Source organism: Moschus berezovskii, chromosome 9 (assembly GCF_049115385.1).
Source record: "Moschus berezovskii isolate FMDL1 chromosome 9, NW_MosBer_1.0, whole genome shotgun sequence".
Lineage (NCBI taxonomy): Eukaryota > Metazoa > Chordata > Mammalia > Artiodactyla > Moschidae > Moschus > Moschus berezovskii.
In genome coordinates, this window is record NC_142468.1 from 77011562 (window position 1) to 77155740 (window position 144179).

A 144179-nucleotide genomic window follows, 5' to 3' on the forward strand; every position below is an offset into this window, starting at 1 on the left:
CAAGTTTATAGTCCTGTCCCAAATCCTAAATCCGCCAATATGAGAAACATCTTTCTGGTCTTAGCATAACATAAAGTAACCTCTCTATTCATTATTAAATTAGGTAAAAGCAAGATAATGAGCAGACAAGTTATGGTATTTAGGGCTTTCAGTTCAGTTCAGTTCAGTACAGTCACTCAGTCGTGTCCGACTCTTTGCGACCCCATGAACCACAGCACACCAGGCCTCCCTGTCCATCACCAACTCCCGGAGTTCACTCAAACTCATGTCCATCAAGTCGGTGATGCCATCCAGCCAACTCATTCTCTGCCGACCCCCTCTCCTCCTACCCCCAATCCCTCCTAGCATCAGACTTAATTCCTAGTAAAAATGAAGTCATGTGGTTTTACATTCTAGAGAAATTGACATGTCCAGCTGCAAGTTACCTCAAGAGCACAGTTACAATGTGAAATAGTGCAGCTTGGGGGACACATACCAGGAAAATGATGGCTTCCAAGTGAAATCATGTATAGAGGACGTAATAGCTGCCATCAGTTATTTAAGTCCCCACCATCATCATAATGGAAGAGGAATTAAGATTTATTTTGTGTAGCTTCAACAAGGGGCGTCCTAAGTAATAAAGGAGATTTTTTTTTCCCCCAACAAAAAATAGTGCTTTGGGAGAACCAGCTCCTTAGGAGGGGATTGGGCCAAACTATTCAACAAATCCAGAAGCCACATAGCAGAATGTGACCTAGAGAAAAATGGATAGATGGTTTTCAAACCATTTTATAGAATCCTGGGGATCTGCAGCACCTCCCTGAGAGCAGCAAAAGCAAGCAGACTTAAGATTCCCACCCTTCATTTCCACTCTTACCTGCTTTTCAACTGGACTTCTACAGCTATTTGCTTCAGATCTATACTTAACTTTATTTCAAAGCAAAAAAGATGTGTCTAAAGTTTATATTTGTATGTAGGCTATCCAAGGGATAATGATTTAAACATAAAAGATGAAACGTTACTAAGACTCAGGATTATAGCAGTATTTAAAATGAAGTGGGATTTGTTTCAAACCCGTCTCCAAATAAGCCAGTGTATCTAAAAGCTACTGGTTTTTCACATTCAAGTAAACTCGTTAAATCTCTGATATTCCATTTTCTTAATTATTTAAAAGAAAAAAAAGATAAAGCACTCTCCTCCCTACTGCTCAAAGGGGTATTGAAAGTGAAAGCAAAAAATGAAAGTGTTAGTTGCTCAGTTCAGTTCACTTCAGTCGCTCAGTCGTGTCCGACTCTTTGTGACCTCATGAATCACAGCACCCCAGGCCTCCCTGTCCATCACCGACTCCCGGAGCTCACTCAAACCCATGTCCACAGAGTCAGTGACGCCATGCAGCCATCTCATTCTCTGTCGTCCCCTTCTCCTCCTGCCCCCAATCCCTCCCAGCATCAGAGTCTTTTCCAGTGAGTCAACTCTTCACATGAGGTGGCCAAAGTATTGGAGCCTCAGCTTTAGCATCAGTCCTTCCAATGAACACCCAGGACTGATCTCCTCTAGAATGGACTGGTTGGATCTCCTTGCCGTCCAAGGGACTCTAAAGAGTCTTCTCCAACACCACAGTTCAACTCTTTGCAACCCTAAACTTTGTACCTTTCCAAGCTATTTGTTAGCAAAACCTACAAATGTTCATGATTATTCATTGCTCTGTTAACTTCAGTTTCTCTAATAGCTTTGGGATCCCAGAACACAACAATGCATTTTGTGACTGAATTTGTTCTCCTGGGTTTCCCTGGTGAAAGGGAGATGCAGATGTTCTTCTTCTCATTAATCCTGGTGGTCTATCTCCTGACGCTGCTGGAGAATGGGGCTATTGTCTGTGCAGTGAAATGGGACAGGAGGCTTCACACACCCATGTACATCTTCTTGGGAAACTTTGCCTTCCTAGAGATCTGGTATGTTTCCTCCACTGTTCCAAACATGCTGGTCAACATCCTCTCTGATACCAAGACCATCTCCTTCACTGGCTGCTTCATCCAATTCTATTTCTTTTTTTCACTTGGTACAACAGAGTGTTTCTTCCTATCAGTTATGGCCTATGATCGGTACCTGGCCATCTGTTGCCCACTGCATTACCCCTCCATCATGACTGGGAAGTTCTGTGTGGTCCTGGTCTGTGTTTGTTGGGTGAGTGGATTTCTCTGCTATCCAGTCCCCATTGTCCTTATCTCCCAACTTCCCTTCTGTGGACCCAACGTCATCGACCACTTTGTGTGTGACCCAGGCCCATTGTTTGCACTGGCCTGCATCCCTGCTCCTTCCACTGAGCTGATTTGTTACACCTTCAACTCAGTGATTATTTTTGGCCCTTTCCTTTCCATCATGGGATCTTATACCCTGGTACTCAGAACTGTGCTTCGTTTTCCCTCTCATGCGGGTAGAACTAAAGCTTTCTCCACATGTGGGTCCCACCTAATGGTGGTGTCTTTGTTCTACGGAACGCTTATGGTGATGTATGTGAGCCCAACATCAGGAAACCCAGCAGGAATGCAAAAAATCATCACTTTGGTATACTCAGCAGTGACTCCGCTCTTAAATCCACTTATCTACAGTCTCAGAAACAAAGACATGAAAGATGCCCTAAAGAAAGTCCTGGAATTAAGAATTAATCAAAACTGAGACATCTTTAAAAGAGAAGCAGAACTGATTCAAATGTATTCTTTTTAATGGCTGAATAATACTCCATTGTGTATATGTACCAAAGCTTTCTTATCTATTCGTCTGCAGATGGACATCTAGGTTGCTTCCATGTCCTGGCTATTATAAACAGTGCTGCAATGAACATTGGAGTACATGTGTCTCTTTCAATTCTGGTTTCCTCGGTGTGTTATGCCCAGGAGTGCGATTGCTGGATCATATGGCAGTTCTATTTTCAGTTTTTTGAGGAATCTCCATACTGTTCTCCATAGTGGTATACGAGACAGCAAAAGAGACACAGATATATATAGAACAGTCTTTGGGACTCTGTGGGAGAGGGTGAGGGTGGGATGATTTTGGAGAATGGCATTGAAACACGTATGTTGTCATATGTGAAACGAATCACTAGTTCAGGGTCAATGCATGTTATAGGATGCTGGGGGCTGGCGTGCGGGGATGACCCAGAGGGAGGATAGAGGGAGGAGGGAGGTGGGAGGGGGGTTCAGGAGGGGGAACTTATGTGAACCTGGGGCAAATTCATGTCAATGTATGGCAAAACCAACCAATATAATATTGTAAAATAATTTGCCTCCAATAAAAAATAAATTAATTACCAAAAAAAATAGATAAAGGATCGAATTATAAAAAAAAAAAAAAAGAGAACCAGAATTCATCATTTCTGACCTTAACTATTTATAGTAACAATGATAGAGAATGGCTACAATAAGTCATATTTAGGCTCACAATAAAGGTAAAGCCTTGTTTTTCACAGTTCCTTAGCAGTTCAAGTTCAGCTCTTCAATGATAAATGCTGAATAAACATTTTAAACATGTACAACATCACTGAGGAATTATATGGTGTTATTATATATAGATAGATATTTTTTATGTAAGTGTGATGTATCTTTGCTGGTTTAATCTTATCTGGTGAAAGAATCAAATGAATGGGAGCCTTTCACGAATGGGTGCAATCCTCTAAATTCAGAAAATAAGTATTATTAAAGAAAATGGGTCAATAGGCCACCAAATTAAAATACATAATGATGGAAATTACCCATTGTTTGAGGTTATCTTCACACCAAAAACAGTATACTTTATACCTCTATCACTTACAGATAAAGTACAGACGCTTCTTCCTGCCTTCCAAGTGCTCACTCAATAGATATTCCATTGAGTCTTCTCTCTTGCTTATCCACTAAGGCCCTGCACTTCACAATGATCAATCTTCTTATTTCACCTTGAATAATCTTTCCCCCAATTGTGCATTTTTACTCACAGTGCTTCCTCCTAAATCAACTGTGACAACCCCATTACCACTGTGGTATGGAGTAACAATGCCTTAAACATATTTTTGTGCTTCTTAGAAGGCTATCAGACAAAGTCTAAGAAAAATATCTAGAGGAAATTATACCAATAACAAATTCTATTTTTTTGCCCAAACCCTATCCTGTGACAGGAAAGTCAGAAACTAAGAGGCCAATCTACTTAAAATGAGAGAACACCTCCTTAGTTAAGGCCATCCTGGGAGTGAAATTAGGTGTTCATAGGGAGAACAGGGAGATAGGCCTTTGGTGCTCGGTGATGAAATACTCTAGTACAGTGTTTCTCAAACCTTTCCACCACCAAAGCATGGTTGGCACCAGTGGTCAGAGAACATGGGGCATGTAGAGACAGTATTTTTTTTTTAATTAAAAATTTTATCTTAAAAATTATACTTTTTGTTTCATGGCATATACACCTATTTGGCATAATACAAAACTAACTCCTCTGAGTAAAACTGTCCCTTCCTCAGAAGATATTAATTAGGCACTTTTTGTATCCCACAGCACAAAATCACATATACTTGCTTGAAAAACACAGACTTAAGAAGACCACAGTGTCCCCCCAGAGTAGCACGTTATTTCTAATAATCCCTATGAGCCAACCTATCAGAAATGTTAATGAAACCTCCAGGCAAGAAGAAGGAAGGTCCTTAGGGGAAACATGAAAACTTAGAGGATCACACTTAAGAAAGAAATAACTGAGAATTCCCACCAGTGACCAAAATGATGCATACATGAAGACCAGCACATAGTTACAACATACTCTGTAGGAAGCAGGTCACCAGAATCTGTGGTGCAAGAGAAGTGAAAGAAGATATGCATGAAGTTCTCACCCAGGGCTTCCACATTAAGACCAGTGTAAACATATGATATGCTCAAGAGATTGAGTATCAAAGAATATTGGTCTGTCTTTCAGCTTAAGAACCGCCCCCCCCCCAAAAAAAAAAACAAAAAACTCAGAATTTAGATCACCATGGAACTCACATTCTCCAAAATAAGCACACTAAATGGTACCAAAGTCATCTACCTGTCTTCCCCTTTTTAGGAAGTGGCTGGGTCATCAACAATGGTGTGACTTTAATAGATACTTTGAACAAAATAGTATGAAACTGGCTCCATCCACTGGGGCTGAACCCAAGACAAAATAGAAGTGGAGGGCTTTTCTCGGAATCCTCTCTTAGCTTCTCCACCTTTGTCCACCCATCTGCAACTTCAGGAAAAGTAGCATTAAGAAATTCTTCTAATAATAAAATCAAATTAGTGTACATGAAGACTGAGATTCACATAGGGTTTAATGGTGAATATATTAAGTATTGCTTCTCATAATTATGTTGGAAATTATCTGTGAAATTAATTTACAATGCTTTCACTACAGTTGGGTGATAGCTTTTCTGTGAGGTCTTTTTTATTTTTATTTTATGTCAAAAAAAGTGGTGTGTAGCTCAAATACTTTGAAGTTTTTGAGTTATAGTCTGTGACTCAGACTGTGAATTCAAGTCATCTGTTGCTGCTGTTCCAGAGGTAAGTGGCTACTCTTTGTTTCACCACTTTCTTGTATTGTTAGGAATAGTGGACACTAGCTTAAAAAGCACCAGGTTCCAATAGAGGGAGCCATCCTTTCAAATGTCTCACCAAAATGGGCATCAATGCAAGTTAGTTTAGTTCATAATCATCCCAGTTTAAAAAATTAAAAAGAATTTATCTCCATCTTTGAATTTCCTTCTCTTCCTGGTTTCTTGTTCACAGGACTACAAACTGCTCCGACACAACCATCTCAATGGGAAGCTTACATTTGCTTCTAGATGAGGACTGTAGTTCATTTTATGCATTACTAATTTAATGAGGCTGCAACATCTATATCATTATAAATATGCTTATCTTTAAATAAGACATATATATTAAGTATACAGCCTCACTGAATAGAAGGAATTTTTTCTATTTGATTATGTTGAATACTATATTCTGTATATACCACTTCACTTTCATATATCATTTTACCAAAATTATTTTTAAGGAAAATTTCTTCTTATTAGTCAAAAAAACTAAAGATATCTTGTTAAAGATGTCTAGAGATTTCATTATGTTAATGCTATCATTATGATCTTTATTCTGAGTTGTGTTTGCTTCTTAAAAGGATATCTTCTTTGGTGATGATATTCTAAAGGAAATAAGGGCAAATTTTGGAATGTTGGTAAATAATTATTTTTAAAACATCTTCGATTCAATTGTTTTCTGCTATTTTGAAAATTGAAAGATATTGTTTAAATAAAGTGGGACTTTCATGGTGGCCCAGTAGCTGAGATTCTGAGCTACCAATCCAGGTGGCCTGGGTTCAATCACTGGTCAGGGAACTAGACCCCACATGACACAACTAAGAGTCCTCAAGCTGCAACTAAAGACCCTGCATGCCACAACTAAGACCCAGTGCAGCCAAATGAATAAGTATCTTTGCATAAATAAACAGACTAAAATACAGTCTTTCAAACAGTGCATTTTAAGGGAACACGTGACAGCAGTAAGAAGAGCTTTAGAAGAAACTCTCGGTTATTTTAGTGTTGTTTTTTTTTTTGCACTACATCTCGTATGTTATATTCATCCTTCAGTTCAGTCACTCAGTATGTCCAACTCTGCGATCCTGTGGACTGCAGCACGCCAGGCCTCCCTGTCCATCACCATCTCTTGGAGTTTACTCAAACTCATGTCCATTGAGTCGGGGATGCCATCCAACCATCTCATTCTCTGTTGTCCCCTTCTCCTCCTGCCTTTAATCTTTCCCAGCATCAGGGTTTTTTCAAATGAGTCAGTTCTTCGCATCAGTTGGCCAGAGTATTGGAGTTTCAGCTCCAGTATCAGTTCTTCCAAAGAATATTCATCCTTAATGACATATATTTTGTCATTAAGTGTATATGGAACCAGACAAATTAAGCATTAGTCATTCAGTCATGTCTGACTCTGCGACCCCATAGACTGTGGCCCACCCAAGCTCCTTGGTCCATGGGATTTTCCAGGCAAGAATAATGGAGTGGGTTACCATACCTTTCTCCAGGGGATCTTCCTAACCCAGAAACAAACCTGGGTCTCCTGTATTGCAGGCAGACTTTTTACTGTCTGAGCATCCAAGGAAGCCCTGTGATAAATTATCACATGAAATTAATCATAATGAGGTGAGCAATAATGACTTTCACTGCAAAAAATAAAAGATTAAATACCAAGTTGTAAATGAGCCATGGTGCAATATAACTGTCTTTAAATAAGAGATTTCAAAATATATTAAATAATTTATTATCTGAATATTCTTTTTTTTAATTTTCTTCTGGTATCATAGGGGAAAAATGATAGAAAATCTCCTAATGAAAATAGTTCAAAAAAAGAGAGAGAATCTGAAATAATAATGCCAGAGCTAAAATCACTTAAATCTGTAGGAAGTGTCAGATTCAATCTATTTTTTAATGATAGCCTATGTGTCCTCTCATTTTGAACTGAATAACTGAATGGCATTAATTGCCCTTATATATGAAGTTTTTACTAAAAAAAAAAGACATAAGATGAGACAAATAATTTTTATCTCTATTTCAAGATTTCTTTATTTGAAAAACAGATGAAATTTAACAGATTTGGTCCACTGGTAAAGAAAGTTCAAGCAGCCTAGAGTTATACTTTTACAAAGAGTCAGGGCCAAAGGGCTTATTCGGAATAGGACAAGATTTACCCAAAACATGTTTTAGAATATTTGATACGTTTTCCTGAATGAATCAAACTGCCTGCCCTAAGAAAAATTTCAAATGCCTTAGCAGTAAAGTGAGTTGTCTATCTGTCTTCTCTCCACAATCTGGGGACCATGAATAAGTCAGGAATATCTACTGTGACACAGTTTGTCTTGTTGGGCTTTCCTGGTCCCTGGAAAATGCAGATCATCTTCTTCTCAATGATTCTGTTGATCTACATCTTAACTCTAACTGGGAAGATAGCCATCATTTGTGCTGTGAGGTGGGACCACAGACTCCATACTCCTATGTACGTGTTCCTGGCCAACTTCTCCTTCCTAGAGATCTGGTATGTGACCTGCACAGTCCCCAGTATGCTGGTCAACTTTCTTTCCAAAACCAAAACCATATCCTTCTCTGGTTGCTTCACTCAATTCTACTTCTTCTTTTCCCTGGGCACAATTGAATGCTTCTTCCTCTGTGTCATGGCTTATGATCGCTACCTTGCCATATGTCGTCTACTGCACTATCCCACCATCATGACTGGGAAACTCTGTGCCATTTTAGTATTTCTTTGTTGGCTCACTGATTTCTTAGGACATTCAGTTCCTATTCTCTTCATTTCTCAACTACCCTATTGTGGTCCCAACATCATTGATCACTTTCTGTGTGATGTGGACCCACTGATGGCATTGTCCTGTGCCAGATCACCCACTATAGAGCATGTATTCCATTCTGTGAGCTCTCTTATCATCATTCTGACCATTTTGTACATCCTTGGATCCTATACCTTGGTGCTCAGAGCTGTGCTTCGGGTTCCTTCTTCAGCTGGGCGGCAAAAGGCCTTTTCTACCTGTGGATCCCACTTAGTTGTTGTATCTCTGTTCTATGGAACCATTATGGTGATGTATGTGAGCCCACATCTGGCAACTCAGTTGCTATGCATAAAATCATTGCACTGATACACTCTGTAGTGACACCAGTCTTAAATCCCCTCATTTACAGCCTACGCAACAGGGACATGAAATTTGCCCTCCATCAGGTCCTCTGTGCAATGAAAATTATGCAAACTTCATGAAAAGGTTTTGTGAAACTCAGTGACTCTCTTCCTGAAAGTGGTAAAAAAAAACCATTTTCTTCCAATCCAAACTGATTTGGTTCTATTCATAATCATCATGGTACTTTTGTGAACAGCAAGATTTATCACATATTTGATTATATTCCGATGCACTTTTAGTTTCATAAATGTGGTTCCATAGGAAGAGACTGCCACCTGACCATATGGTAAAAATAACTTAAAAATTCTTAATATTTGCTTCCAGGAAGATTTCAACTTTTTCATTGTGAAATCTCTGGCCACACAATTTTAAGAGATACAAATCAAATTGGTTATTTGCTTGCATGTCTGTCTAACACGTTGTTTAAAGGACACATAACACAGGGACTTCTCTGGTGGTCCAGTGGTTAAGACTCTGTGCTCCCAATGCAAGGGACCCAGGTTAGATCCCTGGTCAGGGAACTAGATCCTGCATACTGCAACTAAAGGTCCAGCACAGGGAAACAAAGCTCCCACGTGCCACAACTAAGACCTGGCACACCCATGTAAATTTTTTAAAAGACACATAATTCATAAGATGTCCATTTTCCTGAATTTTTGACAAAACTCCACACATCACTGTTGGATACACTAAGAGATTATTAAGCCAGTGTTACAATTTTTAGTTCATTGTCTTCATCAATAGCATACAAGGGGAGGGCTAGAAATTTCTTAGAAACTATAAGTAAGAATATTGTTGGTGAGATGTCAGTATGCAATCCTCATAGGAAAGTTAAGATTACATTAAGAGATCCACTCAGAGGGCTTGCCCTTGTTCCCTGGAGTTTAAGAGACACATGTTCTGCCCCTAGTTCACAACTGGAAAAAAAAAAATTAAGACTATAGAAGAGCTGACTATGAGAGCAGAGTAGAAAGAACTGGGTTATAACTGGAGGAAACTGAATTTTCACCAATAATATCACAAATACAGAATTTTTTGGCCTAATTGAAACTCGTAGAAGGTAACAAATTTGAAACATTTTGAAAGAGATCCCTCCCAAAAGTAATACTTGGAGAAGTAAGGCAATCCCCAAAGTTAGTCTGTATGGAATGGGTCACTAGAATCCAGAAATGAAAGAAATCATAAGTAGCCAGCCAATGAAGTATTGCCCACATCGGGGAACTGAGTTTAGGGTGCTCCCCTCCTCACCAAAAAAATAAATCCATGAAATGAAAATTAACACACAAGCTTTTGTCAAGCCTGTTATACGACAATACCAGTAAAGGAGAAGCCTTTCTACCATTACTTCTCTCCCCTCTCAAATCTAAAGTAACCAGAGGCTGTATAAACTTGTGGGAAGGGAGAAATGAAAGAGCAGAGAGGAAAGAAGCAGATCAAAAGTAGAAGCCTGAGTCAGGCTGTCTTGAGGAATAAGTTTTAATTTGTACAAAAAATTAAAATTTGGTTTCAGATTCTACCTGAATTTTAAAAATCCATGTATTAATACTAAAAGTAATCAGAAAAACTATCATATTTGTCCAAGATAATACCCACAAGTGGAAACAAAAAAAGTATTTGCAGTAGACATGGTCAGAAAAACTAACATTTCTTTATGTTTATACCCTCCAATATCCGAATCATCCCATTAAATAGTTACAAGTACAAATGTTTAAACATTGCTGTAGTTTAAAAATGGAATAAAACTCTCACCTTAAGACCAAAAGTTATCTCTTTGAAAGTCCTCCTGGGCAACTGGAGAGTACTATGCTTCAAGGGTGGGTAGAGGGATCTAAAAAAAGGTAGGAAAAGGAATCAGAAAATGTGCTTGGAAAGCTACTAAAGACAGCTTGGGATATCCAGCACAGTTCTGCCTTAATTGAGCCCCAATATTTTAATGACTCAGCTGAACTTATTAGCTGAAAAAGGAACAGAAATATTTTGTATAAAACTCAACATGTCACAAGTATCCTACTGTTGCAACTTACTAGATGTTGAATGTGTATTTATATCTTTCATTAAGATTCAACTCACACATCACTTCCACCAGAAAAACCTTTCTGATATCCCAGGTTCAACTATGTGTCCCTCTGTAATGCATCTAGAATACACCAGGTCATATTCCTTCACTGTAGTTGCAGATGCTTTGAGGTAAGTCTATTATGTGTTTGCGTCTTTTTCCTTAGCCTACAAACCCTTTGAAGATAAGGACACTATTTCTCATTTTTATCCCGAGCATCAGCATGCTAACTAACTAGTAAGCAGGTAGTGAAAGCAGCAGTTTCTGGAAATGGATGAGTGAACTAGTTCTTGATCAGTCCTCACTAGATTTAAATGTTTTAGTCACAAAGCTAACTGGTTATTTATATTTTTAATATTTAAGAAATTTTTAAAACTACATTTTGATGTGTGCTTTTATTACAAAGTAATGCACACTTGTCATAAATTTTTCAAATAATACATACAAGTGTAAAATTAAGTGTAAGTGTTCCCATCCTTTTTTCTCACAATCCCATTTCCTACAAATAACAAGTTTAATACTGATCAGTTTCTAACATACATAAGCATGCAAATCCATACATATATAATGGTTTTAATTTCTTTAAACTAATTATATTACATAAATATTTTTAATTCTCTTAAAATTTTATAACTTTCTAATCAAATGAATACAAGGATATATGCCTCATAACTTAATATTGTCTTCTTTGTGAATAAACAGTAGGGCTTTCCTGGTGACTCAGATGGTAAAGAATCTGTGCAATGTGGGAGACCCAGGTTCAGTCCCTGGGTAGGGAAGATCCTCTGGAGAAGGAAATGGCAACCCACTCCAGTATTCTTGCCTGGAGAATTCCATGGACAGAAGAGTCTGGTGGGCTACAGTTACATTAATTTTTCCCCTATTGCTAGATTCATTTTTAAACTGCCTTGTTCTCACATAGGTTCAAGATAAACCAATACAATATTGTAAAGTAAAATTAATTAATTAAAAATAAATAATTTAAAAAATGATGAATAAAAAACGAGACAAAAAATAAGATTCTAGGATGAATCTTGTTAGAGATAATAAATCCTTCCTTCTAGGAAGGATCTTGTTAGAGATAATAAATCTATCACAAATCCATCTTAAAATTATATGATATGCCATGCATACATAAACATCTATGTAATGTATAAAGAATTTTATAAGTTTAAAGAATATGAAATTCAGAAATATCTGTGAATTTCTTTATTCACAGTAGAAAAACATGGACTATTATCAACATTTTATTGGCATCCTATGAGCCTGTCACCAAAATCAATCTCCCTATGCAACAAAGGAGGAAAGAGAATTTTTGTGTTAATTCTCTTGGTTTTCTTTAGCTTTACCACTCATCTCTCAATAAAAATGATAGAGCAGGAAACTCCAAAGAAATATTCCTCTACAGAGAAACTGAAAATACAGGCAAAAAATTATCAGAATCAGCTTTATTAAAATTTGGAAGATATTCAAAAATTTGCAACAGCCAAATGAATACTCATCAAAAAAAAAAAAGGCAAACAAAACATAGTAGGAGAACCTTGTGACATTTTAGCTTACCTTCAGCACTTCCCCTTTGCCCAGATCGTCTCAGTTCAGAAGCATTTTAAAGATAGCAGGCCATATTCCTAGAAGGGATTCCTGGTTCCAGAGGAAACAGAATGGACCTCATTCTCAAAAGTGTCCTGTTTGTTTTGACCTATCTAGGAGTTCCCTAAAACATTTCAACAGAGGGTTTGCCTTCACTTCACCTAACTTAGAATTCTTGCAGAGAAACAGCCACATAGAGGATATTCCTCAGAATCACAAAAAATCAAATTAACCAACCACTGCCACCTAGGGCAAAGGATATCAATTGAGACAAATATTAGACACACTAGGGCTTTCATGGTGGTCTAGTGGTTAAGAATTCACCTTGCAGTGCAGGGGACACCTGTTTGGCCCCTAGTAGGGAAGATTTCAAATGCCGTGGAGCAACTAAGCCCACACTCAGCAACAAGAGAGGCCATCACAATGAGAAGCCCAGGCATCACTAGAGAGTAGCCCCCACTTGCCACAACTAGAGAAAGCCCGTCACAGCAATGAAAACTCAGCACAACCAAAACTAAAATAAATAAATGAATTTTATTTAAAAAAATAATAGCTGAAAACTTCCCAACCTAGGAAAGATATAGTCATCCAGGTACATGAAACCAATAGGTCCCAACAGATTCAACTCAGAGAGGAATTTATCCATTCACCTATTGATGGACATTGGGTTGTTTCCAATTATTGGTCATTAGAAGTAAACTGCTAGAAACATTTGTGTACAAGTCTTTTCGGGGGATATCCATCTTTTCTTTTGGGTAAAAAACTAAGGGTGAAATTGCTTTACCAAATGGGACATGCATGCTTAACTTTGTAAGAAGCTGTCAAACTGATCCAGAAATTTCCTTTATATCTAAAGAAAGCAAAACACTAATTCTAAAAGATTCACGTACAAAAGAGGCAAGAATATTAAATGGAGAAAAGACAATCTCTTTAACAAGTGGTGCTGGGAAAACTGGTCAACCACTTGTAAAAGAATGAAACTAGAACACCCCCTAAAACCATACACAAAAATATACTCAAAGTGGATTAAAGATCTAAATGTAAGACCAGAAACTATAAAAATCCTAGAGAAGAACATAGGCAAAACACTCTCCAACATAAATCACAGCAGGATCCTCTATGACCCACCTCCCAGAATACTGGAAATAAAAGCAAAAATAAACAAATGGGACCTAATTAAAGTTAAAAGCTTCTGCACAGCAAAGGAAACTATGAGCAAGGTGAAAAGACAGCCTTCAGAATATGAGAAAATAATAGCAAATGAAGCAACTGACAAAGAATTAATCTCAAAAATATACAAGCAGCTCCTGCAGCTCAATTCCAGAAAAATAAACGATCCAGTCAAAAAATAGGCCAGAGAACTAAACAGACATTTCTCCAAAGAAGACATACAGATGGCTAACAAACACATGAAAAGATGCTCAACATCACTCATAATCAGTGAAATGCAAATCAAAACCACAATGAGGTACCATTTCACACCAGTCAGAATGGCTGCCATCCAAAAGTCTACAAGCAATAAATGCTGGAGAGGGTGTGGAGAAAAGGGAACCCTCTTACACTGTTGGTGGGAATGCAAACTAGTACAGCCACTATGGAGAACAGTGTGGAGATTCCTTCCAAAACTGGAAATAGAACGGCCATACGGCCCAGCAGTCCCACTGCTAGGCATACACACCAAGGAAACCAGAATTGAAAGAGACACATGTACTCCAATGTTCATCGCTGCACTGTTTATAATAGCCAGGACATGGAAGCAACCTAGATGTCCATCTGCAGACGAATGGATAAGAAAGCTTTGGTGCATATACACAATGGAGTATTACCCAGCCATTAAAAAGAATACATTTGAATCAGTTCTAATGAGGTGGATGAAACTGGAGCCTATTATACAGAGTGAAGTAAGCCAGAAAGAAAAACACCAATACAGTATACTAACGTATATATGGGAGAAGGCAATTGGTAATGGTAACCCTGTATACGAGACAGCAAAAGAGACACAGATGTATTGAACAGTCTTTTGGACTCTGTGGGAGAGGGCGAGGGTGGGATGATTTGGGAGAATGGCACTGAAACGTATATCATCAAATGTGAAACGAATCGCCAGTCCAGGTTTGATGCATGATACAGGATGCTCAGGGCTGGTGCACTGGGATGACCCAGAGGGATGATATGGGGAGGGAGATGGGAGGGGAGTTCAAGATGGGAAACACATGTACACCCGGGGCAGATTCATGTCAATGTATGGCAAAACCAATACAATACTGTAAAGTAAAAAAAAAATCAAATCAAATAAAAAAAAAAGACTCATGTACCCCAATCAGAGCAGCATTATTTACAATAACCAACATACGGAAGCAGACATGAGCACCCATCAACAGATGAATGAATAAAGAAGATGTGATACACACACACATGCACACACGCACGATGAAATACCACCAAGCCACAAAGAAAATGAAATTTTGCCATTTTCAACATCGTGTATGGATCTGGAGGATATTAGGCTTAGTGAAACAAGTCAAGACAGAGAAAGAAATACTATACCTTATCATTTATATGTGAAGCCTAAAAATAAAAGAAAAATGAAGAACACAACAGAAACAGACTCATAAACACATAGAACAAACTACAGTAGTGGTTGTCAGTGAGAGAGGGAAGAGGGGAAGGGCCAGATAGAGGCAGGGCACAAACTTCTGTGTATGAGATAAATAAGCTACAAGGATATATTGTGCAGCACAGCGAATTATAGCCAACATTTTATAATAACTTTAAATGAGGGATAATCTCTTTTACACCTGAAACATAATTTTGTGAATAATTTCTAGACCTCAGTTTTTTTTATTTTTTATTTTATATTGGAGTATAGTTGATTTACAGTGCTGTTAGTTTCAGATATACAGCGAAGTGACTCAGTTATGCATATACATATATCCATTCTTTTTCAGATTCGCTTCCCATACAGGTTATTATAGAACATTGAGTAGAGGTCCCTGTGCTACACAGTAGGTCCTTGTAGATTACCTATTTTATATATAGTAGTGTGTACACACTAATCCAAAATTCCTAATTTATCCCTTCCCCCCCAACCATGTTTCTCCTTTGACAACAATAAGTTTTCAAAGTCTGTAAGTCTGTTACTGTTTTGTAAATAAGTTCATTTGTATCATTTTTTAGATTCCATATAAAAGTGGTATCATATGATATGTCTCTATCTGACTTACTTCACTTAGTATAATAATCTCTACATCTATCCGTGCTGCTGTAAATGGCATTATTTTGTTCTTATTTATGGCTGAGTAACATTCCATTGTGTACATGTACCACGTCTTCTTTATCCATTCCTCTCTTGATGGACATTTATGTTACTTCCATGTCCTGGTTATTGTAAATAGTGCTGCATAGAGCATTGGTTACATGTATCTTTCTGATTTATGGTTTTCTCTGGGTACATTCCCAGGAGTGAGACTGCTGAATCATATGGCGATGGTGGTAGTGGTTTAGTCTCTAAGTTGTATCTGACTCTTGCAAACCCATGGACTGTAGCCTACCAGGCTCCTCTCTCCATGGGATTTCCCAGGCAAGAAAACTGGATTGAGCTGCCATTTCCTTCTCCAAAGGATCTTCCCAATCCAAGGATCAAACTCCGATCTCCTGCATTGCAGGCAGATTCTTTACTGACTGAGCTACCAAGGACGCTGAATCATATAATAGTACTATTTTTAGTTTTTTTTAAGGAACCTCCATACTGTTCTCCATAGTGGTTGTACCAGTTTACATTCCCACCAACAGTGTAAGAAGGTTCCTTTTTCTCCACATCAATACTGGTTTCCAACCCATGAACAAGTTATAGTTTTACAATGATTTATCTTTCATGTCCCACAGCTATGTTTTTGGTTTCCATTGTATAGGTCTTTCATATCTTTTATCAGGTTTACCTTTGTCAATGGAATTTTCCAGGTAAGAATACTCAGGTGGGTTGCAATTTCCTACTCCAAAATTCTTAATTTCTCATAACTATTATTTTTCATATCTTTTATCAAGGTTATCTCTTTAATATTTGTGAAGCCACTGTAAATGGCATTTTAATATAACAATTCTGTTTGTCACTAGTACCTGTATATAGAATACAAGATATTTTTGTATAAGATTCTTTGATCTTAAAATCCTGCAAAATTCTTGTTGACTTGAAATAAATAGACTGCCAGATATTTCTCCACAAAAAAAAAAAAAGGAGTTTATTCAGAATCAGCCTAGAATTGCAATTCAGTGTCTGCAATCATGATGACCCACATCAGCTGCCTACATGGTCAAGGGAAGGAGAAGGCTACAGAAAACAGAGTCCATGATTTTTCATGGGCTGAGTGCTTGCCAGGATAGAAGAGGAGCTTATCTTGTTGCTGGGCTCTACTACTGTGGCAGGGCAAGAAAGTTTCCTTTATGGTTGCCTAACTCTGTTTCATTGAAGTTTATGTTCATTAATAGTTTACACTCACTTATTAATTCTAGTAACCTTTTTTGTAGATTTTATTGAATTTTCTATATAGATTATCATTTCAAAGCCAATGAAAAGCAATATACTTCTATCAATGTAGGTGCCATTTATTTCATTTCTTTGTGTGATTGCACTAACACTCCCAATATATTGTTGAATAGAAGTGATAAAAACAGACATTTTTGCTTTATTTCTGAGTTTATGGGACAAGCTTTCAATTTCACCATTAAGTATTAATATAATGTTAGCTATTAGGTTTTTGAAAATGCTCTTTGAAGGTCAAAGAAGTTTCTGCCTATCCAAGTGTGCTTATTAAGCTTTAACTGCTTATTATCTGACTCTCTGACAAGAAAGACAAAGGCAGGGACCTGATCTTCTACACTGATACAAGCCCGGTGCACATAAGGAGGTAAATAATTGTCTTTAAATGAATGAATGAAATGTATCAACCCCAGATGCCAGATGCCAAGTGATTTTTTTTTAACATTTTCAGTCGGATTTTGTTAAAAAGAAAAAAAAGCAGCAGATCAACATTATGATTCAAGAACCTAATCTAAATATGCACTTGACAATGAAGCACATCTGCACATGGAGTGAAAAAAGTTTTCCAAAAACCCATCAAACATACCATTTCCAAATACTCAAATTATAAATCACTTCTGCAGGCCTTTTGTTGAGTGAAATCATAAACAAAGAACAGAAGATTTATTGCTGTGAAAACAAATCTGTAGTACAATAATATGAATCTTGGGTGTGTAAAGCATAATGAGTTGAATCAAGTTAGGAAGTTGAAACTCTAATTAGAAATTTGTGTGTGTGAGGAAAGCCTGTAAGCCAGTTGACCCACGAACAGCTGAGATATCTAACTTGTTCAGTTAGACCAGACACCACTTTAAATCCCCATTTTTTGAAGGCAATTAAAAATTACAATTCCAACAGCCCACAAACCAAAAAAAAAAAAAAAAAAAAAACTGTAGAAAGCAATTAAAACTACGTTCAAAGAGCCACTTTTTTCAGCTAAATTTCAGCACTCCAAGGGAAAAAAAATCCATGACTATCATAGATGAAAACAGAATGAATGTTGTTGGAATCAGTTATTTTTCCCCACTGAGGTCTAAAATCTACAGAGAAATTTGATACTATATTATAACAAATTGTACTTCTCATAATTCTGTTTTAACTTCCTTTAAATCTTATTTAGTATAGTTTGATTTTTAAATTGTGAAAATGTTTTCATGCTTCTGAATCTGGTTGCAGTTCTTTTTCATTTATTTTTATATCAGTATTTAATATAATGTCTACTAGTTCTAATCAGAAAAAATTCTTAGACATCTCTTCATTATGACAGCACATTCAGCAAGAATCACTGATGTGCAAGCAAACCATAAAAGGTACAGCTCTCTGGAAAGCACAGTCCATAGATTGTTTCAGTCTGAGTATTCTTTATGATGATCCTTGATGAACCACTCTTTCAATCTTGTAAACATCAGTGTGCACAGTCTCGCTACTATGTAGCTGCATGTCCTTGGACAGGAAGGCTGGTTCACATCTAGTAAAAGTGAGGGCAGTCTAAAGTTTTAATGGCTGATATGGTTTTTCCAGTGGTCATGTATGGATGTGAGAGTTGGACTGTGAAGAAAGCTGATCGCCGAAGAATGGCTGCTTTTGAACTGTGGTGCTAGAGAAGACTCTTGAGAGTCCCTTGGACTGCAAGGAGATCCAACCAGTCCATTCTAAAGGAGATCAGTCCTGGGTGTTCATTGGAAGGACTGATGCTAAAGCTCCAATACTTTGGCCAACTCATGCGACGAGCTGACTCACTGGAAAAGAGTCTGATGCTAGGAGGGATTGGGGGTAGGAGGAGACAGGGACGGCAGAGAATGAGATGGCTGGATGGCATCACCGACTCAATGGGCACAAGTTTGAGTGAACTCCGGGAGTTGGTGATGGACAGGGAGGCCTGGCGTGCTGTGATTCATGGGGTCGCGTAGAGTCGGACACGACTGAGCGACTGAACTGAACTGAACTGAACTGAATACTAAGAGTGAATCAGAACTAAAGAAGTTTCTGATTTGTTTTACATTGTAAGTGTAGGTTGTTATTTTTTAATGCTGGGGGTGGTGGTGGTGGGGAGTGAGGGAATGGTCTTTTTCCCATCTTGATGTTTCAATCCTGTCAAGAGAGATCTTAGGGTAATTTCAGCCCTGCTTCTTTACTTACTCCACCCCTGGGTGATCAAGTGACTTATATAGGAAGCTTGAAAAGAATTAAGTGGGCATGTTTGTCTTAACTAATTCTGTTCTCTCCCTTGAGAGTGAGAGTTGGTATCTTCTGTTTCTGTCATCCTGTGTTATTATTAGTTCAGTTATGGACTAGTAATTTCTGGGGTTCAGTTATGGGATCATTTCATTCAAACTGGAGTCTAAGCCAGGGTTAGATCAGTACCAGGGATATTTGGACCTCCATCTTCGCTCTTTTATCTTGTTTCTTAATTAACTCCATTCAGTTCAATTCAGTCACTCAGTCGTGTCCGACTCTTTGCGACCCCATGAATCACAGCACGCCAGGCCTCCCTGCCCATCACCAACCTCCAGAGTTCACTCAAACTCATGTCCATCCAGTCGGTGATGCCATCCAGCCATGTCATTCTCTGTCGTCCCCTTCTCCTCCTGCCTTAAATCTTCCCCAACATCAGGGGCTTTTCAAATGAGTCAGCTCTTTGCATCAAGTGGCCAAAATATCCTTCCTAGCCTCAGACTCTTTTCCAGTGAGTCAACTCGTCGCATGAGGTGGCCAAAGTATTGGAGTTTCAGCTTTAGCATCAGTCCTTCCAATGAACACCCAGGATTGATCTCCACCTAGATGTCATTAAGGTGCTGTACCTGTTGTACTTGCACAAATGCATCATTTGGTGTGTTACCTGGAAACACTGAGAAATAAAAAGAAAGGAGCAGACTTTTTGGAGAGGAAAATGTCCACGTGGGAATGTTTCGGTGCTTCCATGCAAGGTAGTCTTGTGCCTTGGTCTTTAATGTGTGGTGGGATGTTGGGACCTTTGGCTATTTGAAAAATACTTCGGCTTATGCAGTTAACTGCAGAAGTCGAGAAAAGGTTTAATGTATGCTGTGTTAGTTTCCGGTACCTGCTGTAACAAATCAGCATAAACTTGGAGGCTTAACATGATAAAAATGTACCATCCCACAGTTCTAGAGGTCAAAAGTCTGATTTCAAGGTGTCAGTAGGGCTGCACTCCCTAACGGCGTCTCCTGGTCTCTTGAGACGAGGTGCACTCCTTCTCTCTCTGAGCTTCCGTGGTTAGCAGCTTCCTTGGCTTGAGGCCCCATCACTCAGTCTCTGTTTTCACTCCCTGTGTATGTCTGTATTTCTCTTTCATCTGGTCCAAACTGCCCTCTGCCCTTCTTGTTTAATAAGAACAATTGTCATCATATTAAGAACCCACCTGATTAATACAGGATGGGAATCCCATCTCAAGATCCTTAATGAAACTTGCAAAGACCTTTTTTCCAAGTGAGGTAACAGTAGAATTAGAACATGAATATATCCTTTCAGGGGTCATCATCAACCCACTACACCAACAATAAGACTCTGCAGTTGGCTGCAGTTTATTGCACGAGAGAGTGGCTGTTTCTGTCAAGCCACTTAAGTAAAGGTCTGGCATAAAGAAAAGGGGCCCTAGGGAATTGCAGGTGGCTGAGCGAATGCCTGGAGCAGAATGAATAGGGCACCTGGAGGGTCTTTAGTATACAGAGAACTTTACCCGGCTCTTAACTTTGGGGTGGGCAGAAGTTTACAGGGCAGGAAATACTCAGGCAGCTGCTCACCTTGGCTTACTCTTCAGGTAGTTTTTTCCCAAGCAGGCTTGACTGAGACAAAGACGTAGTTGTAAGGAAAGTATATTTTACAGAACTTGTCAGCATTGACACATATGGTTACCATAGGCTCAAGTTAATCCCTTTACATGTGGATCCAAGCTGACATGGAATTTGTCAGTTACCGTGGAAAAAGAACTGTTCTCTAAAAGGCAGGCTTCTTTGGTCTATGCAGTTCCATAGCCAGAGGCAGTGAAAATGGCTATCGTGCCATAGGACCATAGAATCTACACATCATAACTGGAGGTATAATGTTACTGGATAGAACCCATAATCAGGTCAGTACTGCAGGGTGAACAAGATCATCAGAGAGGAAGGATAGCTCAAGAGTCTATGCGTGATAGGTGCTCAGGGCTGTGCATTGCACACGGCAAATTCATAGCGACCAATCAACCTTAGGCCAGAAAAGTCCTCCTGGTTCTAAGTTTGCAGGTCAGGAATTTCAGATAAATGGCACAGACTGATGGACATCCTAGTGAGGCTAAAATCAAAGAGACTTTATCTTTCTTTCCAATGCCATTGAGTTTCTGCTATGTTCTTTGATAATTTCTGTACTGGATTCTGGGAATGAAAATGTGCCCAGTTTCATTATTCTTGGAGTGGGGACTGGCTTGCTTTTGAGATTTTTTAAATTGTGGGCATAATGCTGTAATCTCAGATGGAATCTTAGTAACTCTTTAACATCTTTAAAAGCATAGTTCATGAAAGACTTGATAAACTGATAGAACAGCCAAGATCCTGAGAGACCAGGCCAATGTCAGTGACAGAAATCCAAGCTGTAGATATGGAAGGATCCCTCAGGCCACTGAGACACTGAAAACCCGACCACTGAGAATGAATTAAAACATACATTTGGGAGGATTATTTCTGGACATTTAAGGACTTCAGATTTTTTACCTAGCATAACAAGGAAACTTGATTTAAGAAAAAAAGTGAGGTCTTCAACTTTGTTTTTCTTTCACAAGATTGCTTTGGTTATTGAAGGTTCTGTGTGGTTACATATACATTTTAGACTAATTTCTTCTATTTCTGAAAGAATAGGGGATTTTGATAGGTATTGCATTAAAATGTAGATAGCTTTGTGTAATATGGACATGTTAACATATTAAGTCTTCTAATTCGTAAACATGGGATATCGTTCCATTTATGTCTTCCTTAATTTCTTTCAATAACATTTTGTAGTTTTCAGTGTGCAAGTCTTTCATGTCTTTAGTTAAGTTTTTTCATATTTTATTATTTTTGATACTCTTGTAAATGAAATTGTTCTCCTGATTTCTTTTTTAGATTGTTAATTGTTAGTGTACAGAAGTACAAGTAATATGTGTATGCTGGTTTTGTATTCTGCAAATGAACTGCTAAGTTTATTAGTTTTACTAGATATTTTTGTGAAATCTTTAGCATTTTCTGCATCTTTTTTCAGAATGTTCACTTTCAGCCTAGTGTATCCTTAATTCTAGCTGACATTTTCACTTCCATCTTAGGTTTTCATCTTTTAGTAAAATTATTTTACCATTAATTTTTTAATTTGTATGATCATATTTATATTTTGGCTGTTCTGCGTCTTCATTGCTGGGCACGCTTTTCTCTCGTTGTGGCACAGAAGTTACTCTGTCCGCAGTGCGTGGGCTTCTCCCTGCAGTGGTTTTCCTTGGTGTGGAGCACGAGCTCGAGGGCGTGTGGGCTTCAGTCGTTGTGCTGTGTGGGCTCAGTCGTTGTGGCTCAGGGGCTTAGCTGCTTCGTGGCGTGTGGGGTCTTCCCAGACAGGAATCAAACCCAGGTCCCCTGCACTGGCAGGCAGAGTCTTTCCCACCGAGCCACCAGAGAAGCCCCTTAGCCTCTCACCTTCATTCTCAGTGTATTCAGGCTGAGTTGGGGATCTCTCTTGCTCCTCTTCCCTGCACCTGACCATGCCTAGAATAGGAGGTGCCTCTACGAACCTGTGTTGATTTATTTTAAATGACATAAGTGCATGTATATGTTCATTTCCCTCTGGAAAAGGGGGTTCCATTCCATAAGATTCGAACATCAAGTCTTTAAACTTCACTGAACCCATAGATTAATAAATAGTTGCATAATTATCCTCCTCTCAGAGAGTCGGACACGACTGAGCGACTGAACTGAACTGATACCACTCTAAGATAATCACATCGAAGTATGGTTATTAATTGATTGCAAAGAAATAATAGGCAAAGAGAGAGAAATTGCTTCTCAAAAGAAATTCTTCCACCAAAGTAAAGACTAAAGGTCAAAAAGTCAAATTAATGTGGTATTTGTGACTATTCTAAGTGATACAGAACTCTGACAAGAAATACTGCAGCGCTGATTGCTAGTATCATCTTTTCACTCTCCATTACAGTTGTTTATATTATTCTCATGAGGTTTGACTTCAGTTACCAAGATTTTTATAATCATCAAATTAAAAAAACAAAAACCAAAATATCTTGAAATGCCAATACAAAGAAAAATGAGTCAGAACATGAAAAATGTTTTAGACAAGTTGACAACGTATATTCTTTGCTCATTTCTTTTTGAGACAAGTTCCATCTTATTCACACCCACATGTACAATACACTGAATAAAATACAACCAGTCACCCTATGGTGATGAAAAACAAAAGACAGGATGGTTCCAGAAATTTCTTCCGTTTATTCCTAGTATCTCATTGTATCTGGCAAAATAAGCATGTTGAAATGTTCTCCGAATTTTTGTGTTTTATAATAATTTGCTTATTTATCTTAATGTAAATATTAAAAATCTTGAAATATTTTAACAGTTGGTATAAGATATCCCCCACCTATTTTCTCTAATGTTCCCTTTGCCTCCTATAATGATCTTTTAGGATAGCCTGCATATACCACTCACATACTCCCCAGACTCTACAGCCCCATACATGTGCAAAAATAGCTTCTAGGGATGGATTAGAATACATTGGATTGAATTAGGAAGGCTACAGAATACATAGTTTTTCATCTCAATATTTCAAAAATACCTTTGGAAATTTTGCACTCAAGTTTGAGTGCAAATTTCATCGACTTCCAAGTGCATTTCAGGTATACTTAGGTATGTCCAATAAAATGGTGGGCTCTATTACTGGGGGACTATTTAAATGAGCAAGCGAACCGATATCAGCAAAAGGATATACTATAACCAAAAGGCAGATATCATGGGTCAATCAAGCAATCCCAGAAACATATCCACACATATAGGACAGTTAACTTACAAAGCCAGTTTAGAAGAGAAAGGATAATCTTCTTGACAAATGGTGCTGAAAACATAGTACATGGGTAATATCCATAGATATCCATATGCAAGACTATGAGTTTTGATCCCTACCTCACACCATATAAAGAATTAACTAAAAATAGATCAAAACATAAACCTGTTAAACTTGGACAAAATCTGTTTGACCCTGGTTAAGCAAAGTTTCCTAGAGATGACACCAAAAACAAGATCCATAAAAGAAAAAAAAGTGATAAATTAAGTTTCATCTTTGAAAGACATTATTAATCAAAGAAAAGCTGCAGATTGGAAGAAAACATTTTCAAATTATAAATTTGAAAAAAACTTGTATCTGTAACACAAATAGAACTCAAAACTCAGTGACTAGAAAATTTAAAACAAAATGAGCAAAAATATTTAAAAAGAGATCTTGCAAGAAGATGTATGGGTGTCAAACAAGTACATGAAGTTGCTCAATGTAATCAGTTACTAGCTAAAAGGAAAAGCCACAGGACATAGCACTGCACACCTGGTATACGTGCAGTGGCGTGCACACCTGGTATGGCTAAAATTAGAGTCAAGCACACTGAGTACTGGGGAGGCAGTGTAAACATTGGGAGTGTTACACCCTGCTTGTTGCTGCCGTTGTTGTTCAGTCACTAAGTCATGTCCAACTCTTTGTAAACCCATGGACTGTAGCACGACAGGCTACTGTGTCCTCCGCTGTCTCCTGAAATTTGCTCAAATTCATGTCCGTTGAGCCAGTGATGCTGTCTAACCATCTCACTCTCTGCCTCCTTCTCCTTTTGCCCTTAGTCTTTCCCAGCATCACTGGGGGTGGTCTTGATCCCTGTCTCCTGTACAATGCTGCAAACCTCTGTCCACAGTTCTTCAGGCACTCTGTCTATCAGAGCTAATCCCTTGAATCTGTTTGTCACTTCTACTGTATAATCATAAGGGATTTGATTTAGGTCATACCTGAATGGTCTAGTGCTTTTCCCTATTTTCTTCAATTTGAGTCTGATTTTGGCAATAAGGAGTTCACGGTCTGAGCGACAGTCAGCTCCCGGTCTTGTTTGTGCTGACGGTATAGAACTTTTCCATCTTTGGCTGCAAAGAATATAATCAATCTGATTTCAGTATTGACCAGCTGGTAATGTCCATGTATAGAGTCCGGAGATGTCAGGTGAGCAGCAAACTAGAAGGGCCATTACTAGGTGACAGTCTCACCAATGGATTCAGGAAGGCTTTTTCAGCTTTGAGCTCAACACAGAAAGTAAAACACATTTGGGGATTGAATTATTTACCGTGCTTGTCCCTGCTGCTCCTGAGAGGCAACCTCCAGGGACAATATTGGGCCAGAAAGCATGCAAAATAAAAGGAAGAGAGAGTTTCTGGACTCTACTCCATTTTTTAAAAATTATATTTATTTATTTAGCTTTGGCTGTGCTGGGTCTTCACTGCTGCATAGACTTTTGTCTAGTTGCCGCAAGCAGGGACTGCTCTCTAGTGCGGGCTTCTCACTGTGGTGGCCTCTCTTGTTATGTCTCCCAGCTTCAAGAGCACAGGCTCAATAGTTGTGGCACATGGACTGAGTTGCTCCAAAGCAGATGAGATATTCCTGAATCAGGGATCAAACCCATGTCACTGGCAGGTGGATTCCTTACCACTGAGCCACCAGGGAAACCCTCTATCCATTTTTGTATAACAGCTAAAGAGGATCTTCTGTGAAGACCAACCTGTATCAATGCTGCACTAGGAATCCAAAATCTTGGATACCTAAGACTATTTAGAAAGCTTAAGTATATGTGAGAGCCCTTTGACTATCCTGATTCACTGTTCACTTTGTTGTAAATGTTGCTAACAAGAGACCATGAATGTTATTATTTTATCTATAAACATTTTTAATTAAAAATAATTTTGTTGTTTTTAATTAAAAATAATTTTATTCACTTTTAATCCCATTATAAATGTTTCTTTTTTAATTAGTTTTTACTGGAGTATAGTTGATATACAATATTGTGTTAGCTTTTGTAAAGTGGATCTGTGATACATAGACACATATCCACTTACAGAAAAAGAAGTATGAACAATAACACGACATTCTTTTACAAATTCACATACAGTTTGCTTGGCCTTCCAAGAGAATACTGGAAATATTTTCTTGAAAGTCTTGCCAGAGCCATTTTAGCTCCTCTTTGTTTCCTATTATTTTTCAGATAACATGACAAAATTTAGTGAGTTTGGATTGAATCAGAGGATTAGCAACTGAACAACAACAACAAATTAAGATTTTAAATTCCCTGTACCTAAAGAGGAAAACTGAAATTGTATTACCAGGTGAAATGCACAACAAGGCAGAAACAGAATGACTTCAGTATTGAGGGCGTGAGGAGAAGGGGACGACAGAGGATGAGATAGTTGGAGGGCATCATCAACTCAATGAATATGAGTTTGAGAAAATTCCAGGAGATAGTGAAGGACAGGAAAGCCTGGCATGATACAGTCCATGGTCGCAAACAGTCAAACACAACTGAGTGACTGAACAACAAAAACTTCAAAATGATAAACTTAAAACAAGTGAGCAAACTGGTTCTCAAATAAAAAGGAGTCTGTTCTTTAATAGGATCTGAAGGAAAGATAATATCCTCAGACATGGGATCATGTTTCATTCCATAGGAAGGAGACCGGATGCCAGAAATGGAAGGTTTTCAGTGTCATCCAAGTCCACTCAGAGGCCCCTCGTCCAGGGTTCAGCATCCCGATCTGTTTTGGTTACTGTCATTGTTCAGTCACTAACTCAGGTCTGACTTTTTGTGACCCCATGGACTGTAGCAAACCAGAGTCCTCTGTCCTCCACTCTCTCCCAGAGCTTGCTCAAATTCATGTCCATTGAATTGGTCATGCTCTCTAACCATCTCTCAGCCTCTGCTGCCCCCTTCTCCTTCTGCCTTCAATCTTTCCTAGCATCAGGGTCTTTTCCAAATGAGCTGGCTCTTTGTATCAGGTGGTCAAAACATCAGAGCTTCAGCTTCAGTATCAGTCCTTCCAATGAATATTTAGGGTTGATTTTCTTTAGGATTGACTGGTTTGATCTCCCTGCAGTCCAAGGGACTCTCAAGTCTTCTCCAGTACCACAATTCAAAAGCTTCAGTTATTTGGCACTCGGCCTTCTTTATGGTCCATCTCTCACATCTGTACATAACTACATGATACATTATTGATCCTATGTATATAATAGATAACCTAGGCTTCTCAGGTGGCTCAGTGGTAAAGAATCTACCTGCCAACACAGGAGACGCAGGAGATGTGTGTTCAATCCCTAGGTCAGGAAGATCCTTTGAAGTAGGAAATGGCAACCCGCTCCTGTATACTTGCCTGGAAAATTCCATAGACAGAAGAGCCTGGTAGGCTACAGTCCATGGGGTCACAAAGAATTGGACATGATTAAGTAACTGAGCATGCACACACAAATGAGAACTTCTATACAGCTCAAGGAACTCTACTCGGTGCTTTCTGGTGACCTGAACAGGAAGGAAAACCTGTTAAGAGGGGATATTTGTACATGTAGAGTTGATTCACTTTGTTGTACAGTAGAAACTAACACAACATTGCAAAGCAACTATACTCCAATAAAAATTTTTCATAAAAGAAAAACAAAATAAAAAAAAAAAAAGACAAAAATAAAACACCTGGCACAGAAGATTAATTCAACCACTGTCCTGGATATGCTCCTAAAGTAACCTTTCATTTGGCTCCTCCTCCGCCCTGGCACAGTGTGGGAGCTGTTCTGCCTACCCAGGAACCTGGTGGGATGTATGCATATAATGTCATCTAATCTAGGACAAGGGCACCAGGAATATATAATGGGAAAAAGATAGTCTCTTCAATGAAAGGAAAAGGAAAGTTAAGTCGCACAGTCGTGTTCGACTCTTTGCGACCCCATGGACTGCAGCCTCCCAGGCTCCTCCATCCATGGGATTTTCCAGGCAAGAGTATTCTTCGATGAATGGGGTTGAAAAACTGAATATCCACATGCAAAAAACTGAACTGGATTCTTTTATTATTCCATGTATAAAAATCAACTTGAAATGGATTTATGTATATCAGTTCAGATCAGTTCAGTTGCACAGTCATGTCCAATTCTTTGAGACCCCATGGACTGCAGCACGCCAGGCCTCCCTGTCCATCACCAACTCCTGATGATGCCATCCAACCATCCCATCCTCTGTCATCTCCTTCTCCTCCTGCCCTCAATCTTTCCCAGCACCAGGGTCTTTTCAAATGAGTCAGCTCTTCGCATTAGGTGGCCAAAGTATTGAAGTTTCAGCTTCAACATCAGTCCTTCCAATGAACATTCAGGACTGATTGCCTTTAGGATGGACTGGTTGGATCTCCTTGCAGTCCAAGGGACTCTCAAGAGTCTCCTCCAAAACCATAGATCAAAAGCATCAATTTTTCGGAGCTCAGCTTTCTTTATGGTCCAACTCTCACATCCATACATGACTACTGGAAAAATCAAAGCCTTAACTAGATGGACCTTTGTTGACAAAGTAGTGTCTCTGCTTTTTAATATGCTGTCTAGGTTGGTCACATATATATATATATACACATATGACCTGATATTCCTGAAACTGTAAAACATAGAAGACAACATGGGAAATAAGTTCCTTGGCATTGGTCTGCCAATGCTGTACAAAGCAGCAAAAGCAAAAATAAACAAGTGGGACTACATCTAAAATAAAAGCTTCTGTTCTGTAACAAAAAATTAACAAAAAGAAAAGGCAGCCTATGTGATAGAAGAAAATATTTGCCAACCATATACCTGATAATATCTAAAATATGAAAGGAACTCATGTGACTCAAGAAAAAAAATAACAAATTTTAAATAGATATTTATAGATGTATTTCCAAGAAAGGTATAAAAATGGTCAACTGATACATAAAAAGGTGCTCGACATCACTAATAATCAGGGAAAACACAAACCAAAACCAAGAAATATCATCTCACACCTATTAGAACAGCTATCATCAAAAAGACAAAAGATAACAAGTGTTTGGAAGGATGTGGAGAAAAAAGAATCCCTGTGCACTATTAGTGGAATGCAAAGTGGTACAGCCACTATGGAAAACAGTGTGGAGGCTCCTCAAAAAATTAAAAATACAGCTATCATATGATCCAGCAGCCCCACTTCTGGGTATATATTCAAAGAAAATGAAATCATTATCTCCAAGAGATATCTGAACCTCCACGTTCATTGCAGCAATTTTGACAATAGCCAAGAATGGAAACATCTAATTGTCCATCTACAGACCAAGGGATAAAGAAGATATGATATATATATGGTAGAATATCATTCAGCCATGAGAAAGAAAGAAGTCTAGCCATTTGTAGCATCACAGATGGACCTTGAGGGTATTGTGCTTTGTGAAATAAATCAAAGACAAATACTGCATTATATCACTTCCATTTAAAATCTTAAAAAGTTAAACTAAAGAATCGAATGTACATCATAGTGATTATTGTCAACAATTTGAATTATATACTTAAATTTGCTGACAGAGAAGATCTTCAATGTTCTGTCCACCAAAGAAAAACAGTAATTATGTGAGTGGATGGAGGTGTTAGCTAATGTTATAGAGGTAATCATTTTGCAGTTTATAAGTGTATCAAATTAATACACTGTATATTAAAAAGCAGAGACATTACTTTGCCAACAAAGGTCCATCTAGTTAAGGCTATGGTTTTTCCAGTGGTCACGTATGGATGTGAGAGTTGGACTATAAAGAAATCTGAGCACCTAAAAATTGATGCTTTTCAACAGTGGTGTTGGAGAAGACTCTTCAGAGTCCCTTGGACTGCAAGGACATCCAACCAGTCCATCATAAAGGAGATCAGCCCTGCGTATTCATTGGAAGGACTGATGCTAAAGCTGAAACTCCAATACTTTGGCCACCTCATGCGAAGGGCTGACCATTTGAAAAGACCCTGATGCTGGGAAAGATTGAGGGCAGGAGGAGAAGCGGACAACAGAGGATGAGATGGTTGGATGGCATCACCGACTCGATGGACATGGGTTTGGGTGGACTTCGGGAGTTGGTGATGGACAGGGAGGCCTGGTGTGCTGCAGTTCATGGGGTCGCAAGGAGTTGGACACGGCTGAGCGACTGAACTGACTGACACCTTAAACTCATACATTGTAATATGTCAATTATATCTCAATAAATCTGAAAAAGAATTTAAAGAGTACGTGCATGCTAAGTTGCTTTGGTAGTGTCCAATTCTTTGCAACCCTGTGGACTGTAGCCTGCCAGGTTCCTCTATCCATGGGATTCTCTAGGCAAGAAAACAGGAGTGGGTTGCCATGCCCTCATCCAGGGGGGTCTTCCCTGGAGGGAACCCACATTCGTGGGATCGAACCCATGTCTCTTATGTCTCCTTCATTGGCAGGTGGGTTCTTTACCATTATCACCACCTGGGAAGCCCTTAAAGAGTACAGTGAAGTACAGAAGTGCATAAAGATGAAATAGAGACAATAGAACTGGGTGCTAGAAAGTGGTCATCTCTCCAGTTTATGTTACTCCAGCACACTGCCCTCATTGCTCTTCCTCTGACATGCTAAATGTACTCCTATTCTTCTTCCTGGCATTAGCTGTTTCTTCTGTCTGAAAACTCTCTCAATCTCCTCTTGGATTTTTCCCACTTTTTTTTCAAGCTTCTGCTCAAATGTTAAGTTCTCTGATAGGCTTTCTTTTAAACCATATTTAAAAGTACAAGTCCTACCCTGCAGGTGTTAATAGTCAACCACCTGTTGCTCTGGCTAAGCCATGAGAAAATCACCATGGGAAAAGAATAAAAGCTAAATATAGCAATGCAGCATAACCCAAATAAAAGTACATTGGGTTGATTAGTTGGGGTCGTCATACCCCGCTAAGCTAAGGAAAAACATAGTGTGGAACTTGGAACGCTGCATCAGCGCAAGTTCAGAACACTGCTTGTGCACACACTAAGATGTTTTCCTAAGGTATATGCGGGTCTATGACCTCCAGCTAGGTGATAACCCTTGTACAAGAAAATAACAAAGATAGCTTAAAGTAATCAATAAATGGGAAACGTGACTGGGGACACAGGAGGCTGACATCGTTGTAACACAACAGATACTTTCTGCTTGCCAAGACACTAAATAAAAGTGATGAGGCCCCGAAGTGTCCCCCAGTCCCATCTTTAAAACTTTAATTCTGTCTCTAGTTTCTTTTTCCCAAACTGCGCGTGGACCACTTTTAATCCCTACCTGCTGTGCTTGCCGCAGCACTAATCCATTTATAATCCGTCCCATTCCCATGTGTCATTTTTCTCGAATGAAAAGAAAAAGTTATTATTTCAATTATTCACTTACTGATTTTGTTTAGTTTCTGTTGCTCCCCAACCTCAATTGAATTGTTCTAGGTAGGCAGGAAATTTTTTTGATTTTAAAAACAGGCTGTATCCTTCCTGCCTGTTCAGTACTTAATAAACAATTGCTTATTTGAATAACCCTATACCAGTCTTAGCCCTGAAAATGCAACTTTCCAATGACTATTATAAAATAACAGCTGAAACGTCTCTAAACAAAAAATTTGAGAATATTAGTGAGGAAAATTTGTTTTTCTCTTTCTTCAAAAGAGAAAGAGAGTCAAATGGTATATCTTTTTATTGTAACTATTACAGCAAACACTGCTATTATTTAATTATTCCCCAGGAAACTTTTGCAAAACCTGATTTGTGGAAGCTCAAGAGAAGATAAGAACTTACTCCGCAAGTGCGCTATTCCTCAAGGAATAGCAGGGTTGGATTTCATTGTAAATAAAGACAATTCAAAACCCATCTTATCTGCTGAACAAATACTTTCAAAATATCAGGGCATGGCTCCCAAATCTCAAAAGGCCATGACGCAAGGAAATGAATTTAGACAACACCTTCATCTGGGCTTTCATCTAAATATGACCCTTGAAGCTGGGGAGGAAAACCTCTTTTAAAATTCACTCTTTGCTTCTCATGACAGGTTACAAACTGGATCGGCCATCTCATCAGAGGTCCCTCACATGCTATGGGAATATTTTATTTCCCCTCTCTGACTTTTCTTCTTGGCACACATCCAAGGAGTGAGTTAAATTTTTGCATGCCCTATTTCAAATGCTGAGATTTTTGCTTACATGGATTTGCTGACAAGTGTTTACTTCTTGTTCTAATGTTGTAAATATCTGACTACAATAAAATTCAGACAGAGAATTTTAAAATACCAATTTTCTATTATTTTCCTGAGCTTTGGGAAATACACCTAATTTTCTGATTCCTTTAAAATACTAATGGATATTGCTTACAGAGAGACTTGGGGATTTATCTAAAGTTACTCATGAAAGCTCCTAACCTCATAATCTTAATTTACCACACTTCCACCCACTCTCATTACAAAGGAGGACGCAGGAAGCCAAGAGCTACACTGTCTAATATGGTAACCACTAGCTATATGTGGCTACTGAGCACCCGAAATGTGAATCCAAGCTGAAACATGCTGTTAATGTATATAAAATTCACCCCAGTTTGCAGGATGAAGAAAAATGAATGCAAGATATCTGGTTAATAATTTCATATTGACTACATGTTGAAATGATGTTTTAGGCTGATAGATTATTAAAATTAAATTTACTATTTCTTTTTAATGTGGTAACTAGAAAAATGTACCTTATACATGTTGTTTGCGTGTGTGGCCCACCTATTTCTATTGGACAGCTCTGCTTTAGCCTTACGTGTCCTGAGAATAGAAAGAGGAGGTGCTCTCTTCCTCCTTGAACTCATACACATCAAAACTGTGGCTAACAGCGGAGGAGGTTGAATCCAGTTGGCTCAGGTAGGAAGTATTTCTGAGATTCAACACAGGCTCTGCCTGGGATACCTGAAGAGTGGGTAACACTGGGCAGCCTCAGAGAAAATTCTTTCAGGTGTCAAGAGTTTGCACATCTCAGGTGGACTTGACCTTACATACCTATCTCAGATGCAAAATTATTCCTTTCTTTAAAGTTATTCCTGGTCAGTTAGTACAGTGTCTAACAATTATGTGCACAAAGGGTGAAAGAAATTCCTGAGGCGGAAATCTACATTTGGAAGAAGGGGAGAGACTTCCTTGCTCTGTCCTCCAAGTTGCCTTTTTGTTTTACTCTTTGATGACAAAAGGGCACCTTGAAGGACAAAGCACAATTAGAGTTGAGGAGTGGAGATGTAGTCATGATTTCAAGGGAAATATCCTACGCTTTGGGCTTCCCAGGTGAAACTAGTGGTAAAGAACCCTCCTGCCAGTTCAGGAGACATAAAAGAAATGGGTTCAATCCCTGGATCAGGAAAATCCTGTGGAGGAGGGCATGGTAACCCACTCCAGTATTTTCGCCTGGAGAATCCCATGGACAGAGGAGACGGATAGGCTACAGGCATGTATCTGGAGAAAACCCTAACTTGAAAAGATACATGCAGCCCAATAGTCATAGAAGCACTATTTACAACAGCCAAGACAATGGAAACAACCTAAATGTCCATTGACAGATGACTGCATAAAGATGTGATACATGTATACGACGGAATATTACTCAGACATAAAAACAATGAAATAATACCATTTGCAGCAACATAGATGGATCGAGACATCATCATACTAAGTAAGAAAGAGAAAGACAAATACCATATATCATTTATATATGGAATCTAAAAAATTATACAATTGAACTTACCTCTAAAATATAAATAGCTTCACAGACATAGAAAACAAACTTATGGTTACCAAAGGGGTTACTGTACAACATAAAGAACAATATTCAATATCTTATGATAACTTATAATGGAAAAAAATCTGAAAAAAATGGAAAAATCTTTATATATATGTACATATATATATACATGTATACATAACTGAATCACTTTGCTATACATCTAAAACTAATAGCAGTATTGTAAATCAATTGCACTTCAATTAAAAAATAATCTATTATATGATTGGTGCTTTGGTTGACTGATTTGAGGGAGGATCTAAGGAAGTGATGCTCTGCTCCAGATTGTATGTTGTCTATGCAAGGGCAATTCTAAGACTAGGTACCTAGATAAGATTTTATCTACATAGAGGGCAGAGAAGAAGGAGATTAAAGCTGTAATTGGCTTTTTTTTTCTAAGTAGTAGACACTCATTTTAGCCAAGAGAGGAGGATATTTGGTATTTTATGACTGGCACAGTGACGTTGTTTTTTTTATCCTAAGACAAAATCATAAGGTAGCTTTGTTTTGTTTCATGTATATGTCCAATAACAGAATAGCATGACCTAGCTGAGAGTGTCAGAACAGCTTGTAATAACTTTGAGGTCTAGTCAAATCATTTAGGGACATCTGGGGCTGTATTTATTGCCTTCAAGTTTTTTAAAGTCTTCATTGGCCACATGGTATGCACACTTAGGGGAGTTAGAGTTAGATATACTGGTTGATTAATTAATCAAGCAACCAGTTGATTTGTTAACATTTCCTTCTATCTGTAAGAATTTTAAAGAAGGAAAAAGACATCACTTCAACCGCATAGAAAATAAAAACACTGAAATTAAGGAAGATCCCAAGGGAAGTGAATAACAAGCATAGCGATGTCTCTTGACATTGTTTTCCTTCAGCATCAATAAATGGATCCTCAAGGATCAGGAAAAATAGGACTTACTTCCTGGCAGTCTCTGCTTATAACCCCTCCATCCCTCAGCAAACATATTCAAGAATTTTTACCACAACCATTTCCAGCTCTTTCCTCCTCTGTGGTTATTGTTAAGAAGACTATCTCTTCTAAGAGAATAAAAAATAAACTTTTGAGAAGCTCCAGGTTAGAATTCCCTTTGCTGATCCAGGTAATAAGATTATGCACTGTTTGCTGCTGCTGCTGCTAAGTTGCTTCAGTCGTGTCTGACTCTGTGCGACCCCATAGACGGCAGCCAACCAGGCTCCACCGACCAGGCTCCGCCGTCCCTATGCAGTGTTTAGGAGAGCAAAAAACCATAATCTACTGGTTTTTACCCACAGCTCTCTTTGAATTATCACGGTCACATGCATACAACCAATATCACTTAAACTCTTACTGGTCAGGCAACAGTCAAAGTACTTCCGCAGGAATTCATCTCATTCAGTTATCTTTGTAACAGTCCTTTAAAGAAGGCATAACTGTGTGCTTATAATAGCTAAGTATTAATTTCTTATGACAAATAAACAAATAACTCTAAATAATAAATAATAATTTAAATAATTCTAAACAATAATTCTAAATTCAATAATTTTTCTATCGTATACAGCTCCCTACCTGTCATCCTACTCTGGAAAATTATCCTTATTTTTAAGTATCTTCCAGAAACAGATTATCCAATGTTACAGCCCCTCACTGAAACTGTACAAACTAACTAAGGAAGTGAATTGAGTTGTCATGGTTGGGAAGATCTCCTGGAGAAGGAAATGGCAACCCACTCCAATATTCTTGCCTGGAAAATTCCATGGACAGAGGAGCCTGGCAGGGTGAAGTCCATGGGGTCACAAAGAGTTGGGCATGACAGAGCAACTGAGCGCACACACATGAAACATCTCTGGGTGGGTTCTAGAGAGAGAGCCAACAAATGGATACCAAGGCTTCTACTGTCCTGAGTTTTGAGGGAAAATTAAAATATTGGTGAATGTCTTCCTTGTACTGTCTATGGCATGGCCTGGTTCATTCAGACATACTCGATCTCAGTTTTTCCAGGGTTGACTAATTTAACAAGTAAACGAAGAAAACAAGGCGATTGTTGTTAATTAACTCAGTCCAAATGGCCAGGGTACAAATACACAGACATCACTGCACCCATGTTCACAGTACCCTCTGTAATTGATGCAGGGTGAGTTTATTGGTCTTTTGCTGTTTGTTTGGTTGATTGGTTTGGGGAATTTTTTTTGACAGTTTCAGCTCAGACTTGAGGCAGGTAACATCATCAGTCTTCTGTACAGAGGAGCTCAGTAATGAAAAGTGAATAGTGATACAAGCTAATTAAATATGTTAGATTGAGCATAAAATGGTGATGGCAATTCCTGTTTTCTAGAACACCTTCCTGTTTTCTGTAACAGCTCTGTAAGACTTCTTGGCACAGAATTGCTGAGAGGGATAAGTTTTACTTAAAAGTGTAACATGATCAGTTTTTCCATTTTTCAAGGAGTACTCGGTTGCTGCTTAGAAAATGGAGGTTAGAAGGGCAAAAGTAGAAGCAAGCTGTGTTAGAATGCTGCTGCAGAAGTCTAAGGAAGAAAGGATGGTAATTTGAACTTGAGAGACAGCAGTTAAGACAACGGAGAAGGCAATGGCAACCCACTCCAGTGTTCTTGCCTGGAGAATCCCAGGGACGGGGGAGCCTGGTGGGCTTCCGTTTATGGGGTCACACAGAGTTGGACACGACTGAAGTGACTTAGCAGCAGCAGCAGCAGCAGTTAAGACAAAGGAGTGCATGATACAAGCCATACTTTAGAAACAGAAGAATCCTGCTAATGAATTGGATGTGAGGGGTAAAAGAAGAGATGTAACAATGAAATAGACTATACCCGAAAAAGTAAGTTCTTCAACATTAACTAAGCTATTTAAAGTGCTGAAAATATTTGAGATGATAAAGTGATTAACACAATAAAAATAACCTTTTAGAAGGTTATTTCTTTAAATCATAAGGCTGAGCACAAGACTCAAAACTCATATAAGATAAAGACTGCTGTAAATTACATGCATTAAAATGTTCTCCTAAACCAAATTTGAAGACAGTTTTCTTTATAATTTCCGGAATACTTTCCCTTGAAAGTAAAAAATTTCTGATATAAGCTCCTACTCTGAAAAAAGCAATACTGCCAGGAAGACAACTATGCAGTCTTATATGACAAAAATAAAAGACAGAGAAGTCATTACAATGCAGCATATAGCTCATTCCCTAGGCTCTGGTAAATAGAGACCTTCCCATTAGAAAAGAATGTTGACAATTGGGGCTTTCACATGCTATCAGTAGCAGTGATAAATAGTGCAATAATGATGGAACACTGTTGAACTTATCTACTGAAGGTAAAGATACACATGCCCTTATGATCTAGCCTACAGAAATGCATGCATGTGTGAACCAGGAAAAGAGAACTGTATTCATAGTACCATTACTCCTAACAGCCCCAAACTAGAAATAGCCAAAACAGTCATCTATAGTACAATGCTTTAATAAGTGGTGGTTTATTTGTAGAGTATAGTGGAGTGTAAATGGACACACTATAGATGATTGTAACAACATGAATGTAAAAAACCTTACTGTTGAACAAAAGAAGCCATCCAAATACTACATATACTGTGATTTCAATTATGTAAAATAAAAAACAAGCGAAACTAAAAAAAAATATGTTTCAGAATGCATACTTAGCTATTAATATAAAGAAAAATAGGGAGGTGATTACCATTAGGAAAGGAGAGCGTTAACAATTGAAGGGGCTAAGAGGCAGAGGATAGTCATCCTCTTATTGGAATGGAGCATAAGAGGAGATTCTAGGGTACAAGTGATCCTCTATTTCTCAACTTCAGTGATAGTTACTGCAGAATTTTATATATCAAGATTTAAATGTTGAACATGTTTCCATATATTCCACAATAAGTAAATATCTCTATATATATTGATATTCATTAACTTGTGTTTTTATAATCCAACTGCTAAACTAGGACAGTAATTCAGGATTAGACTAAAACAGTAACTATTGATACATAAATGTCTATTTCATTCCCCAGAGTGGCTTCAATTGATATCTGGGTTCTCACCTGTCTTTATAATTATTCAATAATGTGATTTTGTTTTCACAGCTCGCAGACTCATGAAAATCTCCAACACCCCTAACACCTCCAGCACCATCACTGGCTTCATCCTCCTGGGCTTCCCTTGCCCCAGGGAGAGGCAGATTCTCCTCTTTGTGCTCTTCTCTGCTGTCTACCTCCTGACCCTCATGGGCAACGGTTCGATCATCTGTGCTGTGTGCTGGGATCAGAGACTCCACACCCCCATGTACATCCTGCTCGCCAACTTCTCCTTCCTGGAGATCTGGTATGTCACTTCCACTGTCCCCAACATGTTGGCCAACTTCCTCTCTGACAACAAGCTCATCTCCTTCTCTGGGTGCTTTCTCCAGTTCTACTTTTTCTTCTCCTTGGGTTCTACAGAATGTTTTTTCTTGGCTATTATGGCATTTGATCGATACCTTGCCATCTGCTGGCCTCTACATTACTCCACTCTCATGACTGGACGTCTCTGCACCAATCTTGTGATCAGCTGCTGGGCACTTGGTTTCCTCTGGTTCCCTGTCCCCATCATCATCATCTCCCAAATGTCCTTCTGTGGATCCAGGATCATTGACCACTTCCTGTGTGAACCAGGTCCCTTGTTGGCCCTCACCTGCACTAGAGTCCCTGTAATAGAGTTAACTAGCTCTACCTTAAGTTCTCTCCTCTTATTTATCCCTTTTCTCTTCATCATGGTGTCCTATGTTCTGTCCTACAAACTGTGCTGAAGGTCCCTTCAGCAGCTGGACGAAGAAAAGCTTTCTCCACCTGTGTGTCCCATCTGACTGTGGTTTCTCTTTTTAACGGATCAGTGATGGCCATGTATGTGAGCCCAACATCTGAACATGATGCTGGAATGCAGAAGATAGTGACTTTGTTTTATTCTGTAGTTACTCCACTCATTAATCCTGTAATATATAGTCTGAGAAACAAAGATATGAAACATGCTATGAAGAAATTATTAGGAACATAAAAGTAAGGGTCTTGATTTAAAATATTTGGGGGGACAGAAGCTGTTTTTAATTTCTTGGTTAAAAAGAAGACTAACTGACTTTAGGACTATAAGCCATCTCAAAGATGTACTGCATATCCCTAGTTTTGCAAATGATAGAGCCATAGATTGAAAAACTGAGTTTAGTTTGCTGGGAAATATAATTAAATATAAATTTCCTGCCAATCTAGAAAACCTCTCCACAGTGGTGGAAGAGAATAAAGCAGTTTTATTATTTATTATCTATGGGTGTGAAAGTGGGACCATAAAGAAAGCTGAGAGTAGAATTGATGCTTTTGAACTGTGGTGTCGGAGAAGACTCTTGAGAGTCCCTTGGACTGCAAAGAGATCAAACCAGTCAATCCTAAAGGAAATCAGTCCTGAATATTCATTGGCCGGACTGAAGCTCCAATACTTTGGCCACTTGATGTGAAGAACTGACCCATTGAAAAAAACCCTGATGCTGAGAAAGATTGAAGGCAGGAGGAGAAGAGGATGACAGAGGATGAGATGGTTGAATGGCATCACTGAGTCTATGGGCATGAGTTGGAGCAAATTCAGGGAGTTGGTGATGAACAGGGAAGCCTTGCATGCTTCAGTCCCTGGGGTCACAAAGAGTCAGACATGACTGAGCGACTGAACTGAACTCACTGATTATTGAATAAGCATTAAAGCAGGAGACTATGGACATCTCAGGCAACCCACTGAGAAATGGCAAAGACTGAAAGAAATTTTATCCTTTTATAGTCAAGCAAATACAACCCATTACATACAGGTTTTCAAGATTAAAAACTAATCCTCAAAAAGACTTGACCATTTTATCACACATAGTCAATTCATCCTAGGTTCACCTGGTAATTGGACTGGTCATCTGTTTTTGGTAATTGGCTTCACACAAAGAAGAAAAGACATTTCTATATAACAAGAGGTAGTTTTCAACTTGGAAATTAGGCCACCAATGTTATGCGCCTATCTTCCCACAGGAAATGGAAGATTGGGGCCTTTCTATCTTGATTATTACATTCCAGAGTCTTCCCAGGTCCTTGACAAAGACATTCCTAGGTCATAAATCTGGCAAGGGTGTTGAAAAACCTGTCAAGATTTAAAACTTTTAAATTTTACATTCATTTCAATGACAGAGAAACAAGTACAAGTTTTTTAAAGTAAGAGTTCTGAAAATAGGAAGAGGGGAAAGTTTCTTCCTCTATCTTCAGCATGGATACTTACACCTCTTTTTTTGTGTGTGTGTTTGCTCTTACAAATTGTACAATCCTGGGGCAAAACTTGTCTCCTATTACTCTTCCGACACCAGCAAACTCTTTACTTTTCTGGTCGTGCTTTTATTTCTGTCTTCTAAAACATCTAATCATGATAACATCAATTTTAATATTGTATATATCTTCAGATCAATATGAAAAATAGCATCAGCAAAATAAAAAGTCATAAATAAATGAAAAAAAGTAAATAACAAAGGAAAGGCTTTTAAATATCTAAAAAGACATTCTATTTTGTTCAGAATTAGAGAAGAACAAAGAAAGCTATAATAAATATATCTCTTTTCCCCCAAAATTGACAAAGATCAAAAATAATGTTGAGAAAAACAGCAATCTCTTCCCTTACTGGTAGAGCATAAATTGGTACAATATCTATGGAGGACATTTTGCCAAAATACTATCAGAATTTATTTTTTTTTAATTTATTTATTTTAATTGAAGACTAATTACTTTACAATATTGTATTGGTTTTGTCATACATTGACATGAATCTGCCCCGGGTGTACATATGTTCCCCATCTTGAACCCTCCTCCCCCCGCCCTCCCCATCCCATCCCTCTGGTTCATCCCAGTACACCAGCCTCAAACATCCTGTATCATGCATCGAACCTGGACTGGCGATTCATTTCACATACAATAATACACACGTTTCAATGCCATTCTCCCAAATCATCCCACCCTCGCCCTCTCCCACAAAAAACTGGAAATAGAACTGCCATACAACCCAGCAATCGCACTCCTGGGCATACACACCGAGGAAATAACTATCAGAATTTAAAGGGCATTCCCACTGACTCAGCAATTCCACTCTTAGGTATTTATCTGAGGAGTATACTCACAAATAAGAAAAATGACATGTGTACAAGAGAATATTGACTACTGTTTCTAATAGTAAAAGATTAGAACAATCCAAATCCCATTAATTAAGGACTAATTAGATAAATTATTGTATATACGTAGGGTGGAATATACTATATAACTGTTAAAAATGAAGATCTGTACATGTTCATATAAAAGTACCCTCAAAGTTAAAAAAAAGTGAGATGAAAGAGATCTGTCTTGGGCCATCTTTCATATGAAGAAAGATTACATAAATATCTACATATTTATGTTCATAAACACACTGTGTATCTCTGAAAGAAGAAACTAAGAACAGTGATGCTTTTGAGAAACAACTGGGTATCTAGGGACAAGGAGAGAAGGAAACATTTTCTCTGTACATACAAGCCTTTGTATATTTTAAATTTTTCCATATGCATGTATTTCATTTAAACAACATTTATTATTATCATCTAAAAATAAAATTTGAAACTATTTTACTATGAAATTGGAACCAAAGTAACATTTTTTCATAATTCTGTGATTCTTTGAGAAACTAAAAAGAAGACTGTTTCTCAGAGGAAAATTAAAAAAAAAAAAAAGAAACTGACAACCTCTTCATGTCATCTCACTAAAATTCTTTTGTTCAGCCAGAACAAAGTAAGAAATGTCTTCCTCTTCTGAGGACCTATGAGAGTAATAAACTATGAAAAAGTGAAAGCAGCTTTTTTAAAATAATTGTTGTATCATCTTCCTCCATAGTCACTTATTCACTAAAACAAACACATTCAATATGTTAGGCACTGAACTGGAAGGGACAAGCCATATACAGAAGCAAATAAGACACATTTCCTTCTCTTCTGGGGATCATGAACAAGTAGTAAATGAAGCAAGATGCTCTGTAAACAAGGGAATTTTAAGTTGCTATGGAAGCAGGTAAAGGAAGGCACGGATAAAAACCCATGAGTATGAAGGGGTAAGAAATCATGGCAAGTTCCGAAAAATGCATATACCCATTCCCAGACCACTATCTATTTACTAGTGTACTACAATATACAGAATAGAAGTATTCCTCAAATAGATGTCCATGTAGCATTTACCACCCATCATGACTTATAATTGGCCAAACCTATTAATATATTAATGAGCATCCTTAATCGAAATAAATACAATTTCAAGATGGAATATAATTCACAATTCATCACACAGATATAGATAGAAAAATGGCTGATTCATGCTGATGTTTGGTAGAAACCAAAGCAATACTATAAAGCAATTATCCTTCAATTAAAAATAAAGAAAGGCCCCAAAAAAGACAGAAATAAAGAAGCACATCATTGGGATATAGGTATTAAAATATAAAACTCAACCTTCAGATGCCATCACAGTACAAATATTACTGATATTTATTATTAGTATTTGTTTCCAGGGAACTCAACCTACAAGACCATGTCACTTAGAAAGAAAATAACACTTGAGTGCTTAAGTAAATCAATGAGCCAAAAAAGACACATCAACCTACCTCAGATCTTTCATGATAATGAAGTATTTCAGTGAGCGGCAGATGGCCAAGGACTGATCATTTTCCATGACAAAGTAGAACTGTGCAGTTGTTCTGGGGGAAAAAAGTAGAATCAAGTGATGCAACCGAAATAGGAAATGGTCTTGGCTTTCGAAAGCAAATTGTCCTATATGTTGGACTTAAAAGTTGTGAAGTAATTTTAAAAGTCACGATAGCTACACTAGCTAACTCTCAATGTGCCTAAAATGAACTTCCACTTTAGCCATTCAAGTAATGTACAGCCTCAAGCATACCATTCATATCTTCATTTTATAGATGAGGGAACTAAAGCCTAGATTGAATAAGTAAGGTGCCTGAACAGTTAATGAGTGTTGGAACCAACTATGACTCCAAAAACCATACTATAAAGTGTTATGCTATGGCACCTCTTAATGTTAGGTTATCACATGTGAGCTCCCGAGCTAAGCATTTTGTATACAATCTCTCTTTTAATCCTCATTACATTATATGAGCCATTACCATTTTACATGTTTTACAGAGTAGAAAACTAAGGCCTGGAGAGAATAGGTAACAATTTACCAGTAATACAGTTTAATAGTAACTAGGAAAGCAGGGATTCAATCAGGTCTCTCTGAGTCCAAACTCATATTCATCATCGCTATTTATTTGTCATAGCAGATTTACATATATTGTTTAAAAGCAGGAAAAATTCTCCATGTGCCTCTAAAGATGAAATAATATCCAACTATTATTGTTTGGGTAAATGGTTGATAAAATCTTAATGAATAAGTATAGCATACTATTATAAATACAATATGACACGTGCAGAAAAATTAAAATCTGGTCTTTAGAAAAAAATACAAAGGGAAGCATTTCAAAATATTTGAAATGGCAACGTTTGGGCAGTAATATGGAGGTTTTGGAAGTCTTTTTTTTTTTTTTCCCCAGTTGTGTGCTTTATTTTCAAATGTTTCAATACCAAGTACAGATAGTCCCCAACTTACTATTTAACCAGTTTTCAACTTTACAGCTGTGAGAAAATAATACACATTTGGTAAAAACCATACTTTGAATTTTTATATTTTTCTGGCCTGTTGATAAGTAGTATGATACTCTCTCACAATGCTAGGTTCAGCTCTGAGCCACAGCTTCCAGTCAGTCACATGATCATGAGGGTAAACAACCTATACACTTATACCATTCAGTACCCATGCAGCCATTCTGTTTATCATTTTCTGTACAGTACTCAATAAATCAACAATAATATTTATTATGAAAATTCAGCAATTTTATTATGAAATAAGCTTTATGTCAGATGACTTTAGCTCAAAAGTAAGCTAATACATGTTCTTGGAACATTTAAGGTAAACTAGGCTAAACTGTGATATTCGGTAAGTTAGGTGTAATAAATGCATTTTTAAGGCTCAAGAGGGAGGAGATATACGTATAATTATGGCTGATTCGTGTTGTTGTACTGCAGAAACCAACACAACATTGTAAACCATTTTCCTCCAATTAAAAAATTGAAAAATTTTAGAGCATTTATTTACTTATCATATTTTCAATTTTAAAGGTTTTATTAGGATGTAAACCTATTTCAGGTCAAGGAAGATATGTAATAGTATATAAAGAATACTTTGAATCTCCAGTAAGTTATTTTGTAAATAATGATAATGATAAATCTAGCTCAGTTTCCCAGTTTAAAAGAACTAGCATATCCTAAGGATGCTCGTCTATATAAAACCTCACTAACCATTTGTCCCTTATTTTTTCTAACAAAACTAATATTTGTAACTTCAAAACTGTATTTTGTTAATTTTCTCTGAATTAAATTAAGAGACAGCCACAAGGTACCCTGAGGGAATGGGAGCCGGAGTTGAAGATAGAAAAGTGAGCCCTTAGTATTGGACAGAAGGGAAGAGGTCCGTTAGCCCATCCAGCTTCTCATCAGTCAGTTTCACTGGTACCATGCAGAAGAGGGGAAGTTTCTCAACTTTGATGTATCAACTGATAATGTATAAAGGAAGGTGAAATCATGCATCAACTGATAATGTATAAAGGAAGGTGAAATCATGCTAGCAACATTTCAAACTGAAGACTGTTATCAATCATATGGCATACTTTCTAGTTTTGAATTAATATGTCCCTACCTGAAAAGAGTTGGCCACAGTTTACATTTCACTACTATTTAAATTGATATTTCTCATAAGTACAAATGAATTTCTAGAATAAATAGGTCTGCAAAATTTAATACAAATCACAATTTACAACCCTGTTTATTTATAAATATGGATAGATGCATACTTAAGTATATACATATAAACATATTTGAGAAGATATGGAAAATAATTCTAAAGAAATATCACAAAGTATAAACTGAAGAAGCTTTTGCATTTTACTTCAGTGAAAAGAGTCATACGAAATATGTTTTGGATACTAATGGACCTTTATATCTAAGACACAGTTCATTTCCTATCCCATGGTCAATGTTCTTTAGTGCTCCAAGTTCTTATCATTAATAATTGTATAAAATATCTGTGGCACTTTTTCGTATTTTTTCTTCTGAAATATTCATGTTAAATTCCCATGATAAATGAGGACAAGTTTTAATGTTCTTTGCATTTCTCTATTTTTCCAATTGTCATATTCATTCACAATCCAGAGGAGTGGCACATACATAGTAAATATTCAGTAATGGATTTCTGGGAGTCATATATTCAGTCAGGTGTAAGCCACAAAAGATATGCAGCAAAAAGCAGAATAAACTTTACTTGCTAATATGTTACTACTGCTGAAATAACTCCCTAAAACCTTTCTCTATATTTTTGCAATTTTTCTTCTTTTTGTTATCTTCTTTAGGACCCAGCTAAATCATAAGAAAAATTGTATTTTGTTTGCAGATGTTTAAAAAGACTAACTGCTTCCAAATAAGACCTTGAGAACCGGGGGCGGGAGGGGGGGAGAAAGGCACATTTGATAAATAAAAGTGAGCTGATTATTTTTATTGTTTTTTATTATCAAACAAAACTTCAGCTTTGCAGAAAAGTTGCAATAATAGTAACGTACAAAATGTCTATATGCCCTTCATCCGGATTTCAAATCATTAAAATTTTACCACAATTTCTTACAGTCTCTCTGTGTCCTTTTACATCTATTACCCTCTCTCTGTCCATATGTCTGACTGTCTCTCTATATATACCTATTAAGTATAAGCTGAAGACAACTTACCTAAATGATTTAGTGTGTATTTTCTAGAATTAAAAATATTTTCTCACATAACCTCGCATAATTATCAACGTTAAGAAATCTATGCTGCTATAATACCATTATGCACTATAAAGACCTTATTCTGTAATTTCCCAAATTATACTGCTCATATCTTTTATAGCAAAAGGTGAAGAGAGATTTTATTTTTCTGGCCCATGATCCAATCAAGTTTAGATATTGATCATTTTTTAAAATAAAATGAGCCTTTTTGTGTTAGTAAATTGCTGAAAACCTCAAAGTTCTAAAACAGACTTTTAAAAGCAAAGTCAATTCTTGGGAAAAAATTTTTATTCAAAATTAAATTTTCTTATTTGAAACTGTAAGTAACTCTTTCTAAATGATAAATGCTTATCAGAGTCAACACAAGATTTCTATTTTTTCTACAGAAAAAGGCCATGATAGTCTGGGGGAAAGAGTGATTGCACAGCTTCGTTACTCCCTAAAACCAGTCTCTGTCTGATAGCAAGACAAGCACCTGTCCCCAGCACCCACAGTTGACAACAACTTATCAGAAGACCAAAGAACAAACTCCAGCAAGACGAACACCTTGGCTTGGGTTTTGTTTGACAGAATCTCCCCTGATCATATGAGAAGTATTCTGAACAGATTTGGTGAGTGACTGATGAACCTGTCGACTGAATCTCTGGCCATCTCTAAGAGACTAAAACTAAGGAAAAGATATTACTTCCTCCATCACTGGGGAAAATAAAAGCAATAATGAAGGCACCACTGTCTCCAGAGGAGATAGGAAGTGAACAAGGGAATAACTAGCATAGACGTGTCTCCTGGCACAGTCCTTCTAGAGTAAATGATTCCTCAAGGAGGACGGGACAAGCTGTGCTTATCATCCATGGATCCTAAAGAACATACATTCACTGATCCCCATCCAATCTACTCTTTACACCTTCTCTCCCAGCTGGTTACTACAAAGACAACTGCTTCTACTCAGAAAAGTCTGTAAAAAACTGAGAAGCTTCAGTTGTGAATCCCTTTCTTACTTCAGGAAAGAAGGTAATTCAGTTTTTTTTTTTTTCAAAAACAATTTTAGGAATCTTTACTTAAAAACAAACTTATCTTAAAATGGAGTAACTTTGGTTTTATGAGCAGCGAGCAAACTACAGAAACAAAAATGCATTCAGTTCAGTTCAGTTCAGTCGCTCAGTCGTGTTCAACTCTCCGCGACCCCATGAATCACAGCACGCCAGGCCCCGTCACCAACTCCCGGAGTTCACTCAAACTCATGTCCACAGAGTCGGTGATGCCATCCAGCCATCTCATTCTCTGTCATCCCCTTCTCCTCCCGCCCCTAACCTTTCCTAGCATCAGAGTCTTTTCCAGTCAGCCAACTCGTCGCATGAGGTGGCCAAAGTATTGCAGTTTCAGCTTCAGCATCAGTCCTTCCAATGCATTTACAGGAGCATTAAGTTCTACATTAGGTCACAGCATCTAATCTGAAATCACACCCATAATATCATTTTTCAGGATATCTGGGAAATAGTTATTTCCCAGGATGTCTGAACCATAGCTACTCTATTTTGACTTTTAGTTGTAAAAAAAAAAAAAAATTTAATAGCTAAAGCAGATTTCACCATTAATGACGTCAGTGTTTTTCTAGGTACGAGAAGATGCAAGAATTGGAACTCATAAAACCTTTTTCTGAAAAGATCTAACTATCTGAAGGCCTGTTCTGTCAGTTTTTTGTTTTTTTCAGAGCACAGAGTGCCTCATTCCTGATTTTCACCCTGAACTTCTTTCAGGGGGTGTTGAAGGTCAGCAGCTTGCAATGGTCATGACGTAATCTTTATAGAGGCAGCTGGCAAGTACCAACTTCCAGTCAGCAGGGTCCCTTCATAGCCACATATCTGACCATGTGACACCATTTCATGGCCATCGTGTCTGCTAATTCAGTTTTTAGAAGAGAAAAATATTAAAATATAGATGGAGAATCTACATCTCTGGAGAAAAATGTCTCCTGTTAACTCCGCCACAGTTTTACCCAAAACATCTAATATTTACCACATGTCAGATATTGAGAAGCTACTTCCACCTTGTCAATTTATTATTCCATTCAATAGTTTTCATAACAACCCTCTGGGGAAGGTGTTATCATCTCCATCTGACATCTGAGGAAACTAAGAGTCAAAAAATAACTGGCTTATAGAATTTGTCACGACAATGCAATGTTTAGGTGTTGGAATTCAAATCCTGGGCTCTTGTATCCAAATTCAGTACAATTTCTAGCATAACATAATTGCCTGCCACTCATCAGTAGTGGATAAATACACTTTGCTTTGGGGCTTTTGAAAAAGTTTAAACAATAGGATATATATATATATATATATATATACACCCTATGTATATTGCTAGGCATTTTAAAACTATTCTTTCTGTAATCTTCAAAATGTCCTCTGAATTTGTATTCACTTCACCTTACAGAAAAGGACACCAAACCATGGAGAGGTTAATACTTGGTCTAGCATCCATGGCTATAATGTGGTGGAGGCAGGATTCAGACTCAGGTGGTCCAGTTCTGGAAGCTGTGCTTCTGAATGGAGTAGCCTGTCCAGGCCAGCAAGGCAAAGGAATGTGCTCACAGGGGAATCGTCCGGGCTGGCTGCTGAGAGAAGTCAGTGAGGATACCAGGACTCCACTCCACTGTAGAAAACAGAACTCTATTGTTTTCAGGCTTGGAATCTATTTCTTCCAAAATATGTTTTATGTATAGATATTGTTAAGGAAGCTTTTATTCTCTTCATTATAATGCATACATTTTCCAAAATTTCAATAATAACCAAACTTTATAATCAGAAAAATAATTTTGAAAAAAAGCAATTAATAAAACAATTAAAACTATTCTGTGCCACAATTTTAATAAAACAATGAACCCAACAGACAAGGTTCTTGCCCTCATTTGGCTGGCAAAGATACACACATAAGAAACAAAAGAATTTCAGACTTTGATAGGAATTTACAAACAAAAGAATGACAGAGATACTTACATAAGGTGTTCAGAAGAACAGAATAATTAGGCTGGAAAGTGAAAAATGGGCTCCAGATACATTTCCAGGCGAAGAGAACATTTAAAGCAAAGAACCCAGTCAGTAAAGAAGTTGTGTATTCCAGGATACAAAGAAAGCCTGTGTAAATGAAGAAGGGGGAATAGGAAGAGACAGATCAGAAAAGGGAAAAGGGAAGAAAATGGTAAAATAGGTGGAAGCCAGATCATTCAGGGGCCCATGGATCATAAAAGGGAACTTGGATTTTATTCTAGGTTGAGTTGTGGAATGTTTTTGCATAAGGAAATTGCATGATCTTATTTACACTCTTAAAAGGTCAGTCTGTCTGCTGTGTAGAGAACTGATTGTATAGAAGCAAAGGCAGGAAGCAGAGAAATCATTTGGGAGACCTTTGCAGTAATTTAGAGAAATAATATGGGTAACTTAAAACTATTAGGGTGCTGGGGAAAGAGAGAAGCAGATGCATCAGGGCTCAAGGCGTATTTTAGAAATAAACATAACTACAGCTGAACTGTGTACAAAGGATAGTAGAAAGAGAGATGTGCTATTAAAACATAATGAAAGTTTTAATTCAGCATTCACTTCAGCAAAGTGAATCAGCTATAGATATACATATATCCCTTTTTTTGGATTTCCTTCCCATTAGGTCACCACAGAGCACTGAGTAGAGTCCCCTATGCTATACAGTAGGTTCTCATTAGTTACCTAGTTTATCCATAGAAGTGTAATCTCTCAGTTCATCCCAACTCCTCCTTCCCCTTCTTGGTATCCATACATTTGTTTTCTATGTCTGTATCTCTATTTCTGCTTTGCAAATAAGTTCATTGGTATCATTTTTCTAGATTTCACATAAAATTGATATAATATTTGTTTTTATCTTTATGATTTACTTCACTATGTGCAACAGTCTCTAGATCCATCCATGTATCTGCAAATGGTACAATTTTGCTCCTTTTTATGGCTGAGTAATTTTCCATTGTACCACATCTTCTTTATCCATTCACCCATCAATGGACATTTAGGTTGCTTCCATGTCCTGGTTATTGTAAATAGTGCAGCAATGAACATTGAGGTGCAATGTATCTTTTTGAATTATGGTTTTCTCCTGGTATATGCCCAAGAGAGGGATTGCTGGGTCATACGGTAGCTCTAATTTTAGTTTTTTAAGGAACTTCCATACTGTTCTCGATAGTGACTATATCAATTTACATTCCCACCAACAGTGTAAGGGGGTTCCCTTTTCTCCACACCTTCTCCAGAATTTACTGTTTGTAGATTTTTCGATGATGATCATTCTGACTGGTGTAAGGGGATACCTCATTGTAGTTTTGATTTGCATTTCTGTAATAGTGAGCAATGTTGAGCATTTTTCATGTGTTGGTTGGCCATATGTATGTCCTCTTTGGAGAAATTTCTGTTTAAGTCTTCTCCCCATGTTTTGATTGGGTTGTATGTTTTTTGAAATCGAGCTGCATGAGCTGACAGATAAATTAACAAGCTGAGCAAAAGCATATAGAAGCTGGAACACATAATGCAGTCATCTTCTCCCCTCCCAATCTCACTCTAGCTGAAGCCAGCAAGGCATTGAGGTAATGCACATTAAGATAGAAATGGACAGAATCATGGGAGTTCTTATTGAACACATGAGTGAGTACCTGAGAACTTGACCTGAGAACCAAGTAATACTGATTTTGACCGAGAAGAATGGGTTCCAAAGTGCTGTGCACAGCACTGCATTTTTATCACAGAGAATAGACAGAACTCTTTCAACATGGTCATATTATTGATATATTAATTTTATTATTCAAGAAATCTATTTAGATGGCCTCTTTCTTGGTGCTATTTTTTCAGGAAATTTTCCCCATCAAAGTTGATTGATTTACTTATGAAATTGTCAGATAATGATACTAGAGAGAATGAATCAACAAGTTAGGTTGGAAGATAGCCAAATGTCAACTTTTAAATGGCATCAAAAGTCACACATGTTTTCCTGCTTCAAAATCACATGATCCAACAAGGTACCTGCCTACAAGCAGCTACATTAGGTGACAACTCAAGGAGTACATAGGAAATGCAGTTTTCCACTTATTATAAGGTAATTATAGAAACCCTTCTAAATGCAAGATCATGTACACCCCCAGTCATCACCATGACACTACTGTTTGACATAGCAATAACTTCAGCCTAACCTTAAGAAGCAGTTTGCCAAGAAGAACAATAACTCAATGTATTTAATTCAAAAGAAGAATTACACATTGCATTCTCCTACTGGGATAAGCTCCATGAGGTATGGGTTTTAATCTCTTGTGTTCATTGCTGTATCCCCAATATTTAAACGTAAACACTCAATTATAATGAATTAATAACAAGTAAATAAATCTCAGCTTCACGTTGGGACAAAGAAAATGAAGCTCCTCTGCTATTCCAGGGATATTCAGTAATTATGACCTTTCACAGCTTGCAGACTCATGAAAATCTCCAACACCCCCAACACCTCTAGCACCATCACTGGCTTCATCCTCCTGGGCTTCCCTTGCCCCAGGGAGGGGCAGATTCTCCTCTTTGTGCTCTTCTCTGCTGTCTACCTCCTGACCCTCATGGGCAACGGTTCGATCATCTGTGCTGTGTGCTGGGATCAGAGACTCCACACCCCCATGTACATCCTGCTGGCCAACTTCTCCTTCCTGGAGATCTGGTATGTCACCTCCACTGTCCCCAACATGTTGGCCAACTTCCTCTCTGACAACAAGCTCATCTCCTTCTCTGGGTGCTTTCTTCAGTTCTACTTTTTCTTCTCCTTGGGTTCTACAGAATGTTTTTTCTTGGCTATTATGGCATTTGATCGATACCTTGCCATCTGCTGGCCTCTACATTACTCCACTCTCATGACTGGACATCTCTGCACCAATCTTGTGATCAGCTGCTGGGCACTTGGTTTCCTCTGGTTCCCAGTCCCCATCATCATCATCTCCCAGATGTCCTTCTGTGGATCCAGGATCACTGACCACTTCCTGTGTGACCCAGGTCCTCTTCTAGCACTCACCTGTGCTAGAACCTCAGTAATGGAATTTTTTGGGCAGTCATAGGTTCTCTCCTCTTCTTTATTCCTTTCCTCTGCATCATGGGGTCCTATGCTCTGGTCTTGAGAGCTGTATTGAAAGTCCCTTCAGCAGCTGGACAAAGGAAAGCTTTCTCTACCTGTGGGTCTCATCTGACTGTGGTCTCACTCTTCTATGGCTCAGTGATGGTCATGTATCTGAGCCCAACATCTGAGCATGATGCTGGAATACAGAAGCTTGTGACTCTGTTTTATTCAGTGGGAACCCCACTCATTAATCCTGTGATCTATAGTCTGAGGAACAAAGATATAAAATATGCCCTGCAGAAATTTCTGGAAATACAAAAATAAGAAACTTGATCAAAAAACAAAAGGGGAAATCTTTGGGCAACTGGGCTATCTTTATACTTTTCCAGGTTAAAAAATCTTCCGTAAATAGCGAGTACCAACTCAATGTACATGAGTTGAGGAAACTCCAGGAGTTGGTGATAGACAGGGAGGCCTGGCATGCGGCAGTCCATGGGGTTGCAAAGAGTAGGACATGACTGAGTGACTGAACTGAAACTGAACACTTCGAGAATTGTTCATCCTATTGTTGAACCTATTCATCATGGCTATTCGTACTTTTCCCAAAATTTTAGGAGAAAGGACTCAGAGACTTTATCCAACTCCCTCATTCTGCAGATCAAGAAGCTGAAGAATGGAAAATTTGAGTGATTTGCTCTGGTAATAACTTTAAAATGTTTAGAAAAATCTTCTTTATACTTCTCATTCTATTCATAAAGAGAGAAATACATAATAAACTATAAGAAAATATTGAAGGGTTTGGCATTCTGGTGTACAACCATCAAATATTCTTTCATCTAAGAGGGAAAAGCATGCATTACTGATAAAAGTCTAAACTGGTGCAACTTCTACTTAGGCCATTGTAAACAATTTCAGAAAATTTAAAATTCACATATCCATTATCCCAGCAATTGTACTCACTCCTAGATACACAGTCTACACATATAATCATACATATGTGAAAAATGCATTTTTAGAAACCACTCAAATGCCTATTTATTGAGACATATTTCAATATGTATGACATTCATGCAATGGAATATGATGTAGCATTTCTTAAATGGGAGAATTTTAGATATACAGATATGGAACTACCTCCAACTTATATTTGTTATTAAGTGAATAAATGATACATAGCATGAAAGTTGTCATTTATTGATGAGATTATAAATTTGACCTTGTGGTTTAAAAAAAGGAATATCTTTCATAGGATAAATAAGAAACCTAACCATGGTTGCATTTGGCAAGAGGATGTCTTGAAGAAGGAAGAAAGACTTATTTTCACTCTTTGGTATCTTTGAAACAAAATTTTATAGATAATAATGATAGCTCTACTGCTAAGTTTTATGAGAACTGGAGCCTAAGAAACAGTCGCCCACAATTCCTGGGTTTCTTGGGGAATCTATGGCAAGGCACAGGCTGTTTCCAAGGCAAACAAAGGAGCCGGGATCCAAAAACCCACAAACATCATTTCATTCAGACTTCTTGGTTCTGGAGAGAAAATATGGGAAATTATTTTGTTCTCTGAAGATGTTTTCCAATTTCAAAATTGGGAAAGGAGTACGTCAAGGCTGTATATTGTCACCCTGCTTATATAACTTATGTGCAGAGTACATCATGCAAAATGCCAGGCTGGATGAAGCACAAGCTGAAATCAAGACTGCAGGGAGAAATATCAATAACCTCAGATATGCAGATGACACCACCCTTATGGCAGAAAGCTAAGAAGAACTAAAGAGCCTCTTGATGAAAGTGAAAGACAGCAGTGAAAAAGATTACTTAAAACTCAACATTCAAAGAAAGAAGATCATGGCATCTGGTCCCATCACTTCATGGGAAATAGATGGGGAAACAATGGAAATTTTGACAGACTATTTTGGGGGACTCCAAAATCACTGCAGATGGTGCAGCCATGAAATTAAAAGACACTTGCTCCTTGTAAGAAAAGCTATGACAAACCTAAACAGCATATTAGAAAGCAGAGACATTACTTCACCAACAAAAGTCCATCTAGTCAAGGCTATGGTTTTCCTAGTTGTCATGTATGGAAGTGAGAATTGGACCATAAGGAAGGCTGAGCGAAAAAGAATTGATTCTTTTGAACTGTGGTGTTGGAGAAGACTCTTGAGAGTCCCTTGGACTGCAAGGAGATCCAACCATTCAATTCAAAAGGAAATCACTCCTGAATATTCATTGGAAGGACTGATGCTGCAGCTGAAGCTCCAATACTTTGGCCACCTGATGCGAAGAACTAACTCATTTAAAAAGACCCTGATGCTGGGAAAGATTGAAGGCGGGAGAAGGGGATGACAGAGGATGAGATGGTTGGGTGGCATCACTGACTCAATGGACATGAGGCTGAGCAAGCTCCGGGAGATGCTGATGGACAGGAAATCTGGGCATGCTGCAGTCCGTGCGGTCGCAGAGTCAGACACAACTGAGCAACCAGCTGAAGATGTGCGGGAGGAAGTAAAGTTTGTTAAAGTGTTTACCTAGTCCCACCAGGTGGCTCTAATGGTAAAGAGCCCGCCTGCCAATGTAGGAGACCTGGGTTCAATCCCTGGCTGTGGAAGATCCTCTGGAGGAGGGCATGGCAACTCACTCCAGTATTCTTGCCTGGAGAATCCCATGGACAAAGGAGCCTGTCCCTGGTGGGTACAGTTCACAGGGTCGCAAAGAGTCGGACACAACTGAAACGACTTAGCATGCATGTAAAGTGTTAATTGGTCTAGTTTCAGGGCTATTACATTTGCATTCCTTATTGTTCACTAATTCATTAAAAGCATTTAGTGAATACTTGTAATACATCAAGTATATGTCTAGGAAATAAATCAGATAAGTCAGTAAGTCACATTTCAGTCCCTCAAGGAGTTGACAGTGTAGGATGAGAAAAAATTAAAACTGTGAGATGTGCTATGACCAAAAGAGAGATTAGTTGTTACAGGAGTCAACTGGGGAACAGTATATGCAAACAATAGAAAGGTAAGTGGTGAGATAGCAGGAGAATGAAGTATTTCACACAGATAACTATAGCTCATGGACTACAGGGCAAAGGTAAAGATCAGGTGTGTCCCTGATAGACATTCATAGAAAGGGTCTCTGAATCTCTTAAAGAAAACCTGTCTCATGGTTTACAGTTTACTGCTACTACAAGCAAAAGAAATCTGACTGTATTATATGACAAAATAATTATTTTATCATATAAAATATGATATAATAATGGTATATTATATGGTTTCCCTGAGGGTAGGAAGCAAGGAAGCTGAAAATTGTTTCAGCTCTTTGCACAGCAACTTACATTCAGCATTTTATCTCAAATGCATTTGTAACATAGTAATTGTTTGATAATAAATATTCTAATTCTCTTTCTTATTTACATAATACTTGTTTATTTTAAACATTTTTAATGTATTTTTTAATTGAAGGATAATTTCTTTACAGAATTTTCTTGTTTTCTGTCAAACCTCAACATGAATCAGTCATAGGTATACATATATCCTCTTCCCTTTAAACTCCCTCCCATCTCCTGCCCCATCTCACCCCTCTAGGTTGACACAGAGCCCCTGTTTGAGTTTCCTGAGTCATTCAGCAAATTCCCATTGGCTATTTATTTTACTTACGGTAATGTAAGTTTCCATGTTACTCTTTCCACGCATCTCACCCTCTCCTCCCCTCTCCCCATGTTCATAAGCCTATTCTCTATGTCTGCTTCTCCACTGCTGCCCTGTAAACAAACTCTTCAGTACCATTTTTTTAGATTCTGTATATATGTGTTCAGTTCTCTTTATGGCTCACTTCAGTCTGCATCATAGGTTCTAAGTTCATCCACCTCATCAGAACTGACACATTTGAGTTCCTTTTTATGGCTGAGTAATATTCCATTGTATATACGTACCACAACTTCATCCATTCAACTGTCAGTGGACATCTAGGTTGCTTCCATGTTCTAGCTATCATAAATAGTGCTGCAATGAGCAGCACTGTTTACTACATATGGGATACATGTGTCTTTTCAATTTTGGTTTCCTTAGGGTATATGCCTAGGAGTAGGGTTGCTGGGTCATATGGTGGTTTTATTTCTAGTTTTTAGAGGAATCTCCATACTGTCTTCCACAGTGGTTGTATCAGTTTAAATTCCCACCAACAGTGCAAGAGCATTCCCTTTTCTCCACATCCTCTCCAGCACTTATGGCATTTTAAACATTTTTTAAATAGTAAAGTATAAATGTATTTCAGTCACCTCAATTCCACTGTCCAGGGTTCCATATCATTACATTTTAGTTATTCATCTCTTTAGATGTATTTATGTGCATATGTATAATATAGATAGAGTATAAAATTTACATTAATGCATATGATTTACATACATATGATTGTAAACATACACACATATAATTTTACATATATGATCACAACAGACAAGCTGTCTCTCTGCACACCATCTTCATTTTTTCTTAATTTTTAAAAATTAATTAATTTATTTTTATTGGAGGCTAATTACAATATTGTAGAGGTTTTTGCCATATATTGACATGGATCAGCCATGGGTATACATGGGTGTACATGTACATGATCTTTTCCTCTCTTGTTACCTTTATTCTTTCCCTACTTCTGTCCACAATTACCTCACAACTAGTTAAATAATCAATATGAATAATCTAATGTGTATCCTTCCATATTAATCTTAATGCACATGTAATTGTATGCTTATACACACAATCACATGACTCTTTGTGACCCCCATGGACTGTAGCTTGCCAGGCTCCTCTGTCCATGGGGATTCTCCTTGCAAGAATACTGGAGTGGGTTGCCATGCCCTCCTCCAGGGTATCTTCCCAATTCAGGGATCCAACCCAGGTCTGCCACATTGCGTGCAGGTTCTTTACCATCTGAGCCACCAGGGAAGCCCTTATTCTAAACTCCTTATACCTTTATTTTTAGGATAAATTTATAGGAATGTATTGATATTTTTGGATCAAAGATCAGTACACTTAATATTTAGATATTGTTAGATTGCTTTCACTCAAGGCTATGCACAATGATGTTTCCACTATAAGTACCCATTCACCCTTAGGAGCTAATAAAATTACTTTAAATTTTGCCAGTTTGGTGGGTTAAAAGAGACAGTCCACTTCTTTTACTAGTGATAGTTGAGCATTTTTTTCCTTATGACATTGGCCAGTGGATTTTCTCTATTTTTTGCTTGTTAACATCTTTATCCATTTTTAATTTTTCACATTTTGCTCAAAAAAATATTTTATTTTAGATATTAACACTTTACCTGTCAAACGCATTGCACATATTTTTCTCTACCATTTCATTTTGTGCTTATGGTATCTTTACTAAAATTTTATTACACATACTGAATATTTTTCCTTGTACTAATAACTAGACATTTATAAAGAATAAAAATAAGTCAATTTGGATTGTCAAAAGAGGTTATTTTCCCATACAACAGAAAAAACTGGCCTTAGCTACAGGGCTATCCAAAGACAATTCATGAGCTCTGATTAATTCTCATTCCACAAAGATCTGTAAGATCCAGATTACTGTTGAGTAGGTTAGAGATTACAGGGTTTGAGACTTATTTTACTACAGAATATACCAATATCATGATGTGATTATTGTCTGCATTTTAACTGAACTCCTAGAAGTAGAACTTAAGGAATGAAATATGTAATTTATGACTGGACTGAGAGTACAGGACAGAACATCGGTGGGTCCATGTCACAAAGAAAGTGATAAATAATGTCAGGGAGAAATGAAAACTAAGCACATAAGGACATGAATGAGCAAACACAAGAATACTGGAATACGCAGAGCCACCCATGCTGGGATAGTGCAGCAGATGTTCAGGAACGAGTCATTAGCATAGAAAGAGAGCCAGTACCACTCAGTTGTGTGTAAGGAAATGAAGCAGAAGTGAGAAAAGAAGCCAGAGAAGGACAGAGTGTTGGATTGAATATTGATAAATATGTTGTGAACTGTGCAGGCAACACACAAGAATGCAGTCATTGCCCCAACAACTCATCGACTCAGGCTCAAAGAGCAATGGACCCAAACACCCATGATCTAGATTTGAATTCTAGTTTTGTCTTTTACTAGCTGTGCATTGTCAAAAAGTGATTAAAATCCTCTGAGCCTCAGCCCCCTCTATGTAAAAAGTAAAATTAAATCTAACATTTCTAAAATCCACAAGCTATTCTAATTACTGTTAAATCCTAAACAATCAGCATTTATTTTTATAAAGATTATTCTATATTTTTGCTTAGGGAGGGAATGAAGGAGAAGTTACACCAGAGGGGTTTATGGGCAGTCTTTAACTCAAAATTCAACAAATCTAAAAAGGGAGTGTTTTACTTATTAAGCTCATTTACTCATTAAACTTATTTACTTATTATTTATAAATTAACTTCCTTTGAATCATTGGATGGAGATAAAGTGATAAACAAAAGATAGGACTACCAACAGGCAATCCAAAGCTTCCTCAAATAATTAAAACTACAAGTACCATATGATCCAAGAATCCCTCTTCTGACTACTTATCCAAAGAAATTGGAATCAATACCTTGAAGAGACATCTGCACTACCGTGTTCATTGTAGCTCTGTTCTCAATAGCTAAGATATGAAAACAACTTAAATGTCCATCAACAGATGTATGCAAAAAGAAAATATATATAAATATATATTATGTATGTATGTTTGGAAGAAGGCAGGCTTCCCTGGTAGCTCAGCTGGTAAATAATCCAACTGCAATGCAGAAGACCCCCGTTCCATTCCTGGATTGGGAAGATCCCCTGCAGAAGGTATAAGCTACCCACTTCAGTATTCTTGGGCTTCCCTGGTGGCTCACACAGTAAAGAATCTGCCTGCAATGAGGGAGACCTGGATTCGATCCCTGGATTGGGAAGATCCCCTGGGGGAGAGCATGGCAACCCTCTCCAGTATTCTGGCTTGGAGAATCCCCATGGACAGAGGAGCCTGATGGGCTACAGTCCATGGGGTCACAAAGATTAGGATACTGAGCAACTAAGCACACAGCATGGAAAGTGGAAGTGAAAGTCTCTCAGTCGTGTCCAACTCTTTGCCACATCATGGACCATACAGTTCATGAAATTTTCCAGGCCAGAATACTAGAGTGGGTAGCCTTTCCCTTCTCCAGGGGATCTTCCCAACCCAGGGATTGAACCCAGGTCTCCCACATTGCAGGCAGATTCCTTACCAGTTGAGCCACAAGGGAAGCCCGCAGAGCATGGAAGAAGGCACGAGAAGAGGGGAGACAGTGAGGCAGTGAGGAAAAAGAGAAAGAGGGACAGGGAGGGAGGAAGAGAACAAGAGGGGGAAGGAGGGAAACAGGGAAAGGGAAAGGGAAGGGGAAAGGGGAAAAAAGAATGAAGAAAACGAGAAAAAGATTTACTCAAACCAACCGTGTGTGTGTGTGCTCAGTAGTGTCCAACTCTTTGCAACCCCATGGAGTATAGCCCGCCAGGCTCCTCCAACCAACCATAATCGGATTTAAAACCAGAAAATGATGATGGGTAACATGACACCAGACAGGAGTATGAAAAAAATAGTGGTATCATTCTGTAATTGTTTACAGTATTGAATTAACCAGGGTACAGACATTCTAGGAAAATGGTCTATAACAACATGACTTGAAAGCGCTTCAGAAACCAAATGGCTTGGCTACAGAATGAAGTAATCTCTACTGCACATGCTCTACAAGAAAATGGTTCTATACTTCAGACATCCGCCACTGAGTCATACAGCAATCTTTTGGGCTCTCTAAGAGGCAACAGCATTATGCTCACAGGGGTTTGTTAATCAAGCTGTGTCTTCAGTGGAATACTATCTTCTGAAACTTCTCTTATAAGAAAGCTTATTGCTAATAACCAATTAAGAGAAAAGAATCAGTGACCTGTCACATGAATCCATTATTCCTTTACCTGGAAAATCTACGTGCATGCTCCATCTTCCACAGTAAAAAGGCCTGACTGCAGATAGGTGGTGTTTTGATGAGAGTACTCTTTTTTTTTAGATTAATTTTAGGATCTAATTTTTTTAATTGAGGCAAAATTCATTTAACTTATAATCAGCCATCTTAAAGTATACAATTTAGTGGCACTTAGTGCATTCACAGTATGGTGCAGTCACCACTCTTCTGTAATTTCAAAGCTTGTTCATAACCCCAGAATAACACCTTATATCCGTTACAGTAGGTCACTTCCCATTCTCACCCCCCTACATTACCTGGCAGCCACTGATCTGCTCCCTGTCTCTATGGCTTTGCCTACTCTGGACGGCCCATATGAAGAAATCATACAACATGTGACTTTCTGTGACTGCCTTCTTTTACTAAGCCTAAAGTTCTCAAAGTCGCCCAAGTTGTAGCATATTTCAGTACATCATTCCTTTTTGTGACTGAGTTAAACATTTTTTTTATAATGATTAATCTGTTTGATGATAGTACTCTTAAAGGAACCATTATAACAAATAGCACCCACCTGACAATATAAATATTTAAGCTGTTAAAAAGCTTAATGGAAAAAAAATTTTAATTTGTTTGAAACTGGATACAAACTTGATTATCTAAAAGTGTCACAAATGGTGGCTAGACCAAATATACCAGCCCCTATGTCTTTCTTGGTCTCCCCAAAAATAAATCCTGAGACAAAGATTCAAATGCAGAGTTCATTTAGGTAATGAAGGGAAGACTGATAGAGAAAAGCCAAATAAGGAAGAGAAGGCTTCCAACAAAGGGTAAATAGTCAAAGCAACTCCCATTGGGAGCAAATGCAGCTAATCCCTCTGGAGGATCCCAAGGTAGGCAATTAGACATTCCAGACTTCTCCAAATATTTTGCTAAAGGAGCTGGGATACTGAAACTCCAATTCCAATCTGTCCATAGTTGAGGGTTTCAGGAAGTGCGGAGGTCATTAACTTCCAGCCTGGAAGAAAGAAAAATGGGCAGCCAAAGCAGGTTTCCCAGTGATGAAAAAACTCTTAGGAAAACAAATGTAGAAGCTTGCAGTTGCACTGAAGTGGAAAGGAGGAGAAAATACAAAGGGAATATGGACCGGCAACCGATGAGCTCTGTTACAAAGCACTAATACCACCTTCAAGAATTCTGTGAGAAAATATTTTGAGCTGGGGGAAACAATGACAGAAGAGGCTACAAAAAAAGAAAAGGAAAGAAAGAAAGCAAAGAGAACATTTCATAAGTTATCTCCCTTCTGCATGATTAAGTTAATCTCCTGGGATCCTCACTCCACAGGGCTGAATTCTCCCACTGGTAGTCATCAATTCACAGTGTTTTTGTCTGCATTTCAGAGGGTAAAATTATTCACCCCACCGAAATATACAATATTCCACTGTGTGTCTAAGCAATTTAATCCAACTGTGACACAAGGACTTCTGTAAGAAATAGTGGGGAAATGTTTAAAAATATAAAATATGGACCTACTCTTTAGCACAGGAGACTCTGCTCAATATTATGTGGCAGCCTGGATGGGAAGGGACTTTGGGGAAGACTGGATATGGGTATATGCATAGCTTGATTTCTTTGCTGCCCATCTGAAACTATCACAACATTTTTAATCAGTTGTACTTCAATATAATAAAAAAGTTATATATATATATATTTTAACTTTAACAACAAGGGTAACAATAGTTACAGCTGAATTGCAACGGTCCTTGTTTGCCAATTTCAAATCTCATATTGTAAACAGAGGGAAACATCAAAGCAGTTCAAACAAGGAAGTTAAATGACCTGATAAGTCATTGATATGAAACTCCTTCACAAATGGGACAGAGGGACAAGAAATGCGTTGTGCTAAAATACCTGTACCTCTGTCAAGATCAGAAAATCTTAGATCCAACTCCCTGATGCAACCCTGAGTAGAGCTAAGGAATGTTCAGCTCTGGCTTCTCTTGGACCTAAGTTAACCATCAAGACACCTGCTTGAGACACCAGTTTGAGACTCACAGGGCTCAACCACAAATGAGAAAGGGTAGATCTATAATACAAACAGGGAGGTCCTGGAAGGGGATTGGTTCTTGGAGTAACTGCGCAGCCCTCTATGACTGAAGTCACATCATACCTCCAACCCATCTCTTTCTTCAGGAGAATGAGAGAAGACATTGTTCCCAAAACCCATAATTGACAGCACTCACTAGAGGCCCACCGCCTATTGGACGTGAGGCAGCTTCTCTTGGCCGCAGGCCCTGGCCTCAGGCGTCGGGTAGCTCCTAACGGCCGCTCCTCTTTGCGGCGCAGACGCCGGAGACACTGGCCCCGCCCCGGCGGCGCAGACGCGGGAGACGCCGGCCCCGCCCCGGCGCCGCAGACGAGGGAGACGCCGGCCCCGCCCCGGCGCCGCAGACGCGGGAGACGCCGGCCCCGCCCCGGCGCCGCAGACGCGGGAGACGCCGGGCTCCGGCGGCGCAAACGCCAGAGAGCTGCCCCACGTTCAATAGGCAGTGGCTGCGCGGGCGCAGGGGGATCAGAGGAGCTACTCCACGTTCAAGGTCAGGAGGGGCGGCCTTGAGGAGATACCCCTCATCCAAGGGAAGGTGCAGCCGCTGTGCTTTCTTGGAGCAGCTGTGAAGAGATATCCCACGCTCAAGGTAAGAGAAACCCAAATAAGACGGTAGGTATTGCAAGGGGGCATCAGAGGGCTGCTGCTGCTGCTGCTGCTAAGTCACTTTAGTTGTGTCTGACGCTGTGTGACCGCATAGATGGCAGCCCACCAGGCTCCTCCGTCCCTGGGGTTCTCCAGGCAAGAGTACTGGAGTGGCTTGCAATTGCCTTCTCCCCATCAGCGGGAAGACACGCTGAAATCATAACCATAGGAAACTAGTCAATCTGATCACATGGACCAGAGCGGAATGTGGTCCACTGGAAAAGGGAATGGCAAACCACTTCAGTATGCTTGCCTTGAGAACCCCATGAACAGTATCAAAGGGCAAAATGATAGGGTACTGAATGAGGAATTCCTCAGGTCGCTAGGTGCCCAGTATGCTACTGGAGATCAGTAGAGAAATAACTCTGGAAGGAATAAAGGGATGGAGCAAAAGCAAAACCAATACCCAGTTGTGGATGTGACTGGTGAAAGAAGCAAGGTCTGGTGCTGTAAAGAGCAATAATGCATAGGAATCTGGGATGTTAGGTCCATGAATCAAGGCAAATTGGAAATGGTCAAACAGGAGATGGCAAGAGTGAACATAGACATTCTAGGAATCAGTGAATTAAAATGGACTGGAATGGGTGAATTTAACTCAGATGACCATTATATCTACTACTGTGGGCAGGAATCCCTTAGAAGAAATGGAGTAGACATCACGGTCAACAAAAGAGTCCGAAATGCAGTACTTGGATGCAATCTTAAAAACGACAGAATGATTTCTGTTCATTTCCAAGGCAAACCATTCAATATTACAGTAATCCAGGCCTATGCCCCAACCAGTAACACTGAAGAAGGCGAAGTTGAATGGTTCTATGAAGACCTGCAAAACCTTTTAGAACTAACACCCAAAAAAGATGTCCTTTTCATTATAGGGGACTGGAATGCAAAAGTAGAAAGTCAGGAAACACCTGGAGTACCAGGCAAATTTGGCCTTGGAGCACAGAATGAAGCAGGGCAAAGGCTAATAGAGTTTTGTCAAGAGAACGCACTGGTCATAGCAAACACCCTCTTCCAACAACACAAGAGAAGACTCTACACATGGACATCACCAGATGGTCAACACCGAAATCAGATGGATTATATTCTTTGCAGCCAATGATGGAGAAGCTGTATACAGTTAGCAAAAACAAGACCAGGAGCTGACTGTGGCTCAGATCATGAACTCCTTATTGCCAAATTCAGACTTACATTGAAGAAAGTAGGGAAAACCACTAGACCATTCAGATATGACCTAAATCAAATCCCTTATGATTATACAGTGGAAGTAAGAAATAGATTTAAGGGACTAGATCTGATAGAGTGCCTGATGAACTCTGGACGGAGGTTCATGACATTGTACAGGAGACAGGGACCAAGACCATCCCCATGGAAAAGAAATGCTAAAAGGCAAAATGGCTGTCTGAGGAGGCGTTACAAATAGCTGTGAAAAGAAGAGAAGCGAAAAGCAAAGGAGAAAAGGAAAGATATAAGCATCTGAATACAGAGTTCCAAAGAATAGCAAGGAGAGATCAGAAAGCCTTTCTCAGTGATCAATGCCAAGAAATAGAGGAAAACAACAGAATAGGAAAAACAAGAGATCTCTTCAAGAAAATTAGAGATTTCAAGGGAACATTTCATGCAAAGACGGGCTCGATAAGGAAAGAAATAGTATGGACCTAACAGAAGCAGAAGATATTAAGAAGAGGTGGCAAGAATACACAGAAGAACTGTACAAAAAAGATCTTCACGACCAAGATAGTCATGATAACGTGATCACTGACCTAGAGCCAGACATCTTGGAATGTGAAGTCAAGTGGGCCTTAGAAAGCATCACTACGAACAAAGCTAGTGGAGGTGATGGAATTCCAATTGAGCTATTTCAAATCCTGAAAGATGATGCTGTGAAAGTGCTGCACTCAATATGCCAGCAAATTTGGAAAACTCAGCAGTGGCCACAGGACTGGAAAAGGTCAGTCTTCATTCCAATCCCAAAGAATGCTCAAACTACCGCACAATTGCACTCATCTCACACGCTAGTAAAGTCATGCTCAAAATTCTCCAAGCCAGGCTTCAGCAAAATGTAAACCGTGAACTCCCAGATGTTCAAGCAGGTTTTAGAAAAGGCAGAGGCACCAGAGATCAAATTGCCAACATCCGCTAGATCATGGAGAAAGCAAGAGAGTTCCAGAAAAACATCTATTTCTGCTTCATTGACTATGCCAAAGCCTTTGACTGTGTGGATCACGATAAACTGTGGAACATTCTAAAAGAGATGGGAATCCAGACCACCTGACCTGCCTCTTGAGAAACCTGTATGCAGGTCAGGAAGCAACAGTCAGAACTGTATATGGAACAACAGACTGGTTCCAAATAGGAAAAGGAGTACGTCAAGGCTGTATATTGTCACCTTGCTTATTTAACTTATATGCAGAGTACATCATGAGGAACGCTGGGCTGGAAGAAGCATAAGCTGGAATCAAGATTGCTGAGACAAATATCAATAACGTCAGATATGCGGATGACACTACCGTTATGGCAGAAAGTAAAGAGGAACTCGAAAGCCTCTTGATGAAAGTGAAAGAGGAGAGTGAAAAGTTTGGCTTGAAGCTCAACATTCAGAAAACAAAGATCATGGCATCTGGTCCCATCACTTCATGGGAAATAGATAGGGAAACAGTGGAAACAGTGTCAGACTTTATTTTTTTGGGCTCCAAAATCACTGCCGATGCTGATTGCAGCCATGAAATTAAAAGACGCTTACTCCTTGGAAGGAAATTTATGACCAACTTTGATAGTATATTAAAAAGCAGAGACATTACTTTGCCAACAAAGGTCCATCTAGTCAAGGCTATGGTTTTTCCAGAGGTCATATATGGATGTGAGAGTTGGACTGTGAAGAAAGCTGATTGCCGAAGAATTGATGCTTTTGAACTGTGCTGTTGGAGAAGACTCTTGAGAGTCCCTTGTACTGCAAGGAGATCCAACCGGTCTATTCTAAGGGAGATCAATCCTGGGTGTTCATTGGAAGGACTGATGCTAAAGCTGAAACTGCAATACTTTGGCCACCTCATGCATCGAGTTGACTCACTGGAAAAGACTCTGATGCTCTGTGGACTAGCCTTGGGGGCGGGAGGAGAAGGGGACGACCGAGAATGAGATGGCTGGATGGCATCACTGACTCTGTGGACATGAGTTTGAGTGAACTCCGGGAGTTGGTGATGGACAGAGAGGCCTGGCGTGCTGTGATTCATGCGGTCACGGAGAGTCGAACATGACTGAGCAACGGAAATGAAGTGAACTGAACTGAACTAGAGGCCCAGGAACATCTTCTATATAACAGCCACCACACTGTTTTTTTTAATAGACTTTCCCTTGAACAGCACCCTGAGTTGGCTCATATTGGCAAAAGATTGATGAAATCTCATGCCATCACTGCGAAGTTTGGAATTGGAAAAAGTAATGTTTTCTACTCTACTGGGAGACAAAGGTAGAAGGACCACAGTCTCCTGAGAAGACAGGTCCCAGAGGAAGGGAATAACTAGTAAGAACAGTCTCCTAACACAGAGATCCTTCTGGAAGTGGTAAATAGATCCTCATGGATTCTCACTCTCTGGAGTCTCTGCTTATAATTTTCGCATCCTTCAGCAAGCACAGAAAGATATTCACCCAGTTTCTACTCCTTCACCCCTGATGGTTTCCAGGAAGACCAGAACACTCAGAGAAACTTCAGGTCTGGATAGTCCTCTTGTTCAAGAAAGCAAATGATGTAATGCTTAGAGGAGAAATAAATATAAAAGAGTGAGAAAACTACTATCCTTTAAGTAAAGCTTCATTTTACTTTGCTTCAGCTGTATATTATACAGCTAAAAATTCCTATGCATTACAGTGTGTCAGGCCCTAGACAAGGTTCCACATGTTTTATCATTCAGAATCCTCAGTACTTTGGTGAAAGTACTTTGCTGAAAGTACTACTGTACCCATTTTACAGTTGGAAGAACTAGAAATAGTTTATATATTGTATATCATACCCTCAACTACTTACTCCAAATCCTTTGCTCTTCTATTATGCTTTAACTGCCTGCCACTTCTCAGAAATGAGAGCTTTTCTTGTTTTCAAAAGCATTGCAGAAATGAGACAGCTGTGACATCTCCTGACCAAACCAAATGAAGCAGATGGATGTGCTATTGTGAGAGCAGGGCATGATGCTTCTACCCCGTTGTGCCTCTGTGGACTAGCCCTGGGGGAAAAGCAAATTTTCAGAGAAATATCTTCCCTTCATCTTATATATTACATCTGAAAATCTGACTAATCTAGATTGGGTTTAACCCAACCTTTCCAAGACAGCATGGAGGTGAGGGAGTAGTTTATCTTGCTTGGCTTTGTTAATAAACTCAGTCCAGACATCCTGCTTACATAACACAACTTTGACACCACCGTATTCATATTTCCATTCCCTCTGTCTCAGAACTTTCTGCAGCTGATTCAGGGGAACTGTCCTGCCTCTCTGAACAGCTCCAGCTTCCCCTTGTGTCAAGTGAACACCACAGCTCTTCTGTACAAAGGAGTGAAGTAATAAAAGGTGAGTAACAAATGATATGTTTTATTCAAAATATCTCTTTTCACCCACTGACAATTTATAGTTAGGTTGAGCATGAAATGGTGCTGACACACAGAGAACCATTTTTCACACTTTCCTTATTTTCTAGAGCATCTTTTCAGACTCTCAAAGTAGGAGAATTGCCCTAAAGGGAATCACCTGGATATTTTTGCCTCATGTAAACGTGACAGACTGTTGTCACCCCACTTCTTAATCCAATAATATATAGTCTTAGGAACAAAGATATAAGAAATTTCTGAGACTATAAAAACTATTAACCAAAAAGACTCTTTAGCAAGTAGAGCCCAAATTTTTATTTACTAATTTGCAAACATTTCTAAATATTCTATTTATTTTCTGGTTAAAAACAACATTATTCAGAAAATATTTCAATATCTTGTGAGCACGTTATCTGTTCATTTTTTCTTCTCGTGGTTCTTGACTGTTTGTCCTCTTTCTTCATATACTTTCATATTTTTAATTGAATGCTGCACATTATATTTTTAACATCGTAAAGACAATGGATATAGTAATGCAACAAAGGTTAAATTTCCCTCAAGTAGCAAATAGAGTAAAAACAGATCAGTTTGATCCCATTTAAGGATTCATGTTGTAAAAACAACCTTAATCACTTTTGCTCTTATTTCTGGGATGTGACTCTGACTCGGGAATATGACCTTTCTGAGATCTCAGCTGCAAACCTGGACTGTTTTTAGGATACCTCCACCTTAGCAATCCCTGAATTCCTATTTTTGTACTCTGAAAATCATGACTCCTAAAACATCTGCTCAGTGCTTTAGACTCTCAGTTTCTGCTTTCTGCTAGAGTTTTTTGAAATCTTATCTTGTATGTGAATGGCTGGCTGAGAAATCAAAAATGCCTTGAAAGGAGATTATATTACCCTTTGATCCTCCTTCTCTGTGGTCCTCCTTTTCTAGACTTTGTTTCTCAAACCCCAAGTGCCTTACTGGCCATAGGCACAAAACCTTTATCTCCTCAGTTCAGTCTGAGGAGAAGCTACCGCTTTTTGCTGAGACAGTATTCTTCCTTCACCCCAATCTTTCCCATATGCCTTCCTATCTACATATTCCTGCCCTACTGATTGCTATTCCTCAGGGGAAAAGCCCCAATGTGAATGTGAAACTCATTTCCTTGTTCCTCCCTTCTTGGAATTTTATCCCCTGAAGTCTTTTCTGTGTTAACTGCTTTCTAGTGCCTTAGAATATTCCTTTTATGTATTTTGTCAAGGTTTTATAGTTATTTTTTGTAGAATGGTTAGTTTAATGCAAGCTGTTTAGTCATGACCATAGTCAGAGATTCTTGTCCTTTATATCTAAATTCCAGACATTCTCACTACTATTCTCACTTTCAGAAGGTGATCTTATGCCATAAATATGCAAAAACCCACAAAGCAAAGAACAGTGAATACAGAGACTGGTATAAATGCAAATCTAGGAAGTACATCTGCTTTTTTTCAATGCAAGAAGCTCCAGATTCCTGTAGGGGGCGGGGTAGGGAAGGGGAGTTTACTTATAGTAAGACATGAAAAAGCAGAACCACAGAGAACAGATTCAGGCCACTTTTTCATTGGTATATAGTTGATTTGCAATCTTATATCAGTTTCAGGTGTACAGCATAGTAATTCAGTATTTTTATAGATTACACTATAAAACGACTGCACATTTCACTCATTCAAACTCCTGCACAACTGCACTCATTTCACATGCTAGCAGAGTAATGCTCAAAATTCTCCAAGTCAGGCTTCAACAGTCCATGAATCGAGAACTTTCAGATGTTCAAGCTGGGTTTAGAAAAGGCAGAGGAACTAGAGATCAAATTGACAACATACATTAGATCACAGAAAAAGCAAGTGAATTCCAGAAGAACACCTACTTCTGCTTCATTGACTACTCCAAAGCCTTTGACTGTGTGGATCACAACAAACTCTGGAAAATTCTTAAACAGATGGGAATACCAGACCACCTGACCTGCCTCCTGCAAAACCCGTATGTAGGTCCAGATGCAACAGTTAGAACTGGGTATGGAACAGACTTGTTCCAAATTGGGAAAGGAGTACAGCAAGATATATATTGTCACCCTGCTTATTTAACTTATGTGCAGAGTACATCATGTGAAATGCTGTGCTGGATGGAGTAAAAGCTGGAATCAAGATTGCCAGGAGAAATATCAATAACCTCAGATATGCAGATGACACCACCCTTACGGCAGAAAGTGAAGAGGAGCTGAGGAGCCTCTTGATGAAAGTAAAAGAGAAGAATGAAAAAGATGACTTAAAAGTCAACATTCAGAAAACTAAGACAATGGCATCTGGTCCCATCACTTCATGGCAAATAGATGGAGAAACAATGGAAATAGGGAAAGACTTTATTTTGGGCGGCTCCAAAATCAATACAGATGGTGACTGCAGCCATGAAATCAAAAGATGCTTGTTCTTTGGAAGCAAAGCTCTGACAAACCTAGGCAGCATATTACAAAGCAGAGATATTACTTTACCAACAAAAGTCCAGATAGTCAAAGCTATGGTTTTTCCAGTAGTCATGTATGAATGTGAGAGTTGCACTATTAAAAAGGCTGAGCACCAAAGAATTGATGTTTTTGAACTGTGCTGTTGGAGAAGACTCTTGAGAGTCCCTTGGACGGCAAGGAGATCAAACCAATCAGTCCTAAAGGAAATCTATCCTGATTATTCATTGCAAGGACTGATGCTGAGGCTGAAACTCCAATACTTTAGCCACCTGATGCAAAGAGCTGACTTATTAGAAAAGACCCTGATTCTTGGAAAGATTGAAGGCAAGAGGAGAAAGGGACGACAGAGGACGAGATGGTTGGATGGTGTCACTGACACAATGGACATGAGTTTGAGCAAGCTCCGAGAAATGGTGAAGGACAGGGAGGCCTGGCGTGCTGCAGTCCATGGGGTCTCAAGGAGTCAGACATGACTGAGCGACTGAACAACAGCAACACAGATTACACTCCATTATAGGTTAATACAAGATAATGGTGATAATAATACTTGTACCAAAAGCACAAGCAACAAAAGAAAAAAATCAACAAATGGGACAACATAAAATTCATATCTTCTGCAAAACAAAAAAAACAACAAAATGAGAAAACACCCTAGTGAATGGAAGAAAATACTTCAAACCATGTAACAGATAAGGGGTTAATATCCAAATAAAGAAATAAGTCACCTGAACAATAAAAAATAGAAAACTTGGTTAAAAATGGGAAAGACATGAATAAATATTTTTCTAATTAAGTCATACAGTTGGCCAATAGGACATGAAAAGATGTTCAACTTGCATAATCCTCAGAGAAATGCAAATCAAAACCACAGTGAGATATCACCTCACACTGGTCAGAATGGCTATCATCAAAAAGATAATAAATAATCAGTGTTGGCCAGGACATGGGAACACTTGTACACTGTTGGTAGGAATATAAACTGGTGCAACCACTATAGAAAACAGTATGGAGGGGGTCTCAAAAGCTAAAAATAGAACTACTATATGATCTTGCAATTCTACTCCTGGGTGTTTATCTGAAGAAAATGAAAACACTAATTCAAAAAGATAAATTCACCCAAATGTTTTTAGCAGCAATATTTACATGAGTCATGATATGGTAGCCTAAGTGTTTATGATGTACAGATGAATGAATAAAGAAGATAAGGTGTGTGTGTGCGCTTGTATACAATGGAATACTATTCAGCTAAAAATAGAATGAAATTTTGTCATTTGTAACAATATAGATGGACCTGGAGGATATTATGCGTAATAACTCAGAGAAAGACATATACTGAGTATTATCATATATATCTGGAATCCAAAAACTAAAACAAATGAATATTTTGAATAAATGTAAAAAAAGCGGAAACACATTCATGCATTTGGAGAACAAACTAGTGGTTACCAGTGAGGAGAGGGAAGGGGGAGGGTATTAATAGGTACAAAAACCACTATGTATAAAATAAATAATCTATAAGAATACAAGTACAACACCAGGAGTATAGCCAATATTTTATAACAAGTTTATATGGAGCATATTATATTCAAAATACTCAATCATGATGTTGTACACCTGAAACTAATATTATATTATAAGTCAACAGTACATCAACTTTTAAAAATGGGATGGGAAGGGCAAAAAAAGAAAATGACTTGACTCTCATAGCCAGAACCAGAAAAAAAGTAGCTGGATATTTTCACAATATATAATAAATGTTTATTATTACAATTATCAAACAAGAGAAAAAGTATAAAAATATTTAAAATTAAAAGTTATCTAAACCCATCACCCTCAGGTAAACACCACTAATGTTTAAGTGAACAATCTTTCATGTATTATTTTATACACATACACACACTCATATAAGTTGATTTTATACAAGTCGGATATTGTACATGCTGTTTTTATGACAGACTCCTTTATTTTTTTTCCTTACCACTCCCTATTACCATCACTCCACCCACAATCTAATTTTCACACATCCCGTCTCTACTAGATCAACAGTAATAACAACCTAGTATGTATGCTTCATACTATTCTCCAAGATCCTAATTATATAAAAATATTTAATTATATATAAGGATTTTTTCGTTATCCTTCAAATATCAAATCATTATTATGTAGGTTTCTGTACAAAGTGCTTTTACATTTAGCCTTATAATATGCAATTATCTCCAAGTTTGACACCTGGGTCAGAAAGATCCCCTAGGGAAGGAAATGGCAACCCACTCCAATATTCTTACCTGGGAAATGCCAAGGAGAGAAGAGTCTGGTGAGCTAGAGTCCATGGGCTCACAAAGTAGTCAGACAAGACTTAGTGACTAAACAACAGCATTAAGTATACCACGTATGTTCATTTTCTATAGTAGACTAGAGATATATAATTAATAAAACTAGTCTTCCGCAGGACGTTTCTGTAGGAAGAACTATTCATGAGTTAGTTTTGGTTAATACTCATTCCATAAAAGACATGACTGAGAACAGGTTTCATATTCTTACTGAGAGGGTTTTCACTGAGGAAACTGAAGATTAGAGTCTTTATAGAGATATCGTGATAATCAAGTAAATTATCGTCTGCATTTCTACTAAATCCAGCTAACTTGCAATGTGCCTGATATGAACTTCCACTTTAGCCCTTCAATAATTGTACAGACTCAAGTACACCATCAGTATCTTTTTACAAATAAGGTTACTAAGCCTTGACTGGGGCTTCTCTGGTGGTTCAGAGGTTAAAGCGTCTGCCTTCAATGCGGGAAACCCGGGTTTGATCCCTGGGTCGGGAAGATCCCCTGGAGAAGGAACCGGTAACCCACTCCAGTATTCTTGCCTGGAGAATCCATGGACGGAGAAGCCTGGTAGGCTACAATCCACGGGGTCGCAAAGAGTCGGACACGACTGAGCGACGGAACGGAATGGAAGCCTTGATTAAGTAAGTTGCCCAAACTGTTAGAAATGTTGGAACCAGGTTGAATTAAAGAACTATGACTCCAGAAACCATACTGTAAACTGTTATGCTATGGTGTCTCCTGATGTTAGGTTATCATATGTAAGCTTCCAAGTTAAGCATTTTATATACACTATCTATTTTAGTCTTCATTATGACATTATATGAGCCATTACTATTTCACGTGTTTCACAGAATAGAAAACTAAGGCCTAGAGAGAACAGATAACAATTTGCCAGCAATGCAGTCTAATAACAACTCAGAAAGCAGAGATTCAAACAAGTCTCTCTAGTCCAAAAGTCACATTCTTCATCATTATTAATTTGTTGTAACAGAATTTTGTGTATATACATATATATGCTATTGAGTGAAAGGGGGGAAAATTCCCCTTGTGCCTCTAAAGCTGAGTAATATCCAGCTTTTAGGAAGAGTTTATGGGAAAAGGAAAAAAGAAAAGGAAAAAGCCTCTAAAGCTGAATAATATCCAACTATTAGGAAGAGTTTATGGGAAAAGGGAAAAAGTTTATGGGAAGTGAAAAGCAAAGGAGAAAAGGAAAGATATACCCATTTGAATGCAGAGTTCCAAAGAATAGCAAGGAGAGATAAGAAAGCCTTCCTCAGAGATCAATGCAAAGAAATAGAGGAAAACAACAGAATAGGAAAGACTAGAGATCTCTTCAAGAACATTAGAGATACCAAGGGAACATTTCATGCAAAGATGGGCTCAATAAAGGACAGAAATGGTAGGGAACTAACAGAAGCAGAAGATATTAAGAAGAGGTGGCAATAATACACAGAAGAACTGTAGAAAAAAGATCTTCATGACCCAGATAATCACGATGGTGTGATCACTCACCGAGAGCCAGACATCCTGGAATGTGAAGTCACGTGGCCCTTAGGAAGCATCACTAGTGGAGGTGATGGAATTCCAGGTGAGGTATTACAAATCCTGAAAGATGATGCTGTGAAAGTGCTGCATTCAATATGCCAACAAATTTGGAAAACTCAGCAGTGGCCACAGGACTGGAAAAGGTCAGTTTTCATTCCATTCCCAAAGAAAGGCAGTGCCAAAGAATGCTCAAACTACTGCACAATTGCACTCATCTCACACACCAGTAAAGTAATGCTTAAAATTCTCCAAGCCAGGCTTCAGCAATACATGAACCGTGAACTTCCAGATGTTCAAGCAGGTTTTAGAAAAGGCAGAGGAACCAGAGATCAAATTGCCACCATCCGCTGGATCATTGAAAAAGCAAGAGAGGTCCAGAAAAACATCTATTTCTGCTTTATTGACTGCCAAAGCCTTTGACTGTGTGCATAACAGTAAACTGGAAAATTCTGAAAGAGATAGGAATACCAGACCACCTGACCTGCCTCTTGAGAAACCTGTATACAGGTCAGGAAGCAACAGTTAGAACTGGACATGGAACAACAGACTGGTTCCAAATAGGAAAAGGAGTACGTCAAGGCTGCATATTGTTACCCTGCTTATTTAACTTATATACAGAGTACATCATGAGGAATGCTGGGCTGGAAGAAGCACAAGCTGGAATCGATTGCCGGGAGAAATATCAATAACCTCAGATATGCAGATCACACCACCCTCATGGCAGAAAGTGAAGAAAAACTGAAGAGCCTCTCGATGAAAGTGAAAGAGAAGAGTGAAAAAGTTGGCTTGAAGCTCAATATTCAGAAAACTAAGATCATGGCATCCGGTCCCATCACTTCATGGCAGATAGATGGGGAAACAGTGGAAACAGTGGCTGAGTTTATTTTTCTGGGCTCCAAAATCACTGCAGATGCTGATTGTAGCCATGAAATTAAAAGACGCTTACTCCTTGGAAGGAAAGTTATGACCAATCTAGACAGCATATTAAAAATCAGAGACATTACTTTGCCAACCAAGGTCCGTCTAGTCAAGGCTATGGTTTTTCCAGTGGTCATGTATGGATGTGAGAGTTGGACTATAAAGAAATCTGAAGCCGAAGAATTGATGCTTTTGAACTGTGGTGCTGGAGAAGACTCTTGAGAGTCTCTTGGACTGCAAGGAGATCCAACCAGTCCATCCTAAAGGAGATCAGTCCTGGGTGTTCATTGGAAGGACTGATGTTGAAGCTGAAACTCCAATACTTTGGTCGGCTGATGAAAAGTGCTGACTCATTGGAAAAGTCCTTGATGCTGGGAAAGATTGAGGGCAAGAGGAGAAGGGGAAGACAGAAGATGAGATGGTTGGATGGATTCATCGACTCTATGGACATGGGTTTGGGTGGACTCTGGGAGTTGGTGATGGACAGGGAGGCCTGCCATGCTGTGGTTCATGCGGTCACAAAGAGTTGGACATGACTGAACAACTGAACTGAACTAACGGGAAAAGGCTGATAAGAACTTGGTGAATAAGTATAGTTGTTTAGTCGCTAAGTTGTGTCCAACTCTTTGCAACCCCATGGACTGTAGCCCTCCAGGCTCCTTGTCCATGGGATTTCCCAGGTAAGAATACTGGAGTGGGTTGCCATTTCCTTCTACAGGGAATTTTCCTGCATTGGCAGGCTGATTCTTTCCTGCTGAGCCACAATTAGGAAGTGTTTATGGGAAATGACTAACAAGAACTTAGTGAATTAGTATAGTGTAATAATGTAAATACAACGCATGTGCAGAAAAGTTAAATCCAGTCTTCAGAAAACAATACAAAAAAGTATAAAAATACTTTAAATGGCAATGTTTGAGTAGTAACATGGAGGTCTTTTTTTCTATTTTGTTTTTTCCCCCAATTTTATGCTTTATTGTCAAATGCTGAAATATTAAGTATTGACTGCCCATGGCTTAATGGTAGTTTGACCTTGATTTTTCAACTTTACAACTGCATGAGTGCAATATTCATTTAGTAGAAACCATATTTTGAATTTTTAATTATGATCTTTTCCCAGGCTAGTGATACACGGTAAGATACTCTGTCATGATGCCAGGCATCATCAGCACGTCACAGCTCCCAGTCAGGCATGTAATCACAAGGGTAAATAACCATGTTGTACTGATACAACCATTCTGTTTTTTCACATTTAATACAGGGAGAAAATTCTTGAAATTTATATGGAAACAGAAAAGTCTATGAGTAGCCAAAGCAATCTTGAGAAAGAATAACAGAGCTGGAGGAATCAGACTTCTTGACTTCAGACTGGAGTACAAAGCTACAGTAACCAAGACAATAGGGTGCTGGTACAAAAGTAGAAATATAGATCAATGGGACAGGATAGAAAGCCCAGAAATAAATCCACACACCTATGGTCATTAATTTATGACAAAGGACAAATGACTATATGGTGGAGGAAAGACATTCTTGTCAATAAATGGTGCTGGGGAAACTGGACAGCTACATGTAATAAAAATGAAATTAGAACATTCTTTAACAACATGCAGAAAAATAAATTCAAATGGATTAGAGATCTAAATGTAAGACCAAATACTATAAAACTCTTACAGGAAAACATAGGCAGAACACTCTGACATAAAATGCAGAATATCTTTTTCATACCATCTCCCCGAGTAATGAGAATGAAAACAAAAATAAACTAATGGGACGCAATTAAACTCAAAACCGTTTGCACAGCAACAGAAACCATAAACAAACTAAAAAAGAAAAACAAACTCACAGAATAGGAGAAAATATTTGCAAATGATGCCAACAACAAAGGATTAGTCATCAAAATTTAAAAGCAGCTCATGCAGCTCAATATCATGGAAAAAAAAAACAATAAAAAAATGGGCAGAGACCATAAATGGATAGATATCTCAACAAAAAAGACACACAAAAGGCCAAGAAGCACATGAAAAGATGTTCAACATTGCTAGTTATTAGAGAAATTTAAATCAAAACTATAATGAGATGTTACCTCATATCAGTCAGTAGGCCATCACCACCAGAAATCCATAAACAACATATGCTGAAGGAGGTGCAGAGAAAAGGGAACCCTCCTACACTGTTGGTGGAATGTAAATTGATACAGCCATTATGGAGAACAGCTACCATATTATCCAGTAATTCTACTCCTGGGCATATATCCAGAGAAAAATATGGCTCAAAAAGATACATGTACACCAATGTTCATTACAGTGCTGCTTACAATAGCCAAGACATGGAAGCAACCTAAATGTCTATTGACAGATGAATGGAGAAAGTAGACATGATATGCATATATAATAGAATATTACTCAGCCATTAAAAAGAAAGGACCAATGCCATCTGTGGAGAAGGCAGTGGCAAGCCACTGCAGCACTCTTGCCTAGAAAATCCCATGGATGGAGGAGTCTGGTAGGCTGCAGTCTGTGGGTTCACTAAGGGTCGGACACGACTGAGTGACTTCACTTTCACTTTTCACTTTCACACATTGGAGAAGAAAATGGCAACCCACTGCAGTGTTCTTGCCTGGAGAATCCCAGGGACGGGGGAGCCTGGTGGGCTGCCATTTCTGGAGTCACACAGAATTGGACACGACTGAAGTGACTTAGCAGCAGCAGCAGCAATGCCATCTGAAGCAACATGGATAAATCTGAAGATTATCATAGTAAGTGAAGTAAGCCTTACAGAGAAAGACAAATATCACAGGATATTGCTTATATGTGAAAATTTTTTTAAATGATACAAATGAACTTATTTACAAAACAGAAACAGATTCACAGACCTAGAGAATGAATTTAAGATTATCAGGGCAAAAGGGTGGCAGGCAGGGATAGACTGGGAGTTTGGGATTAACATGTACACACTGCTATATTTAAAATAGATAACTAACAAGGACCTACTGTATAGCACAGGAAACTCAATATTCTATAATAACCTATATGGGAAAAGAATTTTTAAAAGAACAGATACATGTATAACTGAATCATTTTGCTGTATACCTGAGCAAACACATCATTAACCAAGTATGTTTCAATATAAAATAAAAATTTTAAAAATAATTTTGTGAGAAACTGAGCTGAGGGGGGAAATGACAGGAAAGGTTTAAAAAAATAAGGCAAAGAGAACATTTAGTAAGTTAGCTCTCTACTTCTTCATGAATAAATAATCTCCTGGAACCCTCACTTCACAGGGCTTAACTCTCACACTAGTAATCATCAACGCAGATGGTTCTTGCCTGCTTTTCAGAGGGTAAGATTATTCACCCAACAAAAATATACGGTCTTCCACTGTGTGTCTAAGCAATTTGATGGGACTGTTGACACAAGGACTTCTACAGGAAATAGTGGAGAAAAGGTAAAAATATAAAAATTTAACAACAACAGTGGTAACAATAGCAATAGGTTAAGGCTCCAGTGCAAAAGCTGTTATTTGGCCATTTTGAATCTCATGTTGTGGACAGAGGGAAACGACAAAGCTGTTCAAACAAGGAAGTGAAATGACCTGGTAAGTCTTTGACATGAAAATCCTTCACGAATTGGAGAGAAAGGGACAAGAAGTGGATTGTGCTAAGACATCTGTGCCTCCATCAAGATGAGGAAGCTTAGATCCAACTCCCTGATGTGACCCCTGAGTGGAGCTAAGGGATGTTATGCTCTGGCCTCTCTCAGACCTGACGAGTGGACCCTCAGAACATCTGCTTGACACTCACAGGGCTCAAGCACAAATGAGAAAGGAAAGATCTATAAAACAACCAGAGAGGCCCTGGAAGGGGACGGATTCCTGGGGCAACTAGCTGCACAGCCCTCTATGGCTGAGGTCATATCATACCTTCAGCCCATCTAGCTCTTCTTTCTAGAAAATCAAAGGCAGCTCTGTTTCCAAAACTCATAATTGATAGCATTCACTAGAGGCCCAGGAACAGTTTCTTACATCATAGCCACCCCACTGTGTTATTTTTATAGACTTTCTTTTAATACCTGATAGGCAATCTGAGTTGTCTTATACATTGATGAAATCTCTTGCCATCCCTGAGAATTCGGGCGCTTTAAAAAGTAATATTTTCAACCCTACTGGGAGTCAGAGGTAAAATAGAAGGATCAGAGTCTCCAGAGAAGGCAGGTCCCAGAGGAAGGGAATAACTAGTAAAGAACATTCTCCTAACACAGACCTTCTTCTGGAAGTGGTAAATTGATCCTCATGGATCCTCACTCCCCGGAGCCTCTGCTTAGAATCTCTCCATCCTTCAGCAAACACAGAAAGATGTTTCACTTTCTGTGAAACTCCTTCACTCCTTGGTGGTTTCTGTAGAGAAGACCAACCTTCCTCTCCAGAAAGACCAGACATTCAGAGAAACTTCAGGTCTGGATTGCCCTCTGTCCATTTGTTTAGAGGATAAAGTAAATATTAAAAAGTTAGTAAAACTACCCTCTAAATAGAGTTCCTTTACTCTGCTTTAGCTATATATGATACTAGATTGGCCAAAAAGTTCATTCAGGTCTTTCATGGTATATCTTGTGGGTGTGTGTGCACGTGCACACTCAGTTGTGTCTAACTCTGCATCCTCATGGACTGTAGCCTGCCAGGCTCCTCTGTCCATGAGATTCTCCAGACAAGAATACTGGAGTGGGCTGACATTCCCTTCTCCAGGGTATCTTCCTGATCCAGGAATTAAACTCAGGTCTCCTGCATTGCATGGGACAGGTGTGCTATCTCCTGACCAAACTAAATGAAGTAGATGGAGGTATTATTGTGAGAGCAGGCCAATAATGCTTCCACCCCATTGTGCCTACTTAAACTAGCCCCGAGGGAAAAGTAAAATATCAGAGAAATGTCTTTCCTTCACTTTATATAGTATAGCTGATGACCTGACTATTCAAGATTGAGTTTAACCCAAACTTTCCAAGATATAATGCAGGTGAGTGTGTAGTTTACCTTGTTTGGCTTTGTTAATGACTCAGTCCAAACATCACACAGCTTTGACACCACTATTTGCATATTCCCACTCTTTCTGCCACAGCACTTTCTGCAACTAATTCAGGGGACACTTCCCGCCTCTCTGGACAGCTCCAACATCCCCTTTGTGCCAGGTGAAACCACAGCTACTCTGTACAGAGGAGGAAATTAATTAAGGGTAAGTAACAAACAATACAATCTTGTTAGAAATATCTTTTTTTCATCCATAGTCAATTAAGTTGAGCATGAAATGATGATGGCACACACAGAATCATTTTTCACGTCTTTCTTATTTTCTAGGGCATATTGTCAGACTCTCAAAGTTAAACTGCCCTGAGCGGGAACTGACCTGGATCTTTTCCCTTCTTGTAGAAGTGAAAATCTATCCAACTGATTTTCTCATGCAAGAGATAGATGTTAACTACAATATCACTTCTAGATCTTATAGATCTCACAGCCTTGCTATCATGTGTACTTGCAGTATACTTGGAATAGGAGTAAGCATGCTATAATGAAAAGTAATTAAAAATCATACAGTACTATTCCTTTCTCGTATAAAGAAAAGAAAGCTAAAAAGAACAGTTGTAGTTGCCAAGGGGGAAGAGGGAGAGAGAGGGATGGACAAGATGTCTAGGGTTAGTAGATACAAACTATTACATGTAGAATGGGTCAACAATACAGAACAAATTTTTCAAGCAACAGAAAAACAGTAAGGTCCTATTGTGTAGCATAGGGAACTATACCCAATCTCCTCGATAAACCATAATGGAAAAGAAGATTAAAGAGAACGTATGTATGTGTATAACTGACTGACTTTGCTCTATAGCAGAAATTAGCACAATACTGTAAATCAACTATACTTCAATTAAAAATAGAGAATAAAAATTTTAAAAATTAAGAAAACATAGCTTATAGACAATAGAAGACTCCACTAGAGCCAACAAGCTACTTTGCTATGAGACTGAACCTAGAATTTCCATCCCATCTTCCTTCTCTCCTACTTTGACATCCACAACTGGGGGACCATAGTTTTCTCCAGAAACAGAGAGTAAGCCACTTGTGGTGAGACATATTCTTCCACACAGAGCATTTGCTTCCATTACTTCTTTGAATGGATTCATCTCAAGACTGGGCCAGCACTCTCATTGCCTAGATCATTTTATAGATCCTAGAGCCTTTTCCTGTATAATTTATTTCCTAAGATTTCATCTCACAAGTTATTTGAAGCTCAAATGAAGTAATTGGTAAATGTTTCTATGTTATCTGTCTATGTTCTCTACATTGTTCAAAATGTAGACAGTCATTTCTTTAAAAAAATGTTTACAAAGTACATACCATCTTCCTCATAGTGTGCTGAGCAGTCAGAATTAAGAGTGACTATGAAGGCCAACAAGAAAAAAGACACTTAGTCAGGAAAGTATTTAACTGCTTCTAGAAACTGAAAGAAGGCCAATGTTATATTACTGAAGTATTGTGTGGTGGAAAGAAGCAGTGCATGCGTGTGTGTGTGTGTGTGTGTGTGTGTGTGTGTAAAGCAACAAAAAGAGAAAGGCAATCCTGATGACTTTGGAAACTGAATTTTTGTAATTAAACTGGTCCCAAAAAATCTGTGAGCGCAGAACAGGCTGATTCCAGCTGCCCTCTAGAGGTCTCCTCCATTTCTAATAAGGTCACACGATGGACCAAAGAGTTTCCATTGTTCTACAGTAAAATGAATGTCTTTGCTTTCCTGTCTCTATAAATGTATTGACCAGAGCTCAGCAAATTATGGCAATAGGTCAAACATGGCCTGCTTTTGTATAGCCAGTGAACTAAGAATTTTTACTTTTTAATTTAAATTTAAAAATCCATAGAAGACTAATGTTTTGTAATATATCAGAGTTACATGGAATTCAAATTTCTGTGGACATAAATAAAGTTTTATGACAATACAACCGTGTGCATTCATTTAGGTTTTGTGTCTATGGCTACTTTCATACAACAGCAGAAATGAACAGTTTAAAAGACTATGTGGCTACAAGACTAAAATAGCTAAGAAAATATTTGTTGACCCCTGGTGCAGAGTATTACAAAGTGAGTCCCCTCTACTGTTATGCAGCCTAGCATAGGTATTATAGTCTAAATGCAGGCAGCTTGCAGTAGGATCAGTAGAGCACACGGTGTGGAATACATCCTGCTACCCCACTGTTTGTTGAACCCTGTTTTATATTTGCAGTGTGTATGTTAGTAGAGGGTGTGTATATCTCCCTTACACACAGAGTGTGTGTTTCTGTGTGTATGCGTGTGCATGAGAGACACAGAAAAAGTATATTTGACTAACAGAATCATGAGGAGAGTTTGGAGATATGAAAAAGGGTCAGTTCAAAGACCCTAGTTTGAAAATTTGTTTGATCCTAAGTGCTTTGGGAAGCTATTTGAAATTTGTGTGGTCTGATTTTCTTTGTTTTTAAGAGTCACTCTGGCCATGGTCGGAGAAGGCAATGGCACCCCACTCCAGTACTCTTGCCTGGAAAATCCCATGGATGGAGGAGCCTGGTAGGCTACAGTCCATGGGGTCGCTAAGAGTTGGACACGACTGAGCAACTTCACTTTCACTTTTCACTTTCATGCATTGGAGAAGGAAATGGCAACCCACTCCAGTGTTCTCGCCTGGAGAATCCCAGAGATGGGGGAGCCTGGTGGGATGCCGTCTATGGGGTCACACAGAGTCGGACACGACTGACGCAACTTAGCAGCAGCAGCAGCAGCAGCTGGCCATGGTATGGATCACAAAGTGTAGAGAGACAGGGATGAGAGACAAGAAAACCAGTAGGACGGTATCACAGTGGTCCAGAGAAGAAAAGAAGATGGTGGCTTGAATTAGAGGTGAATGGACATGAGACTTATTTTAGAGAGAGACTAACAGAAATTGCTGATGAATTAGATGTGAGGGTAAAGGAAAGGGAAGAAATACTACCCTGAAATGTTTTATCACAAATAAATAAATAAAATTCTTAAATATTTAATCTAAAAGGTCATTTATTAAACAGATGCTTACCCCTAAATGAAATTTCAGGAACCCCAGCAGAACAACCCTGGTCAAAAATACCTAAGCATTATAAGTACCAATTGTTTTTAATTGATCATAAAAAAGCTACCTTCCTCTGAAGTAGTACTGGACTTGCAATCATTTTTTTGAAACCATAAAGGACCTTTATATGCAGCAGAATTATTCTTTTCTGTCCCTATTTTTCTGAGAAACTAGATAGGCAGTAAGATGGTATGTAGGTAGGTAGATAGTCAGACAGATTCTCTATTAAGAAAAATGTCTAATGTTCAAATACCTCTACTACACTTTCCTTCAAGAGTTTACCAATTCTGATCAAACATTTTCTTAAATCCATGATGAAAATGTGAATGAGAATAGTTAACCCAGTTTACAAAGAAAAAAAAATAGCTATTAATATATAAATCTCTATTTACTCTTCCAAGATGATTTAAATATAAATCTGGGTCTTTATATCTCTATACAAACTCATTTGATATTTGCTGGTTCTTTCACAGCTCACAGACTCATGAAAATATCCAACACCCCAAACACTTCCAGCACCATCACTGGCTTCATCCTCCTGGGCTTCCCTTGCCCCAGGGAGGGGCAGATTCTCCTTTTTGTGCTCTTCTCTGTTGTCTACCTCCTGACCCTCATGGGCAGTGGTTCGATCATCTGTGCTGTGTGCTGGGATCAGAGACTCCACACCCCCATGTACATCCTGCTGGCCAACTTCTCCTTCCTGGAGATCTGGTATGTCACCTCCACTGTCCCCAACATGTTGGCCAACTTCCTCTCTGACAACAAGCTCATCTCCTTCTCTGGGTGCTTTCTTCAGTTCTACTTTTTCTTCTCCTTGGGTTCTTCAGAATGTTTTTTCTTGGCTATTATGGCATTTGATCGATACCTTGCCATCTGCTGGCCTCTACACTACCCCACTCTCATGACTGGACGTCTCTGTGCCAGTCTCACAGTCAGCTGCTGGGTATTTGGTTTCCTCTGGTTCTTGATTCCCATCATTATCATCTCCCAAATGTCCTTCTGTGGATCTGGGATCATTGACCACTTCCTGTGTGACCCAGGTCCTCTTCTAGCACTCACCTGCAAAAAAACTCCTGTAATAGAGCTTGTCTTCTCCACCTTAAGTCCTTTGCCCCTAATCATTCCTTTTCTCTTCATCATGGGGTCTTATGCTCTGGTCCTGAGAGCTGTATTGAAAGTACCTTCAGCAGCTGGGCGAAAAAAAGCTTTCTCCACCTGTGGGTCTCATCTGGCTGTGGTTTCACTGTTTTATGGCTCAGTCCTCGTAATGTATGGGAGTCCAACCTCTGAGCATGAAGCTGGAATGCAGAAGATTGTGACTCTGTTTTATTCTGTTGTGACACCACTTCTTAACCCTGTAATATATAGTCTTAGAAACAAAGATATGAAAAAAGCACTGCAGAAATTTCTTAGACTATAAAAAGTGTTAATCAAAAGAGTTCTTGAGCAATTAGAGACCTAAATTGTGTTTACCTCATTTTCAGATTTAAAAAAAAAAAAATGTGTTTTGTTTTTTTCAGATAATTGTTCATCCTAAGATTGACTAAAATTTCAGTCACCAGTGAACATATATCTGTTGCTTATTTGTTCTCCTGGTTCTTGCTCATTTGTCCTGTTTCTTTTTTTTTTTGTCCTGTTTCTTATATACCTCATTTTTTCCCAAATGCTGAACATTATATTTTAAAATTTTTAAAATAATGTAGTAAAGAAAATTTTCTTTTACCACAAGATAAAGCTGATCACTTTGATCTCATTTAAGGAGTATTTATTTTAAGGTGTAATAAAAATAGTCTAAAACAGCTTTGCTCTTATTTCTGGGATGCGATCCTTAGTCAGGAACATGACCATTCTGAGATGTCAGTTGCGCACCTGAACTGTTTCCAGGACACCTCCACCTCAGAGAGCCCTGACTTTCTCTGTATTCTGAAACCCACGACTCCTAAGACCTCTGCTCAGCTCTTTAAACTCCCAGTTTCTTCTTTCTGCTAGACTTCTTGAAATCTCATCTTGCACCTGAATGACTGAGAAATGGAAAAATGCCTGGAAAGGAAACTACGTCACATTTTGACCCTCACTTTTCTGTGGTCCTCCTGTCTCCAGTATTTTTCTCAAACACCAGTTTCTCTGGCGGCCACAGACACCAAATCCCTTACATCCTTAGTTCAGTGAAACGACTGCTTTCTGTTGAGACTTTATTCTTACTCCCTGCTGTTCTTTCTCAGATCCCTCCATGTCCCCAGACTCCCCAACCCAGTGACTGTCATCCTAGGGGAGAAACACTCAAGGTAACTGTGGAGCTCCTCTTCTTATTCCTCCCTTCCCTGGAATTGTAGCCCCTGAAGTCATGTCTGTGTTGACTGCTCTCTAGTGCCTTCAAAGGCTTGATTTATGTGATTTCTCTAGATTTGGTAGTTACTTTTAGTAGAAGGGTAAGTTTAATCCAAGCTGATTAGTCATGACTATAACCAAAAGTTATTTTCTACTACATCTAAGTTCAATACTTTCTCACTTCTCCCCTCACTTTCAGGAGATGATCTTGTAGCATAATCATGCAAAACCACAAATCAGAGACAAGTGAATACAGGGACTGGTATAAACATGCAAAGGCCTGATTTTCTTTTCACTGCAAGCACCTCCACATTCCTGAGTGTTCTACCCTGCAAACAAGGTGGGCAGGGAGAAGGGGTTGATTTCAATAAAATAAGGAAAACCAGTAACTCAGAGACAAATTTAGGCCTAATTCTTTTAAGGGAGAGGTGATCAGGAATTGTTCAGTTCAGTTCAGTTCAGTCGCTCAGTCGTGTCTGACACTTTGCGACGCCATGGACTACAGCACGCCAGTCCTCCCTGTCCATCACCAACTCTTGGAGTTTACTCAAACTCATGTCCATTGAGTCGGTGATGCCATCCAACCATCTCATTCTCTCTCGTCTCCTTCTCCTCTTGCCTTCATCTTTCCCGGAATCAGGGTCTTTTGAAATGAGTCAGTTCTTTGCATCTAGAAGCCAAAGGATTGGAGTTTCAGCTTTAGCATCAGTCCTTCCAATGAATATTCAGGACTTATTTCCTTTAGGATGGACTGATTGGATCTCCTTGCAGTCCAAGGGACTCTCAAGAGTCTTCTGCAACACCACAGTTAAAAAGCATCAATTCTTCGGCGATCAGCTTTCTTCACAGTCCAACTCTCACATGCATACATGACTACTGGAAAAACCATAGTTTTGACTAGACAGACCTTTGCTGGCAAAGTAATGTCTCTGCTTTTTAATATTCTGTCTAGGTTAGTCATAACTTTCCTTCCAAGGAGCAAGCGTCTTTTAGTTGGAAGGCTGCAGTCACCATCTGCAGTGATTTTGGAGCCCAAAAAAATAAAGTCTGTCACTGTTTGCACTGTTTCCCCATATGTTTGCCATGAAGTGATGGGACCAGATGACATGATCTTCATTTTTTGAATGTTGAGTTTTAAGCTAATTTTTCACTTTCCTCTTTCACTTTCATCAAGAGGCTCTTTAGTTCTTCACTTTTTGCCATAGGGTGGTATTATCTGCATATCTGAGGTTATTGATATTTCTCCCGGCAAACTTGATTCCAGCTTGTGCTTCCTCCAACCCAGCGTTTCTCATGATATACTCTGCATATAAGTTAAATAAGCAAGGTGACAATACACAGCCTTGATGTACTTCTTTCCCTATTTGGAACCAGTCTGTTGTTCCATGTCCAGTTCTAACTGTTGCTTCCTGACCTGCATACAGGTTTCTCAAGAGGCAGGTCAGGTGGTTTGGGATTCCCATCTCTTTCAGAATGCTCCACAGTTTATTGTGATCCACACAGTCAAAGGCTTTGGCATAGTCAATAAAGCAGAAATAGATGTTTTTCTGGAACTCTCTTGCTTTTTCCATGATCCAGTGGATGTTGGCAATTTGATCTCTGGTTCCTCTGCCTTTTCTAAATCTAGCTTGAACATCTGGAATGTCACGTTCACATACTGTTGAAGCCTGGCTTGGAGAATTTTGAACATTACTCTGCTAGTAAGTGAGATGAGTGCAATTGTGTGGTAGTTTGAGCATTCTTTGGCATCGCCTTTCTTTGGGATTGGAATGAAGACTGTCCTGTGGCCAGTGCTGAGCTTTCCAAATTTGCTGGCGTATTGAGTGCAGCACTTTCACAGCATCATCTTTTAGGAGTTGAAATAGCTCCACTGGAATTCTATCACCTCCACTAGCTTTGTTCGTAGTAATGTTTCCTGAGGCCCACTTGACTTCGCATTCCAGGATGTCTGGCTCTAGGTGAGTGATCACACCATCGTGGTTATCTGGGTCATGAAGAACTTTTTTGTATAATTCTTCTGTGTATTCTTACCACCTCTTCTTAATATCTTCTGCTTCTGTTAGGTCCATAATGTTTCTGTCCTTTATTGTGCCCATCTTTGCATGAAATGTTCGCTTGTATCTCTAATTTTGCTGAAGAGATCTCTAGTCTTTCCCATTCTGTTGTTTTCCTCTCTTTCTTTGCATTGATCGCTGAGGAAGGTTTTCTTATCTCTCCTTGCTATTCTTGGGAACTCTGCATTCAGATGGGTATATCTTTCCTCCTCTGCTCTTCCTTTTGCTTCTCTTCTTTTCACAGCTATTTGTAAGGCCTCCTCAGACAACCATTTTGCCTTTTTGCATTTCTTTTTCTTAGGGATGGTCTTGATCACTGTTTCCTGGTACAATGTCACGAACCTCCGTCCAATAGCTCATCAGGTGCTCTGTCTATAAGATCTAATCCCTTGAATCTATTTGTCACTTCCACTGTATCATCATAAGGGATTTGATTTAGATCATACCAGAATGGTCTAGTGGTTTTCCCTACATTCTACAATTTCAGTCTGAATTTGGCAGTAAGGAGTTCATGATCTGAGCCGCAGTCAGCTCCCAGTCTTGTTTTTGCTGACTGTATAGAGCTTCTCCATCTTTGGATACAAAGAATATAATCAGCCTGATTTTGGTATTGACCATCTGGTGATGTCCACGTGTAGAGTCTTCTCTCGTGTTGTTGGAAAGGGTGTGTGCTATGACCAGTGTTGTCCTGGCAAGACTTTATTAAACTTTGCCTTGCTTCATTCTGTACTCCAAGGCCAAATTTGCCTGTTACTCCAGGTATTTCTTTATCCTACTTTTGCATTCCAGTTCCCTATACTGAAAAGTAATTATAGATCAGTAAAATTGTTTACTCAGGATTTTTATTAGTAACTTGGACTAACTCACCTTGAAGTACCTCCTAGATCCTGAAAGAAAAGTTATCCTATTATTGTATATATTTATCAATTCATCTACCTGATTCTGCAAATGAAGAAAATGAGAACTGGGTATCAGGAGTGATTTTCTAAGGATAATATTTTAATGGTAAAAAAAAATGTCCTATCCACTACCTTTTTCATCTGCCTTTTCTTTTCAGTAAACAATCCTATATTTTTAACTTTCAGTTCAGTTCAGTTCAGTCGCTCAGTCATGTCCGACTCTTTGCAACCCCATGAATCACAGCATGCCAGGCCTCCCTGTCCATCACCAACTCCCAGAGTTCACTCAAACTCATGTCCATCGAGTCGGTGATGCCATCCAGCCATCTCATTCTCTGTCGTCCCCTTCTCCTGCCCTCAATCCTTCACATTTAGAACTTCACAATTATTTCCCCTTCAATAATCTCAATGATTTGCCACTTATATATTTTTTCCTTAATATATATAAAGCTCTATAAACAGTAAGAGAACAGAACAACATCGTAATAGGAAAATAAGCAAAAAGATACAAACAACATATAGAAAAGATTCTTAAACATATAGAAATATCACTAATTCATTCATAAAAAGATAAAGGGAGAATATCGTGAGACAGTATCTCATGTTTAACCTGGGGAGTGTATCTCATGTTTAACCTGGGGAGTGACAAAGATCAAGAAGTTTGATAACACACTATACGGTTGAGAATGTGAAATGGGTTCTCTCACATAGGTGGGAGTGTAAGTTTTACACTGTATTTAAGACAGTCAAAATTTAGAAGGCCTATGCCCTGGAACCCAGCAATGCAGCTTCTAAGGTGCTTAGCTTATGGCTTTTTTCACACATAGAGGAAATTATGAAAGTTGAAAAATGTTTATTGTATCATTGTTGTGATAGCAAAATGTTGAGAAAAATGTCAGTTCCCATTAATGGAAAGCTAATTAAATAAGCTATAGTTTAGTCATACAGTGGAATACTATATCTTCAATTTCATAAAATATGAAGTAGCTCTATAAGTAATGTTACATAATTACTTCAAGATACATCGTTGAGTTAAAAAAAAAAGTGAACTGAGGGAGGGAGATTCAAGAGGGAGGAGACATATGTACAGTTGTCTTTAAACAGAGGATATGTTTCTAGAGGAATAGTTTTTAGCAACAGAGACATCAACGATTAATGGCTGGGGCAGCTTACATGTCTGAAGCAAGACCCAGGGGTGACACCATTATGTGTCAGGATATGATGGCCGTCTTCACTCTGCAGAGGAGTATTCTTTGTTGTTGTTCAGTCGATCGGTCATGTCCACTCTTTGTGACCCCGTGTGCTGCAGCACGCCAGGGCTCTCTGTCCTTCGTCTTGCAGAGTCGTTTCAAACTGATGTCCACTGAGTCAGCGATGCCATCCAACCATCTCATCCTCTGTCATCCTCGTCTCCTCCTGCCTTCAGTCTTTCCAGCATCAGGGTCTTTTCCAATGAGTCCACATTTCACATCAGGTAGCCAAAGTATTGTAGCTTCAGCTTCAGCATCAGTCCTTCCAATGAATATTCAGGATTGATCTCCTTTAGGATTGACTGGTTGGATCTCCTTGCAGTCCAAGGGACTCTCAAGAGTCTTCTTCAACACCACAGTTTGAAAGCATCAGTTCATTGGTGTTCAGCCTTCTTTATGGTCCAACTCTCACATCCATACATAACTACTGGAAAAACCATAGCCTTGACTATACGGACCTTTGTCGGCACAGTAGTGTCTCTGGTTTTTAATATGCTGTCTGGGTTTGCTATCATTTTTCTTCCCAGGAGCAAGTGTCTTAATTTCATGGCTGCAGTCACCATCCACATTGATTTCAGAGCTCAAGAAAATAAAGTCTCTCATTGTTTCCATTGTTTCCCCATCTATTTGCCATGAAGTGATGGGACCAGATGCCAAGATCTTCATTTTTTGAATGTTGAGTTTTAATCCAACTTTTTCAGTCTCCTCTTTCACTTTCATCAAGAGACTTTTGAGTTCTTCGCTTTCTTCCAGAAGAGTGGTGTCATCTGCATATCCGAGGTTATTGATAGTTCTCCTTGCAATCTTCATTCCAGCTTGTACTTCATCCAGTCTGGCATTTCCCATAATGTACTGCCTATAAGTTAAATAAGCAAGGTGACAATATACAGCTTTGATGTACTCCTTTCCCAATTTGGAACCAGTCCATTGTTCCATGGCTGGTTCTAACTGTTGCTTCTTGACCTGCATACAGGTTTCACAGAAGGCAGGTAAGGCGGTCTGGTATTCCCATCTCTTTAAGAATTTTCCACAGTTTGTTGTGATCCACACAAAGGCTTTAACATAATCAGTGAAGCAGAAGTAGATGTTTTTCTGGAATTCTCTTGCTTTTTATCCAATGGATGTTGGCAATTTGATCTCTGGGTTACTATAAAAGCAAACAGCAAAAACTGTCAAGAATCTGGAGAAATTGGAGTACTTGTACATTGCTGGTGGGGATATAAATTGGTTAAGCCTCTGTGGAAAATAGTACAGCAGTTCCTAAAAACCATGGATTACCAATGATTCAGCAATTCCACTCTGGGTATATATACAAAAGAACTGAATGCAAGGAATCGAGCAGATATTTTATGCTCATAATCACAGCAGCAATATTCACAATAGTGAAATGGTGAAAGCAACCAAAGTATTCTTCAGATATGAATAGATAAATAAAATTTTATATACACAAATAATGCAACCTTTGGAAGGAAATTCTAACATGTTCTAAAACATGAATAAACCTTGAAAACAATATGATAGGTGAAATAAGCCAATCACAGAGGACAAATTTTGTGTGAGTCCACTTATATGTTTCCTAGCGTAATAAAATTCAAAGATAAAAATTCTGATAGTTGCCAGGGGCTAGGAGAAAGTGGAATGGGAAGTTATTATATAATGCGTATTGGAATTTCAGTTTGGGATAATGAAAAAGTTCTGGAGATAAATGCTGGTGAAGGATGCATAACGATATGAATGTAATTAATGTCCAGAACTATACACTTAAAGTGGTTAAGACGATAATTTTTATGATATATACATATTACCACAATAAAAATAGTTTCAATTCATAAAAAATGTAGGAGAATAAAATAATAAAAGTACTTAAATAATCCAAAGGAAAACAAAAAGGGAGAAATAAAGGAACAAAGAACAGACAGAACAAATGGGAAATAATAGTCTGTCGGTAATTGAGGACTGGAAACAGAAAATTATAATTGTAAAGTATGTGAAGAAAATACACTCTCATAGAATATAAACAATATACATTGTGAATATTCTTTATATTTCATAGAGAAACAAATGTTTCCTGAAAACAAAAGGAAATTCTCTGTAAATCTGCACAGACAACAGCATTGCCTTAAAGACATTACTCCTGTCTTCACTCTGGGAGCCAAATTAACCTAAACTATATGAAAACCTCGGATAAGAAAAGGATGTTTCACCAGAGTCTTGAGGGAGTCACAAACCAGCCCAAGAGGACTCTGGAGACGTCACAGGAATCTCTGAGATGAAACTGTAATTGCACGCTGGGGCGTCTCAGCATCACCCCCTCCCTTCATTCACCTGCACCCTCCGTTATCGAAATCTCCTCAGGAGGTTTGTACCCCATTTCTTTCAATTACTCTACAGCAAAAGTAACCAAAATACAAAGCTCTGTTGAATCGTCTCTTCTGGGTGAGACAAGTGAAAGATCTGGCTGCCTTGGGTCAACTTAGGTCTCTTATGTAGCTCTTGATGAAAATATCAGTGTGTCAAATAAGGCCCACATCTCCAGGACTGATTATAGGGCTGTAATTCTTTTCACTGGCTATCACATTGTCCAGCATAAGCGCCCTGTTGCTATAACTGTTACTTTTGAGTAATTCAGGAAGGGAGGAAAGGGAGTTTCAGCATTTAACTTTGTATATTGTAGGATGCTCAGGATCAGGCGCCTGGATTTTGATTCTATGTAAAGGAAAAAACATCAGTGAGAAGATACAGACTCAGTATTTATTCCCAGCTTTGTCCATAATTAGTCTTATCATGAAGGGTAAGTAACTTTTCTTCCTGTCTTGGCATCACTGTATTTTTTCTAAGTCACCTACAAATTGATCCTAGCTACAGTGGAATTACATTTGAATATTAATATACTTTTGCAAACTTTTGTGGCTTTATGTTTCTGGATATGAAGTTTCAGTCACTAGTCACATAATAAGCTTGTTATATGAAATGTTGACTCTAGTGTCCAGCTATTCATCTCCCTCGGTTTAACAATTCCTGAAACTTTTTTGCTTAGTGATTCATAAAAGAATGTTTCATTATTCAGAAATTTAGTAAACTTTAATTTGGTCTGAGAAGACTATTGAGAGTTGTACTAAGGACCTCATGGGCTTCCCAGGTGGCGCAGTGGTAGAGAACCTGCCTGCAAATGCAGGAGACATAAGAGATTTGGGTTAAATTTTTGGGTCAGGAAGATCCCGTAGAGGAGGACATGGCAACCCACTCCAGGATTCTTGCCTGGAGAACCCCATGGACAGAGAAGCCTGGCAGGTGACATTTCATGGGGTTGCAAAGAGTTGGACATGACTGAAGCGACTTAGCACACAGTAACTCATTTTCTACAGTGCCCCCAACTAAAGATAACATTCCCACTTACTCTGATGCACATCACAAGTAATGTAACACACCCTTTATTTATTTTCTGTTTCTTGAATCACAATGTTTCAATATCTTCTTCCTTTATATCATACCAAACTGTATGGACGTCAGTAAAATCAATCTGAGCAACCAAAGAGAGTTGCCCATAGCTTTACTGTGTGATATGTTGGAGCTGAGTAACTTTTTAATCACTAAGGCTTTTAAATAAATTATGCTAAAAAGTTTATACTATGTAATCATGTTTGTTGATAGTACTGTTATTAACAACAACAGCTATGAATTTTTTTAGGTCCAATTATATTCTAGGAACTGTACTTAGCATATATTAAATATACTCAACAGCATTTTCACAGGAACTCTGAAAAATAGGTGTTAACTTGCCCAAGAACACACAGTATGTCATGCTGTTTGAACACAAATCAAGGTTACATTGTTTATTTTCCTTCAAGAAGGACCGTTATGACCAACCTAGAACGCATATTAAAAAGCAGAGACATTACTTTGCCCACAAAGGTCTGTCTAGACAAAACTATTGTTTTTCCAGTAGTCATGTATGGATGTGAGAGTTGGACTATAAAGAAAGCTGAACGCCAAAGAATTGATGCTTCTGTGGTGTTGGAGAAGATTCTTGAGAGTCCCTTGGACTGCAAGGGACTGCATCCCTTAGGATGAAACCAGTCCATCCTAAAGGAAATCAGTCCTGAGTGTTCATTGGAAAGACTGATGTTGAAGCTGAAACTCAAATATTTGGCCACCTGATGCAAAGAAATGACTCATTTGAAAAGACCCTGATGCTGGGAAAGATTGAAGGCAGGAGGAGAAAGGGATGATAGAGGATGCAGTGGTTGGATGGCATCACCGACTCAATGGGCATGAGTTAGAGTAAACTCTGAAAGTTGATGATGGACAGGGAGGCCTGACGTGCTGCAGTTCATGGGGTCGCAAAAAGTTGGACACGACTGAGCAACTGAACTGAACTGATGGTGATACAACAGGACTACTGAGTTAAGTATTATTGGATTTAGTCAATCAGTCAATCAGTTGTGAACTTAACCCAGCTGTGGTAAGTCACCACATAGGCTGCAGAGTAAATGTTCTCTTTTTTCCTCACCATCCCATGTGAGGATCCGTTTTTCTCCTAAAATGTCATTCTTAGCCCTTCCTAAGGAGGCTCATTTTTCTTTTTGATTATATATGTAGCTGCTCACTCCACTACTCATCCATCCAAACAGAGAAAGCATTTTTTGCTTTCTAATTGGCCTCCTGTGGAAGAAAGCTGATCGCCGAAGAATTGATGCTTTTGAACTGTGGTGCTGGAGAAGACTCTTGAGAGTCCCTTGGACTGCAAGGAGGTCCAACCAGTCCATTCTAAAGGAGATCAGTCCTGGGTGTTCATTGGAAGGACTGATGCTAAAGCTGAAACTCCAATACCTTGGCCACCTCATGCGAAGAGTTGACTCGCTGGAAAAGACTCTGATGCTGGGAAGGATTGGGGGCGGGAGGAGACGGGGACAACAGAGAATGAGATGTCTGGATGGCATCACCGACTCGATGGACATGAGTTTGAGTGAACTCCGGGAGTTGGTGATGGACAGGGAGGCCTGGGTGCTGTGATTCATGGGGTCACAAAGAGTCGGACAAGACTGAGCGACTGAACTGAACTGAAACCTTACATCTGCAGGAAGAAAGCACTTCTCCTTTTTTTGCTACTTAAGAATGTGGCAGAAATGTATGCTGAGGTATCCCAGTCAATCCTTATGTTTTCCTTTTTTTTGCACATTTGGTCTCAGAATATTTCTGGAAGGGTGACATTCTGAAGAAGCCGCTGCTGGAACCGGCTTCCATTGCCGTCTCTGATGCTGGGCACAGGGCTGTCCCCGTCTGTGGCCAAGCACTGGTTACTAGTCACATGCCACAGGGTCAGTTTCACTGGGTCATACTCCCACAGCTGGGAGGGCATGCCATGCTTGGGAGCCAACAGCCCAGAGAGGGAGTTTTCCTCATCAGAGTCAATGATGAGGACATGCTTTTATGTTCAACTCTACCATACCCATATATCTCTTCAAACTGAGCCAGGAAATCCAACAGTGTATGTAAGAAAAAAAAAAAGGACTAACTCTTCATGTTACAATCACTGATGTGATATACTACAGAGTGCCTTTTACTTTATAAATCTGGTTAGTCATTATTCCTCTGTATAAGTATAGTGTAAACATTCCATATGTGAACACAGAACATTTTTGTTCATTGGATAAAAAGCCATGGAACCTTTATGAAGCCTATTTGTGAAATGAACAGTTAGCATAGATCATGTGTGCCATTTTTTCCTATTGTATGATTTTGATGATTATTAGAGAATATCTTTCTGAAAGCAATCTCTTTCCAGGTAGTATACTCGTCCTTCAGACTGCCGGAGAAGACAGAATACCAAGTGAAGAGCATACGGAAGGAAACTGTTTAATCAAGCTACTGTTCTTGAAGTGGGTGGACTGGAGAGTTGACTGGTTGGCTGGCCGGTCGGTTTCTTGTATTGGAAAGAAGAGTATGAAAAAACTGGCCCCTAAGTTTGTCCTCATGTAATGATTTATGAATCCCGAGAGCATAAGAAACAGTGTGTGTATAGCATAAACTTGTGACATTCCATTCTAATACCCTAACTATTCCCAGCAAGTAATTCTGGAGACTTTGGAGGGTGGAGTTATGAAGAATTTAATTGAGTCAGTTTATTCCATCAATAACAAAAATAAAAATTGACAACTCTAGACTTTTCTATTAAACTTCCCACTTTTTGACCATCCCACTGCTTATCTACATTTTCACCAAAAGCTGCAGGAAAAATAATGTCACTGCTAATAAATCTTATAGGACACTGTGGCAGAAAAGATGAAGTGAGATGTGAAGCTGTCAAACCTAGAGTGTTCCAAACTGTTGTTCACATTAAGCAGACACAGTTCATTTTTTCGGAAAGAGAAACAGGAAGCACAGATCTCATGATTCTGGTTTAAATCTATGAACTTGGATTTATTTCTGACCTATTACAGAGAAAGTGATTTATTTATGCTTTGTAAATAACAGTCTGGGAATCTTCTATCAAGCACCTTATTCAGTGAAATGGTAAAAAAATATCTTTTGGATTCAACATTGATTGGAAAACTGGACAGCTTTAGACTTGAATGCTCAAGCTTCCTTTTTATGCTTCCTTAAAAACCACCAATGGGAGTATTCCACATCTTGATTCAAAACTATCATACATGATTCTCCTTTCAATTTCTCTGTTCTTTTATGCCTTTTAAATTTCTTTATCTCCTCTTCCTAGCAAAGTTAAGACTGGTGACTTCTAATACACAAGGCAGGAGATCTGAATTTAATAAGATAACTGAATGTTGAAACTATTATTTTTAGGTCTCTTGTCGTTCAGTCGCCAAGTTGTTGTTGCTGTTGTTCAGCTGTTCAGTCACCAAGTCATGTCAGACTCTTCACAACCCCATGGATGCCAGGCTTTCTTGTCCCTCACCATCTCCCAAAGTTTGCCCAAGTTCATGTCCATTGCATTGGTGAGGCCATCCAACCATCTCATCCTCTGTCGCCCTTAGGCCTCTTAGTGTTTTCTTAATATTAATCAATTACAAGATTACTCTGTTGTGTGAAATTCAGTTCAGTTCAGTTCAGTTCAGTCGCTCAGTCGTGTCCGACTCTCCGCGACCCCATGAATCACAGCACGCCAGGCCTCCCTGTCCATCACCAACACCCGGAGTACACTCAAATTCATGTCCACAGAGTCGGTGATGCCATCTAGCCATCTCATTCTCTGTCGTCCCCTTCTCCTCCCGCCCCCAACCTTTCCCAGCATCACAGTCTTTCCAGTGAGTCAACTCGTCGCATTAGGTGGCCAAAGTATTGCAGTTTCAGCTTTAGCATCAGTCCCTCCAATGAACATCCAGGGTTGATCTCCTTTAGAATGGACTGGTTGGATCGCCTTGCAGTATAAGGGACTCTCAAGAGTCTTCTCCAACACCACAGTTCAAAAGCATCGATTCTTCGGCGATCAGCCTTCTTCACAGTCCAACTCTCACATCCATACATGACCACGGGAAAAACCATTGCCTTGACTAGACGGACCTTGGTTGGCAAAGTAATGTCTCTGCTTTTTAATATACTATCAAGGTTGGTCATAACTTTCCTTCCAAGGAGCAAGCGTCTTTTAATTTCATAGCTGCAATCAGCATCTGCAGTGATTTTGGAGCCCAAAAAAATAAAGTCTGACACTGTTTCCACTGTTTTTCCATCTATTTCCCATGAAGTGATGGGACCAGATGCCATGATCTTCGTTTTCTGAATGTTGAGCTTCAAGCCAACCTTTTCACTCTCCTCTTTCACTTTCATCAAGAGGTTTTTGAGTTCCTCTTCACTTTCTGCCATAAGGGTAGTGTCATCTGCATATCTGAGGTTATTGATATTTCTCCCGGCAGTCTTGATTCCAGCTTATTCCTCTTCCAGCCCAGCGTTCCTCATGATGTACTCTGCATATAAGTTAAATAAGCAAGGTGACAATATACAACCTTGACGTACACCTTTTCCTATTTGGAACCAGTCTGTTGTTCCATGTCCAGTTCTAACAGTTGCTTCCTGACCTGCATACAGGTTTCTCAAGAGGCAGGTGAGGTGTTCTGGGATTCCCATCTCTTTCAGAATGTTCCACAGTTTATTGTGATCGACACAGTCAAAGGCTTTGGCATAGTCAATGAAGCAGAAATAGATGTTTTTCTGGAACTCTCTTGCTTTCTCCATGATCCAGCGGATGTTGGCAATTTGATCTCTGGTGCCTCTGCCTTTTCTAAAACCTGCTTGAACATCTGGGAGTTCACGGTTTACATACTGCTGAAGCCTGGCTTGGAGAATTTTGAGCATGACTTTACTAGCGTGTGAGATGAGTGCAATTGTGCGGTAGTTTGAGCATTCTTTGGCATTGCCTTTCTTTGGGATTGGAATGAAGACTGACCTCTTCCAGTCCTGTGGCCACTGCTGAGTTTTCCAAATCTGCTGGCATATTGAGTGCAGCACTTTCACAGCATCATCTTTCAAGACTTGAAATAGCTCAACTGGAATTCCATCACCTCCACTAGCTTTGTTTGTAGTGATGCTTTCTAAGGCCCACTTGACTTCACATTCCAAGATGTCTGGCTCTAGGTCAGTGATCATATTATCGTGACTATCTTGGTCGTGAAGATCTTTTTTGTACAGTTCTTCTGTGTATTCCTGCCACCTCTTCTTAATATCTTCTGCTTCTGTTAGGTCCATACCATTTCTGTCCTTTATCGAGCCCATCTTATAGCCTGGATGGTATTATTATTATCCAACAACTATTATATCCAAATTTTTTGCTGACTGTTTTCTCTAGTAACTCATATAACTCTACCGTGTCTCAATACTTGGGTCTTAAATATGTGTTAGTGTGATCTGTGTAAATTACAAAACCTATTTAATTTTTGGCTTGCTTTGACAGCTACAAGACTGAGCCAGGTTCACTGTGAAGCTATGAAAGGACCCTATGTCCTGAGTATTTGTGATCCACAATTCTTTCAGAGTTATGCAATCAGTTTGTATTTCATATTTTTCCTGTTCACATTATTTTGTTGTTTTGATTTATATTTTTAGTGGATTCTTTTTAGGTACATTCAGTTAGAAAGTACAATATAAAGCCAGAACTCTGATTGAGGAATTTGTCTTACTTTTGAAAGTAGCAGGAGAATGGAGAAGACTAAAATTCTAAGCTCAAAAGTTCTGAAAGGCAATACTGAACCACCTGAACTCTATCAGATTGAGGAGCAAAAGATCTATTAGAATCATAATCCAAATGTGGAAGGGATATATCCAAGGAACAGGAGCAAACCTTAAATGTACCAAGTCTTATAAAAATTACACTGCAGAATCAATAGGCTAGTACTTGATCGGACTGAAGTGATCACACCTTAACATTTTATGCCTCAGAGAGGAAGGAGTAGATCATTTCTGAAGGAATTTATTATATCACCGCTACATGATCTTTTATATACAATGTGTAACATAGAAAAAATTAATTGTGGAATATGCAAGAAGCAGGGATATGTGATTGATAATTAGTGGATAATGAGTTAAGAGAAGCAGACCACATAAGACACAATTTTTGAAATTAGAAGAGAGCATAAAATAAATTAAAAGATATAGTTAAAAGACATTAAGAATTTGAAAAACTGAAAAAAATTACACAGAGGAACAGAATATCTCAGAAAGAACCAAGTGGTTTTAGAAATGAAAAGGAAATGTGCAATATTATGAATTTAAGAGAGATTCTTTATTAAAATTTGCAAAATACAAAGGATCATGTCATCTTTAGAAAGGAATATGAAATTGGTAGTATTTCTAGATCCATCGATTTCATATAAATGGATGTAAACTTGTATAAGATTTTAAGGAAGATTTCTGAAGAAAAGTTTTCTTTAATGTAGTAATAAATTATTTATAAGTTCTGAACATAATCTAGTTCTTACAGGCTATTTGAACACTTCAGTGAATTAAGTAGATAGTTTATTCCAAAGCTACATTTTTTGACCTACCTAATCACTGACTCGATGGACATGAGTTTGGGTGAACTCCAGGAGTTGGTGATGGACAGGGAGGCCTGGCGTGCTGTGATTCATGGGGTCGCAAAGAGTCGGACACGACTGAGCCACTGAACTGAACTGAACTGAACTGAATGATGAACTGCCTAACCCATTTATGACTAGGAAGGAAAAAAGCAAAATCTCCGAAGGTTGTTGATATAGCCATCTTTGTATTTAATGGGCTTCCCTGATAGCTCAGCTGGCAAAGAATCCACCTGCAATGTGGAAGACCTGGGATCAATCCCTGATTTGGGAAGATCCCCTGGAGAAGGGAAAGGCTAACCCGCTCCAGTATTCTGACCTGGAGAATTCCACGGACTGTATAGTCCATTGGGTTATAAAGAGTTGGACATGACTAAGTGAATTTCACTTCACTTGTATTTTTTTTCAGGTTTAAATCTGATTTTATTTATTTATTTATTATTTATTTATTTTTAATTAATTTTAATTGGAGGCTAATTACTTTACATATTGTATTGGTTTTGCCATACAGTGACATGAATCTGCCCCGGGTGTACATGCGTTCCCCATCTTGAAACCCCTCCCCATCCCATCCCTCTGGGTCATCCCAGTGCACCAGCCCCAAGCATCCTGTATCATGCATCGAACCTGGACTGGCGATTTGTTTCACATATGATAATTTACATGTTTCAATGCCATTCTCCCATATCATCCCACCCTCGCTGTCTCCCACAGAGTCCAAAAGACTGTTCTATACATCTGTGTCTCTTTTGCTGTCTCTCATACAGGGTTATTGTTACCATCTTTCTAAATTCCATATCTTTTAAAGATATTACACTGTTTCACAAACGTCTAAAACATGACGTTAAGAGAAAAAAAAACTCTCCAGATTAGGATTATGATTCAATATCCTTTCTGAATATGATTTGAAATATTTAATGATTACTTATATATATATATATGTTTATAGAAGATAATAGAATGTTATCTAATTGATAGACTAATTTATCATTTTATAAAGATAAATATAGCAATATAATGCACTAACTTATTAAAGAAAACTTTAGAGAAGGCCTATGTAAAATGCTCTGTTAAGAAATTCATTGAATAATAGAAAATTTCCTGATAGTGTGGTCAGTGTTGAAGTAATAGTAAGAATCAAAATAATTAACATTAAAATTCTTACTAATTTCAAGTCATTCTTGAGAACAATCAAAATCATGTTTATAAAGACTGGCCACATTTCTCAAATAGGAACTCATTTTTGCAATTCTAGAACACTAAAGAATTGATACAAAACTTTCTTCAAGAGATATACATGATTTCTATATGTGAATTGGGGAACTCTTAACAGTCTTCAGTAACAGGATGCTGCTAAGTCACTTCAGTCGTGGTCGACTCTGTGCGACCCCACTGGAGTGGGTTGCCATTTCCTTCTCCAATGTGTGAAAGTGAAAAGTGAAAGTGAAGTCGCTCAGTCGTGTCCGACCCTTAGCGACCCCACGGACTGCAGCCTACCAGGCTCCTCCTTCCATGGGATTTTCTAGGCAAGAGTACTGGAGTGGCTTGCCATTGCCTTCTCCGTCAGTAACAGGATAGGTGTGGCTAATTTAGGCTGCTCACAGAAGACATTCTGATAATTTGAGATGATAAGATACCAACAGAAATCCACAGTCTGTCATCATAGCCACTTAATGGCATTTCTAATCTCTTTGTTTCTTAAAGTATAAATGACTGGATTTAGTATTGGTGTGATGATAGCATAAAATACAGCAAGAAACTTGCCCATTCAAGTGGTGCTGAGTGGAAAAAGAGAGATGAAGATACAAGGCCAAAGAATAACATGACCACTGTGACATGGGCAGTGCAAGTGGAGAGAGCCTTGGATGCCCTGCCCCTGGATTGATGGCAGACAGTGAGCAGAATATAAAAGTAAGAGATCAGCAGTAGAATGAAGCAGATGGTGGCCAGTACCCCACTGTAAGCATGAATCAACATTTCTAAAACATAAGTGTCCAAGAAAGCTAGCTTGATCACCAATGGAATATCACAGAAAATACTATCCAATTCTCTGGATCCACAGAAAGGCAGTTGTATAATTATAGTTAGTTGGCTTATTGAATGCACAAAGCCAGTGATCCATGATGTCATTGCTAGCTGAATGCACATTTGTGTGTTCAGGATGCTAGAGTAATGGAGTGGCTTGCAGATGGCCACATAAATGTCATAGGCCTTGGACACAAGCAGCACCATTTCGTCCCCTCAAAAAAAATGTCCCCCCAAAAAAATCTGACACATGCATGCTCTAAGGGAGATGGTCTTGTTTGCTTTGAGAAAGTCTGAGGTCAGTTTAGGAGCGGCTACTGATGAAAGGCATAAGTCAATGAATGAAAGATTGACTAATATTAAGTACATAGGGGAGTAGAGATGAAGGTCAGCAATAATTAGCAGCACATTGAAGATATTGCCTAATATGGTGATTAAGTAAAGTGAGTAAAATATCACTAGGAGGAAGGCCTGGAGGTCCCATAAATCACACAGCCCAAGAAAAATAAATCTGGACACTATGGACTGGTTCAGTTCAGTTCAGTTCAGTCGCTCAGTCGTGTCTGACTCTTTGTGACCCCATGAACCACAGGCTGTTGCTTCTTCCATTTAGTTCAGTTTATTCTAATTTTATCTGAAGAAAAAACATAAAAATATATTTTCTGAATCAAGCAGTTTTCTTATTTATTGCTGATGGAAGCATTTACTTAACATTGTCAATTTGGAAAAAAACTGTCCTTTTCTTGTAAAGCTCAACATTCAAACATCCTGTGGTCCAGCAATTTCAGTCTCATTTGCATGCTTGAGATAAATTCTTACAACTGTATATATGGAGATATTTATAATTATACATATAAACAGGACAGTGGAATATTATTCAGAAACAACATATAAAATACAACTATATTAAATGACAGAAATGTAGCTTTTTGAGACATAGTAATGAAGAAAAAAGAGGTTATCATAATTTTTATAAAGTGAACAGCAATAAAAAATGGTGTATTTTGTAGGGACTTCTATGTATAAACTATGTATTTTAAATGATGTAAGTAACTCCAGCTGTGGGGAAGTAAGGATCAGGATGAGTATGCACACATTATCAGCTGCATGATATTATGAGCTGTTTAGGTCTTATATTAGTCATGTTTTTATAGCTATAGTTTTGTTTGTAAATAAAGAAGCAAACAAATTCAAAATAGACATTGAAGAATTTGTGAATATACTATGAATAAAGAATTATGATTAATTCAATGCTGTGGCCCTGAGGTTTTACCTGAATATAATCTTCCTGTTGTCTGTAACTGAAGCTATTGATGATACAAGTTTGGTTTAAATCCATTGATTTATCAGGTACCAAGGATGAAAATAAAAAGAAAATTAGAAAATAATAGATGTAGGAGGGGCTTTTAATTTTTTCCAGTGTGGTAAACAGGAATTTATATTGAATATTTTCTTACTATGATCTGTGATCACTTTTGAGCACTTCAGTGAAAAAGAAATAGATTGTAGGTGGTGTATGATTTATCAAAGAATAAAAGCTTATGCCTACTTTTTCACCTAGTCGTAACGTAATAAGTTGTAAATATTATTTTAGTTAAATCACAAAGGGCAAAGTATTACTGCTAAGATAATTATATAAAAACTGTATTAATAATACTGTTAAAATAATTGTATGAAATAGGTATGTAATTTTCAACTCTACCCTAAGTAGGAAAAGTAAGCCTAAAGATTCTAAGAGCATAGTTGAAAATCAAATGAGTTAGAGCAGAACTCATACACAAAAAATCAAATGTTAGGACAATTAAAAATAAAAATAAATGGGACAATTTATTTTCTTCTTTGAGTTGCTAATTTCACGTCATGGGAAAGCTAAACCTTTCTCTTTCTTTGTCACTCTCTCTCTGAATACCTCCCATATGCTAGAATTTTCACCCCTATTGTCTAAAGTAATCTTCACAATAACCAAATAAAATAAAATAAGTGAAATATTTGTTACTATTCTGAGTTTGGCTCCCAGTGTAACCTGTTAGAGTCTCAGAGCTGGGAAATAGCTTGACTGGAGCGCAATCCTGATTCTCTCTGATGCCAGTCCTTCATCTGTGCTGTCATTCTGTGTCTGTCTCCTGTTCAGTTCCAAGAGCATAATTCCATTTCCAGGGTAACTATTGACTATTATGGGCTTTGAAAGATTTCTCTCCATAATCTCTATCAGGTTCCTTCCTGAGTTAAATTAGTAACTATCACTTTTCTCAATATTTGGAAATTTCTGTTAATTACAGTTACAGATCTGTGCCTAGAACATAGTTTTCCTGAAGTCAAGAAAACTGCAGGCCCTGATGACTGTGGATCTGTGAGGACCTAAATACTACCTCAAAGAGGGCATCTACATAGCTGTGAGATTGTGTACTCATTTTGATTATGTAGAGAGTCCAGAAGGTCCACCAATACCTTGGAAGAAATCTTTGATGTTTTTGAAAGTTATGCAACAATTCCTAACCTTTCTAATTAGTGTGCATGGAAATATGGCATTAAAACATTGTCTTCAATATGATAAGGAAGGGAACTAAGGGTGAAGTTAAGAAATTTAAGGTGCGGAGTGTATCTCCTTACCAGAGAGACACCATATTTGACCACATTTCTTCCCAAGAATAAAACATTGTCCATATTCTAAATAGAATCTGAAACAGAATCATATTGCATCAAAACAAAGAATCTACTTTCTGCTGTGACCAGCATTCATGGGGGAGTGTGAGGCATATATTTAGTATAGAGAGAGGCCTCTGGAGTAGGAAATTTTTCAAGCTACTCATGCTATGTTCCTTTGAGACCACTTGATTCTGGTCTCTCTGAATTAAGAACATCATCTGGAAAGTGTGCCTTTTGTCAGGGTGAGAACTGGTGAGGACAACAATACAAGTTCTAATGGTGGAGTTAAGCACAGTTTTAAAACATCTCTGATTAACTTTTTAACAAAGAAAAGCATTATCCCAGAACTAAGTTGCCGTGTCTAGTCCCAGGTGACTTGGGTGAGTGGACATGGGCTGATGAGCAGAGGGAGAGGGACTCGGCAGTGCGTGCTCAGTGGCTCCCTCAGTGCTGAACACCAAGCATGCCCGCTGTAGAGCAGTCAGTCGTGAACTGGGGTTTTAAGGAAGAATAGAGAGACGTTTTAAAGTGTTAAAAGTTTCTCTGATTATGTGAGCAATGATCATGATTGAAAAACGGGCACAAGGCAATATTGGGGCTTCCCAAGTGGCTCCCAAAGAATCTCCTGCCAATGCAGGAGACACAAGAGAGATGGGTATGATAGTGGATGGGGAAGATCCCTAGTATAGGAAATGACAACTAACTCTAGTATTCTTGCAGGCGTAATCTTTTGGACAGAGGAACCTGGCAAGCTATGGTCCATGGGGTCACAAAGAGTTCGACACAACCAAGCGCTCTCATAACAAAAGGGCAATATTAACAGTATTATTCAAAATAACAAAACAATAAGGGAAGCTTACCTCTTATTTTCATTTATAAAATATTATATGATTTAGTCTTATGGACAAGAATCCAGCACTTCAGTAGTCTGAGAAGGAAACATGATAGTGTGTCTCTATCTGCCCCTTGCTGTCACTTTTTATCAGAAGAATAAACTTGTTCACATATTGGTGGTTATGGTTTCAGTTTGTTTTCTATGTAGTTACATACCAACATGTGCACTTTTAAATATATAATATGGAGGAATCTTTTTCTTTGAAAGATATACAGTATTGACGGATATTTTAAATTCCAGTTACTCTAAAATAATATGCTTAAATATATTTCATTCAATGTATATGATTGTTTTTAGAGAAATTAAGAGAAAATTTATGTAACTACACATTTTTAGTGTTCTTTTCACACTTCGAGAATGAATGGTTAGGGTTTGGAAAGCAGACATGAAAACAATGACGTAGAAGAGTGAGATTATTACATTTGACATTAACCATGTACATAGTGTCAGTGATGTCAATCCACCACTGGTCAACTTGGTTGATGATCAGGCAAAGGAGGGTCCTCTGTCTTGACACACTTTCGAAACATCTGTACATTAAACTTTAGCTGACTATGTTTAGGAATGGAAAACAGAGATAACCCTTCAAGCCATTTATTTAGGTTCTGTTGTATGAATATCTTTAACATAGGGGAATACAAACATTTAATTATGATAACTACATTAAAATAACCTTGAATGTGGGGTTGGGTGGAGAAGGAAATGGCAGCCCATTCCAGTATTCTTGCCTGGAGAATCCCAGGGACAGGGGAGCCTGGTGGCCTGCCACCTATGGGGTCGCACAGAGTCGGACACGACTGAAGCGACTTAGCAGCAGCAGCATGGAGTTGGGAGAGCTCAGAGTCAAATACCTTCATCTCAGCTCCACATCAGCTCATCAAGAATGGGTGGCTAAAATGCAGCATATCTACAGGATGACTTTCTATTCATTTTCTTCCCTTCTCATTGTTAGAGATTTTTTGCTAAACAGACATTTCACTGTTTCTCAGTGATTGGGGACTCTGGACAGGTTCCCAGGGTTTATCTAAACTTCATGGTTACTTCCTCTCTATCTAGTGTATCTATTTATATGTTTTAGGGAGTAAATGAATCTTGTGTTTCAGCTCCACCGAGTTAGGAGACACAACAAGTGGAGGAGGTGGACATTCTGTTCAATTAATCAAGGTGTTAATATTGTTATTCTTATACACCTGTGACTTCTAGGACATGGGGCTTTTAAAGAAACCAAATGGGGCAACCAATGAAAGAGTAATCTAAAGAAACCTCTAGCCTGATTAAAACAACTTTAAATAAAGACAAACATTTGGAAGACAGTTTGGTAGAGCTTTACAAAGCTAATGATAGTATTGCCATATGATAAAGTAATAGTACTGCTGGGCATTTACCAAACTGAGTTAAAAATTCTGTTTATACAAAATCTGCATTTGAACAATTGTTGCAGCTTTATCCATAATTACCAAAAACTAGAGCCATCCAAGACATCCTTCAATCTGTTAGTGGTTAAGTAAAGTGTGGTACACTTGTACAATGGAATATTATTTGGTAATAAACAGAAATAATCTATTATGTCATGAAAAGATATACAGGATCCTTAAGTGTCTATTGCTACATAAAGGGAGCCAATCTGAAAAGTCTATGTGCTGTGTGATTCCACCTGTATGAAATGCAAAACTATGGATACAGTGTTAGGTGGTTAGGTGGTGGTTAGGTGGTTGTCAGGGGTTCATGGCTTAAGGGAAATGAATGAATAAGTTACACCCAGGAGATTTTAGTACAGTGAAATTATTTTTTATGATACTGTAACTTTGAATATATTTTCTAAGACATTTTCTGTGTCTTCTGTGGGTGCCTGAATGGAATGACAGCCTAACAACAACGAGCTCGTGTTTGTTTCTAATACTGTTATCCAGTTAAAGGAACCAGGGATCTTCAGAGAAATGGCTATTGTAGGAATAGGAAATAAAGATGCCAGATAAGCCAGGAGCATCTTTTGGTCCCAGAAAATAAGGGGATGATCAAACATACATAAGGGCTTCCCTGGTGGCTCAGAGGTTAAAGCGTCTGCCTCCAATGCGGGAGACCCAGGTTCGATCCCTGGGTCGGGAAGATCCCCTGGAGAAGGAAATGGTAACCCACTCCAGTATTCTTGCCTGGAGAATCCCATGGAAGGAGAAGCCTGGTAGGCTACAGTCCATGGGGCTGCAAAGAGTCGGACACGACTGAGCGACTGAACGGAAGGGAACGGAAACATACATAAATAAACTCACAATACTTGATGCAGGTATACATCAAAGAAGCTTAAGAGCCTAATGAAAATAAAACTCCCAAGAGCAGTTTCAGATTATAATCCAAATTATAAATACCCATGATTTCATACTGATGTAAATAATTGAATAAATTAGTACATGGGGTAGAAGAGTAACCACCCATGCAGGAGAATTAGAGATAAATTATGAAGCACACTACCCTAATCGAGGGGAACATAGCTACTCATTCCTTAAGTATGGGCTGAGTGTAGTGACTTTCCTCAAAATGCAGTGTGGAGAGTAAGGAAAGTAAATCTACAATGAGGCAACCTGAGAAACATTTCAGTCAGGTGACCAAGGTCAACATCAACAGACATAAATCATGGTGATGATATAGACACTTGATGGGAGGTGTCAAAATGGCAGATCACCTGTGGTATGCTTGCACTGAACCCATAACTCTGGTGTAATCATGAGAAAATGCCAAATACATTTCAGTGGGGTGATACCCTTCCTACTTTGCAGCTCCTCACAAAGTTAAACAGAATTACCATAAAACTCATCAATTATGCTCCTATTTTATAATCCCAAAGAATTAAAAACAAGTATTAAAACAAAATCTTGTATGTGAACATTACTAGGTAGAAGTGATGATTCCACAATATAATGAAAGCCTAAATGCCATCAGTTTGTAGCTTTCAAATGATTGATTTTACCTTATGTTAATTTTACCTTGATAAGATAAAAATGAAGTGAAGTGAAATTGCTCAGTCATGTCCGACTCTTTGCGACCCCAGAACTATAGCCTGTCAGGCTCCTCTGTCCATGAGATTTTCCAGGCAAGAATACTGGAGTGGGTTGCCATTTTCTTCTCCATATATAAAATGCAACGCTAAAGAGATAAATGAGTAAATATTATTTTCCTTTATGAATTAAGATTTTAGTTTCCACCTTTTTTTAAGCTCATTTTTAAAAAATCATGCTAGGGAAATATGTACTTATATAAAAGAGAATGCTATTGTTCCAACATAAAGTTTTTGCTTATTTCTCTCTAGGCTAGATGTTATGTAGAAATTAGTCTAATTTTTTGTAAAATGAGAATAATAGCAGTTTAACAAAAATCAATTTTTTGAAACAATCTGTTGAAATGGAGCTCTTATAATAATGTTAAATGATATAAGAATTGTGATATTTGGTCTTCTGTGTGTACACATTACTTTTCTGAGCAGCGTTATAGAGTTAGATATATTCAGTATGTCTAGATTTAGTTCATGAATAAAGAATACACAGGGCTGAATGCTAAGACACACAGTCTTTCCCTTTTCTACTATTAACTGGTAAATTACAACTTTATTTCTTCATCTGATGGGGAAGAATATTGTATTTCCATCTCACCATTTAAATAATAAATGAGATAGTATAGGTATAATATTCAGAAAAACAAAAAGCTTAATAGACATATGAGCTCATTTTTTTTTAATATGTTATAGCATTGATCCAAAAAAGAGGCAGCATCGGTATAGGGATTAAATTCCTGATTCATAATATTATTTCATTTGAATATTAGTTTTGACTTTAGCATATTGACCTTTGCCAACATATTTACTTTTTTTTTTTTTATGGAGATACAAATACAAGCACTTTATTTTAAAAAGCAAACACAAAAGATAGATGTAAATTCAAAAGTGTTTAAATGCTTCCATTTTGAATAATTCAATTAAGAACCTATACTAGTTTGTTCCCAGAAGCTAATGTATCACTAGTCTCTACTAAGGAAAATGAATTCTAAAAATTAACATGGTTTTCAATAATTTGAATTTCACTATTTATATAAAAACCTAGAGACCAATAATATCCAATAGCTTCAAAAGATAAGCTACTTTGATGTAATCAATTTACCAATGTTTATCCATGTATGTCTGTTTAATATATACACAAGGAAAATAACAATCACTCTATAATTTCTTATAAAATAGCAAGTAAGGAGTAGATGTAGGAGATGTAGAAGGAGAAAGAGAATTCAAAAAGTCCTTCTCTTCAGTAACTTTCACTTCAGAATCATCAAAAAGCAACCACTTCCCCTCATACTCCTTTAAGCTTTGCACTACATATGAAATTTTGTTCTCAAAACCACTGATGTTAATGCCTGTTTGGTCACTGGATTCCTTGTTACTATCAGATTCGTGGGTCCCATTAGTATTGTTAGTCAGAATTTCTGTTTTCGGGAAGTGCTGTACTGGCAACTTTATCAGGATTAGACGATTTGTTGTATAACTCATAATCTGCCTTGCTGTTTTGTCCTCCAAGAAGTCCAATAGCTTCTACATTTTTTTTTTGCTCAAAACTTTACTTGGCTGGTTATTCCCACTGCCTCTAACAGACACTTCTTCATTGTCGTAATTTTCAACCACACCCCTTACTTCCTCCTCATTCAGCGGTTCTGGCTTACCTATTTCACACATTTGGTCAATCACAAAATTTTCCTTATCTAGTTCTAAACTGTTAAGGTCAGTGACTTTAACGGAAGCAGTATAGTGCCCGCTGCTAACTGTAATGCCGCTGTGCATCACAACTGCAAACAACCCATAGCTGTCGTTGGTTGGCTTTGTGCTCCATTCTTCTAGTGACAGTTTAAGAGGCGTCAGTAAAGGAGTGTTGATCTTGGAAAGTCCACCACCGTAACAGTCAAACTCCAAGCCACTAGCAGCAAAGCACTTCAAATGAATAGTTATAACTTCAGGCATTTTGTCAAACAAAAGACTTCGTTCCGCTTCAGTATAATGATGGCAGTTTTCACAGAAATATTTATCTTCTCCTACAATCCTTTCCACTGAAGCAAATTGTGAAATTGCCCATCTCAGGGTCTTCATTTCTGTTTTTGGCTCTGGAGAAATTTCAGAACTCTCTTCTACTTTGGAAAGCTCGTCTTCTTGCACTGGTACACTGATGTCTTGAAAATCTTCTCTTCTTTCTGTTAAACTTTCACATTCTAAGTAACGAGTCCGTAATACCAGCTGACCCTGAAATAATTTCTCCACTAGCTCAAAACCAATTTGCTCTGCACCTTTGTTTATGGGCTTAACTTCATTAACATTACTGGGCATATCATTATTCCCTGGAGACTCCAGTTCACAATCATTAGTAGTAGTCTCACTTTTATACTTCCCCAGGTCCTCTTCAAGCTCACGTTCATTTTCTTTACAGTGTCCTTTGGGTCCTTGTCTTGTTGCTATTTTACCCATACTACAAAACTTGGAAAGAATGCTGGGTTGCTTAGTTGCAGACTTTAACCAATTTATTTTAACTTTTGATTTCCTTTGGGAGGGTCTTGCACTCTCATTTTCAGAAATGTGCTTGGGGATTATTTTAGGAGGAATCTCTAATATATCACCTGCAGCTTTTCTTTTTGATCTGGTTTGTCTCTGGTTTCTTCCACAGACTGGTGTTCCTTGGAGATTTTAACTTTTTTTTTCATGTTACCAAATTCGACATCACTTTTTCTTTTCCCATTTCCTTTTGGGAGTTTTTCTTTATAATCTTCAGAATGCCTCATATTATCCATCTCCATGCTGTTATTATCACTCATTTCCTCCTTCTGATACTCTTCTTCTACCTTAGTAGATAAGTCTTCCACATTTTTTACTTCTTCTTTTTTTAGGAGTTGGCATGTTTCTTGAATGTTTCCCAAAATACACTGTAATACTTCCTGTGCATCATGCTGTAGATATCCTTCATACATAGGGTTGAGTTCCCTGAGCGTGTTAAGCAGTCGCCTTGGCTGAGTAGCAAGTTCATCAGTGTATTTCTCTGGATTTAATAGAAAACTAGCCTGAAGCTGTTCAACTGAAATGATCAAGGACTGTAAGCTGCATATTAGTTCATAACTTGCCAAAGAATCTTCTTTGCAATTTCCCTTATCTTTTTGATTGGCTTCATCTTTTAGGGCTTCTTTCTTCCTTGAAATAATATTAAATAAGTGCTTCACTCCAGATTTAAAACCAGGACAAAAATATAATACCTGGTCATGGCCCAGAGCGAGGTCCGCGGCGGTGACGCCGACGAGTCCAACCCCGCTAAGCGCGGCTACCACAGGTGAGCCCCGGCCCCGGGCCCGCGGGGGCCCCCGACCCACGGGAAAGTTGACCCGATCGCCCTCCCCGCGGGGAAGTGACCATTCGCTCTCAAGAGCGGGAACCCGGGCTGCAGCTCGGTCCTGCCTGGCGCGGGCACCAGCTACATCCCGGGAGCGGCGCCCTCCCGCGCCCGCCCCCGCCCCGGGACGGCAAGGAGCGCCCGAAGCGGCTCCGCTAGCCGGGCGCCCGAACCGCTAGGGTCTTCCTCACTCCCGCCAACATATTTAATTTCTATTTTCTTAGATATTATTATGGCTAAAATGTGTTTGGAAGTGAAGTGGAAGTGAAGTGAATTTGCTCAGTCGTGTCCGACTCTTTGCAACCCCATGGACTGTAGCCTACCAGGCTTTTCCGTGCATGGGGTTTTCCAGGCAAGGGGACTGGAGTGGGTTAATATTTCCTTCTCCAGGGGATCTTGCAACCCAGGAATCGAACCCAGGTTTCCTGCATTGCAGGCAGACGCTTTACTCTCTGAGCCACTAGGGAAGTGCTAAAATGTGTTTGGTAATTATATAAATGAGGTAAAAGCAGGTATAGGGTTTCTAGGAATAGTCCAGGAATATGCTTACAATAGAATAGTAAATAATTTTTACTAATGAGTGTCTTAATAGGCATTCCTTTTTCACTGGTATTGGTCTAAGTGATATTTAATTAATTAATTAATTTATTTTTTAAAATATTTTATTTTTTTATTTTTTCAAAATTTATTTATTTATCTATTTTGCATTTCAATAGTTTAATATGATCAATCAGAACTAATTAACAGTATAACAATATTTTACAACTGAAATAATTAAAATAAACTATAAAATTACTACATAAAACAGGTCGGATCTAGCTTATTTACTTTCTATAATCTCTTCAGTGCTGCAAAACCATTTCTTTCTTTTTTTTTTTCATGTTTTAATAAACACTTCGTCTTTTTGTATTGCTTTCTTTTTCATCACAATAATAGAAATATAACACCATATATCACTGTAAAACACATTTCCACATAAATGCTGATAAGCACAAAATATTTTTCATCATTTACATTTTAACTGTAATAATATATGGCAGGATTAAAGCTGCATCCATCATGTGTCTAACTAACCTTGCTGTAATGAATTTTTAAATGTAATGGTTTCTGTCGCAAAGTAAAATCATACATAATGTCTAGTGACACAGTACGCTGGTGGATGGGTGGTTTTGGAAAATGGAAATGCAACTTCATTTTTAATTAGATTTATAAACTTCACCACCTCCACCTCCAGCCAGCTTCCCAACCCTCCCTCCCACCACCATTATTTATTTATTTATTTTTTAAATGAGGCTTCTAATTAATGTTTGACAGAGATGATTCAAGTTGAACAGACGAAATTTCTTTAAACAAACTTACTTATACTCCAGAGTCCTTTAAAAACTTAATAGCATTTATACATTGAGGGTATTTGATTTTCTTGTAACTAGCACTTCAAATGCAACAAGCATTTGAAGCAACAAGCATTTGACCCAACAAGTAAAACTTTCTACAGTTCATAACTTTTATAAATAAAATAAATTAAATGTACAGTGAATAAGTTCTCTGAAATATTTCAATATTTCTGCAGGTTTAGTAACATCATAAAATACATTTCAACTAAAATTCACAAATCTAAAAACCTGTTAGGCATTTTTAGGCGTTTTAAGTTGGAAATGAAGACCAATGTTACATCGTAATATGCCAAATACAAATAGTACTTCAAATAGCAAATACTAGTTTGTCCCAAACTTTAAAAACTATTCATGAACTCAACACTGAACTATTGATGGCTATGAGAATTGTTTCCTAGCCTTTTTGAAAATTTCAACCCATTTACGTTTAAGGTAATTATTGATAAGTACGATCCCGTAGCCATTTTCTTTATTGCTTTGGGTTCAAGTTTATACACTCTTTCTGTGTTTCCTGTCTAGAGAAGATCCTTTAGCATTTGTTGGAGAGCTAGTTTGGTGATGCTGAATTCTCTCAGCTTTTGCTTGTCTGTAAAGCTTTTGATTTCTCCTTCATATTTGAATGAGATCCTTGCTGGGTACAGTAGTCTGGGCTGTAGGGTATTTTCTTTCATCACTTTAAGTGTGTCTTGCCACTCCCTTCTGGCCTGAAGAGTTTCTGTTGAAAGATCAGCTGTTATCCTTATGGAATCCCCTTATGTGTTATTTGCTGCTTTTCCCTTGCTGCTTTTAATATTTGTTCTTTGTGTTTGATCTTTGTTAATTTGATTAATATGTGTCTCGGAGTATTTCGCCTTGGGTTTATCCTGTTGGGGACTCTCTGGGTTTCTTGGACTTGGGTGATTATTTCTTTCCCTATTTTAGGGAAGTTTTCAACTATTATCTCCTCAAGTATTCTCTCATGGTCTTTCTTTTTGTCTTCTTCTTCTGGGACTCCTATGATTCGAATGTTGGAGCATTTAACATTGTCCCAGAGGTCTCTAATATTGTTCTCATTTCTTTTAATTTGTTTTTCTTTTTTCCTCTCTGTTTCATTTATTTCTACAATTCTATCTTCTAGCTCGCTTATCCTGTCTTCTGCCTCTGTTATTCTACTGTTTGTTCCCTCCAGAGTGTTTCTGATCTCATCTATTGCATTATTCATTGTATATTGACTCTTTTTTATTTCTTCTAAGTCCTTATTAAATCTTTCTTCCATCTTCTCAATCCTTTTCTCCAGGTTATTTATCTGTAACTCCATTTTGCTTTCAAGATTTTGAATCATTTTCACCATCAAAATGTGAAATTCTTTATCAGGTAAATTCCCTATATCTTCTTCTTTTGTTTGTGTTGGTGGGCAATTATCTTGTTCCTTTGCTTGCTGGGTATTTCTCTGCCTCTTCATCTTGCTTATATTGCTTTGCTTGGGGTGGCCTTTCCCTCTTCTTGCAGTTTGTGGAGTTCTCTTTATTATGCAGTTTCTTCGCTGTGTGTGGGGTTGGACGGGTGACTTGTCCGGGTTCCCTGGTTAGGGAGGCATGTGTCAGTGTTCTGGTGGGTGGAGCTGGATTTCTTCTCTCTCCTTTAGAAGACAATGGGCTGCTTTTCTGGGAGCCTGATGTCCTCTGCCAGTATTCAGAAGTTGTTTTGTGGACTTTACTCCGCGTTCAAATGTTCTTTTGATGAATTTGTGGGGGAGAAAGTGGTCTCGCCGTCTTATCCCTCCACCATCTTGTTCCTTCCTCCCCAGAACACTGGATTCTTATATTCCACTTGGTCGTGGAGTATCTCTTCCCAGCTGCTCCAGCAAGGTGCAGCCACTGTACCTTACCTTGGACGAGGGGTATCTTCTCAAGGCTGCCCCTCCTGCTTTGAATGTGGATCAGCTCCTCTCGGCCCTCCGGTGCCCAAGCAGCCATCGCCTCCTGGAGGTGGTACAGCTCCTCTCGGCCACCGCCCTAACCCTGGGCGCGGGGTAGCTCCTCTCAGCCACGATTCTGCACGTCGTCAGCTGCGCCGGAGCCGGGCGTCTCTCGCGTCTGCGCCGCCTGGAGCCGGGCATCTCTTACGTCTGCGCCGCCGGAGCCGGGCGTCTCTCGCGTCTGCCTACATTAGCTTTAAATATCTACTATCCAGAGGCCGTGATATTTAATTTATTAATAGATATTCAAATGTTAGGAGATGCTGAGTTTTCTTGAAGATGCTGTTGTCATCATTTATTAACCATAGCTTCCTTTGTTTCCCATTTACTTTTTCAATCAGACTTCTAATATTTTTTCTTCTCTTAATGCTATGGGAATTCAAGGTAGAGATCTCATAATTAACAGCCTGGGAATTCAGGTCACTGAGTCATCAAAGGGTCATCCAATGCTGTTGTTAAAGCTGGAGTAACTGTAAGGAGAACTAACCACAGAGATCAAAGAGGGAACCAGTTTTTAAGAGATTCTATTATAGTGAAAATATTGTTTCTTGGGATTTGTTTTTTGGGGAGGTCAGGTAAGTGGAGAGAGTATAATTTAAGTGAATAACCTGTTAAAATCACCAGCTCTTTCCCCTATATGGGCAAAATACAGCAACTCTACTACAACATTACAAAACTTCTCCCCATGTACCTGGCCTCCAGCTCTTTCTTATCTGTTTTTCAATTCAATACGCATTTTTTGAACCTTGTTGAATACACAAGTGCCAATCTTTCCAAAGGTAAATTCAAGTTGTCATTTCAGGTTGTGTGCAGCTCTTCATACACCTAAATTGTATTTACAGGGAAATTTTTGGACATGGATTATATTTCACTAAGTACTAGAAAGGACCTTGGGAATTGATTTTGATGTGAATCATCTTTGACATGTTGCTCATGGAAATTTCTAGAATGACAATTGCTTTTTAAAAAATTCTACTAGCATGAGTTTTCTTTGGGAATAATATAAAAAAAATCATTGTGTTTAATGAGAAACTATTATTGTCAATTTTCGAGGCATATGTATGTGCACACCCACAGCCATCCAACCCCTTGCCTTCTCTCCTAAATCCACAAAACTTCATCTGGTCAGGATTTCTGTTTAAGACATAGTTCCTGCTCTTAAGAAGCTCATACTCCTAGTAGTGGAGACAGAGCAACTGTGGTTAGTCACTCAGTTGTTCCTGACTCTTTGCGACCCCATGGACTGAAGGCCACCAGGCTCCTCTGTTCGTGGGGATTCTCCAGGCAAGAACACTGGAGGGAGTAGCCTATACCTTCTCCAGAGGAACTTCCCGACCCAGGAATCGAGCAGAGGTCCCCTGCCTTGCAGGCAGATTCTTTACCAGCTGAGCTACCCAGGAAGCCCACAGAGCGACTAGCCAATTGTAAATTATAACATGAAAAAGAATATGAGACTCTCAGTAGTAAGATGTGATAGCAAAATGGAGGAATATCTCAGGAAGACTGGAGGAGAGAGGGGGACATTGTTGAGTAACAATTGACAGAATTTCTAGAACAAAAAGTAATCAGCTGCATGAAAAAGGAAAGCTATAATACAGAACAAAAATACGGGTAACCTTGATATTAATGAAAGAACACGTGTCCTTGTCGTTCAGGTTTGTGAGGCAGAGAGGTGAGATAAGGGGCTGGGACAATGAACTGTCGACAGTCCCATTATGTGCCTTGTTGAGACGTTGTGAAGACAGAAGTTACTGAGGGTTTGTAGCCGTGAGCAGGCAAAACAAGACTCAGGAACCTTCCCTAGAACGCTGTTCCAGCTCCTGCTTCCCTTTCAGCTGTCACGGCATCCTGCTTGCTTCTGTTCTCTCCTGTCTCTCTCCTCTGCTCGTCCTCGTCTTTTCCGTCTCCTCTCTTTTCTTTCCTTTTCCTTTCTTCTTCTTCCTGATTAGTACCAGTCAGCTAAACGATAGATACGCTTTAAAGAAACTAGCAGTTTCTTGACTCAGCTATTAAAAAGAGTGCATTTGAAACAGTTCTAATGAGGTGGATGAAACTGGAGCCTATTATACAGAGCGAAGTAAGTCAGAAAAATAGCAATACAGTATATTGACTTCTATATTTAGAAAGATGGTAACGATGACCCTATATGTGAGACAGTAAAAGAGACACAGATGTGAAGAACAGACTGTTGGACTCTGTGGGAGAAGGCAAGGGTGGGATGATTTGAAAAAATAGCACTGAAACATGTTTAAAAAGAAATAAAGAAACTAGCAGTAGACTGTCACAAATAGAAGGTTTTAACTTGGTCATTGATTTCTTATAGAGAACATTTTTTGTTAAGGAGCTATTGTGATTTTTTTTATGAGTAAGCAGTTGTTTACTCACTTGTAAAACTAATTTTTAAATATTTGACAAAATGGTACTGCCTTCACTACAGTCTGAATTTGAAGGGTTGCATGTTCATCTGAGCCTCTTACTCTGTGTTTTATCAATACATTTCATTTTTAAGTTAAAAGCCAATATCAGGTTGTTTTAGACCATTTAAATAATACAGAAATATAGGCCAGAGGAAATAAAAGCCATATGTAGTCCTATTTTTTAGGATTCACTATTGGTAATATTTAATATGCAGTCTTAGAACTTTTTTCCAAGCACAAACGTATTTTCATAAAAATAATTTTTTGCTGTTAGAGGTTCTCACTTTAGTTTAGTATTTGGATGGTTTCTAGGTACTTGACTAAATGTAATAAACTGACATCAACATTATACCAATTTAAGACATAGTACTGGTCATCATGTAACAATTTTTGCAGGAATCAATGCCAGCTATGAATATACATACACAGATATCTTTAATACTTTAGACTTTGCACATAGGTGATAATAATATTATTACTCATAAGAACAGGACCTCAATTTTCATGTAACATCAAATTTAACTAGATTAGTTCCTGAATTGCCAAGGTTGGAAAGCTCTTTTTCTAGGACTGCACAAGCCCCAACAAATGATGATTAATATAGGCTTTTTCAGATAGGTTACAATGTTATTATGCAGTAACAAAAAACTTTCATGCAAGTGGCTATTTTTATTTTTTCAGAAAAATTGAGGTATAATTGTCACAAATATTTTGTGTATTTAAGGTGTACAACTTGATGTTTTGATATAGGTCTATTATACATTGTGTATATCAAATAATTTTTGTTATATGTCTATATTATATATGACAAATGATTACCAATAATTGTCAAGTAACTACCACAATCAAGCTAATGAATATATTCACAGCTTGGCACAGTTCCCACTGTTTTGTGTGTGAAGACACTTCAGATTTACCTTTCAGCAAATTTCAAGTATAAACACAACTTGCTTGTGCATTAGGTCTCCAGAACTTATTCACCTTGATATGTGAAATTTTGCCTCTTTTGACCAACATCTCCCCATTTCACCCTCCCCTTAGGCCCCGAAAACCACAATTTTACTCTTTGCTTCCATGAATTGGACTCTTTTAGATGTCTCATATGTGATACAATGCAGTGTCTTGCTTTCTATGACTGGCTTATTACACTTTTCTCCGCTTTTAATCACCTTGTTACAAATGGCCGGATTTATTATATTTTGGTATGTGTGTGTGTGTTGTGTTGTGTGTGTATATCACATTTGCTTTAACTGTTCATTCATCACCAGAAATTATGTCTCTTTCCATAATTTGGTTAATGTGAGTAATGCTGCAATGAACATGGGACTGTCAATATCTCTTCAAGATACTGATTCCATTTCCTTTGCATATATAAGAAGTGAAATTGTTACATGAAAAGATAGTTGTAATTTTAATGCTTTGAGAACCTCAATACTTTTTCCAAAATAGAAAGCATAGTGTTATTTTCATGTACTTTCTGGTGTCCCCTAAATTGAAAATCTTTCCAGATCTGTAAATATATAGAACTATTTATTTAATTTTTATAGCTTCATAATATTGGAAATTCTTTTTCATTTTCATCTGTCTCTTTTTCTCTTTCTTTGTTCCCTGTCAGTTGGTGAACAGACGACTGTGAGCCTCCTAATCACTCGGGTGCTGAGGCTAGGCGTCTGTCAGTATGTTCCTGGGTCACTTGTACGTGCTGTCATTGTTCCTGCTGCAGTGCCTGTGCACGTCTCCACTTTTTCAAGCTTACTCTCCTTGCCCAGTTACTATATTGACCTCTGCATCAAATGTAATCTTTTGTTTGACTAATGCCAATATTTTGCCTTTCTTACTGAACTATAACAGATGAAGAGTGCATTATTAATGGATTTTTAATGTTTAGAAACTTTAGAAAAGAGAAAAAAATGATCACCTAGTTTTTCTAATACTAATACAAATATTTATCAGTATTTTTTTAAACTGAACTTGCTTTTGGTCTTTGAAACATTTTATTTTTACATGTGGAAACAAGGTAAATATGCATTGCTTTGTATACCAGACAATGTGTATTTTAAAATCTACACATTTCATGATCAAAGCCTTAGACAGAAGCTTGATTATAGCTCCTTTGAAATGTCACACGCATCGCAGTTAACTCTGCTGATTGTTCCATTCATTCTCTCTTGTTCTGGCCAATTCTTTTTCTGTTATTGGCTATAAAATCCTCCATTCACTGCCCCTGTATCAGGGCCTTCTGGCACCACCCCTGCAGTGTTCTCTTCTGGCTACAAGACCCGCTTCACATCCATTACCCTCACAATGTCCTTCCCGACTGGCCCGGCTGCCTGCATGTCTATTCTTGGCTATAATAGTTTCAAGGGGTTAAAACTGGCTTATGCTACTTTCTCTCTGAGGCAGTGAGGATTATGCCCACGGGAGAGCCCACGCGTGGTGTGGAGTGCGAGGGAGGAGTGACAAGAGACAGCATGGTTGTTAGTGGTGTGGGGCCTGGAGGAAAGTTTAGTGGTGGCAGTGCAAGTGGGGGACTCCTGGTATTCAATTCAGATGTGGAACAAGCATCAGTGATTTGGTTTGTTGAAAGTTGTTTAGAAGATCATGTATGAATAAATAGCTTATAGATTAGATTGAATTCTATAAAATTGATATTTGACCAAATATGAACTAACTGATGGAACAATTTCTTATGACTCAAACTAATAAATGCATATAAGCCTAGAGATGAACCACTTACTGATAAGAATTAAAGATAAACATTTTTCTATTTTTCCCTAGACTTTGTAGGAAAGTGGGTTTCCTATATATCCTTCTTGTAAATATCTCATTTATTAAAATGTCTGTTATTCATATGTTCATTGATTGAACTTTGTTCTGTATGTGAGTAATAATGCTCTTCTCCAGATGGAAGAACTATGAATATTTAATTCATAGTCATTTAACTATGAATATTCTCTGCTGCTGATAATTACATTATTTTTCTTTCTGTAATTTTTTTTATCATCAGTGCCCCTTGTAGTTTGTTTTAGCTTATCTAGTTTCAATACACTAGGCAAATTTTCTTCTTTTATTGAGGTATAATTAATTTACAATGTTGTGTTAGTTTTAGGTATACAGCAAAGTGATTCATTCATATATGTTTGTATATATCTATATATAAGTAAGTAAGTAAGTGAAAGTCACTCAGTTGTGTCCAACTCTTTGCGATCCAATGGACTATATAGTCCATAGAATTCTCCAGGACAGAATACTGGAGTGGGTAGCCTTTCCCTTCTCCAGGGGATCCTCCCAACCCAGTGATCAAACCAGGGTCTCCCACGTTGCAGGCGGATTCTTTACCAGCTGAGCCACAAGGGAAGCACATATCTATATATACATATTTATATATTCTCTTTTCCAGATTTTTTTGCTTTAAAAATTATTCAGTTCAGTTCAGTTGTTCAGTAGTGTCTGACTCTTTGCAACCTCATGAATCACTGCAGGCCAGGCCTCCCTGTCCATCACCAACTCCCAGAGTTCACTCAAACTCATGTCCATCGAGTCGGTGATGCCATCCAACCATCTCATTCTCTGTTGTCCCCTTCTCTTCCTGCCCCCAATCCCTCCCAGCATCAGAGTGTTTTCCAGTGAGTCAACTCTTCACATGAGGTGGCCAAAGTATTGGAGTTTCAGCTTTACCATCAGTCCTTCCAATGAACACCCAGGATTGATCTCCTTTAGAATGGACTGGTTGGATCTCTTTGCAGTCCAAGGGACTCTCAAGAGTCTTCTCCAACACCACAGCTCAAAAGCATCAATTTTTTGGCGATCAGCTTTCTTCACAGTCCAACTCTCACATCCATACATGACCACTGGAAAAACCATAGCCTTGACTAGACGGACCTTGGTTGGCAAAGTAATGTCTCTGCTTTTTAATATGATATCTAGATTGGTCATAACTTTCCTCCCAAGGAATAAGCATCTTAATTTCCTGGCTGCAATCAGCATCCACAGTGATTTTGGAGCCCCCAAAAATAAAATCTGACACTGTTTCCACTGTTTCCCCATCTATTTGCCATGAATTAATGGGACCATATGCCATGATCTTACTTTTCTGAATGTTGAGCTCTAAGCCAACTTTTTCACTCTTCTCTTTCAGTTTCATCGAGAGGATTTTTAGTTCCTCTTCACTTTCTGCCATAAGGGTGGTGTCATCTGCATATCTGAGGTTATTGATATTTCTCCCGGCAATCTTGATTCCAGCTTGTGCTTCTTCCAGCCCAGCATTCCTCATGATGTACTCTGCATATAAGTTAAATAAGCAGTTACAAGATATTAAATATAGTTGCCTTTGCTATAGAATAGTTCCTTGCTGTTTATCTATTTTATATATAGTAATGTGTATATGTTATTTTTTCTTGATTGAGATTCTTAGTCATATGTAAGGAAACTTTTGAAGTTTAGGTATCTATCTCTAATGTGCCTTCTAAAGAAACTGCAACAGTTTTCATTCTTTTTATCAGTGTATAAGTATGATTTTCTCCTCACAGCCTCCTCCATGATGTCATCAATTTTTTGAACCTTTGAAATTTGTTAGTACAGAATAGCACCCAGAGCAATCTTCTCTACATTTCTTTGATTACTAGTGAGAATTTACTTTCATATGACTATCAACTATTGGGACTTATTATGAATTGGTTGTCTTATATGTTTTTCTCATTTTAAAATTTGTATATCACATTTCCTTTCTTTATCTGAAGGAACTGATTCCATAATAGAAATGTTAGTCATCTGTCTGATATTTTATAACTTATTTTTCAGAGTGTGTTTTTTATTTTATAGTGTTTATATATCCATATAAGATATGGAGAAGGAAATGGCAACCCACTCCAGTGTTCTTGCCTGGAGAATCCCAGGGAAGGGGGAGCCTGGTGGGCTTCCGTCTATGGGGTCACACAGAGTCGGACACGACTGAAGTGACTTAGCAGTAGCAGCAGCAAGATATCTATATGTAGATATTTATACAAAATTTTGTACATCCACCTACATCTAAGTATAACAAGACTGAATATTTTGGATAATACCAACTAATTTTCCTCCCTCATTTGTTAATAAGAGATATTCTTAGATGAATTTTCCACCTTAAATGTTTGCTTAAATATTATTTTTATTTCTCTTGGTTTGTTACCCTTTTTTGATGTTTAAATATCCTTTTGAAACATTTTGAGTTTATGATGAGGCAATAATCTACATGTTTCCAAGCTTTATCTGTTGTGCCAACACTATTGGTTGAATAATTCAACTTGTCTACGGATGAAAATGATTCTTCAATAGTCTCTTGAAGTCACTCTAAGTTTACCTTCTCCTTCCATTCTTTACATTGAAGCTTTTGTAACTGTTTGAAAGCAGAAAATTATCAGCTGCAACTGAATATCCCCCAGATTTTCTACTACTCTTAGGATAAAAAACAAAGTTCATATCATGGATACAAGATTCCATCCTGTCTGGCCTGTCTCTCCTCCTGAGCTCAATCATTCACCTTCCTTCCTCACTGGCCTTCGTGTCTCAGGGTCTTTACACGTGGCATTCCAAAGTCTGGACTACTGTATTTACTCTTTGAAAATAACTCATATTTAGCAGAGTCTGAGTAAGTATGATGGTGATGTGTCATATTGTTCTCACAGCCCTCTGTTCTTTTCCCAGAAATCAGTTGTCAGAGATGTATCTGTATTTAAATTCATTAAATCTATGTATCTACCTGTAGCTACCCATCTAGATCTAGTCCGTTTACTCTCAAAGTCAGAATTACTGTTTCACCTCAGAACTTGACATTGAACTTGGAATATAGTGGATACTCATTTGGGATATCAGTTACACTCATTAGCTGAGTTAGTTGAAGAAATAAATTAATGCATTATATTTTCAGAATATATTAATGGCTGTTAGTGAAGATTTCTGATTTAAAACCATATTTGATAAAAGTTTAAATCTCTTTCTTTAAATAAAAATGTTTCAAAAATGCTTTGGTTATGTTTTGTTTCTAGTCTTTAGGTATCACCAGACCAAGCCAATGTGTAAAGCAAATGACTCTTCAGTGTTTGAATTTGTTTTCCTGGGACTTTCTACCTCCAGACAAGTGCAGCATTTCCTCCTTGCCTTCTCTAGAGTGTTTTATGTAATAATTGTTCTAGGGACCTTTCTTGTTGTGCTAATAGTGACCTTTGACCCTCATCTACATTCCCCCATGTACTTCCTTTTAGCCAACCTCTCATTTATTGATTTGTGTTTTTCTACCATAACAGTTCCTAAGATGATTTCTGACCTGAACTTTGGGCACAAAACCATATCCTTCCAGGGATGCGTCATCCAGATGTTTATCCTTCACACCCTGGGTGGATCTGAGATGGTGCTGCTCACTGCCACGGCCTTAGACCGACATGTGGCCATATGTCAGCCCCTGCACTACCTGACCATCATGAGCCCACGGGTGTGCCTTTTGCTTCCATGCGGTGCTTGGGCTATTGGCCTCATTCACTCAGTGGTGCAGTTAGCTTTTGTGATCCATTTGCCTTTCTGTGGTCCTAGTGAAATCGACAGCTTTTACCATGACCTTCCTTGGTTTATCAAGCTTGCTTACATAGATTCCTACAGAATGGAATTTATGGTCACTGCCAACAGTGGGTTCATATCCATGGGCAGTTTCTTCTTGTTGATCATCTCCTATGTTTTCATTCTGGTCACTGTATGGAAACGCTCTTCAGGTGGTTTGTGCAAAGCCCTCTCTACTCTGTCAGCACACATCACTGTGGTGGTTTTGTTCTTTGGACCATGCATCTTTGTTTACATGTGGCCATTTCCCACAGTCCCAGTGGATAAGCTTCTTGCCATTTTAGACTTCTTGGTTACACCCATCCTGAATCCTGCCATTTATACACTGAGAAACAAGGACATGAAGATGGCTATGAGGTGACTGTGTAGTCAGCTTCAGATTTGGAGGAAGATCTCCTAAGTAACTCATGGAAGCCCAATTTCCTCAAACAACTTCATGTAATAAAAATGCTTAAATAAATACATAAAATTTGGAGATTTTTTTTCTAAAGTCACCATTTTATAGTATTCATCCTAGACCAGAGTAAGAGGCTACATTAACTCTTTAGGTAGCAAGTTGTTTGATAGCCAGATTAATCCCAGGAATTGCTTGGTAGAAATTTTTGAAAAAGTGTCAGTTATACACTTCGAATCTGCCCAGTGTATGGCCTTATATATCACCCTGCTTGGATTCAATTATCAACTTATTTCAATTAATTGAATTAACTTATAACTAATATTGTCAAAAGTTTGAGGGAGTTGTGAAATATCTAACTCTCCTTTGATTTAAAGCTAGGATGTGAAAAAATCATATTTTTTCTGAAAGACAAAACAATGTGTGAGGGAGGATTTACAACCTGCAGAAACAAAACAGGGTAATAGAAGTGGAGTGGACAGGAGATGGATAAGGTAGCATAATAAAGAGAGATTGACAGATGGCAGAAGAAAAGCATTTGGGAGAGCCTCATAATATATATTACATGAGCTTGGCCTCTGGCTACTAATCTCACCCTAGCTTGTCTCAATTTCGGACTCAAGTCATCTACAGTTGGCTTTGCACAGGGAAATTTATGAATATGTTGTTATTTTACAATTTTCTGAAATTATGACTTAATCCATCAATGCATATTCCTCCAACATTGGAACATGTTGGTCTGACCATAGCCTGGCTGGTATTATCATTAGCTAACAGCCATTCTGTCCAAATCATTTGCTGACTATTTTTCTCTAGTAACTCATCTTATATAACTCTTTTGTGTCAAAACATGGGTCTCAGTTATGTGTTATTGTGTATAACCTGTATAAATAACAAAACTAATTTAATTTATAGTTTGATAACTAGAAGACTGAACCAAATTTCCTGCAAAGCTATGAAAGGACCCTATGTTTGAGTATTGTGATCCAAGATTCATTTAAGATTATCAATCAGTTCTACATTTTATATTTTTCCTGTTCACAATTATTTCATTGCTTTTATTTGTGTTTTGAATGGATTCTTGTTAGGTACCTTAATTAAAAAGAACAATGTAAAGCCAGATTTCTCTTTGGGTAATTTTCCATACTTTTTGAAAATAGCAAGAGAAGGAAGAAGACTAAAGTTCTAAGCATAAAAGTTCTGAAGGGCAAAACTGAATCACCTGAATTCTTTCAGACTGAGGAGAAAAAGATCTAGTAGAATCATCATTCAAACTTGGAAGGGATCTATCCAAGGAACAGGAACAAACCTGAGGTGTACTAAGTCTTATAAAATTTACAGTCCAGATTCAAACAGGCTTTAGTCCTTGATTGGATTGAAGTGATCACACCTTATTCTTTTATGCCTCACAGAAGAGAGAGTAGATAATTTGTGGAAGAATAGGGACTCAGATGGAAAAGATTCCACCTGCAATGCAGGAAACCTGGGTTCGATCCCTGGATCAAGAAGATCCTGTGAAGAAGGAAATGGCAACCCACTCCAGTATCCTTTTGTGGAGAATTTTGTGGACAGAGGAACCTGGTGGGCTTCAGTCCATGGGATCGCAAAGGGTCAGACATGATTGGGTGACTAACACACACACATATCATGCCAGAGCTAAATATTCTTTTATACACAGTATTCAAAATAGAAAAAAAAAATATATGATATATAAGTAGCAGGGATATGCAACTGATAATTAAGAGGAAAATAATAGAAGTAGACAATGGATGGCTCCGTTGTTGACATTAGCAAAGAGAATAACTCATACAATCTAAAGCGACATTAAGAAGTTGAAAACCTTAAAAAAATTTTCACAGAGAAACAATCTAAGAAAGAACCAAGGGATGTTTTGAAATAAAATTAAATATGTGCAATTATGAATTTAAGGGGGCTTGATTTAAAAACTGACTGGACACAGCAGAAGAAAGGCTAGGTGGCTTCAAAGACAAGTCAATAAATACTATCCAAACTGAGTAAAGAGAGATTAAAAGAACAAAAAGTCAAAATACATACGCATATGAAAATAGCAATTCTTTTATATAAGGGTTTATTCCTGAGATTTTCTATTGGGAATGTTACAAAATACACAGAACCATGTCATCTTTTGCTTCCCTGGAGACTCAGATGATAAAGAATCTGTCTGGAATGCGAGAAACCTGGATTTAATCCCTGGGTCAGGAAGATGCCCTGAAGAAGGGAATGGCAACCCACTCCAGTATTCTTTCCTGGAGAATTCCATGGAGAGAGGAGCCTGGCAGGCTGCAGTCCATGGGGTCGCAGAGTTGGACACGACTGAGTGACTAGCATACATGTCACTAATTTGAGATATAAATTTGAGATATAACTAGATCCATGGGTTCAGATAAATGGATGCAGACTTGTATAATTTTTTGAGGAAGATTTCTGAAGAAAAGTTTTGTTTTGTTATATGTAGTAATGAGTAACTTGCAAACTTTGTATATAATCCTGTTTTTACAGGCTATTTGAACACTGAAATGAATTAAATGGATAGTTTATTACAAAACTAAATTTTTATACCTACCTATATGATGAACTGCCTAATCTATTTATGAATTGGAAGGAAAAAAGCAAAATCTCTAAAGGTTGTTAATATAGCCATCTTTGTATTTCATATACATCATTTAAAGACAATTACAGTGTTTCACAAATAAAACATGATGTTGAAGAAACAAAGCTCTATACAGATTATGATTATGATTCAACTTTTTGAATATGATTAGGAATGCTTAATGATTACTTTTATAGATATGTCTATAGAAGGTAATTAGAATGTTAACTAATTGGTGACTATTGTTTTGTAAAAGTAAAGAGAGCAATATGATGCAGTAGCTTATTAAAGAAAACTTTAGAGAAGGTCTATGTGAAATGTTCTGCTAAAAGAAATGCATAGGATAATAGAAAATTCCCTGATATGGTGGTCAGTGTTGAAATAATAGTAACAGTAGTGATATAAAATATTAACATTCTTACTAATTTCAAGTCATTCTTGAGAACAATCAAAATCATACTTCAAAAGCCTAGCCAAATTTCCCAAACAGGAACTCATTTTAGCAATTCTAGAATCCTAAAGAATTGACACACAATTTTCATCAAGAGATACACATGATTTCTATATGTGAATCGGGGAACTCTTCCCAGTCTTAAGTAACAGGGTAGGTGTGGCCAATTTAGTGCACTCACAGTCGACATTCTGATAATTTGAAACGATGAAATACCAAAAGAAATCTAAGTCATCATAGCCGCCTAATGGCATTTCTAATCTCTTTGCTTCTTAAAGTATAAATGACTGGATTTAGTAGTGGTGTGATGATCGCATAAAATACAGCCAGGAACTTGTCCACCCAAGTGATGCTGAGTGGACATAGGTAGATGAAGATGCAAGGCCCAAAGAATAACACGACCACTGTGATGTGGGCAGTGCAGGTGGAGAGCGCCTTGGATGCCCCACCCTTTGATTGGTGGCAGACAGTAAGGAGAATATGAGTAAGAGGTCAGCAACAGAATGAAGCAAACGGTTGCAAGTACCCCACTGTCAGCATCTGTCAGCACTTCTAGAATATAAGTGTCCATGCAGACTAACTTGATCACCAGTGGAATATCACAGAAAAAGCTATCCAATTTTCTGGGTCCACAGAAGGGCAGTTGTGTAATTATAGCTAGTTGGCTTATTGAATGCACAAAGCCAATGATCCATGATGTCTTCACTCGTCAAATGCACATTTTTGTATTCATGATGCTGGAGTAATGGAGTGGCTTGCAGATGGCCACACAGCGGTCATAGGCCATCATCACTAGGAGCACCATCTCACCCCCTCCAAAAAAATGTCCGAAAAACATCTGACACATGCAGCCTCTGAAGGAGATGGTCTTATTTCCTTTCAGAAAGTCTGTGATCAGTTTAGGGGTGGCTACTGAGGAAAAGCATAAGTCAGAGAATGACAGATTTGCTAACAGGAAGTACATAGGGCAGTGGAGGTGAAGGTCAGCAATAACTAGGAGCACAGTGAAGACATTGCCTAAAACGGTGATCAAGTAAAGTGAAGAAAATACCACTAGGAGGAAGGCCTGGAGGTCCCATGAGTCACACAGCCCAAGAAAAATAAATTCAGACACCACAGACTGGTTTACTTCTTCCATTCAGTTCAGTGTCTTCTAAATTTATCTGAAGAAAAAATGTAAAAATAGATTTTATAAATAAACAGTCTGTGCATCAAGTGTGTTTTTTATGCGCTACTAATGGAAGCGTGTACTTACATAATCACTGTAAAAAGCAATTGGCCTTCTCTTTTAATGATCAATATACATATATTCTATGGTGCAGCAATTTCACTCCCATTTGTATGCTCAATGTAAACTCTTGTATCTGTATACAAGGAAAATGTACAGCAATGCCTATAAACATAGTGATAGAATCTTAACAAAGTACAACTATATAAAATGACATGAATGTGTGTTAGTAAAATATAGTAATAAAGAAATAAAAAGCCTCAAATAGATCCTCTCGGCATAAATTTTATAAGATGAAGAGCACTACAAAAATAACAGTATATTTTGCAAGAACTTGTATAAGTAATAAAACTATGTCCCAAAATGTAACCTCAATTGTGGGAAGCCAAGATTCTGCGTGAGGATGAACACATAAGCAGTTGTCCATTATAATCATCTGTTTAGATCTTGGACTGGGCAATGTCTTATAAGTGTAGTTTTACTATTATGTAAACAAGCAAACAAACTCAAAATGGACATGGAAAAATTAGGAGAATATACTCTGAATCAAGAATTATGATCTATTCCATACAGCAGACCTGAGTTAAATAGTGGTTTCAGAAAAATGGCATTTGTATTTGTTAATTGAAGTATAGTTGACTTACATTAAATGACTTAAATTCTGCCATCTACAGCAACATGGATGGACTTATAAAGTAAGTGAAATGCCAGAGAAAGACCAGTACTGTTTGACATCACTCATATGTGGAATCTAAAAAATAATACAAAAAGTGACATTTTATTAATATCTTTGAAGCTGTCTGATAAAAGATATTTATTATACATAAATTTGAAAAACTCAAACAATATTTAACACATTATTGAAGATTAATAGTAATTTAAATGAATGGATCCAGTAAAAAAGAGATATTAATACTAGTTTTGATAAAATGACAAAATATTTTTACCAAGAAACATAGTTAACTGTGTATAAGAGCAGATAAGCTAATCAAGGATAGTGTGGAAGAATACATGTTACAGGCATAAGGAATAAATCACAAGCATCTGGAACAAATGTATTCTGTTCATGAAATTCAAAGCCATATAGCCTGTAACTGAGATAAGAAGATACGTGTTTCCCAAACTGTATGAAGTTGCATTACTGCTCTTGGCACTCATTGCTTCTGGTTTTGCTTTCCTTTAGTCTTGGTTTACTCTCCCTGTTTTCTGTAATTGAAGTTGTTGTTGATTATATTTTTGTTGTTTAAATCCACACAGTTATCACATACCAGGGATGAAAATAAGAACAGAATTAGAAAACACTATATGTAGAAGGGATTTTTAATTTTTTATGATAGGGTAAACAGGAATTTATTGAATACTTTCTTACTGTGAACTGCAATAACTTTTGAGCACTTCAGTGAAAGAAAAGTGGATTGCAGTCATTAGAAGAAAAAGAAGTAAAAGGTTATGCCTACTTTCTCACCTAATTGCCGTAAATGTTGTTAATATTATTTTAGTTGAATTACAAAAGATAAAATATCACTGCTAAATTGATTATGAAAAATGAAAGTGAAAGTTTCTCAGTCATGTATGACTCTTTGTGACCCCATGGGCCATTCCAGTCCATGGAATTCTCCAGGCCAGAATACCAGAGTGGGTAGCCTTTCCCTTCACCGGGGGATCTTCCCAACCCAGGGATTGAACCCACGTCTCCCACATTGCAGGTGGATTCTTTAAGCTGAGCTACTATATTTAATTTTCAAGTAAATACTACATGGGAGAAGTAAATCTAAAGATTTTAAGAGTACAGTTGTAAAATCAAATGAGTTAAAGCAGGACTCACAAAAAAGAATAAAAAGTTAAGATAATTAAAAATAAAAAAGAAAAGGAGACAATTCTCATTTTTTTTAAGCTGCTATTTTTAGGGTCACACAGAAATTACGTGTCTCTGTTTCTTTGTATCTCCCTGTCTCTCTCTCTGACTAGCTCCCCTGTGCTAGAAATTTTCACCCACATTATTTAAAGTTATCTTCACAATAAGCCCATGAAAGACATCTTATTCTGAGTTTGACCATCAGTGTAACCTGTTAGGGTCTCAGAGCTGAGAAATGGCATGACTGGACTGCAATCCCAATGCTCTCTGATGCAGTCCTTCATTTGAGGTGTCATTCTGTGTATCTTTCTGTTCAGTTTCAAGAGCAGAATTCTATTTACGTGGTAACTATTGACTGTTACAAGCTTTAAGAGATTTCTCTTTGTTGGTCATTTTCCTTCCTGAACTAAATTAATAGCAATCACTTTTCTCAATATTCGGAAATTTCAGTTAATTACAGTTACATATCTGTGTCTAGAACACAGTTTCCCTTAATTCAGGGAAACTGTAGACACCAATGATTGTGGCTCTGTGAGGACTTGAATACATCCTCAGAAAGGACATTTAGGGAGCTGAAAGGCAACGGAGAAGGCAATGGCACCCCACTCCAGTACTCTTGCCTGGAAAATCCCATGGATGGAGGAGCCTGGTGAGCTGCAGTCCATAGGGTCGCTAAGAGTCGGACACGACTGGGCGACCTCACTTTCACTTTTCACTTTCACGCATTGGAGGAGGAAATGACAACCCACTCCACTGTTCTTGCCTGGAGAATCCCAGGGACGGGGCAGCCTGGTGGGCTGCCGTCTATGGGGTCTCACAGAGTCGGTCACGACGGAAGCGACTTAGCAGCAGCAGCAGCAGCAAGGCAACTGAACTGAACTGAACTGAACTGAAGGCTGTACTCCTTTTGATGCTGAAGGGAGTCCAGAAGTCTCAGCATGTAACTGGGAGAAGAAATCCATGCTGTGATTGGAAGGTATGCCGCAATTCCAAACCATCCTAATTAGTACGTATGGAAATATGATACTGAAGCATTCTCTTAAATGTGATAGAGGAAGGGAACTAAGGGAGAAATTAAGATATTTACAGAGCATATAGACTATATTCTTACCAGAGAGACACCATATTTGATCACTTTTTCTCCCAAGAATAAAGCATTGTTTATATTCTTGACTAGAATCTGAAATAAAATCATTACTTCGTTAAAACAGAATCTGCTTTCTGTTGTGATCAGCATTCATGGGAGACTGTGAGACATATATTTAGTGTAGAAAGTGGCCTCTGGGATAGGAGACTCTCAAGCTATGTTCCTTCGGGACCACTTTATTCTGAGTCTCTCTGAATTGAGAGTTCACCTGGAAAGTGTTCCTTTTGTGCAGGTCAGAAAGAGACCTGTGGGGACAATGATAAAAGTTCTGATGGTGGAAGTTAAGCACAGTTTTAAAACATCTCTTTGCTTACTGTTTTAAAAAAGAAAAACATTATTCCAAAACGAAGTTGTCATGTCTAGTTCCAGATGACTTGGGTGGGTGGACAGGGGATAACCGCAGAGGGAGATGACCTAGTCACTGCTTTTCACCACCTATGTCCATGGTGAAACAGCCTTAACTGCTGGTTTTGTTGGGTTTCAGTGAAGATTAGAAACATTATAAAGTATCAAAAATTTCTGATTATTTGAGCAATGATCTTGATTTAGCATTGAGTAGTGTGTATGTGCAGTTGTTCAGGCATGTCTGACTCTTTATGGCCTCATGGCCTGTAGCCCACCAGGTTCCTCTGTCCTTGAAGTTTTCCAGGCAAAATACTGGAGGGGGTTGCCATTTCCTACTCCAGAGCATCATCCTGACCTAGGAATCGAACAATGTCTTTTCTGTATTTCCTGCATTGGCAAGCAGATTCTTCCACGGTGCCATCTGGGGAGATGCTAACATTGAGTAAAGGGAAATATTATCAATATTCTACAAGATAAAAGGCAATAAAGGAAGCCTACATTTATTTTTCCTTTAGGGACTATTATATAAATTCAGTATTATTGACAAGATTCCAACATTTTAGAAGCTTGAGAAGGAAATGTGATAGTCTGTCTCCACCCACCTCTGTTACTTTTTTCACCAGAAAAAAAGTTATCCATGTTTGGTGGTTATTCCATGCAATTACATATGCATATGTTAGCATATATGTTATGGAGGAGTCTTATTTGTTTTGTGGAATATATAGTACATGTAACGGTGCTTTAAATTCCAATTTATTTAAAATCAATTTATGCTTAAATATCTGTCAGTCAATGTAAATTTTTGCTCTTAGAGAAATTAAGAGAGAAATTTATGTAGCAACACATTTTTAGTGTTTTCTTCACACTTTAGGAATAGATTCTTGTGGTTTGGAAAGCAGATGTGAAAAGACAATAAGGTACAAAGATGGGATTATTGGGCTTGACATTAACTATGTGGATAGTGTCAGTGATGTCAACCCACCACTGGTCAACTTGATGGATGATCAGGCATAGGAAGATCCTCTGTCTTGACATATAGCCTAGAACATCTGTGCATTAAAGTACAGTTGACTATATTTAAAGAATGGAAACCCAAGGTAAATCAGGAAACTACTTCAAGTCCAGTATTCTTGAACATAGGGTAGCACAAACACATAAATATGACAACTATACTAAAACATCCTTGAATATGGAGGAGGCAGAGTCAAAATACTTCATCTCAGATCCACATAAACTCATAAAGAAAGGGTGGCAATAATGCAGCATATCTGCAGGATGACTTTTGTTCATTTCCTTTCCTTCTCATTGTTAGAGAACTTTTGATAAATAAACATTTCACTCGTCCCGAGTGATGGGGACTCTGGACAGATTCCAAGCATTTATACAAACTTCATAGTCACTGTCTTATCTACCTGGTAAATCCATCTATGTATTCTAGGGAAGAAATGAACCCCATGTTTCAGCTTCACCAAGTTTTTAGGTGACACAACAGTAGAGGAGGATGGTGACAAGATTCTATTCAGTGTCTATAAATCAAGGTAACAAGACTATTATTGTTATACTCCGACAGCTTCTAGGAAATGAGGCTTTTAAGCAAAGAAGTTAAATGGGGCAGCCAACCAAATAATAATATCTTGAAATCTCTAGCCTGATTAATATAATTCTAAATAAGGACATACATTTGGAAGACAGCTTTGTAGTGCCTTAAAAAGCTAAAGATCCTATTGCCATATGATAAAGTAGTAGTACTCCTAGGTATTTACAAAATTGAGTTAAAAATTCTGTCCATACAAAACCTGAATTTGAATGTTTATGGCAGCTTATTCCTAATTATAAAAAACTAGAGATAACAAATACTTCCTTAAATATGTGAGTGGACAAACTGTGATACATCCTTATAATGGAATACTATACAACAATAAATGGATGTAATCTATCAGGTCATGAATAGATATAGAAAATCCTTAATATCTTGCTACATGAAATAAGCCAATCTGAAAAGTCTACATACTATATGATTCCCCATATATGACATGCTAGAAAATGCAAAACTATGGAGACAGTGAAAGTATGGGTGATTCTCAGGGATTCAAGGGGATGATGAATAGCTGAAGCATAGGAGATTTTAGTATGGTGAAATTCCTTTTTATGATGCTGTAGTTTGGGATATATGGACTTAGACATTTGCTGCATCTTTTGTGAGGCCCTAAAAGGAATGACACTGTAGTAACAATGAATGCAAATTTGCTTCTAAAGCCACTATCCAGTAAAAGGAGCCAAGGATCTTTGGAGAAATGGCTATTGTAGGAATAGGGAAGAATGGTGAAAAATAATCTTGGAGCATCCTTTAATCTTAGAATATAAGGAAGTGCTCAAACATACATAAAATCACAAACTTTGATGTGGATATATATCAAAGGGACTTAGGAGGCAAATAAAAATCTCCCAGTATTAGATTATAATAATAATTATATATATAAATATAGAATATATATATTATAATTAGCAGTATTATATTATAATCCAAAGTATAAAATAAAATCCATGATTTCATACAGATATAAATGATTGAATAAATTAGTACATGAGGTAGAGGAGAAATCACCCATGCAGAAGAATAACAGAAAAATTATGCTGTCCTATACAAGGGGAACTTAGCTCCCTATTTCTTAAGTATTGGCCAAGTATAAAGACTTTTTTTTTCCAAAAAGTGCATTGTGGATAGTAGGGAAAGAAACATCACAATGAAGCAACTGACAAACATTTCAGTCAGATGATTAAGGGCAACATTAGCAGTATAAATCATGTTGATGATATAGACCCTTGATAGGAGGTGATGAAAACAGGACTTTACCTGTGATGTACCTCCATTGAGCCCATGATTCTGGTGTAATCATGGGAAAAATGCCAAGTAAATGTCAATACAATGGTATCCTTCTTACGTTGCAGTTCCTTAAAATATTAAACATACAATTATCCTCAGTTTAGTTCAGTTCAGTCACTCAGTCGTGTCTGACTCTTTGTGACTCCATCAATCACAGCATGCCAGGCCTCCCTGTCCATCACCAACTCGCGGAGTTCACTCAAACTCATGTCCATCGAGTCGGACAACCATCAATTTTGCTCCTAGTATTTAATCCCAAAGAAATAAAAACAGGTATTGAAGTAACAACTGTACACAAATGTTTAGAGTAGAACTATTCACAATGACCAAGGGTGGCAACAATCCAAATGTTCATCAGCTGATGAATGGATAAACAAATGTGGTAATCCATACAAAGGAATACCATTCAGCCACAAAAAGGAACGAGTCACTAATACACATTTCAATATGGTTAAACTTGAAAACATGCTAAATGAAAGAAGCCAGACACTAAAGGTAACATAATTGTTTTAATTCTTTTTGTATACGATATGGAGAATAGGTTAATTCATTGAGACAGGAAGCAGACTAATAAATGCCAGGGGCTCATTAGTGGACAGTGATTGGGAAGAAATGATGATTGAACAGTACTGTGAATGTACTAAATGCCGTTGGATTGTACTCTTCAAATGATTTACATTACGTGATGTGAATTTTACCTCTATGATAAAATAGCATAAAATTTAATACTAAAAAGATAAATGAGAAAATATAATTTTCCATTATGAATAAAGACTTTGGTTATCGACTTTGTTTTATCTTATTTTTTTCAAAATCATACTTGGCTTATGTGTACCTTTCCCTTTTTAAGGTAAATGTATAATTCTTATGTAAAAGAGAATGCTGCAGTTCACACACTAGGTTTTTGCTCATTTCTCTCCAGGCTAGATGTTATGTAGAAATTAGTCTAAATTTTTATAAAATGAGATCATAGCAGTTTAACTAACAGAAATCAAAAACTGGGGACAATGTATTAAAGTGGAGCTCCCTGGTGGCTCAGAGGTGAAGAAACTGCCACCAGTGCAGGAGACCAGGGTTCAGTCCCTGCATCAGGAAGACCTGGAGAAGGAAATGGCAGCTCACTCGGGAATTCTTGCCTGAGAAATCCCACGGACAGAGGAGCCTGGGGGGCTACTAGTCCATGGGGATGCAGAGAGTCAAGCATGATTTTGCAACTAAACAGCAAAATAATGGTGTTAAATAAGATAAGAATGGTGACGTTTGGTCTTCTGTATGTGCACATGGATTTTCTGAATAGCATTAGAGAGTTAGAGATATTCAGTATGTCTGAATTTAGTTAATGTATAGAAAAAAAATCACAGGGCTGAATACCAAAGCACACAAATTCTATTACCTTTTCTTCTATTAACTGATCTGTCACAATCTTATTTCTTCATCTGATATGGAAGAATATTGGGTTTCCATCTCACCATTTTATTAGAAATAATAAATGAGATAATATAGGCAAAAATACTCAGCTAAGCATAAAACTAAGTAGACTTGTGAACTCTTATTTATATGTTCTGCAATGATCTAAAAGAGAGAACATATAGCATAGGAATTAAATCCATGGACGTTGAAATCAGAAAATTATTGTGTTTGGATATTGGATCTGACTTCAGCATATTAACTTTTGCCAGCATGTTAAATTTCCATATCATTTAATATTAGTATCTCTAAAATGGGCATGGTAATTGTATTAATGAGGTAAAAAGCGGGTTTAGTGTTTTTAAGGATACTACATGGATATGCTTCCAACGGAATTCTAAATAATTTTTACTAATGTGTTTGTTAATAGGTATTCCTTTTTCACTGGTATTGGTCTAAATGATATTTATCAATAGGCATTAAAATGTTAGGAGATACTGGTTTTCCTTGAAGATACTTTGCTGTCATATTTTATTAGACATAGATTCCTTTGTTTTCCATATACTTTTTAAGCCAAAGTTCTAATAATTTTCTCTTCTCTTAATGTCATGAGAATTCAAAGTAGAGAGCTCATAATAAATGGCCGGGGGACTCAGTTCATTGAATCATCAAGGGTCCAAGCTTGCTCTGCTCTTCACAGTATAAATCAATGACTGAGAGACGAGGTGTGGGATCAGCAAGAGACTTTATCAGGAGCTAGCTGGCTGGCTGAGAAGATGGTGCTAGAGCCTCAAAATAATCATCTTGTCAGGGCCTGGTTGCCTGGTTCTTTTATGGATCAGAGATGGGGTGGGGAGATGAGGAGACAAAGTAATACTCTTCAATGCTTGCAAATGTCCCCCAGAATGCCAGGCCTCAGGCAGGGGAATGTGTTGGTTTCACTTCCTTGTGGTCCTTCACAGGCAAGCAGCTCAGGTTATCTCCTCAAGGCAGTCCATTATTCATGCTAACAAAAGTGGAAAGATGAGGGTTAAAGTTACAGAAGCAGATACAGCATAAATTCAAAATTAACCTTTTCCAGTTACAAGGGGTCACCAAAAATTGTTGCTAGTCCTGGAGCGGTTCTAAGGAGCACTAACCACAGAGATCGAAGAGGAAAACATTTCTTAAAAGGTTCAATTATAGAGAAAATATTGTTTTCTGAGCTCCTTTTTTTGAGAGGTCAGATTATATGGGCCAGTATAATATAAGTGACTAGCCTGCTAAAATTATCAGCTGTTTTTCTTATACGGGTAAGGCAGAGCACCTCTGCAACATTACAACAAATCTCCTACTCCCTCTTTCCTCTGACTCTACATTTCTGTTTTCAATTCAGCAAGCATTTGCTGAACCGCTACAGGTGCCAGCCTTTCCAAAGGGAAGTTAGTATTTCATTCCAAGTTGCTTGAATTGCTTCATATACCTTGATTGTTTCTTGATTTACAGGGAACCTTTTGGGTCTGGACTATATTTCCCTAGGAACTTGAAGTGTTAGTTGCTCAGTCGTTCCTGACTCTTTGTGATCATATGGACTATAGCCTACCAGGCTCCTCGGTCCATGAAATTCTCCAATCAAGAATACTAGAGTGGGAAGCCATTCCCTTCTCCAGTGATTTTCCCGATCCAGGGATTGAAACAAGTTGTCCTGCATTGCAGGCAGATACTTTACCGTCTGAGCCAAACAAGTGAAATACATATATTGGAAGGACAGAGGAGGGGATAAAAAGCCTCCAATTGACCGGGTCCAGCTTGTCAGTCCAAATGATGATTACCTCATTGTGATGATCTTCCTCAACACCATCATGAAGTGGATGCTATCTTACTATTCAAGTCTTTAAATTGAGATGCAAAAGAGCATTTTATTTTCAAGTGGAAAACATACATAAGAGATTAGGTTTAGGTCCACAGGCATAGAGAAGTTACATTAATTTATGACTCAATTCATTCAACAACTATTACTGTCCACTTGCCTTCCTTTGCCCCAAACGTACACCTATAGTTAACACAGAGAATTCCTTATAATGAGTAGACTGAAAATTGAAAATTTGGGCCTGAACATGCAGATGGTTTTTGCATGTTATGTTGGTTGCAACTAGGAGTAAAAGGCTGCAGGTTTACAGTCCCAATTTAGTGAAATATTGTGTTTGAATATAACTTAGTTGTGGTTAGTATTTGGGCATCCCAGGTGGTGCTAGTGGCAAAGAACCCAACTGCCAATTCAGGAGACATAAGAGATTCGAGTTCGACCCCTGGGTTTGGAAGAGCCCCTGGAGGAGAGCATGGTAACCCATTCCAGTATTCTTCCCTGGAGAATCCCATGGACAGAGGAGCCTGGTGGGTTACAGTCCATGGGACTGCGAAGAGTTGAACACAACTGAAGCAACTTAGCACGCACATTGTCAGTATTCTGACTATGATCCTGAAAAACACTAATAAGAAATTCTCCCATTTGGAAGAAATGCAAGCAGTGTATTTGGTTGTCCACTTTGTTTGGCTAGAAGCATGCATATATACTGATTCATGAAAAGTTATTAATGGTTCTGTTAGATGGTCAGAGCTTAAAGTAAATAGAATTGGAAGACTGGTGGCAAAGAATTCCTGGGGGAGAATTGGTGGCAATTGATCTCTCAGAAGAGGCACAGATTATGAAAAATCTGTGTCTCACGTATTCTTACCAAAGGGTATACATTATAGAGGAAATTTTAGTAGCAGACTAATAAATGCTATAAATGCTAACCTATTTTTCCAGCCACCTCTGGTGCTTTCTAAATGGGATTTTGTACAAAATAACCATGGTCAGAAATCATGTATTGCTAAACACTGCATTTGATCAAGTTTATTTTATAGCAAAGCAATTAGCAACAATGGCTATAGATCATAACATGTACTTGCTGCTGCTGCTGTTAAGTCGCTTCAGTCGTGTCCGACTCTATGCGACCCCATAGACGGCAGCCCACCAGGCTCCGCCATCCCTGGGATTCTCCAGGCAAGAACACTGGAGTGGGTTGCCATTCCCTTCTCCAATGTGTGAAAGTGAAGTCGCTCAGTCGTGTCCTACTCTTAGCGACCCCATGGACCGCAGCCCACCAGGCTCCTCCATCCATGGGATTTTCCAGGCAAGAGTACTGGAGTGGGGTGCCATTGTCTTGGCCGAACATGTACTTAATCACCCATAAATAGCTGATCTAATAAATGGTAGAATGGCATACTAAAGAGTTCCTGATGAGTCTTTTGGGAGATAATATGTTCATTCTCTGATTCTGGAATCAAAATGTGGAAGTGATAGTTAATCCTTACACTGTGATGCTTCATAACCCACTCACAAAATTTTTGCTTCCCACCTACCACTTTGAATGCTTCCACCAGAGTAAATAGTATCTTCACTAACTTGGAAGTTAAGACTGACTACTGTCCATTTAAGTTTGGCTAGAGAATGTATAAAATATGCATCCCACTGATTAATATCTGTGAGGATGAATATAAAAGAAACCAGTGAGAATTAAGGAGAATTTGCTTTTGTGATAAGTGTGTGAAAAATAATGTCAGATAGTATGAAAATGACTGTAATGTTTGAGTTGAGAGCATGTGATACTTGCATTTGTTGTGGCAAATTATATTACAAGGCAATATACATATATACATTTTTTCATCCTATGCCCTTCTATCCTCAGAATATTAGAAAATTCATACAAATTGTACTTAAGAGGTTTATTTTTTAAGGACTGAGAGAAGTAAAAAGATACCCATTATTCTAGGCAGTGTAAAAGATGCTTTGAAAATACAGAGATGACAATGCAGCAAATGAATGGGCATACCCATGAGAAAGAACTGAGGCGACCACCCGAAATAGGGACTGCCATGTGGTTGGCTCTTGGTCCTTTGGCTCCACCTCTGTGCAGGCATGTTCTTGGTGATGTTTCTTTCATTTCCAACTTTCACTCCATGATAAAATTAGCTTGCAAATCACATTACTCCCAATATTTTTATACAGTTATATTGAGAGAGCAACTCTAATATTTTATTCTTGGCATAGTTTATTCTTTTACTCTCAGGAATAGTTTTCTATTGTACTGTGTAGTGTCGTATAATAAATGAATAATTTTTGAAATCAGATTGACCTTTGAATCCTTAAGTGAAGAAAAAATTAAATTGTACTATCTTGAGGAACTGTATTTCATATTTCTGAGTCTCATTTTCTTATCCATAGTTTGGGAATAATAGTAAATTTATATAATAAACATAGCAGTGGTATAGAGCAGGCATTCAAGGATGATAAGTACTATTTTTTTTGCTAAAATTGTTTTAATTTTTTCACTTTAGTTGAAGCATAGTTGATTTATAATATTATACAGTATTAGTTTTAGGTATACAACAAAGTGATTCAGCTGTATATGTGTATATATATATATATATATATATATACACTCAATATATGTATTCAGCTATTATAGGTTATTACAAGATATTAATATAATTCCATGTGATATACATAAATCCCTGTTGCTTATCTATTTTATGTATAGTACTTTGTATCTGCCAATTCCATTCTCCTCATTTATCCCTCCTCCCATCCTTTCTCCTTTGGTAACCCTAAGTATGTTTCTTTTGAGAGTCTGTTTCTGTTTTGTGCATAGATTCATTTATATTATTTTTATATTCTACACATTTCTACACAGAAGTAATAGCATATAATATTTTTCTTTCTCTGTATGACTGATTTCACTTAGTATGATTTTCTCTTTATTCAACTACCTTGTTAAAAATGAAAATATTTCATTCTTTTTTGTATCTGAGTAATATTCCAGTAAGTGTGTGTGTGTGTGCATGTATCACATCTTTTTAAATCAATCTTCTGTTGATGAGGAGTTGATTTGTTTCCATGTCTTGGCTATTGTAAATAATTCCTATGAACATTGGAGTGTATGTATCTTTTCAAATTAGAGTTTTCATGTTTTATGGATATATGCCAGGAGTGGGATTGCTTTACATTTATTTCTAGGCTCTCTATTTTGTTCCATTGACCTATTGGTCTATTTTGTGCCAATACCATGCTGTTTTGATACTGTAGCTTTATAGTATAGTCTGAATCCTAGAAGGGCTATGTCTCCAGCTTTGTTCTTTTTCTTCAGGATTGCTTGGCAACTCTGGTTCTTTTGTAGTTCCAAAAAATTTTTAGGATTGTTTATTCTAGTTCAGTGAAGAATGCTATGAATGTTTTGAAAAGTATCACAGTAAATTTGTAGGTTGCTTTGGGTAGTATAGCCATTTTAACAGCATTAATTCTTCCAGTCTATGAGCATGAGATATCTTTCTATTCCTTTGAATAAGTTTCAGTTTCCTTTATCAGTGTTTTATAGTTCTCAGCATTCAGAATTTTCACCTCGGTTAAAATTATTCCTAGGTTTTTTTGGTTTTTTTTGGTATTTTACTTTTGACAATATTTTAAATGGAATTTTTTTTTGCTTTCATTTTCTGATACTTCATTGTTATGTAAGTGCATCACTTTTATTCTTCCATTTTTCTATTTTTCTGTCCATATTAAGAGAAATGAAATTTCTATATGTACCATATTTTTATTTTAGGACTTTTATTATTGATTCTTACAACTGAATTTCAATTTACTTAATTTATACCTCTAAAGGAAAGTAAATTTTATTTATTATTTAAAATTTTTAGGAATTTTTAATTCATGAAAAAAGACTGTACTTAAATATGCCATGATTGATAAATGGTATTAATATTTGAATAAAAAAATATCCTTTTATATATAAATTAAAATATTCTTTTAAAATATTGATTACAAATATTAAGTACTGCAGTTTCAAGAATTAACCAGGTAAGGCATAGCCCCTACCATTAAGGAATTTACAATTTCAGGACTTCTAAACCAATGGTTAATATAATTCAAAGTATAAATGTTAATCCTTGAGACTAAGATAATCAAAGGAAATATTATTTGGGTTTTTTTTTTCTTTTATTGAGTTAATGGAAACCAAACACAGAATAGCTTCTTCTATTATTCTAGTGTCCACTGTCATTCCCTAGTACTGTACCACTGTTATTCTCTCTTTATTTTTCTCCTACTGCTTTCCATTAGTATTTGGGTAGAGAGTGAAGCTAAACAGTAATTCAGTTGACAAGAGGTCAAGTGAAAAGTCTGAGGAAAAGAGTCAGTGTTACAGAAACACCTTCCAAATGGAATTAGGAGAAAATTCTAAAGAAGTTTATTAAGATGCTATCCATCAGAATGGATGTATAGCTCTTGGTTGAATGAATTTTAGCTTCTCACTTAATACAGTTAAAGGCATAGGAAAGCTGATTAGACAATTCACTCACAAAGAAGAACCATTTGTGTTGAATGTTAGGGAAACATTTTGTGGTGTTCTACTGGTTGATTAGTAAATGTTGAAATTCCATGAACTTTATTAACCCTATTCCTGTACTTAGAGACAGGCATAAAATGTAGATATAAATTGAATGCCTAGAATTTTCAACCTCTTTTATAAGGTCAGTATATTGTCAATTTGAAGTGCTCCCAGTGAGGTTTCTGGGCATTAAATATTTCCCTTGGGATGTATGTAGTAGCTTCTGAATCTCTTCAGAGAAGTTTTTATCTCTTTATTTCTCAGGGTATAAATGGCTGGATTTAGGAGAGGTGTAATAACAGAGTAAAACACAGCAAGAAATTTGTCCACCCAGGTGATGCTGAGTGGCCACACATAGATGAAGATGCAGGGCCCGAAGAAGAGCAACACCACTGTGATGTGGGCAGTGCAGGTAGAGAGTGCCCTCGATGCACCAGCTTTAGAGCTTTGGCGAACAGTAAGAAGAATATATGTGTAGGATATCAACAAAACTATAAAGCAGGTCATGGCTGGAACCCCACTGTCAGCATTCATTAATATTCCCAAGTTGTAAGAGTCTATGCAGGCAAGCTTGATTACCAGTGGTATGTCACAGAAGAAACTGTCAGTTTCCCTGGGGCCACAGAAAGGCAATTGCACAATCACTGCCATTTGACTCATGGCATGCACAAAGCCAATGGTCCAGGAAGTCACCACAAGCCCAATGCACTATTGAAGGTTCATATTGGTTGAATAGTGAAGTGGCTTGCAGATAGCCACATAGCGGTCATAGGCCATTACTACCAATAGCACCATCTCACCCTCTCCAAAAAATGCACAAAGAGGACCTGACACATGCAGCCTCCAAAGGAAATAGTCTTGTTCTCTCTGACAAAGTCTGTAATCATCTTAGGAGTGGTCACTGAGCAAAGCCACATATCAACAAAGGAAAGGTTGGCCAACAAGAAGTACATGGGAGAATGCAGATGGGAGTCAGTGATGATTAAGATTATGGTGGCAATGTTTCCAAATACAATGATCAGGTAAAGCATAAAAAATATCAGTAAGAGTAAGACCTGCATAGTCCATGAGTGACAAAGTCCCAGAAGCACAAATTCTGACACTACAGACAGATTTCCTGCATCCATTTAATTCAGCACGTCCTCTAAAATAACCAGGAGAAAAAGACAGATTTTTCAGTTAGTGGGATGGGAAAGAATACTTAATCTTTAGAAATTGGTTGAAATTCTATCTCAATGAAGTTTAAATTCATAGAAAATTAGCATCTATACCTGAAAGTGAATATCTAATTGGGAAGACAGATATTGGGAAAATACTCATAGTATTATGACGAAAAGAGAAGTAAAGGCCTAAAATTTGCTTTCCAAGATAGACTTCTTATAAATGATTAATTAAGAAGACATTCCCACAAAGAAGTGAGAAAGGTGGATAGCAAAATGAAAGGCTGAGAAAAGATTGTAGTGTCATCTAGAAACTAGTTTCAGTCTGCTTCCCCAGTGAAAAGAATCTGAGTGCAGGACCAGCAACTGTTACACTGTAATAACTATGATTTGAGTAGTCTGCTTAGGAAGATGATGGTGAACTGATGCTGAAGTCCAGAACAAATGCCAGAGCACAAAATTACAGTTTCTCTCTATTATGTATACTGATTTCTTTAAGCCTTTTTTGAGTGTCTTCTATAAGACATCATTCAATTAAATTTTTACCTTATTTCTCTGTATTATATATTGGAAAAGTCTTTAGCAGAAAAGCCGTATAATAAATACCAGGCATGATAATTCACATGCAAAACCAAGCCCATAATTTATCCTTGTTTAAGATCACAAGTCAATAGAATTCATTTCGTTAACTAAATCTATTAGAAAAAATGTCTGGAGAATTATGTGAGAAAAGGAGGTTAACTCAGACTCAGGTTCTGTTTTGATGACATCTGAATGAACATTCCCTATAACTCGAGCTTATGAATAGAAAATATTTACTTTCAATTATATCAGTAGATGATAAGAAACCCCTAGGTTTTGAAATATTACTGTAAATGTATAAAAATATTTTCTAAGATTACAATAAACTACAGACATGTGTAAGCAAAGTATGTCTTTGTTAGTACTGAA

General features: G+C 38.1%; 2 protein-coding genes and 8 pseudogenes across 3 annotated transcripts; 6 read left to right on the plus strand and 4 right to left on the minus strand.

Annotated features, from left to right (window-relative positions):
* The first annotated feature begins 1716 nt into the window (after positions 1–1716).
* LOC129562816 (olfactory receptor 11H6) lies at positions 1717–2655 on the plus strand. The gene has a single exon (XM_055436266.2). The coding sequence runs from the start codon at positions 1732–1734 to the stop codon at positions 2653–2655; it is 924 nt and encodes a 307-aa protein (XP_055292241.2). The 5' UTR covers positions 1717–1731.
* Positions 2656–7833: 5178 nt separating this feature from the next.
* LOC129562871 (olfactory receptor 11H7-like) lies at positions 7834–8777 on the plus strand (annotated as a pseudogene).
* Positions 8778–37840: 29063 nt separating this feature from the next.
* On the plus strand, positions 37841–38775 carry LOC148776510 (olfactory receptor 11G2-like; annotated as a pseudogene).
* LOC148776511 (olfactory receptor 11G2-like) lies at positions 37928–94969 on the plus strand (annotated as a pseudogene). The gene is made up of 7 exons (XR_016038238.1): positions 37928–38067; positions 46062–46286; positions 51150–52476; positions 66948–67061; positions 79464–79577; positions 91054–91358; positions 94786–94969. The product of XR_016038238.1 is annotated as an olfactory receptor 11G2-like (transcript).
* On the plus strand, positions 82942–83889 carry LOC129562842 (olfactory receptor 11G2-like). Its single transcript, XM_055436313.2, has one exon. The coding sequence runs from the start codon at positions 82954–82956 to the stop codon at positions 83887–83889; it is 936 nt and encodes a 311-aa protein (XP_055292288.2). The 5' UTR covers positions 82942–82953.
* Positions 94970–100682: 5713 nt separating the features above from the next.
* On the minus strand, positions 100683–102386 carry LOC129561308 (olfactory receptor 4F17-like; annotated as a pseudogene).
* A 6162-nt stretch (positions 102387–108548) lies between these two features.
* LOC148776512 (ubiquitin carboxyl-terminal hydrolase 1 pseudogene) lies at positions 108549–119090 on the minus strand (annotated as a pseudogene).
* Positions 119091–122803: 3713 nt separating this feature from the next.
* On the plus strand, positions 122804–123742 carry LOC148776513 (olfactory receptor 4F6-like; annotated as a pseudogene).
* A 3290-nt stretch (positions 123743–127032) lies between these two features.
* On the minus strand, positions 127033–127936 carry LOC148776514 (olfactory receptor 4K3-like; annotated as a pseudogene).
* A 14321-nt stretch (positions 127937–142257) lies between these two features.
* On the minus strand, positions 142258–143198 carry LOC148776515 (olfactory receptor 4K14-like; annotated as a pseudogene).
* Positions 143199–144179: the final 981 nt, after the last annotated feature.

Coding starts and splice junctions, on each gene's coding strand:
- LOC129562816 (XM_055436266.2), top strand. CDS start 1,732: ATGCATTTTGTGACTGAATTTGTTCTCCTGGGTTTCCCTGGTGAAAGG.
- LOC129562842 (XM_055436313.2), top strand. CDS start 82,954: ATGAAAATATCCAACACCCCAAACACTTCCAGCACCATCACTGGCTTC.